We start from the raw sequence: 144,179 nt of genomic DNA, 5'->3' as shown, positions 1-144,179 counted from the left end.
TGTCTCATATTAGGCTGAAATGTAAAGCCTTTTTTTTTTTTTTTTTTTTTTTTTTTTGAGTCAAACATGCCAAAAAATTAAAATGCACTCAAGGTAGAACAAGAGGATTAGAGTGCCTTTCCTGAACCTGCATGGCCGAGAATTTTTTCTTTGCCAATCCTGGGTCCTAGTCTTTACTGCAGCTAGGTTGACTGCAATAGGGATATTTCCCAAGTGGCCTTAACAGCTGACTTCCAGCTAGATTTTACTCATGGGAAGAACAAGTGGAAGAATGGAATGCAATATTGTCCCCTGTATATGTGGGCAGCATCTGTGTCAGTGAATGAATCTCCTCCATAAAACTAGCTGTCACCAGACTCCCAACCTTACAGTTCTGCTGAGTAATGCCAGCCATTGTGCTCCAATTCTAATAGCACTTCCCATTGGCTTTCCTTCCTAGTTTTAGAGGTGGTTATATGTTGTTAATTTCTGAGTTGTCTTACTGTTCCCTGCTTGGATCCTAAGGTCTCTTATAAATTGTATATGCAAAATGCCTCTGATAAAATTTCCTTAAATACGGCCGGGCGCGGTGGCTCAAGCCTGTAATCCCAGCACTTTGGGAGGCCGAGATGGGCGGATCACGAGGTCAGGAGATCGAGACCATGCTGGCTAACACGGTGAAACCCCGTCTCTACTAAAAAATACAAAAAATTAGCCGGGCGAGGTGGCGGGCGCCTGTAGTCCCAGCTCCTCGGGAGGCTGAGGCAGGAGAATGGCGTGAACCCAGGAGGCGGAGCTTGCAGTGAGCTGAGATCCGGCCACTGCACTCCAGCCTGGGCGACAGAGCGAGACTCCGTCTTTAAAAAAAAAAAAAAAAAAATTCCTTAAATATTAAATGCATTTCTCTTTTTTAAGTTAAATATTATCCATATGGTACCCCTTATACCCCATACATCTAGTAAAAACACTTGATGCACAAATTTTAATTATTTATAAAATAATGCATATGTGACCAAGATAAAAATCTACATAAAATCTTACAAAATCTACATAAAAGTAGATATATTAAAATTGCCTTACAATAATGGAGCTAATGTAAGATTTATACTTTTCATTTTTTTTTTTTTTTTGAGAAAAAAATATGCTGTGAATCAGGCAGGCTTTTAAATGCAGATTAAAATAAGCAGTATTCAAGTCTCCACGAATACTGTCTTTTGGAATCTCATGTAGATTTTTCAAATCTTTAACCCTAATACTTGTCATGCAAATGACTTGTGATCTGGAACTGGCCACCTCTTCAATCAATCATTTAATGATGAAATTACAGCCTCTCTACCCTTTTGTCCTTTCTACTACTTCTGTGGTTCTCAACAAAGTATTATGTCGATATGCAGTATAATTTGAATTGGAAAGTGCTTTTTTGGAGAGCTATTGTAATACATTGTGCAGCACACAATTTTGTCTGGGGAATATTGGACTGTGCTGTGTACAGGATGCAGCATTAAAACTGAATACTGGCCATGTGCACTGGCTCACACACGTAATCCCAGCACTTTGGGAGGCTGAAGCAGGTGGATCACCAGGCCAGGAGATCGAGACCATCCCGGCTAGCACGGTGAAACCACGTCTCTACTAAAAATACAAAAAATTAGCCAGGCATGGTGATGGGTGCCTGTAGTCCCAGCTACTCAAGAGGCTGAGGCAGGAGGATTGCTTGAATCTAGGAGGTGGAGGTTGCAGTGAGCTGAGATCATGCCGTTGCACTCCTGGGCGACAGAATGAGATTCCATCTCATACAAAACAAAACAAAACCTGAATACTGAATACTGTGTATTTGTTAATGATTTGAACTAATTAATATGTATTAAATAAGGCTTGTTTCTTCGTTTCAATTTTTCAGTTATTTGGATTGCATGCATTTGTGAATGTGACCTTTTCTGATGTTGTTTTTCAAATTCTGATGTCATGCTCTTGGTTAATGTTTTTAAAAAGTGCATTTGTTTTCTTTAATAATATAAAATTATTCTTGATGCAATTTTTTTATTTCCATGACTCGGACCTCATAATGGAGGGAATGATTAAAATTTATATTAAGAAATGGCTTTGAACTCAAGTTCATGTCATAGACTTTGATAATCGGAAGCCATAAATAGATTTGCAAAATGTCATTGTATTTCTTAACGTAACAAATAACAACCAATTCTACTCACAGCTGAATTGCACAATGATTTTGATGATTCTGTTTATTTCAGCTAGTCTTTAAGATGTATGTCATTACTCAAGCTTCATCCTCAGTGGTATGAAATAAAGTAAAATGAGGTTATTTTGCTTATGTTAGTTAATAATATCCTCACTTCCCAAATCATTAAAACAAGGAATAAACATGAAAAATGCTGTATCTGAAAAATATTTTTGGCATTTATTTCTGAATTATTCTCCCTTTGGAGCCCCATATTCTTTGTTTTACTCACTATAATCTCTAAACCATTTTCTACCAAATATCTGGCCCTATCTAGTCAGGGTACTCCATTGTGTACTAAATTCCTTTCTCTCTGTGTCAATATGGTTGCTGATGATATATCCATATATTTAAATAACTTTATCATTACAGAGAAATAAAAAAATGACTTAGGTGTTATTAAACATCATTTGCTCAAGCAAGGTTCACATATAAAAATGTGTGCAAATAAGTATGTACTCAGTACTACAAAACTCTAAATGTATTCTAGGTAAGCTATTCTGGTATTTGGTATTCAAGTTTAGAATTGTAAGTTAACTGAAAACATTATTGAGGCATTTTATTATAAATTATGACATGTTTCTATAGGATAAATTTCAACCAATTATATTTAATTGTTGGAACTATAGTATCATCAAATCAGAATCTAACATCTTTGTTGCTGAAATTCAGCAGAGGAAGAAAGGCCTGGCTGTGAATTTTGAAACTTCTGCAGTGCTTGTTAACGTAAGAGCTGAATTTGATATTATGCTTCTTTTATATCATGGATTCTGTCATCTGAGTTGTGCTTGCACTCAAATCCTGTCCTTGTTCAAACATCCTGGTATTAGAAAATAGAAAAAGTAAACCAGATGAAATGGGATACATTGTCCATATAAATCTAAAAACTTAGAACAGGATAAATTACTGTTAATTTAAGGCAGAATTTTTTTCTCAAATATAAAAATAATTATGAAATAATTATTCGAATGAATCAGAAATTTATATCTTTAAAGTTAAAATGATTCATAATTTTACTATTCTAAATCAATAAAGTGTAACTTGTGTAAATCACTGTTAATTTATGCCTAAATTATACAAATTAATAGGTTTAAAACTAATTTAATACAAATCAGTATTAAATTAATATTACTCATTAACTACTAAAATAAACAATTAGTCTGACCAAATAAAATGGTGATGCAATTAGGAAGATGTTTTAAAGAGAATACCAATATCAATTTGATTTTGGGTGATCAGAAAGAAAAATTTATTCAAGATATATCTTGTTTTCCTGCTATAAAAAACACTCTTATTCTCTAGATTTACATCAAATTTTCAAAAACAAGAAAATCCACAAATGAGTAGAAATTAACACATTTTATATATGTATTAAACTCAATGTATTAAAAGTCATCTTATTTATAGACATTAAGGCAGGATCACAATAATGAATGCTCAAGCCACTATCTTTCTCTTCATATATATATATATATATATATAAATATATAGATAATATAAATATATCATGTATATAATCTTTTTAAATTAAAGAATGTATTACCTATACATACCCTAATATTTTCCTCCTATTTCAACTGTGTTTAACTTTTTTTGTAATTCTCCTAAATTAGGTATTCTTGTAAATAATACTTAATTGTAATACATGAAAGATTTTGCTTTTTGTGAACACATAGTTCATATATATATACACACACACAGACACTCATGTGGCTTTGGCCTGTCAAATATACACTATTCTATATAGTAGATATAGCAGTGAAAAATTAGTTGAATATCTGCTTTGAAAGCTTGCTTTAATGTATGGGAACCAGGCAATAACAAAATAAAAATATAGACATATTATATGTCCTGTAGTTACATGTGCTATGAATAAAATAAAACAGACTGGGGAGAGTAGAGAACACTAGGGCCCATAAGGGAAGTTGGTATTTTATAGTAGAGGAAATCTCTCTTCAAATGTGAGCAGGAAGCTAAAGTAAATGAAGAACCACACTACGTGGATATCTAGGATAAGAATTCTGCAGTCATAAAGGGTAGCAAATTCATAAGTTCTGAGATTGGAGATTACTTGGAGATTGCAATAAACACTAAAGAGGCCATTATGGGCCTATCACAATAATTGAAGAGAAAGATAGTGGTAGTGGCTTGAACCTCCATTACTGTGATCTTGCCTTAATGTCTGTAAACAAGATACTGTTAACACATTGAGTTTCTGTTGAGCTTTGCTTTTTATGGTCACATAGTTTGGGATGTATATCTTCATTGGGAGCATCTACCATATCAACTTGCTCTCCATTGATCTTGAAAGATGAAGCATTATTTTGGGGTTTCTAGTATCTTCTTGAAGTTGATTAAACAAATTAGCAAAATTTTGATAATTAATTCTAACAGAAAAAAAATATAATTTAAAAGTAAGTTTAAAAGGATGAAAGAGGGCCGGGTGCGGTGGCTCAAGCCTGTAATCCCAGCACTTTGGGAGGCCGAGACGGGCGGATCACAAGGTCGGGAGATCGAGACCATCCTGGCTAACACGGCGAAACCCCGTCTCTACTAAAAACACAAAAAATTAGCTGGGCGAGGTGGCGGGCGCCTGTGGTCCCAGCTCCTCGGGAGGCTGAGGCAGGAGAATGGCGGGAACCCGGGAGGCAGAGCTTGCAGTGAGCTGAGATCTGGCCACTGCACTCCAGCCTGGGCGACAGAGCGAGACTCCGTCTAAAAAAAAAAAAAAAAAAAAAAAAAAGGATGAAAGAGAATAAAGCATATGCATATAAATATGAATACAGACAATTACATATCATTGGTGGTAGCATAAATGTTTATTATATATTTAAAATTGTTTATCATTTAACATCAATTATAAAATAGCAGTTTACAGTCATCAACAAATCTTGCTTATTAACTAGAAAAAGTTATATTTTATAACAAATGAAAAAATAACAAATAAATATAAAATAATTTTAATATTTTTCATTCTATTTTGATGACTCTGTAACATGACTTAACTCTAGATTTATAATGCATGTTTGAAAGGAATAGAATATATCATAGATCAATATTTTGCTTTCTTTGAACTATTCTTTCATACAATCTGGAAGGAGTTAATTAAAACATATTATTGCTTATGTGTACATACACACAAACAGACAAACACTCTTAATCATCCTAGAAGCTGTATGGGATAATGGAAAGAATATAGGCCTGTGGTTAGGCTTATGTTTAAATCCTGTCTCGAGCAGTAAAATGTATACATGCTCCGGGAATGTGCTTAATTTGAACACTGTTTGAAGAATGGGGATATTAAATATTTATGACATTATCCATCATGAAAAGGTTATTTAAATATTAGTGATAACACATATAAAATAAGCACATACACTTTTAATTAACATTAATTATTAGTATTTTCATTGTGTACTTTTTATGCTGTATTAAATAAGTCACATACATAGTCAAATACAAGGTAAACAAATGCAAAGCATGTAATCGAAACCCTTTAGGGAAACCGCATCATCTTTGAATATTATGGAAGTAATTTCTGTTATGTTTTGTTGGTTTTATATACAATGATTTAGAGGATTTCTTGGTTTTCTTATTACTGAATATTAACGGATAAGAAATGTAGCTTATTCTTTGATTCCATGTTTAACAGATTCTTCAGCACTATGGTGTCAAAAATTGTTCAATAGGTGACAAATGGACAAATGAATTCAAATAGCAATAAATAAATCTGGATAAGTTCACCTGAGATATATGTCAAATATCTCTAAAGTAACATTAAATGCTTAACTTATGCCACATACATCATCACCTAAATATTAAAATCATTTATTTTCTCTTTTTTCCATTCTACTTAGTGGGAAGCGACTAGCAATATAACAAATGTCTCAAACCTGGAGCTCTACTTTGATTGTTCTGTTCTAAATTATTTTATAAGTTCAGTTTTAAATACACTGAGGCCAAAAAAGAGCAATAAATAGGCTTGTGTTTTTGAAATAAAAAATACAAAGTTTCTGAGTTACTGCCATGTTGCATACCATAACAATGTATTAGTAATTAATTCAATTTATACGACATGTTTTTCTAATGATCTTTCTTACATACTATTAAATTTTTATTTTATATTTAAATTATTTCAAAGTGATGAAAACTAAACAGGAATTAAAAGACTGCTCTCTCAGTCTCAAGATAAAATTAACAGATATTATTAGTTTGCTTTTTGGAATAAATGGCAGATTTGAAAATTGTTTTTAAGTTTTCTTAGACTCTCCGACACTATCTTTTGCTCTTTCTTTTAATCTCCTTGCACACACACACCACACACACGTTACATATGCACCCACTACATACACATACTATTTTGGTTACTAAGCCCAGAACAACTATGGATATTTTGTGTTCTCTGTGGTAATCAATGGTCTCTGATGATGTGAAAGTTGGCACACACGTATGAACAAGATGCCAGGTAGTAAATACTATACTAAGTATATAGTACATGCTTAGAGTAAAATTCACCATTTAAAGTAATGGTGTCTGCCTTAAAAAGGATCATACAAAACATCAGGAAACATTTATTGCTCACTACTTTTTTCTATAAAATGAATTATGATAAATTCTTTAAAAGTCAGTGATATGTGTTACGTACTTTTGCATGTTTTTGTACTTAGAACTGTATCTTTTTCAAAGTAGCAGCCAAAATACATATCAATTCCTAGGCAGTGGCCAACGACCTAATCACTTAATCAGCATTTAAAAATAAATAGCCGAAAGAGCGTAGGTACAGAGGTATGTCAATGAACAGATGGTAACGAGCATGCAGTGATAAGATTTTTATCACATAAATAAACATCCACCATGAAAAAGTACTAAACAGTCGAACAGACTAAAAAACTTGGTGAGCTGATCATTCACCAAAGAGCTGGTAAAAGGGACACAATAGCATAGAGTAGCCATGGTGATAGATGAAAGATATAGATGGGACCAATAGCATAGTCTCACTTACCAAAGCCAGCTTTGTTACTGCTATCCTTGAATGTTCAATCTGTAAGCAAAAAAGTCTAATGCTGAACCTCCAGTATGGCATCATTCCTTGAGAAGTTAAAAAGCCATTCGATTACAAATCAAGTGCATTGGGACCCTTTCTTCTTTCAGAGTCCACAGTTTGTTTTTTTGTTTTGTTTTGTTTCTATTTTGTTTTTCTTTTTGTTTTGCATTGTTTATTTGTACAGTGATAGATACCTATTATGCACATGAGTTACCTTCCCTGTAGATAGAACCTTAGTCAAAAACTCTATCTGGAGGCTTCCAGCATTCCTTACCAACAGACATAACCCCTCTTCCCCCACCAAACAAAACCAAAAACCAATAACTTCCAATGAGATAAAATTTCACAGCAATGAAGGTGTAAAATTAGACCCAATACCAAAGAATTGTATCCACACATCCTGGAGCACTGAAACTGCCTCCTAGGATCAGCTGAAACACAAGAATAGGGAAATATTCTTTGAAAATAAGGCATTATATTTCAGATAGAGTATACTCATTAAAGCAATAACCTCTTTGTGTTGTTGTACCTCCAAAAGAGGAGTGAATGGATCCAAAAACAAAGAGAGGTAACACGGCAGGCAGAGGTTGCAGTGAGCCAAAATGGCACCACTGCACTCCAGCCTGAGCGACAGAGTGAAACTCCAAGGGAGCCGAGGGGTGAGGGTAGGACTGGCTTTATATACCATCTCACTCACTAGGATCTCTGTGGTTCCTGCCCATGCAAATCTGGTTCCTCGGGTTTAGAAGTCCTGTTCCCCAAAGTAAGAACACTCTTGCCTGAGAACACAGCAAGTGTTCCATAATATTACAAAGTTATGATTGCCACCATCACACTTTACCTTATTCTGTTCAGGGAACAATAGGAGAAAGGAGGAGTCTCAGCCATGATAGGTTTATAATTCATATCAGAAGTTGGATATAGGGCTGCTTTTACGCAAAGCAGATGGGATATTTACAGAACACAGTTGATCCACTTTGGTACCTCTTGGTACTCTCTTGCTTTGTTGTAAATTTGCGTGCCTGTGTGCAGCAACCCAAGCTGAAAAGAGTGCATTCTTGAGGGCTTATACCCTTCAGAATGAAGGTTGAATCTAAAATGTGTCTCTTATTAATAGTGTATAGTTGGATCATGGTGGGTTTCTTCTTTGTGTTAATCTCAGTTTCTTTTTTAATTAGAATGACTAATCCATTTATACTTCATACATTTATTAATAATGTGGGATTCACATCTGTCAAATTCGTAGTTGTTTTCTACATGTCTTAGGTCATTAAGTTTCTCTATTCCTGTCTTCTCTTAAATAGATATTTTCTAATGTTCATTTTAATTCACCAGATGTTTCTTTTTACTATATTTTAGGTTATTTTCTTACTGGTTTCTTTGAGGATTACAATAAACATGTTACCTATAATCATATAATTCAGATTTATAGCAATATACAATATACAATATATAATATGAGCAATATACAATATAAAATATGAATATAGCTCCATTTCTTCTCTCATCCTTTGTACTAGTAATGGTACATTTTATAATTATTGCTGCACATAGGTAGATACATGTTTTAAACTATATTCTTTGTCATGTGTGCCCGTGATAGACTCAACTTATTTAGCTTATTGATCAGGTAATAATTGAACAGAGGATTCTACAAATAACTTGAATGAGTAAGACATATGAATTATTAAGGAGAAGAAGAGTTACAAATAAAAACTACACTGATACTGTTTTTATTATTATTTTTACCTATGTAGTTACCTTTTCCATATACTTTCTCTTTATTCTTAGCATAGATTCAAGTCATTCGGCAGTGTTTCTTCATTTAGCCATATGTTTCTTTACTATTTTTTAAAGAGTAGGGCTACTAGCTATGAATTATCTCAGGCTTTCTTTTTAATTAATTCAAGACTGTCTACATTTTTTCTTTATTTTAGAAGCATAGTTTTGCTGAATAGATAATTATTTATTGACAGTCTTTTTTCCCAACACTTTAATATGTCATTCCACCACTTCATGGCTCTAGTGCTTCTGATGATTAGTCAGCTGTTGAACTTATTGAAGCTCCCTTGTATATTTTGAGTCATTTTTCACTTGCTGCTGTAAAAATTATCTGTTTTGTACTATGCTCACCCCTGGGTGATGGGTTAAATCACACCCCAAACCTCGGTATCACACAATATACTTTTCTAACAAACCTGTGCATGTAGCCCCTGAATCTAACATAAAAGTTGGAAAAAAAAATATGTTTTTGGCTTTCAGCAGTTTGACTATGACGTTTCTAGGCATTTAGGTTTAAGCTCTTTGAGTTACCTCCTTTGGAGTTTTTTGAGCCTTTTTAGTGTATCCATTAATATGTGTGTGTGTGTTTTTGGGTTTTTTTGTTTGTTTGTTTGTTTTTGTTTTAGTTTTTGTTTTTGTTTTAACGCTCTTGGAAAGTGAAAATTAAGGCAATGTTTAGACTTTCCAAAGTCACAAATATTATTTCAGCCACTTTTTGTCTCCCTTTTCTTCTGACACTCTCAATACATATCAATAAGCGTGATGATGCCCTGGAGGTTACTGGCGCTCTGCTTATTGTTCTTTCTTTCTTTTTTTCTTTTTTTTAAAAAAAGATTAAATAAACTTAATTGGTATATCTTTGAATTTTATGATTTGTTCTTTTGCCAGATGAAAATGTACTTCTGTTTCATTTCAATCATTGTACTTTTCAAATTTAGCATTTACATGTGGTTTTCTCTTTTTTTAAAAAAAAAATTATATTTCTTTATATTGTCAGTGTAAACATCATTCTGTATTTTCTTTTAATTCTTCAAATTAAAATAATTTTAATTTTCTCTAGTTCTTTGAACATATTATATATATATATATATAAAATATATTTTGTAGCAGTGAGTCTATAATATATATATATATATTTTGTAGCAGTGAGTCTTTCTGGTAAAGACCAGAAAATCTACTAGACACATTTTAAAAGAGTTGTAAAACTGAACAATATCTTCTAATAGCTAATTTTAAAACTTTTGTCTAGCAAGTTCAACATCTGGGCTTCATCATTGCAGTTTCTATTGACTATTTTGCTTTGCTTTTCTTCTGTGTATGGTTCATATTTTCCTGTTTCTTTTTGTACCACATTTTAAACAATCACACATACTAAATAATATAGCAACCATGGGAATCAATTTTATACCTTGTCTTCAGAGTTTTGTTATTGTTGCTATTATTATTGTTCTTTGTTCATTTGATGACTTTCCTGAACTAATTCCTTAAAATATTGATATACTTTGGATGTGTGTTCCCACCCAAATCACATATTGAAATGTAATCCCAATGTTGGAGGCAGAGCCTGGTGGGAGATGACTAAATTATTCAGGTGGAATTCTCATGAGTGGTGATAATGATTTGACTCTGTATCCCTACCCGAATCTCATCTTGTAGCTCCCATAGTTCCCACCACCATCCTCCAGACACCAGGATGGTAGATCCACCAACAGCTTGAACCCTGTGCCTGGAAAAGCCACCGACACTCAACACCAGCCAGTGAAAGCAGCCAAGAGGGAGGCTACAACCTGCAGAACCACGGGCCAGAGCTGCCCAAGACCAAAGGAACCCACCTCTTGCATCAGCATGACCTGGAAGTGAGATGTCAAGTCAAAAGAGATCATTTTGGAGCTTTAAGATTTGACTACCCTGCTGGATTTCAGACTTGGAAGGGCTGTATCTACCCAATGCTTGTACTCCCACTGTATCTAGAAAGCAACTAACTTGCTTTTGATTTTACAAGCTCATAGGTGAAAGGGACTTGCCTTCTTTCAGATGAGGCTTTGGACTATGGACTTTTGAGTTAATTCTGAAATGAGTTAAGATTTGGGGGGACTGTTGGGAAGGCATGATTGATTTCTAAATGTGAAGACATGACATTTGGGAGTGGCCAGGGTCAGAATGATATGGTTTAGCTGTGTGTCTCCATCCAAATCTCATCTTGTAGCTCTCATAATTCCCATGTATTGTGGGAGGGACCCGGTGGGAGATAATTGAATCATGGGGCAGATATTTCCCATGCTGTTCTCCTGGTAGTGAATAAGTGTCAGGAGATCTGATGGTTTTAAAAAGAGGAGTTTGGGTCTGGTGTGGTGGCTCACGCCTGTAATCCCAGCATTTTGGAAGGCTGAGGCTGGAGTTCAAGACCAGCCTTGCAACGTGGTGAAACCCCTCTCTACTAAAAATACAAAATTAGCCTTGTGTGGTGGCACATGCCTCTAATCCCAGCTACTCGGGAGGCTGGGCCAGGAGAATCACTTGAACCCAGAAGGCAGAGGTTGCAGTGAGCCAAGGTCGTGCTACTGAACTCCAGCCTGGGTGACAGCACAAGACTCCATCTCAAGACAAAAAAACAAAAACAAAAACAAAACAAAACAAACAAAAATGGGAGTTTGTCTGCACAAGCTCTATATATCTTTGCCTGGCGCCATCCACTTAAGATGTGACTTCCTCTCCTTGCCTTCTGCCATGATTGTGAAGCCTCCCCAGCTACGTGGAACTGTAAGTCCATTAAACCCTTTTTCCTGTATAAATTACCTAGTCTCCGATATGTCTTCATCAGTAGCATGAAAACAGACTAACACAAATGGTTTAGCACCACCTACCTTGGTGCTGTCCCCATTATAGTGAGTGAGTTCTCATGAGATCTGGTTGTTTAAAAGTGTATAGCACCTCCCCTACTTGCTCTCTTGCTCCTGCTTCAGCCATGGGAAGTGACTGCTCCTACTTTGCCTTCTGCTATGAGTAAAACTCCTTGAGGCCTCCTCAGAACCAGATGCTGCCATGCTTTCTGTATAGCCTGCAGAAGTGTGAGACAATTAAACTTCTTTTCTTATAAATTACCCAGTCAAAGATATTTCTTTATAGAAACGCAAGAACAGCCTAATACTTTTATATATTCTTTGTCATATGCAGCCATAGTAGACTCAACTTATTTTGCTTATTGATCTGCTAACAATTGTACAGATATTTCACTAAATGCCTTGAATCAGTAAGTCTCCCAGCCTTTGCTCAGGGGTTCTGGGCATGTGTTAAAGCATTCCTTCAGTGTTTTGCAATTTTACAGCTCTGTCTTAACCTTTATTTCCGGCATGTAAAAATCCTTAAAATCAATCAGAAGTAAGGAATTAGGCCTTCTCAACTCTCTTTTGGCTGTGCACACAGTTCTGTGTATATGTGTGGCATAATAGATAAATATGTTGGAGTTTTTAAAGCACCCTGGACATCTTATTTTCCAGTTCTTTCTTTTTGGAGTTTTAGTTCTGCCTCTTTTTTTTTTTTTTTTTTCCAACTGGTATTGCCACTTCAGGAAGATAAGACTTTAAAAATCATTGATTATTTGCAAAACATCACCCAAAGAAACGTATGCGTTCAGGTATCTTTTTTGTGTAATTCCTTATTTTTCTTTGGGTATATACCTAGTTGTAGGATTGCTGGATAGAATGGTAGTTCTATTTTCAGCTCTCTGAGAAATATCATACTATTTTCCATAGTACATTAGTCAGACAGTGATTACACTAAAATCCCAGACTTTACACTATGCAATATACCCAGGTGACAAAACTGTATTTGTACTCCTTAAATGTATAAAAATAAAACACAACAAAACATAAACTGTATTGAGGATAGGTTAGTTCCCATCTAGTGAGCTCTAAATCAGATAAAATAAAGACCATCCCTGAGAATAAGACTTTATTAGGAAGCTATTTTAATTGTGAGGCAATACAGTGACAATACTCTGCACCTAGGGGTGAGTTCCAATCTAATTCTGTCTTCTCCATTGGCTGTTAAGTTGCTGCTTTCAATTGTTACCACTCTTGCATGACTATTGATGTTTGAGGCTATCATGGAGCTGAAAATAGGAGGTAGGAATAGGACAAATTAAAACCCCACAAGCTTGTCATTCTCACTAAGATTCAGACATTTATTTTTTCTTAAATAAATGTTCTCCTGGTTGTTGAAAGCCTTTTATTAATTTAGAGTCTTTATGAAATTGATTTTGCTAATTTTTGCCATTGTCCTCACAGCTTTTACAGAAGATAAGATTTTCAGAGGTTGTTTATTAATCATCCAGTCTAGAAGTGGTTCACCCTGATTTTTAGTATAAGACTAGTGCTACTTTATGGAAACATTAGACATGTAGAAATTAGCTGGTAACTTTTGTACTTTCACTTTATTGCAGAGTTGTTAAAATGAAATTGGTACTACTACTTATTTAAAATTTTGAGGCTGGGTTCATTGGCTCACACCTGTAATCCCTGCACTTTGGGAAGCGAGGCGGATGGATCACGAGGCCAAGAGATTGAGACATTCTTGGCCAACATGGTGAGACTCCGTCTCTACTAAAAATACAAAAATTAGCTGGGCCTGGGGGTGTGTGCCTGTAGTCCCAGCTACTCAGGAGGCTGAGGCAGGAGAATTGCTTGAACACAGGAGGCAGAGGTTGAAGTGAGCTGAGACAGCACCACTGCACTTCCAGCCTGGTGACAGAGGGAGATTCTGTCTCAAAAATGAATACATTAATAAATTAATGAATTAATTAAAAATTTTGAAAGAATTTGTCAAATTATTCATGCAGATACTTAATGAAATGTAAATTTAAAAAATGAAGTCTCAATACCATGTTAATTGTTCTTGTAGATTTCTTTAGTATATTCTTTTTAAAATATTTGTAACATTTTCCCTAAAAACTGTCCCAAATTTTTCCAAATGTATTTGTAACAAATTAAAATTTATTTTAATATTTTTCTCTAAAATTGCAGTTATTTTCACGTTCAAATGTCTAAATTTGTTTATATACATATTATTATTATTATTGCTTCTGTCTCCCATAAGATTTTTTTAGTTATTATCATATTTTTAACAGAAGAAACAACTCTTTGTTTTATTAATTTTCCTTCTCTTATTTCAGTTAATTTCTGTTTATGACTTTCTTTTTTTCCTTATATCTTTAATTTATTTTGTTATTTTTCTTGAGATGAGTGCTTCAATATAACTTCTGTTGAATTATGGGGTGTGTGGGTTTAATTTGCATGCTATTGTTTCCTTTAATTTAAAAAAACCTGCTTTACAACATAAATTTGTGTTTGCTCATTTATCTAATTTACTTTAAAATATAAGGAACATTTTAGTTCTTTTTTAAAATTGTTTTTCAAAATGTTTAAATCTCTGTTTTTTTCAAATTTTACCATACATTCTGCCTTTTTGTTTTCTAATAAATTGTATGCATTATATAAAGTACTATATTCACCAATTTGAAATGCATTTTCCCTACATTTAGATATCTCTATAATAAAAATACATCTTACAACCATTTAGGTTAAACTGTAGTCAAAATTTAGTTATTACTGCCTTGTATAGTTGAACTTGGTCATGCTATACATATAGTCATTAGTTATAATAAGTTACTGGAATTTGTGTAATAGGCATGTTGAGTTTAACTGTAAATATGTCTCCAAAAAGATTATATTATAAATTAGCATTAAAATAAAACTAAGTTATTTTGTTCACAAATTATCACAAAAATAAAATAGGAATGTGTAAAATTTTTATATTAGTGAGGTCAATATCCATTATTGGAAGAATGAATGAATTTTGTATTTACTATCAAAGCACTGAGCAAGGGTTTCACAGGACCTAAGAAAAGAAGATTCTCAAAAATAGATAAAATTTTGTTACATTTTGTTGCTGAGGTTTATGGAAATAGATTGCCTACTATATGCAACAAATTAAAGTACCATATTTAAGATATTTAAGGCTTGAAGGTTGCTATGAATTACTTGGAAAAAATCCTAAGGGCCCTAGTGCACACTGTTTTAAGAAAGGCTGAATCTATAACACTCTCGATGGCATAGAAGATGCTGTTGTATATAAAAACTTAGAGACTAAAAAAAGAGAAAATGACTCAGAGCAGTCGAAATCTGTGTGAATAAGTTTCAATAATACCCTAGCCAATGTATGGTCCATAAGGGGTTCTACCTGAAGGTTGAAGAATGACAATATCAAAATTTAGTCTAAACTAGACTAGTTAAAATTTTTCTTTCGATTAGCATAATATAAACAGTCTGAGAAATGAGAAAGCAGTGTAAAATAGTTTAACTAATAGCATCTATTTTCTTTCTTTTCTTTATGATATAAAATTTTAGGTATATCATTAAAACATTGTTGGAGTGTTTGATTTGGTGAAACGTAGCTTTTTCTTTCTGGTAACTTGAATTATTCCCTATTGTTTATTTATTTATTTATTTATTTATTTATTTATTTATTTAATGAGTTAGTGTTTGTTTTCATCTGTAAAATTTAAAATGAACACATTTATTGTTTCCATATTTATTGATTTTTAATATGATATCATTTTTCATAAAAGCTGGGGTTAGCAACATTTTCTTCTTTTGACATTTATTTACTCTTTTTAGTGATATTATATTATTTTTCCATTTCCAAAATTGATATTCAATAGAAGCTTCCATAGTTAGAACTCTCTTATTTTTAGACTTAGAAAATAATGCAGAACTCACTCTCAACCCTGCAACTACTGCTTCTTCTTTGCCTAATTAACGCTCTTCTAGTTTTTTGAAATCTGTGATAACTGAAAATTATTTTTCCAAGGGTCTGAGAAATTCTGTATCTTATGAGTTTTGGCATACTAAGCATTTAATTTATACTTAAAAATGTTTCTTCATTCAGTTTTCCTGGATGATACATTTTAATCAGAATTTATTTCTTCTTCCAGTGTCTTCTAGCAATCGAACATTGCACTGGAGAAATCTGAGATGAGCTTGCTGTCTTTTCCTTGTCTTTTTGCCTGAACCCATATTGTCTTTTCTGATCCTTTGTAGTTTTTCTTGATACTGGTTTTCTGTAGAGTTTTTTCCATGAGACACAGAGGTCACATTTAAGCAGGAGATTTAATCCTTTCTTTACTTCAGAAAAATTTTCTTCAGTCATATATCTAAATATGTATTTGTCTCCTAGGTTTTTGTGTGTGAATAATACAAATGAAGTATATCACAATGACTTGCTCTTTTTATTTTTCTAATGTCTCTAATCTTTATTTATTACTTAATTATTTAATTTAATTTTTTCCTAGATGTTCTGTCATTTTTCTTATTAAAGATTGTGTTACCAGTATAAAATATTTAATTTTGCTACTTCTATATGACTTTCAGTTTTGAACATCTTTATTTTCCATTTATTTTATGAAACATGAGATATATGAAAAATATTATTAGCTTTAGCTCATCTGTTAGCTAAATTTCATTTGTTTTCTTTTCTCCTGTCTCAGCAGAGACATATTTTTAGTCTTTTTTTTTTTTTTTTTACCCTTTAACTTGGTTTATAATATTGAATATTATTTTCTGACAGATTCTTACTTCTTCTAGAATTGTTATTCTCATGTATAATATCTTTCTCGAAGTTTTATATGTTTGTTTTCTGTTTTGGAGATATTTTGAATGAGTAAATTATCTGATATTACTTACTGTTTGTTTATTTGATAGAAGTAGTTTAATCTTGACCTTCTATGTGCTGAAAAACATGACAGAAGGAAGTGAAGAAATTAGCTAAAGCAGCTGGAAGCTGTAATCAGATTTTTCAAAACATTTTCTCTGGTGTGTCAGCTTTATTTGCTAATTTGGATGTATAGTGCCTCTCAGCTTTTTATCTTTCCACCTCCTACGTTTGAGCAAGAGGTCATCATGACTCATTGGGAGGTTAAGTATAAGGTTAGGGCTTTGTTTTTCTTAATTTAAATTTCTTTACTCAGTTGCCTCAGGTTAATAGCAGAAAATGTCTCTATGTAACAAAGCAGACGAAAAAAAAAAGATTTTTTTATTTCTCAATATTTCTTCTGTCATATTTTGGGTGTGGAATTCAGTGGATCAATTTTTGTACCTTCTCTGTGATCCTGTACAATCACTGACTTTTCATTGTTCTCATATTTTGCTTGGGTTTTCAAAAATGTGCTACTTGTTGGTAGAAAAACCTGTACCCTGCCACCTTGTTCAGTATATTAGTATTAGGCAAGGAGGGTATAAGCATCTCAACAAATCACATTAACATGAGAATCGTGTGCTTGATTGTTTATTTGTTCACTCTGTATGCATGTCTTTGTGAGTGTGTATGTGAGTTCCTAAGTGTATGTATTGGAGGCATTATTATAAACAGTAAAGATATATAAGTACTTATTTCAGTATTTTATTTTAGTCCACTACAACCAGAAAAATAATACAGTTAGTGTTATAACTTAGAAACAATTTAATATTTTTTTAATACATGAACTAGGAAACTTTTTAAAAATAGTAAAACATTATTTTAAATTATTTCTGAAAGTGTAATCTATCTGTAGGCACAGTTTGATCATATTATTAACTTTTATATTTTATTGATTCTACTTCCTCATACTAAAGACAGTCTATCACAGTCTCCTCCTTTAAAAATTTTTGATTTTTTGTATCTTTTACAAACAAGTTCTGATATATAAGTCTGAGCAGCTACCACAAAGCTTGTCTCAGTCACTGCAACGATTATTATCTCATTCTCACAAGAAACACTGAGTTTTACATTATTTTTCAGACTTTCTGCAGTTTTTCACCATTCTCCACTGGGAATGTTCTAGTAACCTGAAAACTTCAAGCTGCCAAACTACCAACGTGTTCTGTGGTTCCCATACTTGTAAAACATAGCTAAAGAGGTTACTCCACATTTACAATAGACTGACGGTTTGCGACTTCCAAAATTCATGTGCTGAAATCCAAACCCCTCAGTGTGATGGTATGAGAAGGAGGGGACTTTGGTAAGTTATTATGTCAATTAGCAGAGCCCTCATGAATGTAATTAGTGTCCTTATTACAGAGACACTGGAGAGCTTGCGTGTCCTTTACGCCATCTGAGATCTCAGGGAAAAGCCAGCCATAGGTGAACCAGAGAGCGGACCTTCACCAGACATGGAATCCGCCAGTTTCTTGACCATGGATTTCCCAGGTTCCAGAGCTGTAAGAAACGTATTTCTGTAGTAGCTGGAGTAGTCTCAAACAACACTGTTGCTGTGTGTGTGTGTGTGTGTGTGTGTTTGGCAATTTTTACTTAAATAACTTAAAAAATGTCATGTTGTATACTTTAGGTATATACATAAAAATATTTATTTATTTAAGATCCAAGCACAAGTCCATAGGCTAGACAGGTGATACATGTTGATGACAGATCTCATGATCTGGAAATGAGGATCATTCCCCTGAACACCAAGGTTTTGTTAATAAAAGTAACTCAATGAGCATGTGTGCAACTTCCTTTAAAATAAGATTTATTACATATACTTATCAATTCTTCATGAAAGTAAAATCTATAATGGCTCAGTTCACAATTTCTCAGTAGTTCTACCCATGTCTGAATCTGAATGACTTCGATAATTTGACTTAAAGCAGGAAACCTCCTATAATGCATTATGTATATAAAATATGTTTTGATTGCATTACTCCATGATTGCCTAGTAGGTAATTTTATGTTTAAAATATGAATATTTTGACTAACTAAATTGCTTTATTTAACTTACATTTTTCAGGTTATCATTAATAATATCCTTTATGAACTTGCTTACATGAAGTATACTAATCTTTTAGATAATTTGATTAGTTTTATCTTTAGTCTTCAACCTTGGAAGTATTTTCTAAGCACTTTCTTGAACCTAGTTTTGAGGTTAAATCATTGTGTCATTAATATTTTAAAGAGACTAAATGGAAAGATATGCTCATAAAGTTCAGACGTCTTTGTCACTGATATAATAGGGCAATGAGACAATTTTCTTCCTAAGAACCGGAAGATAGTTCTGTCTGTTCTGTGTTGGCTCATTTATCTCTGTTACATTGATGAATTCATTTTCATGACAATACTTGGTCTGAATAATGAAAAGCTGGAAGAATGTCTGATGGCCAAAATGGAATATTTAAAATTTTCTTTCCAATTATAGCTAAGCATCATTTTGAGATTCACCATTGAGATGATCAATCACTTTGGGTGAACAAGAAATGTTAGATGATATTTTTCAGCTAAATTACAAGTCATTTGAATAGTGTAATCTCTCTTAAAGCATTATTAAGCCAGTGTGAACTGTAAGTCATTATTATCTTCTTAAAAACAAATGTATAAAACGTAACAATGTGTTTTCAACTTTTCATTTGCTATGAATTTGAATACACAGTATAAAAACTGTTTATTGAAAGAAACATAATCTTTATAAAACAAATTAACTTTTTTGAATGTTCATTAGTTAAATACATTTATTGGTTCTGTTCTTAGTCAATAGTGAAGTAGATGATTGTGTCTACAAGGTTATTTAAAGTACCTTTTCCAACGTTAGTGGACCTGTGAAGCTTCTGAAGATCTTAGTGAAGCTTTACATTTTATAACAATCCCTGCCATGTCCAAAAAGACTAGTCAAAATATGATACTGATTTTTCTCTGTAAGAAATTTATATAGTTGGTCTTGAGCCTGTTGTTTGGCAGTTAAGATGTATACAACTCTGAGAGAAATAATGCTTAAAATTTGTTGAAAATTTATTATTTTTTTTTTATAATTACATGTGGGAAAATTTAGTTTCATTTCTGAGTGACTTTGAACCAAATTTTGGCTTATGAGATTTAACATAAGACAATATTATCTTACCTCATAGTTATTATGAATTGAAAAAGAAATTGTTAATCAAAAAGCAATCAGAACTTGAATGTTTGAAAAATCCGCAGCCTACCATATTGAAAAAAAATGAACAGCTTGTTCTGAAAGGAACATTAAAGATATGGCCAACCAACCACTTGACAAAATGTGGGATTATACAACCAGAAACATTTCTAGTTTGAACCGAAGGGAACAGAGATGGACTCAATGAAGGAAGGCTGTTTGACTTTTGGGATTTGACAGGGCAGGATGGTAGAACTATTAGGCTACGAATATGCATTATTTTTCAAAGAGAGTAAAAAATGACCCCAAAGGCAATTCAGACATCATTAGGGTCACCAGAAAGGTATCAACAGGTTAGAAGGCTTACATGATGCTTTGTGGGTGGGATTACTGCCTTGAGCTGTGGGGGTCTTGCTGCCATATTATCGGGCCTAGAAGTCCAGACATGGAACCAAAGAGGATTATTCTCAAGCCTTAAGATCTAATGAATTTTGCCTCAAGATGAATTGTGCCTTGATTATACTCATATCAAATTTAAATAATATTTAGATAAGACTTTGGATTTTAGAGTTGGTGCTGAAATAAATTAAGACTCTAGGGACTGTTGAGATGGAATGAATGCATTTTGCATGTAAGAAAGACATGAACTTTGAGGGGCCAGAGAGGAAGATACTTTTGAGGAAACCTCTACATAATTGAAATAGTGATGTAAGTTTGATATGGGTAGGATAGGTCAAGAATGTATTGGGAGAAGTGTGGTAACCCTGGAGAGAGACAATGAATCAGATATGGTAGAAGGAGGCAAAACAAACAAACAAAACACAAATAAAACAAAGACAGAGAGTAAAAGAGAGATGGGGGTCCAGAGGGAGAGAGAGAGAAAGAGAGAACATATATTTTAAAGTGTTATGGGCAGGTGTGAGCATATAGTTATATTAGTAATGAGAACAACTTGGATTTCTTTTCCTTTTAAAAATTTGTATACATAAAATAATAAAGAAGTTTATTAATGCTTTACATGCAGATTCATTGAGTGCTTACTCTGTGAAAAGCGTCTTACTGATTAATAGTATGAGAAATTAGAAAAACTCTCTAAATCTTAATGGAGGATGACTAACTGACTGACAGAATGCTAAGCAAGGGAAAACTGCTATTATTTGTGTGATATTACTTAAGATATCTTATTCAGGATTCACTGTTATTATCTGAGAGGAAAAAGAAATATGGCTAGGGAACTGAACAAGGCCTTTGTTTATCCTGTTTTGTGTACGGATATTCCTGCCATTCAAACTTGATTTTACCTGCTGGATGATTCCTGGACTTTTGAACTCATGATCCTACAGTATTAATAGTGTGTGATAGAAGAAATGCTCTTTTTGATCATTTCTCTCTATTTGTATGTCCTCTTTCCTGATGAAGGGTCTCCTCATTTCACAGCATCAATCCCTCAGTATTTTTGTGATACCCACATATTTTTATTTTGTTTCAGTTTAGTTTAGTTTAGTTTAGTTTAGTTTAAGACAGAATCTTGCTCTTGCCCAGGCTGGAGTACAGTGGCATGATCTTGCCTCACTGAGACCTCTGCCTCCCAGGTTCAAGTGATTCTCCTCCCTCGGCCTCCTGAGTAGCTGGGGCTACAGGCACGTAGCACCTTGCTCAGGTAATTTTTTTTTTTTTTTTAATAGCAGAGATGGTATTTCCCCATGTTGGACAGACTGATATTGAACTCCTGGCCTCAAGTGATCCACCTGCCTCGGCCTGCCAAAGTGCCGGGATTGATTACAGCAGATACTCACAAATTTTTCTGTGCCTTTCCCTTGACCCACACCCTTCCTTCAGCATCACATTTGCATCTTTAGCTCCCCTTATTTTTCATTTCCTTCATCCTCAGTTTTCCCCCTGCCAGGTCCTTCTTCCTAAAACATAACCACACTTGATCTCTGTTATTTTTTATTATGATTTCAGTTCTTTCTTTAGGGCCTACTGGTCTGTTGGGAAGCAAATATTTTTCTTTAGTACTACCAACATTTACATGAAGTGTCTTTCCTTAAATCTCTAACATCCAATTCAGATTTCCCATTTTAGGATTTATTTTCCTTTCACCTACTAGATTCAAATAACTCATGCTTTTTTGCTTCTTATATGTCATCAGTGAGGTACTCTCAGGGTGAGCTTCCTGGATGTGCAACTAGTGCATTGTCACTGACTCCTGAGCTCAAAAGAGCCCACACTTAGGGTTTAATCCTTTGTGGTTGTCATCTTGACACTCTCAGTAGCTTTATGTTTGAACTTAACGTTTTCTCAGTGGATTCTGAGACCATGGAGCGTGTCCCTGTTCTTGGATCCTCAGAAGTGCGTCTTGACACTGTCATGGGACCTGTTCTTGGTTGCTCGCTCCCCTATACAACTGCATTCTGGGCTCCTCAAGGTCTCTGTCTCTCTGCCCTGACTCAGAGACCACTGCCACACTCCCCTTCCTGGGTGTATGTGTGTGGAGAGGATCAGGGTCAGATTGACATGCGCCTTACAGTCTTGAGAAAGAGATATGCGGGAGGCTGACCCTTCCCCTGGTTGGCAGTTTCACAGTGTGTTGGGGGAGCAGCCAGACAGAGGCTACTTTCCTGTGGGATAAAAGCTCTCATTGGCCCCCAGGTCAGCTACTGAGTAAGTTCTTGTGCATGTATTTAAACATTCTTGACATCTTTGGGTATTGCCTTTCTGCAAGTATCCCTGTCCCTGACTATACAAGTGCTCTCTAGACCAGCCTCATGACTTGTTTGGACAGATTCTGTCTTCCACCAAAGGAGACAAGTTTCCTTTCCTCTCTTTTCACTATTTAGAGGCAGCCTCCAGAAATAAGCAAAGGAATTATGCTAATGATTTAAAACTTTAATTTGTTTTCATTTACAATAACATTAAATAGAAAAATAAAGCCACCATGACAAATCAAAGGAGATAGCACAGGAAAAAAGAAACAGCTTTATATGTACCATTGGCAGCACTTTTTACTTGACATTTTAACTAAAAGCCCGGCTTTTTCATTTTACTCTGGACCCCACAACTTATGTACCTGGTCTTGCTCGATGTCTACTATTTTCTGACACTCTGGGACACAGACCACCAGTCATAGGCCCACTGTCCCTGGTCTTGCCCCAGCATTTCTTTTTCCTACCCCAATGTGGTATGCCACTTCCTTTTAGGATCTTGTTACTGTAAGTCCATCCACTCATTCACTTAAATTTTTTTTTTTTTTAAGTAAAAGGGTCAGTTGATTTTTAAAATGCATATAATAATAATTGATATACAGAAGTAAAAATATTAAGGTGGAACAGAAATTTTAGTAAATTAATAACTGTGAGTAATGGGCTCCATTAAAGTCCTTTTTACTTGAAACATATAGAATACTTGTGCTTCTCCTGAGTGGATATTGAATAATACAGTTTATGAATTAAGCAATACCCAAAGAAATTCCTATTTCTCCTTTAATATTGTAAAACAAAAAAAGTTACTGGAATTGAATTTCCAGTGACATTCTGAGAAGGTGATACAACTCTGAGGAAGGTATCCTTGAACAGTTAAAAGAGTGCGGGTTGGTAAGGAGAAGGATTAAGTGGAAATCTAGAGCTCTGAGTTTACTTCTAGGAGGCTTTTGCCAAGTGTGATAACATCTCTAGCACTGAGTTCTCATCTACACAATAGGGAGAACAGTAGTTTTTACACAGTTGAATAATACCTTATGAATATTAATACTTTACAAGTAGTAGAAAATATACAAACATTTATTAATAGTAATTGTACCTCCCTAGTATCTGGAACTAAAAGTGTGTGGTACCACACCCAGGTAATTTTCTTTTTTTAGTAGAGACAGGGTTTCGCCATGTTGACCAAGCTAGACTTGAACTCCTGGCCTTAGGTAATCTGCCTGCCTTGGCCTCCTAAAGTGCTGGGATTATAAGTGTGAGCCACAGCTCCAGGTCTGCTTCAGAATTCTTTATAAGGGATTGGATACAAAGATTAGACTTATTTATTTATTTATTTATTTATTTATTTATTTATTTTCTAATTTTAAGGCTTCCCACAGTGAAATTTAGTTTGGCACTATGAGGTAACAACTAAAGAAATTTAAATGACGGAATTTTTCTCTTTTAACAATGTGGTATGTGAAAGATCTATCTGACCATGCTCTTTTTCATTTACTATTGCATCCTTAACATTTTCCATGCAATTGAATATTCTTATCGGATGTTATTATACATGAAACACAATGAGGTCAAAATTGACTTAATCGATTATTCAATTTAGATAATGTGATTGTTTTTAACTTCAAAATTGTAAGCAAATGAGCTTTCTTGGGACCAAATTTTTTGAAATATGATTATTTATTTATATTTTATTATTAAATGAAGTAATTGCTAAGCTAAGGATAGCCAAATGAAAGTTTGATAATTAATTGTTTCATTTTTATTTTTTAGAGGGCAGGAAGTTAACATAGACAACCTTAAAAATAACTTGCTTGTTTTCAAGCAAATTTAAGTAGCACATGATTTTTATTAGTTATTTCACTGAATTCACCCGGCAGTTTTCAAATAATATTAAGGACAATTGGACTATTAAGTAACCAACTTCTTATTCTAAAGACAATAGCAGAATGAACCACTAGAGGAAGTGACCACAATCTTGGCAAATGTAAGAAAACTCAATTAATTAATTATAACATTTCCCTGCTACACACAAAGTAGTATATGGTATGAATAGAAAGTAACATGAAAAAAATTGTTATATAAGACTCAGAGAATTTGCAAATTTCTGGTAATATGTTCTGGTCACTTGTTTGCTTAAATTTAGGTAAGCTAAATAAGGATTATGATCAATAATAAAAAAAACTATTTGTGTTAACAACATGTGCATGATTGCCACGATTGTTGAAAGAAACAAACTATCTGCATCTTAGTGTCTTTTGTTCAGTAAGCAAAATATTTCAAAGTCATTCCATGATATGCCTCATCAAGCCACTGCTTCATTTCTTCCTGCATAATTTTGACAGAACTGTTTGGAAAATCAATGCCTCAGAGCTGTTTTGGATTTACTGCTGAATCCAATTATAGTGTATTATCATAAAAACCATCAAAGTGAAAATTATTGATGGAGCTTGTTTTGTGAGCATGCAACTGTTAACTCTTTTAAATATAAATATTTTAATGGCACAATTTCTCACTCTTATGGAAAAGAAAAAAGAAATAAAATTTCTAATATGGAACAATAAACCATTTAAATTTAAACAAAGTTTTTACTTAAAAAATATGCAATGCTATTTTATACACAATTCACAGATAAGCACTTTAAGCAGCTGTGATTAACAATACTTGGCTAAAATTGTATGAGAATATTATTATGCAAAGCAATAGATTTTTTTTTACATTTTGGTTTAAAAGTTTGTATGTCCCAAATATACTTACGATTTCAAGCAGAGGTTGACATACAGCAACCATTGGGGCAACACTGGCCCCTCCCCCTCATTTACCTACAGTCTATTTGTGTTGCACTCTACGACAGCAGAATGAATAGTTGTGACAGATATCATATGGCAAGCAAAGTTTAAAATATATGCTACTGGTCCTATGCCGTAAAACAAACAAAACAAAACATGAAAAAAAAAAAAAAAAACCTACTAGCCCTCATCAAATGTAGATTTTTAAAAAACAGTTTTAAAATTTCAAAGAGGGTTGGAATCTTTAAAATGATCTTAAATTAGAGGTACATAATTGAGACTTCAATGAATATTTTAGTAATTCTATTAAAGTTAAAATAAAACAAAAACCATAAAATGTATTCATTGTAAGTATACAATTTGATAATTTTTAGTAAATTGATACATTTACACAACTATTATTCCACAAATTATCTTCATACCCATTTGTAATCAATTCCTGTTCCCAGCCTCAGCCCAAGGAACCACTGATAGGCTCAATAGTTTTTCATTTCCTAAAGGAATTTATATAAATAGAGTCATACAATATGTAATCCTTTGTTCTTGATTATGTGGCAGATATCAGTTTTACTATTTTCAAGAAGCATATCTAGTGTTTAATATGTGTTCTCATAGGCAGTATGAACCAGCATTAAATTCATTAATTTTCATTTCTTTCTTGTATTTTTCTTGTCTTTATTTTGCTGTTGCATTCCTAATGTATTGAGGTGAGCTACAAATTTATTTCCTATATTCTCTTATATTATAAGCGCAATTATATTTACAGAGATGTGATAAAAGTGAAAATACGTGAAGATAATTAATGTCTATTATCCCAACAGTAGGGGTTAACATTCCTTTTTCCTTTCATTTGTAATTGACATTTAATAATTGTACATATTTGTGGGATGTAGAGTAATATTTAGATATGCATATGCAACATGAAATGACTAAATTGTGGTAATTAGTATATCCACTGTATCAATTCTTTGCTTTGTGATTATTCCACGTCTTCTCTTAGAGCTTTTCGGAACTGTGTAGTAAGTTTATAGTTAACAATATTCACCATCCAGTGTTGCAGACACCAGAAATCATTCCTACTATCTAGCTGTAATTTTGTATCCTTTAACCAACCTTCCCTTACAACTCTCCCACTTCCCCTTGCCAGCCAATAATACCCACAATTCCACTCTCTACATCAACGAGCTCACAAAATATTTTACTTCCCACATATAAGTGAGAATACATGGTATTCATCTTTCTGTGCCTGACTTATGTTCACATAATGTCCTCCTGTTCCTATATGGTCATAAATGACAGAATTTTAATTTTTTATGGCTGAACAGCATACATTTGTGCATATATATGACATTTTCTTTCTTTATCTTTTAATAAACATTGAGGTTGATTTCATATATTAATTTTGTAAACAGAGCTGCAATAAACACGGGGGTGCAGGAATCTCTTTAATAAACATGTTTCCTTTCCTTTGAATAAATACCCAGTGACAATATTTCTGTATCTTATGATACCTCTATTTTCACTTTTTGGAAATCTCCCATACTGTTTTCCATAGTGGCTTTACTAATTTATGTTTCCATTAATAATATGAGTTCCTTATTTTCTGCATCCTTAAGACCATTTGTTTTTCTGTCTTTTTTATAACAAATAATCGATCTTGGATAAGATGATATCATAGTGTGGTTTTGACTTGCAATTCCCTAATGATTAACGATGAGCATTTTTTTCGTATACTTGCTGGCCTAATGGCCATATTAATATGTGTCTTCTCTTGGGAAATATCTATTAAGATAATTTGGCTACTTTCATTTTTTTTTTTTTTTTTCCTGACAAGTTGTTTGAATTCCTTGTATATCCTGGATACTAGTCCCTTGTAGGATGAAGAGTTTATAAATACTTTCTCTTCACCCTGTTCATAGTTTCCTTTGCTGTGCAGAATCAAAATAGTTTAATATAGTCAATTTTGTCTATTTTTGTTTTTGTTGCCTGTGTTTTTGAAGTCTTAGTCATAAAATCTTTGTCTAAAATGATGTCCTGGAGTGTTTTCACTATGTATTCTTCAGAAGTTTTATAGTTTCAGGACATATGCTTAAGTATGCAATTTATTTTTAGTTTATTTTTATATATCGGAAATAGGAATCCAGTTTCATTCTTCTCCATATGGATATCCAAGCTTCCCAGCATCATTTATTGAACAAATGTCTTTTCCCAATATATGTTCTTGACACTTTTGTCAAAAATCTGTTGTCTGTAAAAAATGTGGATTTATTTCTGGGCTCTCTCTTCTGTTCCTTTGGTCTATTTATCTGTTTTTATGCAAGTACCATGCTGTTTTGGTTGCTAAAGCTTTATAGTATATTTTGAAGTCATGTAAGTGTGATATCTCCAGCTTTGTTCTTTTCGCTTTTGTTTTGGCTATTTGGGGTGTTTTATGATTCTATGTAAGTTGTATAATTGTTTTTTTTTTTTTAATTTCTGTGAAAAATGTCATGGATATTTTGATAGGGATAAGATTGAATCTGCAGTTTGCACCGTGTGGTTTGGTCATTTTAACAATATTAATTCTTTATTTCAAGAGCATGAGGTATCTTTCCAATGTTTATGTCCTCTTCACTTTCTTTCATCAGTGTTTTATAGTTTGTTATAGTAGTCTTTGGCCTAGTTAGTTAAATTCATTACCAGTTATTTTTAAGCTACTATACATGGATTGATTGCTTTTTAAATTGTTGTTGATATAGAGAAATGCTACTGATTTTGTGTACTGCACCTTTACTGAATACATTGGTTAGTTCTAACAGCTTTTGACAGAACATTTCAGTTTTTCTGTATGTAAGATTATATTTCATGCAAAGAAGGATGGTTTTACTTCCTTTTTCCAACTTGGACCTCCTTCCTTTATTTCTTTCTTTTGCTTATTCTGTGGCTAAGACTTCCAGTCCTATGTAGAATAAAAGTAATAAGAGTAGACATTCTTAGTCGAATTTGTATAGGAAAGTCTTTCAGCTTTTCTCCAGTTGTCATGATGTTAGCAGTGGGTTTGTCATAAATGGCCTTTATTATATTGAGATATGTTTTTCTGTGCCTAATTTGTTGAGAGGTTTTATCATGAAGCGATACTGAATTTTTGAAAGATTTTCTGCATCTATTGAGATGGTCATATGGATTTTGTTCTTCATTCTGTTGATGTGATATGCCTTATTTTTTGATTTGAGTATAATGAGATCAAGGGATAGACTGCTTGATCATGGTGCATTATTTTTATAATGTGTTGCTGGATTTGATTTGCTAGTATTTTGCTGATATTTTTTGTATTTATGCTCATTGGGGATATTGACCTGTATTTTTTTGTTGTTGTTGTTGTGTCGTTGTCTGGTTTTGGTGTCAAGGTAGTGCTGGCCTCCTGAAACAAACTGGGAAGAATGTTCTCTTTTTCAAGTTTTTGGTATAGTTTGAGAATAATTTATGTTGGTTCTCTTTACAGGTTTGACAGAAATCAGGAGTGAAGCTATCTGGTCCTGGCATTTCCTATTTCCTTTTTTTGGGAGATTAATCATTACAATTCAATGTCATTACTGCTTTTTTATCAGTTCAAGGTTTCTATTTCTTCCAAGTTCAATCTTGCTAGGTTTAATGTGTTAAGGAATTTATTAATTTCCTCTAAGTTTTCCAAATTGTGACTGTATAGCTCTAGTGCATTGTTAAGTTTATTTTTTATTTGAAGTCTTTGTACTTTTTTTGATTCGGTACTTTTTTGCTATAAACTTCTGTCTTAGCACTGCTTTTGCTATATCCCACAGGTTTTAGTATTTTGTGTTTCCATTTTAATTTATTTCATTATTTTTTCTAAATTTCCTTCTTAATTTTTTCATTGGCCCAATGGTGGCGCAAGCGGTGGGCTGGATGAACTGGTGTAATTGGGAGGGCAATTGTCCAAATGGACAGTGGTACATTTGGGTGGGTACTGGTGGCAATGACAGCAGGCTACACAGACCTCCCTGAAATGTACATGGTTTGCAGTGGCGGCAGCAGCTAGAGGAGCAGGTCCTGACAGTACACATGGATGTTAGCTGTAGCAGCAGTGAGTCAGGGTAGCCCACTTCTTGGGGCTTTCAATAGCTCGTGCATGTACCAGTAACAAGTGGTGCTAATACTCAGGCATCTGAACAGTGTCCATGGTGGGTCAGTCCTCAAACCCAATGAAGTCTGCAGAGGTGTGCAGCAGACCTTCCACTGGAGGGAGTGAGGTTGCTGTCAGTGACAGTAGCCCCAAGCAGTTGTATCCTAGGCTCTGAAGATTATGCACATTGTCTCCTTTTGTCCTGGTGGGAGCTGCAATGTGCACTGGACTGACCATTCTCTAGGTTGTAGGACACATCATGGACTAATATGCTGGTGCCAAGAACGCAGCTGCACCACTAGGTACAGCTGGCTTTGTGACACTGCAGTTCTGTGAGTGGACATAGGGATTTCAGCAGACTCCAGTGATGTGGAGAAGCAGACGCTATTGGGTTCCAGGGCAAGATGTAGTCTTGTGATAGCTGGGATGTCAAAATGGTGCCATGCTGCAGAAGCTTGGGTCTCAGGGTTTAAGTGGGACCTAGCATGAATTCTCTCTCAAGAATGAGGAAGTCACATGGGCTCCAGGTGTCTCCCTATATTAGGCTCAGGGTCCATGAGGTCTGAGGGACTCTCTGTGGCTATGATTGCAAGCATCCATGGTAGGAATGTGGGCCCTGTGATCTTTTGTTTACCTTTTGCCTGTACTGGAAAGTTTCTCCTACCTCCAAGTCAATCCCAGTCAGTCTTGCTGCTTTGTTTTCACTCCATACCTCAGAGGATCCCTTCACTTCCCTGCTGAAATTCAGTGTTCTTTCTTGGGTTTATCCACACAGAGAGTATTAGTTATATTTGGTTGGATTTTGTCTGATTCTTTGAGTTTTAGTGTAAAGTACTTTAAAATACTTTCCCTGTGAGATGCAATGGCATTTATTGGTGAAAAAAATCACTGAATTGCATTTTTAGTCTTATCCCTTGGTGTTAGTTGAAATTCATTTCCTTTGGCTTTTTTGTCTTTATAATTAATCACTTTTCTGGAATTGTGAACACTAACTTAATGGAAAACATAAAGCTAACAGCCTTTTCTAAAAGTGAGATTTAAATTTTCTTTGCTAGTGACACAATAATCTTTTTTTCTCTCCAAAAAAGAAAAGATTAAAGATAAAGATTTGTAAATGTAGCTCTTGCAGTCTTTTAAGTTGATTGTATTACTGTAGGAATTATATATATGAGCAAAGTCAATGGGGTTTTTAAACTTCCTTTGATGTGTTTATGCTATACATCAAGTATTAGTATGTTACTTGATTGTCACATAAAAAATTAAAGCCATCATATAATTCATGAGATTACATCTTCAGAATTTTTATATTTGGAGTTATATTTAATTATAACACAAATTTACTTTTTCTGTTACAATAACTTTATAAAGACTGTATAAAAATCAGTTATCTGATAAACATGTAACAATGTCATTGATACTAATTTTCTATCTAACATTTAAGATCTCTTTGTATTCTCATCATTGTTTTGAGACATCTTTTTGTATGATGAATCCTTCAGGTTATGAAACAGTTTCACAGTAGGATATATGGACCTCCAAGATCCATTTGTTATTAAGTTATTGAAAAATGCTGGCAAGACTTGCAGTCTCCTGAAGTTTCTACATTTGCAAAAAATATAATAAAATCTACCTTGTAAATTTGTTTAAAGGACTGAAGAAAGTAAACATATGGAAACATTTTGTGAATTTTAAACATTTTTCAAGCAGGTATTATTATCATCATAAAATTTATATCATGATAATGAATGGACATATTAAGCCTGTTATTAATACGTTGCTATTGAGCACATATTCCGAAGAGAGTATTCATTAAATTTTTCATATAGTGATCATGTTCAAAGGCCATTTAATTCAATTAACAATGTAGGTCTAGTTTGCTTTCTCAACAAAACGTTATTTGTTGAAATTAGAAAATCAATTAATCAATTAATTCCCTTAACCACACTAGTCTTTACATTGAGCAAACCCAGTAAGAAAGCATGAAACTTATTTGACAATAACAATGGGAACAGTTACAAAATATTAATCCAGCAAACACAAACCATGCAAGAAAAGTAAATCCGGATCTCTACATCCCCATCCAGAACAACAACAACAAAAAAGTTAAGGCTGTTTTGTTGTTGTTATTTTGTGTTTGTATTTTGTTTTGGAGTGATGTCTGTAAAACACCTTAGTGTAAGTATGCTACTTCATTATTTCTTGATTTCCAGAAGGAATCTCTCATAAATAATGGTTATCCATAATATTTTTAGGAAAATTTGCCATGACCATTCCTTTCCTTTTTTAGTAATAATAATGCCAATAATAATACAATCATATACATTATAATATTTATAACTTCAATGTTAGCATTTCACAATTTATGCAATGATAGTAATAATTACTGAGTAATTAATACAGTCCAGACACACATTAATTAGGCTGAACCCCTGAAAAATATAATTAGGAAAGTAAAAATAATTTAGAATTTGTTTTCTTAAGTGTTGTCATGTGTATATTCAGCATTCTCCAAAACAAGAGTCAGAAGAGATTGAACTTTTAAATGGAAGATGAAGGATTTCTCTTCAGTGGTTTTTGACATGTTAATTGGGCTGCTGGACTCATTATATATGCACAAGAAACTTGTGAGATCTGAGAGTGAGTAAGCTAATTCACGTTTCTATTCACAAGGAAGCACTAATGTTAGAATAAGTCAGAAAGTTATGATTTAAAAAAATTTAATAAATGAACAGATGTTATAATAACTGGTCAAAGTCTTTGACCTAAAATATACTATTTAAATATTGACTTTGTGACATATGTATAAAGTATAAGCATGGCAGTGAAGAATCAATCCCTACATAATTTAGCCTTTTTGGAATCAACCCCCTTAAAAGGAAGAAAGGGAAAAACACACACACACAAACAAATGAAAGCAAAAAAAGAGAAGCAGAAAGAGAGAGAAAGAAAGAGGGAGGAAGAGAGGGGAAAAGAAAGGAAAGTAAGGAGGAAGACAGGCAGGAAGGGAGGAAGGAAGGGAGAAAGGAAAGGAAAGAGTAAAAGAAAAAAATAGCATATGGTGGCAGGAAAAATAGAGTCAGAATAGGTAAGATTAATATATAAATATAATACCACACTTTTCTTATTAAAATGCAACTTCATTATAAAAAAGTCAAGAAATACAGAAATCTTCCAAATGAGACTTACAATAAGCAACATTTTAAATTATTTTAATTATCCAGGTATAAGGAACCAAGTAGATTTACATTAATTTTTAATGATCATTGCCTTTGCCAGGGCTGCTATAACAAATTACTATACAATGGGTGGCTTCAAAAGCAGACCTTTATTTCTCACAGTTCTGGAGGCTGGGACATGCACGATCAAATAGATGGGCTAAGCATGGTAGCTCACGCCTGTAATCTTTGCACTTTGGGAGGCCTGGGTGAGTGAATCACATGAGGCCAGGAGTACAAGACCAGTTTAGGCAGCCTGATGAAACTGCATCTCTACTAAAAATACAAAAATTAGCAGGGCATGGTGGTTCATGCCTGTAATCACAGCTACGCAAGAGGCTGAGGCACGAGAATTGCTTGAACTCGGATGAAGGTGGCAGTGAGCTGAGATCGCACCACTGCACTCCAGCCTGGATGACAGAGCGAGACTGTGTCTTAAAAAACAAACAAACAAACAAACAAACAAACAAAAATGCAAGATTAAATTTCTGGCAAGGGCCATCTTTCTGCCTTGCAGATAGTTGTTTCCTTGCTGTGTCTTTACATGTTGGAAGGAAGGGAAAGAGAGAGAGAATGAGGAAGGAGGGGCCAAACCCTCTGGTCTCTTCGGATAAGGGATCTAATCCCAGAATAAGAGTCTCACCCTCACAACTTCATGTAAAGCTAATCACCTCCCAAAGACCACATTTCCAAATACCACTGATTGGTAATCAGGGCATATGAATTTTGGAGGAGCACATCATTCAGTCCATAACAATCACGTATGATTGTTTTTTACACCATGTGGATTACACTGGTGTTTCTCTCAATTGCAGAAGGGAAATACATTTGAGTGAATTAATCAGTGTAATTCATTTGTATGGCACATTGACTAAGTGCTAAGGCTGTTATACAGGTTTTTTTTTTAAACCCTTCCCTGTTTTATTTATTTTTCTGCCTATCTGAATATCGAATTTCTCTTAAAATTTAGTACATTATGACTAGTAACTTTGAAGGTATACATGTGTAATATTTCAGCTGAGATACATATCAGGCCTTTTTGGGAATTATGAACTCACCTATAAATATTTCAGTTAAGATTCACAACACCTTTTAAAAGATACAACTAATAAATAGTAATTCAGACTGTCCTTGAAATGTTTGAAGGCTCACAGAGAATTTTGAGAAACTGCTATATCTGATTACTTCTGAATAGAAAATATGATTGACCTATTCAGATTGTAAATACTTGCCAATCTGAATTTAATAATCTATTAATCTAAATGCTTTTAACAGCTACATGTCATCAATGTCAAAGAAGTGGCTTTTCTTTCCATATTCATTGTATTACCCAAGTTAGAAATTTTATTTATATTAGGAGCAGTCCTCACAAATAAACACAAAGTTATTACATGAGCTATGATGTTGCCAAACAAGTGGCAAAGAGCCAATTGATATGACATGAGAATTCCGGTGACTGCCTAGGTTCAGGATAGCTTATTGAAAGACAAATTCATCCAAAATAAACATTTTGAAATATCTTGTGAAATCCGTAACTGTTCTCTTTAGAAAAGAAGAATCTTAGACTTCACAGCGACCTCAGATGCCCTCTAACACATTGCATTATCTGAGGACTATTTCCCCCATTATAACATTCTCAGCATGTGACTTTTGACTTCTGCTACAAAGCGTGCAGAAGCCAGTATGGTGTTGTTATATTTTCATGTTGCTTTCCTTGAACTGAAGTTACTGCAAACCTATTATTTACATAGGCATTTCTTATAAAACATTGTTAATGTGATTTCATTTTATTTTCATCACCACCTGTAAAATAGACAAGGTAAATGTTACGATCCCAAGTTAATAGATAAAATCATGGTTGATAGAAAGTGTGGCTTTTTCAAGACGTTACATCCAATAAATGAGAGCTGAGGCATAACTCCAGGCTTTCTGATTTCCAATCAGAATTCATTTTTTTCCATCCACTATTGACAAAATTCTCTAATAAGCTTTTCTACCTTTTCTTTTCTTTTTTTTTTTTTTTTAATAAAAGAAGACTGCATTACAACTTCTTTGCAAATAAATCTTCTTTGTTGTTTGACAACACCCCTTTCGTTAGCTCTACAATTCTTGCTTCCAAGGCTAACTCTGCATTAATTATTTAATTATATAAATATCCTGAAGTTACCTGATTTCTTATCATTCTTGATATTTCTATCAGAAAGGTAACCAACATGTCAGAGCTTCTCTAATGGTGTGGTCAAAAAATGCACACTATCTGACATGGTATATGGCATGGTTTTAAGTGGTTGCTTTCTGATGTTAAATACTATTTCAATGAATACATTCATTATTTAAATGTCAGATAATTTTACTGGTTTCTATTAAGAAAAGATTGAAAAGACTTATTGACAAGCACTACGGTGAAGCTGGTTCTTACCAACTCTTGCAGATTTTCTTGTAACCGAAATGCATTCATTTACATTTATCCTTGTTAAACATGATCCTCCTGAATGCTATACATCAGTCTATTCTGTCAAGAACTTTCCTGATCTTAATATTCTCATCCATCATATTATGTATTTCTCTGTTTTCTGTCATCTATAAAATTAATAAATATAGCTTCTTTATCTTGATCTAAATTGCTTGAAATATAATTCCACAGGACAAATCTGTAAATTTTAGACAAGCATCTTTATGCTTTGGCTTTCTCATTTCTAAAATAACAGAGTTGAGCTAGATGATCTCAGTAGTCTTTTCTAGGTCTAAAATTCTATGACCAGGCATGTGTGCTAAATAAATATTCTTTAGACTACATGCATACAAACATACATACATGCAATATACACACAAACACACACACAATGCTTAAAACAGTCTTTAGTCCTTTAATCCTTTACAATTAATATATATAAATTTAAATTTAATGTGTATACTAGACATTTGGTTTTATTATTTCATTCAAATGTCCTTTTTGAGTGGGAAAGGAAGGGGCAAAGTTACATCTAGCGAAAATTTATGCCAAGGCTGCAAAACTTGTAGATACAAACTCCAGTCTACTTAAATAAAATGTGGTAGGAAAATATGGGAGAGCTGCATTTAACTGTAAGCTCTTTGACTAAGGTAAAGACATACAGTTGATTGGCATGACTATTTTCTGTAGTATCTCTGCAATAGGTAGTGATTAATGATGCTTCTGTTTTATTTTCTATTTGAATAACAAATAAATGAAAACATAGATTAACTGAAGAGGTATTCTTTAATTTCGAAAGTAGCTTAGTTACATACAACAAAAACTGTCATTTTTAGGTGTACCATAATCGAGCATCACACATAGTTTTGTTTGGTAATAACTGCTTCATGAAATATAATAATACCATCTTATCTGTGAGGGCTGGATTCAAAACTCCCCTCCAGTGGATAGTTGCAACCACAGAGATTACCAACCCCTATGCATACTATGCTTTTTGTTATACATGCATAGTTACGATAAAGTTTACTTTACAAATGAGTCACAGTTCACTTGCAATTCTGGGTCATCGTTAGTAAAACAAAGATTACTTTAACACAATTCGTACAGTACTGGGACAGTCAATCTGATAATCAAGATGGCTACTAAATGACTAATGGATGGGTAGAATACAGAGCATGGATAGATTGAACAAAGAGATGGTTCATATCACTGGTGAGATAAAGCAGATCGTTGCAAGATTTCCTCTTGCTACTAAAAGAGTGCACAATTTAAAACTTATAAATTGTTTATTTCTAAAATTTTTAATTTAATATTTTCAGGCCATGACTGACCTTGGGTAACTGAAACCACAGAAAGCAGAACTGGAAATAAGGAGAACTTATCAAAATACATGTATTTGTTAATATGTATTCCTGTGTTTAAGTTATATAGCTATATAATTTTTTATTTAAATTTTGTAATTATAAGGCCAAAATAAGCTTCAATCTCCAAATTTCATTAATTTGAAAATTTGGTTGTAAATGTAATATATGTTTGTTGAATACATTAAAGATCCTACAATACTGCCTCACTACTAACATAATATGTTATCCTGAAGAATAAATTATTTTTCTTATTTCCATGAAGAAAAGTAAATGTTACTAGTGAATATATTCTACTTCCTCCAAGTTCTGGACCAGATACACTAAAATGTTATCTCACTGAAAATGGATACATTGCATCCAATGTAATTTTAAATGCATTGCTGAGCTCCCATAAAGGGATGAAAAATCTCCCTACGTGGAGCAAGCTAATATTAGAGTAATAAAAAAATATTAAGTCCTAATATCCTCATAACAAAGTCCCTAACAGGATCTTAGATATTTGAAAATTAGCAGCTTATTGCAGGGGACTGAAGGACTATAGCTGGGCCATTGTAAATTTTGAGGCTTTATTCTCAGACTCCTGCCTAAAACCTGCATCATGAAAATGGTGACGTGAAATAATGGTTGTTTATGTCAACTGATAAAAGGCACCAATAAAATATGTCTGACGCTGGTTGGCTCTAGAGGAAAATATTAACTATTACAATAGTTCTAATACTTTTATTATTATATTTATATAATATGGAAGAAAGACTATTAAACTTTAACACATGTCTAGTAAAGTACCAGATAAAAGAGGGAATATAAAGAGTCTACCTTAAAAGCCACTATTAAAGTGGCAAATGGAATAAAATTTTCTAGAATTGATGAAAAATATAAATAATAAACACAATAAAAATATCCTATGTGTCCACATTGAAAAATATTTCTTTAAAAAATATCCACAACATTAAGTTTTAAAAGTCAAGGAAGAAGACACTCTTAAAACTAAATGTGTGGATGTATAGTAAACCAGAAATTGAATTTATATTGTTTTGAGAACTAAGGAGTAAACAATTTGATTTTCCTAACAAATACAGAAAAAAAAGGTCTTAGATAAAATGCAATTATGATTCATGTTAAAACCTGGGTATTGATTGCAACTTTCTATAGCTAATTAAATGTATCTACAAAAGGAATCCATAGTTTTCTTAATAATTAAGGTAAATGCTAGAATTTTTTAAAATCAGGAATTAGACAAGGTGAATGTCACAGTATCATTTTAATATATGTCAACACAGTAAGAAAAAAAAAAGAATAGGTGTAAAGATTGGGACATCTAATTTTTTAAAAGACAGGAAAAGAAAGAAACTCATCATTCAGAAATAATATATTTGTCTCCATGGAAATCTCAAAAGGATCTATGGTAAAAATATTGCCTAAAAGAGGAGAGTTTAACAAAGTTACAAGATCCACATCAAAAAATCATTTCCAGTCCTAAACATCAGCAACAAACAAAAAAACATACTTTTGTGAAATAATAAAATTTTAAATTAAAACAAAATATTTAAATTATCTTTACTTAAGTCTGCCAATAAAGTAAAAAACATATAAGTAGAGAAGGTTATTGAGGATGTATTTTGAAAGACAAAGATAAAGAGTTAAACCACGATTATTAACTAAAAAGCTATATATAAAGCTACAAGATTTTCCCAAATAACTATAAATCTAAAGTCATGACAATCAACTGGATGTCTTGGACTTTACAAGTAGAAAATTAAATTAGCACACAAATGAAAAGAATCACAGATAGATAAGACACTACTGAAAAATAATGACACAGAGAGAGGTTTGCCTTTTGAGTGATATAGACCTATGTCAAAGCAATAATAACTAAATCAAGTGTAAAATTGGTATAGGAAAAGGAAAACAGACTAAGATATCATAGTAGAGAGGACAGAGAAGAATAATCATACAGTTGATCTACGTAATTCACAGTAGTTATGTTCTATAAAGTCTCATTAAACAGAATTTGAAAAGGTTAAACCATTACTTCTAGGGGAAACAGAGGGACAGGCTCTTGAAAGTCTCTGGTCACAACGTTTTTCTCATCTGATCACCACATAACCTTATTTTATGTGTATCTCTGTATGTGTCTGTCTAAAAAAGTATGTATATATTTATACATAATTGATTAATGAACATTAAACTTACAGACAGCATCACCATAAGGTATTCCTGAAACAAAGCTTCTTTAACAAGGAACATAACACACTTCTTGAATTTAAGAACATTAAATAGCTCTTCAGCACTATGTTTGGAGGCCATATTACACAACAACAACAAAAATCACCATAAAAAAATCACAAAAACGTGAAAAGCATGATACTCAAAACAAACAATAAAACATACAAACAAAAAATCTAATTTACAGTGTAGGAGCTGAAATAAGAAGACCTGGATAGAAAATACACATTCAGGACAAATTTTTGTTGCTGTGCATATATCAACAAATGATGATAAAAGCACTAAGGGGTATTGGTCTGGGGGTTACAAATAAATTTTAGTGGGTAAACAAATTTACAAATACAGAATATGCAAATAATGAGGATATATGGAAACTTCATCTATGACTGAACTGTCCCTGAAATCTGTGAGAAAAACATTACACTAAAAGAACTTATTTGCAATGTCAAACAAACAAACAAACAAACAAACAAACACAAGAAAATATTAAGTTCTAAATTATATTAAAAAAATAAAATCCCACAATTTAATTCCTGGACAAATGCCCTAGACAATTTTTTCCAAATATATTCAGATGTACTGGAGTTGCATATGAGAATGGTCATAGCAACATATTTTCTACTAAAAATATAAAATATATAGTTATTGCATGCCTCAATATAAAATGTTTGCAAAACTGTATTATATTTATGAAGGAGGACTTGTCAAAGATGAAAATGATGAAAAATAGTTCCATATGTCAATATAATAAAATTAACAAACATGAACTCAAGAAAAATGTTGCAGAAGAATATATGCATTGGGATACCATGTATGCACTTTGAATATATTGAAAAATTTATAATACATTGCTCATACAAACATATATACATAATATATAAAACTGAATTGGAAAGAAAGCAAAAATGAGTACAAAACAAAAACTAGTTAATATCCTTGGCATATGGAAACAGAATCATTTGATCAGGGTGGTAGACCCAGTGGTTTCAATAGTATTACTTTTTTATTTCAAATATTGAAGTGTATAAACATATAAATTATGTTTCCTGATACTTGAGCAATTGATTATATTTTTGTGCATAAAAGGTATTATAGCAAAATAAGAATTCAATAACAAGTGAGATAAACTGGTATCTAACAATCACATTTCTGAAAGTAATGATATATGACATGAATATTTAGGAAGAAAAAAATTGAAGACTAATAAAAAGCCAAAAAATTAATATTATTGAAGGCAATTTTTGAAACCAAGAGACAGAAAGAAGTAGCATGTCAATAAGAGCATTTCATCCAGGTGCAGTGGCTCCTGCCTATAATTCCAGCTACTTGAGAGACTGAGGTAGGAGGATCACTTGAGCCGGGAGATGGAGGCTGCAGTGAGCTTTGATTGTGCCACTGTACTCTAGCCTGAGCAACAGAGTGAGACTCCAAATATCTCTTTAAAAAAAAAATAATAAAGCATCTTAGTCCAGAAGTTTATCACCTGCTTTCAAATATCTAAGATCTATTGTTTACTTTAATTTTACTTTATCAATAATATTTCTGAATTATTTAGATTTTTTAAAAATAACTTTTTAAATGGACGACAAAATTTTTTTCAAGCAACTGGAACATTAAAATTTATTTAGCAAATTTACCTTCAGAAATCTCTTCTGGGTTTTGTAACAAGATATGTTAGCAAATAAAAATGAAATAAATGAGTCAACTTAGCAGGACTTTCCCTGCAATGAAGCCTCTCTAACATTTGAACCTTTTAATTTCACTCTTCCATTTTAGTCACCCACGGCCTGTAAGAGAACTTTATTCTCTCTGTGTCTCTCTCTCTGTGCTGTTGTGTCTGTCTTTCTCTCTTTCATTCTCTCTTACTCTTTCTCAATGGATCCTTTTCAAACACCACTTCATTCAAAAATATATATATATATATTTTCAAATGGCCGCCAGTTTAATAGAATGTCAGCGTGAATTTCGGCTTTAGCTGAAACTCCCTTTTGGCTAAGGTTTAACTGTACTCATTTGTGGATTTTGTCGATTTATCTTACTATATATCACAGATCTTGAAACTAGGAATTGCCTATTTCTAATTTTTTTCTATTTTCTGTAATTCAGAGATTACACAAACGGGTTAACAAAAATTCATTATTGAGCTGAACCCTAGTTAGTCTAGATTCTTGAACTCCCAATTTTAATAAAGAAGTATGCTTAATTTTTAAAAAGTTCTTCCAGTTGAGTGCTACATAAACTCCAAATTCTGATAATTTTTTCCCCAATGACTATATCTTCTATATTTTCAATATAAATATATTTTTTTGCTGTTATAAATATTTCTGTGATTATTTTTGCTTATTTGTGAATATACACACTGATATATATATCAAAGAAATGAAATACTTGTATGTGATCTAAGTCATACCTAGGAGCAAACTTTAGTGAACACAGATTTTACCCAAGTTGAGTAGGCTTATTGAACTATCCTGCCAGTGAGAAGGCACACAGTTAGCCTGCTCCTGGGCATAACCTGATCTGAGAGTGTAAGCATGAGTTTTGTGATCTTAAAATTGTTTTCTCTAATGTGAAGGTCACAACAATTCATAAGGAATAAGCTCCAAAACACAAGTTATATTACGGTAATGTTACTCTAGGATCAAAGAATGATGAGACACTCTCTTAAGATATGTTATTTGTTGATTAAGATGTGTGTGTTTTTTTTTTTTTTTTTTTTTTGAGACGGAGTCTCGCTCTGTCACCCAGGCTGGAGTGCAGTGGCCGGATCTCAGCTCACTGCAAGCTCCGCCTCCTGGGTTTACGCCATTCTCCTGTCTCAGCCTCCCGAGTAGCTGGGACTACAGGCGCCGCCACCTCGCCCGGCTAGTTTTTTGTATTCTTTAGTAGAGACGGTGTTTCACCATGTTAGCCAGGATGGTCTCGATCTCCTGACCTTGTGATCCGCCCGTCTCGGCCTCCCGAAGTGCTGAGATTACAGGCTTGAACCACCGCGCCCGGCCAAGATGTGTGTATTTTAACATGCATATGCAATTCAACCAAAATAGGCTTCCTCAATAAATAGGGGGAACTAAAATTTTTAAAAAAGCTTCCTGTAAGTAGGACATTAGAAAAAACATATTGAGTTCACTCTTACACCCCCAGAGATCACGATATTCCCAGAAGCAGCATAGCTGTGTGACTTCCAAAAGAACTCTCATAGTCATTAATTTAGTTTAAGTTTACTATGGTTGATATGGTTAGGCTTAGTGCTCCCACCCAAATCTCCTCTTGCATTGTAGTTTCATCTTAAATTTAGGGAGAGACCTGCTAGGAAATGATTGGATCATGGGGTCATTATCCTCCATGCTGTTCTTGTAATATTGAGTGAGTTCTCATGAGATCTGACAGTTTTATAAGGTAGTTTTCCTTACTCTTGCTCTCTCCCTCTCTCTCTCTGTTTCTCTCTCTCTCTCTCTCACTTGTCTGTTGCCTTGTAAGACATGCCTCGTTCTCTTCCTCCATCATTGTAAGTTTCCTGAGGCCTCCCCAGCCATGTAGAAGTGTGAGTCAATTAAACCTCTTTATAAATTATCCAGTCCCGGGTATGTCTTTATAGCAGTGTGAAAACAGACTAACACAATGGTTTCGAGTTACAGCTTCAGTTCATTAATTGTAGTAAGTACACCAGTATTAGCTATGTCAGTACATCCAAACATAATTAAAACTAATATTCATTGTCAGGATGTTAACATGAGACAGACATTGTTCTAAAAACTTCCCATGATACTTTATATTAATCTTTACAGCGAATCTAGAAGGTAGATATTATTATTATCACCATTTAAGTTTGAGAAAATATAGAATGCATACTGAATTAGTGAGGCATGTATTTGAAATTGAAAATCAAAGTTTATCAGACCAAAATGTGAATGATAAAACATTTTGGTATGTTACTTTCTAAAACTTGGTAATAAAATGAAAACTAACCAAACTCTCAGGAAAATGAAATATAGGGCTGAATACACCTTTAGTAATGTAAAATGGGAGCTATGAAAAACTTACTTGCTCTATGCGAGGTGTGTTGGTAAAATAGTGTTCATCAAAAGTTAGTCTATGCATACTGTCTCGTCAGCTTGGGCTGCAATAACGAATTACGATAGACTGGGTGATTAAAATAATAGTCTTTAATTTCTTACAGATCTGGAATTTGAAAGTCCAAGATCAGAGTGCCAGCATCATAGGGATCTTAATGAGCACCATCTTTCTAGGATGTATAACTGTATGATTATAATTACACTTACCACCATATAACTATGATTATATTGACTGTAAAATTTTAGATAAACTTGAAAAAACTCAAACATTTTAATATTTTTTAAAAACTTTATAACTCTTGGTTGATGAATTATATAAAATACAATAAAATAAAAGTTTTTCATTATGACATATAAAGTAAACAAGAAATCAATAACAATAAGATGACTGCTTTGATAAAATATGAAGATAATGCATTAGTTGTAAGTATCAATTTTGTATCCTCATGAAAGCAAGCCCTTTTAAAATCCACTCTGTATATATTCCAGTTAAAGATCCCAGTGCGTCTTGTGATCACTTCTATTACCAATCACTTGCCAGGGACATGGAATATTATGATGGGGCAAATGTCATTATATGTCCATTCCTAAATTTTGGTTATGAGGTTTGGTTTTATGTGATTGAAAATTCTAGTAGAGTTGCACAGAGTTGGAGAAATTCTGATCTCAAAGGAAACCTATCCTTTGATGATAAACTCATTTCCTCTTAAATGAAATTTCAAAAAGAACTAGTCCTATCACAATGCCACTGCCCATCATTAAAGGAAAATGAAAAGTTGAAAATGTACCCCTCTACAAAAATATATAGCTCATATCATTTATTTTATCAAATCTCTCCTTTTCCGGTGGTGCTCATTCCTCCTACATATCCAGTTAGTATATATCTTAACAAGAATTAACCCATTCAGTGCAAGGCATTTGAATGAAAATAGGATTACCAAAATAATAACACCAACTTTGTAAAGGAAGAAAAGAAGGCATATACGCGTGCCTGGCATTTTTCTTGTTAGGAATAGGAAGAATTTTGCAGGAAGTGGAGTGAAAAATTTTTAATAGTCTATTTGTCCTTAACTGTACCCATTGGGCATGTCTACTGTGTCCATTTATTGTTTTACATGTATATGACTGAGACCTGCAACAGAATTAATCTAATTATGCTGGTTGGCAGATTACGTGATTAATAACTACTCTATGGATTAATATACTAAGCAAGAAATCTTATCTCAATATTATATTTGAATGTGGACCTTGTTCTATAGATTTCTAATTTAAAAGCTGCATAATGCACACATTTCTAACCTTTAATAATATGGATTTCTTCTTTATGAGTACCTCAGGATAATATGAAATGTTTTCCTCTAGACTGCATCCAAATGCGTTGTCCTGAAGATGGAGGTGTTCATGGGGACTCCCAAGAGATCAGGCATCTTCCATTTTTCTGGTCCTAATGGCTATTGGTCCTCCCTTATGCTTGTCTTTTTTGTATATTACCTTCATTTCTAATGAATGCAGTTTTACACAGAGAATTCAGCTTTTTCGTTTCTATAAAGCACATAATTACCTGACTCTCAGCAATTTTTATTGCTGGGACTGGGTGAGGGGAATACTTTTACTACACCAGCATGCTTTTCATTCATATTGGCAAACTTGGATCCAAACCATTATTAAAAAAACTCCTAAAACAGCACATTCCTAAATTTGAACCTTTTATACTTTTTTATTTTCTTCCAAACTTCTAGTATAATCTAAATTTAAAGAATGTAAAAGGTAGGAATGTAACCAGCTTTTTTACTGCTACATTAAAAATGTTTTCAAAATCCAAATCAGACAGGAAAATCTTTATTGCAACTTTTCTGAACTTGAATTTGCCAGTTCTATATAGTTTGCTCTTACAGCATTCTGTGTCTGGTATGAATATTTCTGTATGTTTGTGGACAATGGTTGTTACATATACATGAAATTCAGGTTGAAATTGTTCAAAACTGAATAGACTGTATTCTTCATTGGTTCATATAACTGCAACTCCAGGAGAGGAAGTAGCCTTATATACAGAAGAATGCAGAGGCTTAAATAATGAAATCTAGCACCTCTCCCTTCCTCTTCTCTTTTTCCGATCTCCCTCTTTTTACCTCACCTCCTCCTTTTTCCCATCTATCAGCTTTGCTTTCTTTTCTCTGTTGGCTTCATTTTCACAAAGTACGTTTAGTGTTCTCCATTTGACCTTGAAATATAGCCATCAAAAGGAACAAATTTTACATCCTTTTGACCTAGTAATCTCTGGGAAGTCCTGATATTATCTTACTTACATTTAATTACAGGGATTGGTTTTGATTAACTCTGCTTCATCTCAGAGTTCTTTCTTTCACCATGTACAGCGGTGTACTATGTTTGCAGGCCTGGAGCACCTATCAACCTTGAAATTTCCATAAATGACATGCTAAAGAGGAGGGGTTACTTTCCAAAGAAGGTACCTTGGGCACAATCACATATCAGTAAACATACAAATCATTCATGGTTAGTGAAAAAATATATAATATACAATAAAAAGAAAGATCTAAATTAATAATGATGTAGATATTATACACACATGAACAGAAAATTATGTTTTAAGATATTTGACAAATTATATGCTAAAATATTTGGAAATATCAATGATAGGAATAATTTGAATGTTATATACTAAACATTGCATGACATCTATATATCATAGTCTATAACAAACACAAGTAGATAAATTTATAAGTAAAACTATGAATATAGATGAATACAATTCAAATAAAATATGTAAAATCACATATAAAAATAACAAAATAATGATGCACCTGCAAAAACATCAAATGTAAGACATCAAGAAAAATACAACAGAGATGACACATTTTACCTCCTTCAAAATAAAAAGTATAGAATCTCATAACAAAATACCTTACATTTATTAAATTAAAAAATGGTTATTTATAATAAACAACAAAATATATTTAATAAAAGTTTTGGATTTACTCTTGATTTGAAGAATAATCATTTTATTTTTGAAAACTAGAAATCAACATATGTCTTTGACATGATAAAAATAATTTAATAAGCAAAGACTAGAGTTATAGTTAATGTTGATCACCTAGGGTTTGCTTTTTAAATTATTTTTATCGTGTCAAAGACATAAGATTTATGAGAAAATACCTAATAACATGCTTTTCCACAAAACAACTCAAATTTAATAAAATATTAATTGTTGTATTATGTCTAAATTATTCTAAAAATTAATATGATGAAAATAACTATGAATATATTTAACCTATTATATAGTTCCTCTACAACTAAACAAGCTTTGGTATTTATGTTTCTTAAAAAGAAGCAAAATAATATAGACATACCCCACCAACAACTGAAAGTATTCTAAGATCCTACTGGAAAGTAACAATTTTGTCTTTAGGAGGATGTTATGAATTTTTTTTTTATTACATTTTATGTTCTATGGTCCCTGTGTACAACGTGCAGGTTTGTTATATATATATACATGTGCCATGTTGGTGTGCTGCACCCATTAACTCGTCATTTATGTTAGGAATATCTCCTAATGCTATCCCTCCCCTCTCCCCCCACCCCACAACAGGCCCTGGTGTGTGATGTTCCCCTTCTTGTGTCCAAGTGTTTTCATTGTTCAGTTCCCACCTATGAGTGAGAACACGCGGTGTTTGGTTTTCTGTTCTTGCGATCCTTTGCTGAGAATGATGGTTTCCAGCTGCATCCATGTCCCTACAAAGGACACGAACTCATCCTTTTTTAAGGCTGCATAGTATTCCATGGTGTATATGTGCCATATTTTCTTAATCCAGTCTGTCATTGATGGACATTTGGGTTGGTTCCAAGTCTTTGCTATTGTGAATAGTGCTGCAACAAACATACATAAGCATGTGTCTTTATAGCAGCATGATTTATAATCATTTGGGTATATAGCCAGTAATGGAATGGCTGGGTCAAATAGTATTTCTAGTGCTAAATCCTTGAGGAATCACCACGCTGTCTTCCACAATGGTTGAACTAATTTACACTCCCACCAACAGTGTAGAAGTGTTCTTATTTCTCCACATCCTCTCCAGCACCTGTTGTTTCCTGACTTTTTAATGATTGCCATTCTAACTGGTGTGAGATGGTATCTCACTGTGTTTTTGATTTGCATTTCTCTGATGGTTAGTGATGATGAGCCATTTTTTCATGTGTCTGTTAGCTGCATAAATGTCTTCTTTTGAGAAGTGTCTATTCATATCCTTTGCCCACTTTTTGATGGGGTTGTTTTTTTCTTGTAAATTTGTTTTAGTTCTTTGTAGGTTCCGGATATTAACCCTTTGTCAGATGAGTAGATTGCAAAAATTTTCTCCCATTCTGTAGGTTGCTTGTTCACTCTGATGGTCATTTCTTTTGCTGTGCGGAAGCTCTTTAATTTAATTAGATCCCCTTTGTCAATTTTGGCTTTTGTTGCCATTGCTTTTGGTGTTTTAGACATGAATTCCTTGCCCATGCTTATGTCCTGAATGGTATTGCCTAGGTTTTCTTCTAGGGTTTTTATGGTTTTAGGTCTAACATTTAAGTCTCTAATCCATCTTGAATTAATTTTTGTATAAGGTGTAAGGAAGGGATCCAGTTATTCACTTTACATATGTGATACTGTATTTTTCTATAATCACTGTGTTCTTTGATAATTAAAATATGTATTATAAATACAAATAATACCATTTATAAATCACAGAAAACATGTGAATAGTTAAGTTATATGATAGAAATACCACTGACAATAAACAGAAAATATTTCAACTCGTTGAAACAAAAAAAATCATTTTGATATAGTTTTCACTACTCAAATTAGGAAATAAAATATACAAGCCTAGCTAATTCTGGAGATGAAGCATAGGAAGAGTATGTTATAATTATTGTTTGAGATATTCTACCCTTGGTTATCTCTAATAATATTCTAAATGAACAAATACATTTGATTAATTCTGATCTAATTGAAAAACAATCTATGTTTTCATCATGTAAAAATCAAAAGAATTGAACATCATTGTAAAAAGTGGTGTGACTTCAACTTTATTAAAAATCGTGCAAAAACACATAAACAGGAAGAACACATAACCAAAATGTTAATAGTGTTTACCTTTGAGTGGCCTACTGCTTTCCAAATTTTTATTTTCCTTTTTTTTAGTTTAAATTTTACAACGTTTTTATGCCATGCTTGTATATTTTTTACAATTTAAAAAGTAAAACTTGTCTTTACAATATGCTACTTGTTACATTTTACCTAGATATGATTACAATAGATTAAAAGAACCAAAACAAACAAACAAAAAAATCAAAAAAAGAAAAGAAAAGAAAATGGCTAGTTGAAATATCAATAGGCCATTATTTTGTTTAGAACTATTAAAAAATGTTTTCAAAATTTGACAAATTTGGCTGTGGATTTTAAAGCTATATACAAAATTATTAAGAACAGAAAATATCCTGGTAAAATAAAACATATTTTATTTACCAAATAATCACATTTGAGAAATACTGGATTAGTACATACAAACCTCCAACTATGGCAGGTCTCTACTATGGTTGAAGTAATTCAAACTCATTTCCTTTATAGGAGTAGGTACTCTCTCCCTTGGTTAAATAAACAAAAACTGGAAGAGATGAGTATACTTTTAAGTTAATAAAAATGGCTGAAAATGATTCCTACATTTCTGGTATTTTACTACATTAAAAAAAAAAACTATACATTTAACTACATATAAGTAAATATAAAATCAATGATTAAGATGTATCTATGAAATATTGTGCCAACTGATTAAGTAAAGTTTAAAACAATAATGAAAATATCATATGTATTTCTTTAAAGAATGGGTTTATATCTTATACTTTAAAATATATTCTATGTCATGAACAAAAATAAATATTAATCACATTTAATCTGTATGCATTAACAAGATCTTGATTTTAAAATATGAATTACTCAATAATTATCTATCTGTTTGATAAACATTAATTTACCATATCTTTAGGCTCTATTACAGTCTTTAATAATAAATGGTTTATGCATTGGCAAAGATAATATTATTTGATACAGAACTATTAGAATATAGTTAATTATTTGTATTTTGGACCACTTATTTAGTGAGTACCCAATATTTTATAGTAGAGGCTTTGCAAGGCTAGAGATCTGTAAAGTCTCTGTTATTAGAAAATTAAGAAAATTATAGTTTAATAAGCAATAATTTCAATAAAGTACTGGTTAATGAAAATATCTATTTGATTGTACATTGATAAATGTTAAACTGTAGTACATTTTATTTAATATGAACCATATATGTTAATCAAAATTTATATAAATCTAAATATTTTTATCTACTTATCTTTATACCTATCAAATATTTAACTCTTACATTATTGTTTCTTAAAGAATAAAGTTTCAATTATAGTTTTAATCCAACCTAATAATATAGGATGACTGGCTAAACTGATTATTTCTTATATTCAAACTATTATTTTTTATGTCAATACAAATTAAGAATAAAATATCTTTAGTAAGTTCCCCCTATAAAACAGATAATATGTAGCTAGCCACATCTTATGTACTATTAATAAAATTCACAGCACATGCATTAAAGCATGGCAACTATTTCCAAGCCTGTTAGAAATATGCTTCAGCAGTATATTTGCATATTATGGATCCATTATTTATAAATACATCATAAAAATACATCTGACAAAATATCAGCATATATGAAGCCTCTTTATAAACCTCAGTATCTCAATCTGGCTAAATGTTTATTTCATTTTACTGAAGAGTAAATGGCATTCAAAATGCTTGACATCGAAATCTTTTTCCATCTAAATCATGTGTAGGAGTAGGAGGTTGTTAATATTGTACTTTTAATTTTTTTGAGGAGAGATAAAACTGTCTTGAGAGTACATAAAATATATGTAATTCTTCTGTTAGGTCTGAATTTTGTTTGGGAACAGATTTTTGCAGCCAACTTTAAAAACCTGTAAATGAAATGGAAATTAAAAAACCCGCAACTGTTGGAGCCAAACTATAGAAGATAATGAATTCAAACCATAACTTTTATGAAAAGTGTAAGTTAAAATTATTTTGATGATGTCTGAATATTAAAATCTGGCCAATGTTTTGCTACTGCTTCTTTTTTTTTTATAACCATCCAATTCTAAGGCTCTTGCCCTAAACTTAATTTTCTTAGCCAGTTTTCATGTTCCTCCTCTATATTTCTTTATTTAGCATCTTCTTTTTCTCCTATCATTTGCTATTTAAAATAAATTACCTGTTTTCATTCTCTGTTGATTTCAGTCTTCTTCCAACTCCTTCTATTGGACTTTTACATTAAATAAAAGCCTTTAAATAAATACTTTTCTGTCTTCAAATTAATAGTTCAGCGGCATTTCCAGAAGAGAACAGTTTTACATACTTCATTTTCTTTCTAATTATGGTGATCCATGAGTGATACTTTGTTTTCTTCTTTTTGATTATTGTAGACAATCTAAACCCTGGATCTATCAGTCTATTGAGAGACCGAGGGTCCTAATCCCAATTCTGCAGAACAGTTTCTCTACCCTCTCTCTGCTAGCTAAGGAATCAAAGTTATTTTCTGAAGTGTCATTCTGTTCTGGAGCAGTCTGAACCTGGGAAATTGAACATGGAATTTCATTTCATCTACTGTAGAACCTGTAAAACAGTGTTACACAAACTTCCTCCTAGGGCAATACCCTAGTATTCTATACTATTTTTCATTCTGAGGTTGATCTAAATATTAATGTAAGCATTTTTAGGATACGTAGGTGAAACAATGCCTATGTCTATACAAACATGTTGGTATAAAGTAGTCTGTATTTAATTATAATAGGATAATAAGAAAAGAGTAAGACAAGATAATTTGTAAACAATATGTTTCAATCAAGTGAAGCCCCATGTAGCTTTAGCAAGGATTTGGAAAAAGCTGTTGAAGGATGAGTCAACACATAGGGATGCATGGCACACAGTCAGGACAAACAAAAAATCCTGTGAGTTAGCAACGGAAGCCAAATTTATCTTGTCACAAATTGTTTCATTCAACAACATAACATGATACATCACATTAGAGTGTTGCCATTAGTTTACTTGTTTTTTTATGTGTCCATTTTCTGTTGCTTATAACAGAATGCATATAACTAAGTAACTTATAAAAAATAAATTTATTTCTTACAGTTATGAATTCTGAGAAGTTGAAGGACAAGGGGACACATTTTGTGAGAACTTTCCTGCTATTGGGGACTGGTGGTGCACTGTATCACAAGGAGAGGGGGATGAGTGTGCTAACGTGCTAACTTAGGTCTTTCTTCCTCTTCTTTTAGCTCTACTAGTTTCCCCTCTGTGATAACTCATAAATCTATTAACCAGACGTGGGCAGTATTTCATGACTGTAATCCCAGCACCTTGGGAAGTGAGGCAGGAGAATAGTTTGAGGCCAGGAGCTCAAGACAAGCCTGGGCAACATAGGAGACACCATCTCTACAAAAAAAAAGTTTAAAAAATAGACTAGTGTGCTGCTGTATGCCTCTATAGCTACTTAGGAGATTGAGGCAGGAAGATTGCTTGAGCCCACGTGGTCAACGCTGCAGTAAGCCATGATTGTGCAACTACATTCCAGCCTGGGTGACAGAGTGAGATCCTGTCTCTAAAAAAAGAAAAAAAAAAAAAAAATCCACTAACCCATTAATCCATTTATCCATGAATGGATATTCATCCATGAATAGATTGATCCATTTATGAAGGCAGACCTCTTATAATCTAATCACTTCCTAATGGCCTGACCTCTCAATACTTCCAGATGGGGTATTAAGTTTCAACATGAGTTTTAGAGGGATCATTGAAACCATAGCAAAATGGTTTTATAGATTTTTAGAAATTTAAATGTATTTCACATTTTAATTGATCCTAGTTTCATATTTATTCATATTTCAATACACTATCATAAAATAACTTAGAATGACATAATAGATGTAATTTTCTTTTTCTAGAAGAATGCATACATTTCTTGCCTAAAACACGCAAATAAATAAAATGCTTTTGTTTGCAGAGGATTCTTCAAATGACCTGACCTGAATTTTCTGATATAAGAGAGAAGCAACAAGCATAATGGGTACATTCTTTGTCATAGTTTTTGGTCTTTGGAGTTTCAGTAACCTTTAGTATTTGTCATGGATCAAATAATTCCAATATTAGGATTCTGTTTAAGTCCTATACTTAATCTCTGAATGCTTCATGCTCAGCAAAATCTTATACTTCACCAATACAGCTAAAGCAAACAAACAGACCCTTTCCCTTTCACCTTTTTCTCGAAACAACTAAGTAGATCTCCCCTGCTTTATTTTTTCCCCGGTAGTCATATTCTTGTAAGCCCATTAGGGAATTTGGTGCACAAGATGCAAAATAGCCACGGTAGCAATAACCCCTGAGTCCTGACAGTATAATTCTCACTCAGTTAAATATTTTCTCCTCTTTTATTTTATTTAATATGTATTGGCATAAAATAAAATTTGCACTTCTGAGACTTCATTGAAAGTTTACTTTTCCCTAACATTTTAAAATAAAGAATATTATAACTACTTGTTTTAGTTTTCTATTGCTGCTATAACAAATTATCACAAATTTAGCAGCTTAAAACAACATTCATTTAGCATCTCACAGTTTCTATGAGTCACAAGTCTGGCATAGCTTGGCTCAGCTGCCTCCTTATCTCTGGATTTGAGACCTAAATCAAGATGTTGGCAGGGCTCTTTTCCTTTCTGGAGATTATGGAGATGAATCTCCTCCCAAGCTCATTCAGGTTGTTGGCAACATTTAGTTTCTTGTAGTTTCAGGACTGAGGTCTTTGTTTCCTTTCAGTCATGGTGTGTTTGCTCTGAGAGGGTGCACACTTTACTTCTCAGGCTTTCCCTGTGGCCTGCTTTTCTCAGACATCTCTCTGATGGATTCTTCTGCTTTCCTCTGTTTTTTTTTTTTTTTTTTTTTTTTTTTTTTTTTGAGACAGGATCTCACTCTCTCGCTCAGGCTGGAGTGCAGTGGCACCATTATGGCTCACTGAAGTCTCCTCTTCAGGCTCAGGTAATCCTCCCACCTCAGTCTCCTCCATAGTCTGGACTACAGGCACGTGCCACCCTACCCGGCAAATTTCAGTATTTCAGTATTTTTTGTAGAGACAGGGTTTCACCATGTTGCCCAGGCTGGTCTCAAGCCATCCACCTGCCTTCGCCTTGGCCTTCCAAAGTCCTGGGATTACAGACGTGAGCCACCATGCCCAGCTTTTCATTTACTTTTAAGGGCCCATGTGATTACATCTGGCTCCGTTGGATAGTCCAGGAAAGTATTCCTATTCTCAGCTCAACTGATTAGTTGCAATAATTGGAAAGTCTTTTCACAGCATTATCAAGATTTGTGTCCCCTGGTATGATTGAATTACCAGGAGACATGAATCTTGGGTGGGGTTTTTTTTTTATAATTCTGCCTTCCCCATTCTGCTTGTCATCCACATGGTCAAAATATTAGGTAGAATAGCTACAATGATAATAACTAAGGTAAATGTCTATAAATGTCTCATAGACTCAGATTAACCTGTTTATTAATTTCTTTGTTTAGAGAATAATTATTGAGCACCTATTTTGTGATAAGCACTATGATTGACATTGATGATGTGGTGATTATAATATAGATAGATTATAATATAGATATATATTTTTTTCATCATTTACAGTCTATCATTTAATAAGAAGATACATATTTCACAAATAAGGGCACTTTATGAAGGAAAAGGAGGGAAGAACCTAACAGGGATCCATAGTTGTTTTCACTAAATTGAATTTCTAGTAAATTCCTTTACTTAAGTCAGTCATTGAATGCATTTCTCTCTGTAAAAATCCTCAAAGTTATCCACATCTCTTCCACATATGTGCAACCTAACTCTCCCTTTGTATTTTTTTTTTTTTGATCAGCCCATAGTCACATAATACTTTCAAGATGCCGAACTCCTTGTAACTCTCTGAATATATGCAATCTACTTCAAACCTGTGCCCACCTAGAGGCAACCTGAACCATTGTTCTAATCATTACCTTAATAACCATGCCCTGAACCCCTTTGACTCTGTCATTCTTCCATTTTCTGCTCTCCATAGCTTCTTGCAGATAACAATGCCATGGCAGGCAGAATCTTACAAATAATCTTCTCTAAGTCTTTCTCTACCCCAATATTGAGGGACTCAAAGGTAGGGACTACGTCTTATGTAATTTGAAATCACTAGTCCAGACTATAGAGAAAAGTCTAATCAAGGTTATCAACAAATTCTGAATTAAAAAGTAAAAGAGAAAAAGGAGAAGTAATGGGGAGAGAGGAAGAAAAAAAACAGACAGGAGGATGGAAAGAGGAAAGAAAACAGGAACAAAGAGATTAAAAGGAACAAGGTGTACATTGAATTCTATAAATCATATACTTACATTCTTAGTTCCTACATAGAGCTTTTCAGAGATTTAGTTGTAAAATATGCCTGTATTTTAAAATATCACATTTATATAATTTTACAGGTGGATATCACAGATAAAAATTGTTAATGTTGAAAAATGTTTAAGAATGTTCTGCTACTATAAATGTCTATTTAAGAGATTACTATGTACTGCTGAATTACTATAGTTTGCTAATATTTTATTGAGGATATTTGCATCAGTGTTCATCAAGGATATTGGCTAGGACTTTCCTTTTTTTGTTTCGTCTCTGACAGGTTTTTGGTAGCAGGATGACATTGGCTTTATATTATGAATTGAGGAGGAGTTCTTCCTACTCAATTTTTTAGAAGAGTTTCAATGGGAATGGTACCAGCTCTTCATTGGACATCTGGTAGAATTGGGGTGTGAATCTGTCAGGTACTAGGCTTTTTGTGGTTGGTAGGCTATTTATTACTGATTCAGTTTTGGAGGTCATTATTTGTCGCTTCAGGAATTCAATTTCTATTGGTTCAGTCTTGGGAGACCATATGTGTCCAGATATGTATCCATTTCTTTTAGATTTTCTATTTTGTGTGCATAGAGGTGTTCATAATACTCTCTGATGGGTATTTGTATTTTGGGGAGTTACTGGTAGTATCGTCTTTGTCATTTCTGAATCTATTTACTTGGATCTTCTTTATTTTATTAGTCTAGCTAGTGGCCTATTAATCCTATTTTTTTTTTTCAAAAGCCCAACTTCTGGTTTCATTGATGTTTTGAATGTTTTTCATGTCTCTATCTCCTTCTATTCAGCTATGATTTTGGATATTTCTTATGTTCTACTAGCTTTGGGATTAGTTTGCTATTGCTTCTCTAGTTATTTTAGTTGTAATATTAGGTTACTAATTTGATATTTTTCTAATTTTTTGATGATATTTAGTGCTATAAATTTCCCTCTTAACACTGCCTTACCTGTGTCCTAGAGATTTTGGTATGTTGTATTATTGTTCTGATTAATTTCAAAGAACTTCTTCATTTCTGCCTTAATTTCATGTTTTACCCCCAAAGTCATTCAAGAGCATGTTGTTTAATTTCTATGTAATTTTGTGGTTTTAGGTGATTATCTTAGTCTTAAATTTTACTTTTATTGTGCTGTGGTCTGTGACAATGGTGAGTGTGATTTTCATGCTTTTCTATTTGCTGAGGATTGTTTTATTCTCAATGTGTGCTAGATTTTAGAGTATGTGTCATATGTAGATGAGAAGAACGTATGTAGTTGGACATTTCTGTAGTTGCTGGACAGTTCTGTAGTTGTCTATCAGATCCATTTAGTCCAGTGTTGAGTTCAGGTCCTAGGTAACTTTGTGAATTTTCTGCCTCAGTGATTTGTCTAACACTGTTAGTGGAGTGTTGAAGACTCCCACTACTGTTGTGTGAGAGTCTAAGTCTGTTTGAAGGTCTCTAAGAACTTGTTTTATGAATCTGGGTGCTGCTGCGTTGGGTGCATAGTTATTTAGGACAGTTTGATCATCTCGTTGAATTGAACCCTCTACTATTATGTAATGCCCTTCTTTTCTTTTTTGATATGTGTTAGTTGAAAGTCTGTGTTGTCTAAAATTAGGATTGCAACCTCTCCTTTTTTCTGTTTTCCATTTGTGTGGTAAGTTTTTCTCCACTATCAATGTCATTGCATGTTCCCATGCTTATGGATAGGAAGAAACAATATAGTTAAAATGTCCATACTGCCCAAAGCAATTTACAGATTCAATGCTACTCCTATCAAACTAACAATGACATTCTTCACAAAACTAGAAAAAACCTATTTTAAAATTCAAAAGGAAACAAAAAAGAGCCCAAACAGCCAACAGAATTCTAAGCAAAAAGAACAAAGCTAGAGGCATCATGCCACCCAACTTCGAACTACACTACGGGGCTACAGTAAAGAAAACAACATGGTACAGGTACAAAAACAGACACATAGACAAATGGAACAGAATAGGGAACCCAGAAATAAGGCTGCATGCTTACAGCTACCTGATCTTCAACAAAGCTGATGGAAATTAACAATGGGTAAATGATCCCTATTCAATAAATGATACTAGGATAACTGGCCAGCCACATGCAGAAGACTGAAACTGAACTCCTTCCTTACACTATATTAAAAAATCAACTCAAGATTGATTAAAGACTTAAATTTAAAACCAAAAAGTATAAAAACTCTGGAAAACAATCTAGGCAATATCATCTGGACATAGGAACGGACAAGTATTTCATGACAAAGATACCAAAGTAATGGCAACAAAAGCAAAAACTAACAAGTGGCATCAAATTAAACTAAGTAGCTTTTGCACAGCAAAAGAAACTATCAATACAGTAAACAGACAATCTACAGAATGGGAGAAAATGTGTATAAACTATGCATCTGACAAAGGTCTGACATCCAGCATCTGTAAGGAACTTAAACACATTTACAAGAAAAAAACAAGCAACCGTATTTAAAAGTGGTCAAATAACTCAAACAGACACTTTTCAAAAGAAGACATACATGAGGCCAACAAGCATATGGACAAAACATTCAATATCACGGATCATTAAAGAAATACAAATCAAAACTACAATGAGATGCCACCTTATACAAGTAAGATATGACTATTATTGAAAAGTCAAAGAATAACAGATGCTGGGAAGGTTGACGGGAAAAGCAAATCCTTATACATTGTTGGTGGAAGAGAAAATTAATTCAATCATGGTGGAAAGCATTCTTTAAAGAGCTAAAACCAGAACAACTATTCAACACAGAAATCCCATTAGTGGATATATATCCAAAGGAATATAAATTGTTCTATCATAAAACACATGTGCACATATGTTCATTGTGGTAATATTCACAATAGTAAAGACATGAAATCAACCCAGATGCCCATCAATGAAAGATTGTATTAAAAATGTGGCACATATACCCCATGCAATGATATGCATCCATAAAAATGAATGAGATCATGTCCTTTGCAGGAACACGGATGGACCTGGAAGCCATTATGTTTAGCAAACTAATGCAGGAACATAAAACCAAATATTTCATGTTCTCACTTACAAGTGGGAGTAAATGATGAGAACACATGGACATTAAGAAGGGAATAACAGACACTGGAGCCTACCTGAGGGTGGAGGGTAGGAGGAGAGAAAGAATCAGAACAAAATAACAATTGCATACTAGGTTTAGCTTCTGGGTGACAAAATAATCTGTACATCAAATTCCCTTGACAAAAGTTTATCTGTATAACAAATCTGCACATGTACCCTGGAACCTAAAATAAAAGTTTAAATAAAAAGAAGGGCTAGGCACAGTGACTCATGCCTGTAATTCCAGCACTTTGAGAGACTGAGGCAGGCAGATCACCTGAGGTCAGGAGTTCGAGACCAGCCCGGCCAACAAGGTGATACCTTGTCTCTACTAAAAATACAAAAATTAGCTGGGTGGTGGTGGTGGGGCGGGGGGGTGGACACTTGTAATCCCAGCTACTCAAGAGGCTGAGACAGGAGAATTGCTTGAATCTGGAAGGTGGAGGCTGCAGTGAATGTAGATCACACCATTGCACTCCAGCCTGGGTGACAGAGCAAGAACTCCATCTCAAAAAAAGATAAACAAAATCTCTATGGACAATATTTAATAACTAATATTAGGTATGTGACTACTTTCTGTACTTATAAGAAAACTTCTGATAAAATGTTAACCCATCCTATTTTTTCCTTTAAGATAAATCAATGGTACCTTTATAATGCTTGTGAAATATTTAATTTTCTCCCTATGTAATTAATTATCAGTTTTGGTCTTTATAATTGCATTGACTAATAATTGTTTTTAATGTCCCTCTGTTAACTCTGGTCATTTTTCCTGAGCAGAAGTATCAAATTTCAAAAGAAAAAATATTTTTGCAATATCATCAACATTTAAAATATATTAATTTTACTGATTTAAATAGCTCTATATTATAATCTTTATGAAATTTTATTTTTTTTAACTTTGGTCATGTACTGATTGGCTGAAAAATTTCAAGCTGAGAGAAGCAAATAATTTGGAAGCAGAGGACAGGTCTTTGAATTCTAGGGATTTATCTCCCCATGATTCTGCCTTTAGTTGTGACATTTTTTTGGACACAATGCCTTATAACTTCTGAATCATGGTCACCTTAGAACATCTTATGTTGGCAAATAGTGCTCTTTTGCACTTCCCCTCCCTTATTCTGTCTCTAAATTATTTTAATGTTAAAAAAATTCAAAGTAACAATTTGACAAAGAGATTGTCCACATCCGTGATCTCCCCTTTTATGAAGCAAAAGATGCTGTTTTCTACCCCATAGACATGTTCGTTTGTGGTATTTCACATATATCATGGAGACACTATTGAATATATATTTGATAGGTCCTAGAGTCTTCTCTTCTTCTCAATTTGAGCTAGAGTTAATAAAGTTTCTGTGTAGAAAATGAGCTGCTTTGGGTAAATGAAAAGCCATACAAGTCTAGAAGTTGTAAAAGACAATCATTCCATTAAAAAATAAAATATATAACTAAAGGCTAAGCGATTCATCTTGGCTTACTTTGCATTGAACCATCGGATAGTACTCTAACTCTCTATTTTATTTTTCCAAAACATTGAGTACTTTTACATTCAAATTCTTTCTCTTAATTCAGTATCATTTGATTATATACACATTCCTTAGCTCCTACTTTTATCTTTAGAAAAACCTTGCACTATTGAAAAAGAAAAGCACTTAAAATAGTCTATTAAAAATTCCCCACTTTTGATTCTGTGATTATCTCAAACCAAGGAATATAACAAGAAATGAGTAAAAATCTGACATCAACTGTTGATGCAATATATTCTCAACATCAGCTCTTTATTTCTTCACATTTACTTTTGGTGGAGAAAGTAACCTTGGCTTGAGTATTCCTAGAGCTGACATTTTTATTTCCTCTTTCTCAACTCTTTCCATAGCAAACTCTTCACCCCACTTCACATCAAATTTAACTTCCATCTATATTTCAGAGAAAAGTAGAAAGGCTCTCATGGGATACTAAATTAAGCAGAAAATTAGGATTAAATTTCATCTAAAATAAAAGTATGTTCTTTTGACTTAGGATTGTCTTGGAGATGCGGGCTCTTTTTTGGTTCCATATGAACTTTAAAGCAGTTTTTTCCAATTCTGTGAAGAAACTCATTGGTAGCTTGATGGGGATGGCATTGAATCTATAAATTACCTTGGGCAGTATGGCCATTTTCACGATATTGATTCTTCCTATCCATGAGCATGGTATGTTCTTCCATTTGTTTGTGTCCTCTTTTATTTCACTGAGCAGTGGTTTGTAGTTCTCCTTGAAGAGGTCCTTTACATCCCTTGTAAGTTGGATTCCTAGGTATTTGATTCTCTTTGAAGCAATTGTGAATGGAAGTTCATTCCTGATTTGGCTCTCTGTTTGTCTGTTACTGGTGTATAAGAATGCTTGTGATTTTTGCACATTAATTTTGTATCCTGAGACTTTGCTGAAGTTGCTTATCAGCTTAAGGAGATTTTGGGCTGAGACAATGGGGTTTTCTAAATATACAATCATGTCATCTGCAAACAGGGACAATTTGACTAGTTCAACCATTATGGAAAACAGTATGGCGATTCCTCAAGGATCTAGAACTAGATGTGCCATATGACCCAGCCATCCCATTACTGGGTATATACCCAAAGGATTATAAATTATGCTGCTATAAAGACACATGCACACGTATGTTTATTGCAGCACTATTCACAATAGCAAAGACTTGGAATCAACCCAAATGTCCATCAGTGACAGATTGGATTAAGAAAATGTGGCACATATACACCATGGAATACTATGCAGCCATAAAAAAGGATGAGTTTATGTCCTTTGTAGGGACATGGATGCAGCTGGAAACCATCATTCTTAGCAAACTATCACAAGAACAGAAAACCAAACACCGCATGTTCTCACTCATAGGTGGGAACTGAACAATGAGATCACTTGGACTCAGGAAGGGGAACATCACACACCGGGGCCTATCATGGGGAGGGGGGAGGGGGGAGGGATTGCATTGGGAGTTATACCTGATGTAAATGACGAGTTGATGGGTGCAGCACACTAACATGGCACAAGTATACATATGTAACAAACCTGCACGTTATGCACATGTACCCTACAACTTAAAGTATAATAATAATAATTAAATTAAAAAAATAAATAAAAAAAAATAAAAGTATGGATATTGAGACCTCTCACTGGGAACTCACCAAACTTAAATAGTGACAACTCTGTGCCCTTCCTTATATCTAAGTGTAGAATGGTTCTGTGGAGAAGAAACAGAGATTAATTATATTGGAGGAAGTAGAACACCAAGATTGGAATGACAGTTCTGAACATTCAAAGCAATTTCATGCTTATAACATATGCAAGGCACGAGTTGACTTCCAAAGGTCCATATTATTTCAGGATGACACTTGCTAAATTTAAAGATAATTGAGGTGTAATCAGGATGATATGATTAAAAAGAGTGCCTTCCTGATTATAGACCTGGCCCATGATAACAGCAGACCCTAAATAAACTGTAATGTCACTCCTTCTTGATACCTCTCTGTGGTCAGTGATGTGAATGTTCACAAGAATAACAAACCTGCATGTTCTGCACATGTATCCCAGAAATTAAACTAACTTTTTTTTTTTTTTTGAAAGAAAGAAAATATGGTACTTATATAAAATGGAGTACCATTCATCCCTAAAAAGGAATGGGATTCTTTCATTTGCAACAACATGGTTGGAACTGGAGGTCATTATATTAAGTGAAATAAACCAGGCACAGAAAGAAAAATTGCATGTTCTCACTTATGTGTGGGATTTAAAAATCAAAACAATTGAACATATGGAGAAAGAGAGTAGAAGAATGGTTACTAGATTCTGGGAAGGGTAGTGGGGGGTTGAGGGGAGGTGGGAATGTTTAATGGGTTAAAAAAATAGTTAGAATGAATGATACCTAGAAATTGAGAGCATAACCACGATTCTAGTAAAAATAACTTAATTGCCCATTTTAAAATAATGAAAATATTCTAACTGAATGTTTTATAATGCTGAGGATAAATGCATGAGGAAATTGATACCCCATTTTCTATGTTGCGATTATTATGCATTGGGTGCTGTTATGAAAATATGTCATGCGTCTCAAAAATATATATACCTAGTATGTACCCACAAAAATAAAAAAATAAAAATTTAAAAACAAACAGAAAAGAATAACATGGAGCAGGAGACAATGATTCTGTCAGCAGAGGACAAAATATAGCTTATGAAAATCAAGTGTCAAAGCCTTGAGAAGGTGATGCTAATGGATAATCCACATAAGAATAAGATGAGCTGCAGTCTTATATGGGAGTGGTGCTCAGAGGAGTCTGACACAAACAAATGACTCCTCTGGGTGCTGTAACTAATAATGAGAAAGAAACACCTTGAAAATTGGGAAGATATGGGAATTGTGATGATTTATGCAACAGTGTTTAACTGAGTGAGGATCATCAACTTTGCTCGTTCCCTTGTCCATTTATAAGGATGTATTTTTAGTCGTGTGTCTGACATGTTTCATAATTTAGTGATATGCAACAGAGGGATTACTTTTTGAAGGGAGGATGGTGGGATGAGACCTTGATCTGAATATATATATATATATTAATATTATATGTTACATATTATATATTTATATATGTATCATGCAGTAATACATATATATGTATATATAAATATATTTTATGTATATATGTGTGTGTGTCTGTGTGTGTATATATATATCATGCAGTAATACATTGAAGTGTCTTCATTTTAATTTTCTGTTTTTACTGATTACTCAGAAAGCCAACTTTTTCAATACCCTACCTCAGGTAATATTTTTGGAGTGGCAAGATGACACAAGAGGAGGTTTCTTATTCTTTTTGTGTTTTGTAAAATCATAAACCATATAAAGAGAAGATTCTTAACTTGGGACCTTCAGATGAGAATTTAGGGGTTCTGTGAACATCAATCTGTAAGTCTTACTTTTTTTCCCCACTTATCCCTAACTACTATTTAGCATTTATATCCATTGTGAATGTAGAAACAAATCTAAACAGTCCTAGCAGTATTTGGGACTTTATTACCAACAGAAAATACATTTACCTCAAAATAATCGTGATGATTGTTACTACTTCAAAATCATCAGATTTACTAGCTCTCCTTCTATATTCATCATATTCATTAATGTGTTGTGGAAGTACTCAGATTATATCATCACAAATATGTTTATAATATTTTGATAATGTACTTCAATATAATTGGCCTTTTTGTTTCTGAAAATGTATTTATAGTATCCTGAGATGGTATCCATTCATATATATACACATACAATATTATATATAATGATATATATCATATCATTAGAATTATATATATATGTATAATTAGAATGCCAAGGGAGTCTATAGCAGGCACACAAAAGGCCAAGAAACTGACTTAAAGGATATTCTGAAGTGTCAGTGTTCTTTAGAGAACACTTGGACAATGAATACAGAAGATAGTGAGTTCTGTAAGCACTAGCAGCCTAGGCAGTGTCTTGGGAGATTCCAAGTTCTCAAAGGGTAATGGCTTAATTTCACACCCAGGTAAAATGTATTCTAGGTACTAAATGTCCCAGATTCACTACAGACTATGATGTCCCAAGAATGACCCCAAATTAACACAGGACCACTGCATCTCAAAGAACGTATGAGGCAAAAGAACGGCAATGTGAGGTAAGACTAGAGTGGGACGATGAGACATGACCAATGCATTTCCCCATCAGCTTCACAACTTCATTAAGGACAAAACCTTGCCATAGCCCTGGTATCACAATATCTAAAAAAATCTGAGTTTAAAATTTCAATTATTTTGGTGCATTGGGAGCACAAATAAGACATATGTTTATTTAAACAAAAATCATACAAAAATTTGTTAGCATGCTAAATTTGGAAACTGAGAAACAGAATTATTACATTTAGTATCTCTAAAAGGGAATCTGGACATTTTGTGCCATAAGCATATCACTATCTCACTCTCTGTCTTTATAAATTTTATCACTCATTAAAAGTTTATTAATTCAACAAAATATGAGACTTTGTTTATAAAATGGAAGCTTTAAGTCTTGCTCAATTTGTGTGTGTGTGTGTACGTGAACTTGCTCTTACATTATGTGAATTATTCATTCCTAATATTAGAAGATCCATGTTGGTCAAAATTTAAGTGCTAGCTATTGGCCTTCTGGACGATTAAGAAATTATCTGGCTTTTTCATTCTTTACCCTGCAGGAAATACATGTTTTCTTTTCCCATCTGTGGTCATTCTCTACTGCACAATAAATGACAATCAAGAGGCTTGTTGGTTCACCTCCCTTAGGTTCTCTGAATTGCTTTCCTAAAGCTATTATTACACTAAAGCACATAAATACTAGTATATCTACTAAGAATTTGCTCTGAGCTCTTCCAGTGAACAGATACTGAGTAAGGCCTTAATATTTCAACCATCTGTTTTCCTTCCACAGTAAAAGTTAATAAGAAATACAATCTGATTTTTAGCTTATTTTCTTTTCTGGCTTACACTTTTTTTATTTTTCAAAAATTGTGGGTACTGAAAATTTTTCCAATGTCAGTGAAGACTGCTAAGTATCAACACAATTAGCAAGAAAGAGTCTGGGAAGTTTTGCTAACTGTGAACTCTGCCAAGCACAATATTCATTGTTTCTCATTGTTAGATACATTGCCAGTGCATATTTTTAATCAAGTATGACCAATCTCTTTTTTGTTAGAACATATATGTATATTTTAAACATTGATTTTATTCTTGGGGCAAATTTTCCTCATTAGTGGAAGGTTACCTACCAGAGCACATTGCGTGAGACGATTGTCCTCACTATCTACCCTTCCTATGATCAGTTTGCTTTACCTTTTTTCTTGAGAGTGAAATATTTGACTGATTGCATAATTAGACAACAGAACCTGTAATAACATTTGATTAACATTTTTGAATAAGCTGCCAAGTTTTGCATGTGATTACCAGATTCATCTGCCAAATATAAAGATCTACCTGAGACCTAATCGTTAAGGAAATTTAGTGTATTTCACATCTTCTTAACTTAGAGACTCTAGGTAACAGTAGTTGTGATAGAACGGGATAAGTATAGGCCGGGTGCGGTGGCTCACGCCTGTAATCCCAGCACTTTGGGAGGCCGAGGCGGGCGGATCACAAGGTCAGGAGATCGAGACCAAGGTGAAACCCCGTCTCTACTAAAAATACAAAAAATAAGCCGGGCGCGGTGGTGGGCGCCTGTAGTCCCAGCTACGCAGGAGGCTGAGGCAGGAGAATGGCGTGAACCCGGGAGGCGGAGCTTGCAGTGAGCCAAGATCGCGTCACTGCACTCCAGCCTGGGCGACAGAGCGAGATTCCGTCTCAAAAAAAAAAAAAAAAAAAAAAGAAAAAAAAGAAAGGGGTAAGTATCTTTTGTTATCTCATCTCATGAATCTGCTATTCCAAGAAAACAGATTTTGTTGTTATTTAAATTTATGTATTACTAAAGAGAGAGAGAAAAAAGGGTTTTTGGCTGGTAAATTTGGATGTGGTTCTAATAGAAGTAAAATGCAGCATATAAATTTATTTAAGATATATAGGTAGACAAGCCCTGCTTCTTTTGGGAAACATATAACTGAAAAATCAAAGGACATTAAATAGAAGAATATTAAAATCTCACATCGGGTGTATACAGTAAAACTTATAAAATTTGCTTCTATTGGAAAGTCTAGAGTTAAATCAATAAGTGCTCTTTTAATGTGTAAAGAGTCTTTCTCATTGACCTCAGTAATCTGTTTCATATCACCTTTTTCTTTATAAGAATATCAGCCGGGCACAGTGGCTCACGCCTGTAATCCCAGAACTTTGGGAGGCCGAAGAGGATGGATCATGAGGTCAGGAGTTCAAGGCCAGCCTGGCCAAGATGGTGAAGCTAAAAATACAAAAATTAGCCAGATGTGGTGGTGGGCACCTATGATCCCAGCTACTTGGGAGGCTGAGGCAGAGAATTACTTGAACCCAGGAGGCGAAGGTTGCAGTGAGCCGAGATCGCACCATTGCACTCCAGACTGGGCGACAGAGTGAGACTTGTGAAATAATATCTACAAATTTGACACATGAATTATGTGTTTGTTTTTTCTTCTAAAATGTTCTTTGGCATAATATGTTTCTGCTTTGTTTCTTTCTTTTTTTTTTTCCAAAGGCAGAGCTCATGGGGTTTTATACTTATAGACAATAGACTTAGCATATGATTTGGAAAAAGATGTATTAATTACATAGACTTATTAATTGTAAAGGTGTCATAAATATAATGAAATTAATCTTGATTTCATCTGGACCATGAGGACATTATTTACTATACACTGTGCTAAATGAACTAAAAAATGTGGTCTATTCTTCTTTCACTCTAATCCATGATAAATATGACTTACTATGCACTTGAGTTAAATGAACCAAAAATGAATCTCTAGTCAAAATTGAACAGCTTTCTGTCTATTCACTTCTTCTCTTTAATTGAGATTAAAAGCGAAACACAAAGGTTAGGCCAAAGAAAGGGCATCAAAGAAGCAGTGGATAGAATAAAAAACTAGTGAAGTTAAAATGGTCCCAGCCATGTTCTTCTTAATGAAAACTCAATTTTTTTTTTTCATAATGTCACAGAGCGTTGTCCACTTCATGAATATTTTACCTCTAGAAAATCACAATCACCCCCCAAAAAAGGCAAACACCAAATCAGAAAAAAAAAAAAAAAAAAAAAAAAAAGGCTCTACAGGTACTGTGTAGTCTGTCCTGCATGGATGTACTTGATATCAGGAACAAGGTCTTAACCCTCCTGCTGCCCAAGTGGAGGGAGTGATCAAAGCAGATTTAGTAATAGAGGGACAGAGGTTCCACAATGGTGGTACACAGAGAGTATCAAGTAATAGGGTAGAATGCCAGATGGAGAGAGAGAGACAGGGAGACCCGGGGGATTCCTGAGTTTTCCAGAGAGAATGCAATTTTATGATATGCTTTGGCACATATATAAGAGATATTGAAAACTGGCCTATGATGACACTTAAATATCTTTTCCGATATATAAATATTATTTAGTAATTGGTAATGAATATTAATGAAATTTAAGAAAGTTATGTCTTAAAACCGAGAGAGTCAGGACCAAATTGTGGTTAACAAGTTAATTATTTTAGTAGTAGGTTATATAACCATATTGTACTGATGACTGTATTTTTACTTATTTAAAACTACTTTTTCAGCTGAAATTTGTTGATAAAGTACAGTTACTCTTCAATTCTAAAGGAAAGAACAATAGACAACCACTCATTTCATTCACAAGAGCCAGACACAACCCACTGAGGACACATTCTAAGGATGATTTGGTTTAGAGATTTCTTAGATAATTTAAAGAAACTCTGCCTACTCTAGATAATTAATATATCCACAATGTAGACATAAATTGCAGGTATCTATCAAATATTTAGGGCCATATGTGATTAAACTCACGTGCTTTGAGTGTACTGCAGTCCAAGTTTACATTTCTTATGGGAAGAGTTAAGGGTGGTGGGAGAAAAGGAATGCTATACTTCAATGTTTGGTAGACAGACAAACATACATCAAAAATACTATAACACCCATTAGCAAAATATCTTGATTTAGATGTACAACTAGAACCCAAATATTAACATGCATCTTTCTAACTATAGCAAAGCATTTCTATTTAGATTCCCATTTTACATAGGTGTGGATAAAGAAAGTTTAGTTGATTCAGAAAAGCTTCTCTGATATCAGAAAAGAAAGGATTGGTAATACAATTATCTGAGCATGGTGAAATACCTTTAGTACTTAATGAGATATGTCATTAAAATTACATTTTGAAGTTACTATAATTAATGATGCTTTGGGAAATTCTTAAATATTTTTCATATTAGATATTTTATATCTAGATTATCTACGTACTCTCCTTCTGGAAACCAATTACTAATATGTTTGAGAGACTTAGATTCAAGATAGCTGACTAGAGGTGCCCAGCTCTGATGTTCTGGGCAAAGAATTTCCAAAACTTCTTTGGAATGTATCCAAGTAAGAAGATAATCACACAAGAAATAAGGTGTCTAAGAAACACTGCAATTCAGCAGAGAAGTGACAGAGCCCTTCTGAGGTATGGAAGGAGAGGGAAGTAAAGCAGTGGCCTAATGGAAACTGGCTCAGATCCAGGAAAAACTCGCCAGTGCAAGGGGAAGGTAAGCAAGAGATCCTCTTGCTTTTCCACTAATCCTCAGTGGTACACATTTCCACTAGAGACTCTTGTAATCCCAGCCACGGAAGAGCACCTCACCTCTCATGAATCCTGAAACTAGGATAAAAATCTGTCTGGAATTCATGCAACAACATTGTTTCAGAGGTAGATCAAGCTGGGTCCCACACCTCTACCGAGACCCAGGCAACTGAAGCACCGTGCCATTTTGAGGGCCCATTCCCTACCAGACTATATTCTGCCCTGGACCCCAGTAGCCCCAGCCTCTTCATACCCCTGGAGTCCTGCTGACATCTCCTGACATCCTTCCAGAGGGCCACAGCATTGCACCACTTGCTGGATTCAGTAATGCAACTGGATCTCCATAGCTTTAGCCTATGGAACAATAGTTGGTACAGAGTACCAGGGATGCTGCCCCTGGGATTAAATGAGCCAAAATACGCCCTTTCTAGAGCCTCCCAGCTGCCTGATTTGGACTGTTGCCACCGGTAACAACCACCATTTTCTCCCTCCCACCCAGCAGCAGAGTCCCCATACACCAACACGTGCCTTTGGGGTCCTCGATACCAACCCATTGAGGTACCTTTCTGTGGCCTGAAACAGGCCCTACCTGCCTGCCATTGCTGGTGGTCATGTATGCCATATGGGGAGCCAGAAGATTGACCCACTCCACCTCCTGCCATCACTGCTGCCACCAGGAGTGCACCTTGTGGAGGCTTGGGGAATGATCCACTCTGCTGACTATGGCAGGTGCTCATTTGCATCACCAGGGGGCTTGAGGACAGGTTTTCCCACCTTCTGCCACCACCATCCAGGAGACAAGGGATTAACCTGCCATGCCCCCTGCGAATGGCATTAGCATGCTCCTGCAGTGGGGCCTGGAAATAGGTTCAACAATCCCTGTTGCTACTGAATTCCATGTGTACTATCTGGGACTCTGAGGACAGGTTCATGCTACCCATCGCCAGTACTGCCAATGCCCTAGTGTGCCATCCAGGGGCCTGGTGATCCATCTGCGCTATGCACTGCAGCTAGAGCCCATGGACACCATGAGAGATTGGGGGCAGAAAGCGGGCCTTCTCACTCTGTAGCCTTTGCCAGTGGTGCTTGTATCCATTGTCTAAGGGCTTAGGGATCAACTGGCCCTGTCCATCACAGGAGATGCCTATGAATGCCATCTGGGAGCCTGAGGACAAAACCATGCTGCCACTTCTCACTCCTGCCAGTACCAGGTGCCCCACCTGAGGGCCAGGATATTGATCTGTCTGCACATGCCATCAGGCAAATGGAGAAGAGTTCTGACCTGCCAATGCTGGCCCTGCCACTGCCGGCCCTGCCACTGCCCTAGCACACCATCCAGGGGAATGAGTATCAACCCATCCCATTTGCTGCCCCTACCACCTGTGCACACCACTGGGGGACATGAGGGCAGGCCCTGCTCACTGCTGCTGGCACCTGTGAACATTGTCTGTGGTACTAGGGACTGATCTGTTCCATCTACCACTGCAGCACCTGCACAAGCCTTTTGGGGAATAACTTCCATTCACAACCACTGCCTAAGCCACTGAGAAATTCACAGATTATAATATAGTATAGTATAATATAATATAATATAATAATATAATATAATATAAGAAATCATTCAAAGACTATACTACTGCACCAACCCAGAATCAAAACCAGAACACTACCCAATCAACACTATAAATACATCTATAGGAAAAAGCTAACGATGAGCCAATCTGTAAAAATGGAAGAAGTGACTGTGACACCAGATGCATAGACATCAACATAAGGATACATGAAACATAAAAAAAACAAGAAAATGACATCTTTAGAGAAACCCAATAATTCTCCAGTAACAGATTTTAAATAAAATGAATTCTTTAAAATAATTAAAAAAGAATTCAAAATAATATTAAGTTGGTTTAGTAAGATATGAGAAAAAACATTCAAACAATACAAAGGAGTCAGGGAAACAATTTATGATCTCAGATTGATATCATTAATGGAATAGAAAATCTGGAACTGAAACATTGAATGAAATAAAAATATAATGGAGAGCTTCAAAAATATATCAAAACAGAAAAAAAGGAATTTCTGAACTTTAAAACAGATGTTTTTAAATAACATAGACAGAAAAAAAAGGAAGGAATAGAAAAAAGATGGTGTTCCTGATATATGGGGAATGATAAAGTGAACAGATATTTAAATTATGGAAATTCCAGAAGAATAAAAATATAGCAAGGACATAGAAACCCTCTCTTACAAAATAATAGCTAAAAAAAAAAAAAAATAGCTAAGTCTTGAAAGAGATATAGACATCCAGATACAGAAAGCTCAAAGATTCCCAAATGTATTCAACCCCAAAACTTATTTTTCAAGGAAGTTATAGTCAAACTGTAAAAAGTCAAAAACAAAGAAATAATTCTAAAAACAGTAAGTGAAAAGCATCAAGTCACATATAAAGGAATCTCCATCTGGCTAAAAGCAGATTTCTCAGCAGAAACTTTACAAGTCATGAGAGAATGGAAAGATATATTCAAAGTGCTGAGAGACAAAAATTATCTGGCAAGAATACTACACCCAGAAAGCTATTCTTCAAAAATTACGGAAAAATGAAATCTTTCCTGAAAGCTGAGGGAATTCATCACCAGTTGACTGGCCTGACAAAGCTGGAAGTAAGAGAATGACATTTACCATTGTGAAAATACAAGAAAGTAAAGCTCACTGGAAATACAAACACAAAATGGACAAGAAGAAGAGTCAAATGATATCACTACAGAGAATGATCAATCCACAGTGAGAAACAATACGAAAGAAAGGAAGAAACACAAGATACATAAAACAATCCACAGTGATAAACAATAGGAGAGGAAGAAACAAAAGATATATAAAACAAATGACAGGTGAAGACAGACTAAGTTCTTATCTATCAATAATAGCTTTGAATGTAAATGGATGAAATTCACCATTTAAAAGAAGCAGGCTAGCTGAATGGTTAAAAAATTACATGCTACCTAAAAGAAACTCACTTTACCTGTAAAGAAACATATAGATTGAAAATGAAGGGATAGAAAAATTATTACTCAAAAATGAAAAACAAAAGTGAACATGAGGAACTATACATATCAGGTAAAACAAACTTTAAGTCAAAAACTGTAAAAAGAGACAAATTAAGCCATTGTATAATAGTAAAAGGATCAATCCAGCAAGCATATAACAATTCTATATATACAGGAACCCAACACTGGAGGACTCAGATATATAAAGCAGATATTATTATATCTAAAAAGAGAGGGAGAGGTAGACGGATACAATAATAGTTGGGGAATTCAACAACTGACTCTCAGCATTGGTTACATTGTTTACAGAGAAAATCAACAAATACTAGTATTAAACTACACTACAGATCAATAGACCAAACAGATATTTAAAGAATACTTTTCTATAGCTGCAGAATGTACATACATCAGCATGTGGAACATTCATCAGAATAAACTATACACTAATTCACAAAACAAGTCTTAGCACAGGTTTTCAAATCAAAACAAAATAAAGTATCTTCTCAGGCCACAATGGAATAAAATTAGAGCTCAGTAACAAGAGGAATTTTGTAAATGGTACAAATACACAGAAATTAGACTACAGATCCTGAACAACAATTGGGACAATAAAGAAATTTAAAAATATTTCTTGAAGCAAATGAAAATGGAAACACAATTTATCTAAACGTATGGGATATAGTAAAAGCAGTGCTAACAGAAAGTTTATGGCAATAAATGCCTACATCAAAAAAGGAGAAAAATTTCAAACAACCTAATGATACACTTGAAAATACTGGAAAAGCAAGAACAAATCAAACTGAAAATCAGCAGAAGAAAAAAAAAAAAAGATTAAAGCAGAACTGAACAAATAGATACTAAAAAAATACAAAGGATTAGCAGAACAAAAAAGGAGGTATTTTTAAAATTGATAAACTGCTAGCTAGACAACCAAGAACAAAAAAAGAAGACCCAAATACACAAAATCAGAAACAAAAAAGAATACATTTAAAAATGATACCACAGCATTACAAAGGATCATTAGAGACGATTATGAACCATTATATGCTAACAAATTGGAAAAGCTAGAGCAAATAAATTCCTGAACACATATTATCTACTAAGATTGAACTTTGAAGACACAGAAAACCTGAACAGACACATAATAAATAAATGAGTTTGACTCAGTAATAAAAAGTTTTCCAACAAAGAAAAGGCCAGGAACAATGACTGAATTGCTAAATTCTACCAAGCTCTTAACATAGAACTAACTTTAATACTTCTCAAACTATTACAAAAAATTGAAGAGGAGGAATTTTTCCCCTAATTAACTCAATGAGGCCACTGTTACCCTAATACTAAAGCCAGAGAAGGACACATCAAAAAACAAAAATGGTTTTATTATTAGGGCCAATATTCCTAATGATACAGATGCAAAAATCCCCACAAAATACTAGCATAATGAACCCATCCAACAATACCATTCAAAAGAGAATACATTTATATCAAATGTGATTTATCCCAGGGAGGAAAGGATGTATCAACATAAGCAAATTGATAAATGTGATATATCACATCAACAGGATAATAGACAAAAATCATATGACCGTCTCAATAGATATAGAAGGAGCATTTGATAAAATTCAGGGTCTTCTCATGATAGAATCTTAAATAAATTAGACATAGAAAAAGCTTACTTCAAAATAATAAAGTTCGTCTATGACAAACCCATAGCTAACATCATACTGAACAGGGAAGAGCTGAAAGCCTTTCCTGTAAGAACTGGAACACCTAAAGTAAGCCCATTTTTACCATTCTTATTCAGCAGAATACTGGTAGTCCTAGCCAGAGGAATCAGGCAAGAAAAAGAAACAAAAGGCATCCAGATTTGAAACAAGGAAGTCAAATTGTCAATTTTTGCAGACGATAACATTTTTTAAATAGAAAAACGTGAAGATTTCATCAAATAACTTAGATTGATAATGAAATTCAGTAAGGTTGCAGGATACAACATCAACATATAAAAATATGTAGCCTTTCTATACACCAATAATAAACTAGCTAAAAAGAAATCCAAAAGCAAATTCCACTTATAATAGCTATGAAAAAAATAACTAGAAAGAAATAACCCAGGTAGTCAAAGGCTTTTACAAGGAAAACTACAAAACCCTGATGAAAAAAATTGAGAAGAAAGCACCCAAATGTATACAATCAATGCTCATGGATCACAAGAATGAATATTGTTAAAATGACCATACTATCTACCGCAATCTACAGAATCAATGCAATCCCTATAAAAATATCAATGACATTCTTCACAGAAATAGAAAAGAAATTCTAAAATTTCATGAAACTGCAAAAGATCTCAAATGGCTTTTATGCTTGGTGGAAAGAACACTCTCTTCAATACATGATGCTGAAAAAACTGGATATCCATATGCTGAAGAATGACATCAAATCCTAATCCCTCGCCATACACAACACTCAATTCGAAATGGATTAGACTCTAACAGAGGACCCCAAACTTTACACTATCAGAACGAAACAGGAAAAATATTTCAGGACATTGGTATAGGCATAGACTGCGTGGTTCAGACTTTAGAAGCACATGAGATAAAAATAAAAGTAGAAAAATAAGACTATTTTAAACTAAATACCTTTTGGCTAGCAAAAGAAACAACAGAATGAAGAGTCAGCCTGTAGAATGGGAAAAAAAATACTTGCAAAATATTCATCTGACAAAGGACTAATACCCAGGTTATTCAATGGGCTCAAACAACTCAACAACAACAATCCAAATAATCCCATTAAAAAGTAAGCAAATGATCGAAATAGCTTTTTTTTTTTTTTTTTTTTTTTTTCTGATGGAGTTTTGCTCCATCGCCAGGCTGGAGTGCAGTGGTGCGATCTCGGCTCACTGCAACCTCCGCCTCCCAGGCCCAAGTGATTTTCCTGCCTCAGCCTCCTGAGTAGCTGGGACTACCGGCGTGCGCCACCACACCCGGCTAACTTTTTTTTTGTATTTTAGGACGAACGGGATTTCACCACGTTGGCCAGGATGTTCTCAATCTCCTGATCTCGTGATCCGCCTGCCTTGGCCTCCCAAAGTACTGGATTTGAATAGACATTTCTAAAAGGAAGAAATAAAAATCACCAAAAGGTATATGAAAAAATGTTCAACATCACTGATCACCAAAATAATGTAAATCAAAAACACAGTGAGTTATCATCTCATCCCAGTTAAAATGGCTATTATTAAAACGTCAGAAAACAACAAATGCTCGTGAGGATGTAGAGAAAAGGAAACTTACACATTACCGAAATGTTAATTAGTACTGCCGCTATGGTGAACAGCATGGAAATTTCTCACACAACTAAAAGTAGTACTACTATGTGATTCAGCAAGCCCACTGCTGGGTACTCATCCAAAGGAAAGGAAATGGGTATATGAAATGAATATTTTTACCTACATGTTCATTGCAGCACTATTTACAATAGCCGAAATGTGAAATCAGTCTAAGTGTCTGTCAAAAAATAAATGAATAAAGAATTGTCATATATATATATGCAATGGGATACTATTTAGTCACACATAAAGGATACACTCCTGTCATTTGCAGCAATATACATGGAATTAGAGGTCATTTTATTAAGTGACATAAGCCAGACATACATAGCTGAATATTTCATGTTCTCACTCATATGTAGAAGCTAAAAAACAATTGATCTCATGGAGGTAGAGAGTAGAATAATAGTTACCAGAGGCTAGGTTGGGTGCAAAGGGTGAAGTGAACTTGGTTAATAAGTAAAAACACAGTTACATGGAAGGAATAATTTCTGTTGCTTGATAGTAGAGTAGGGTGATTATAGTTAACAACAACTTATTTTATATGTCAGAATGTTCAAAAGAGAAGGTTGCAAATGTTCCCAACAAAAAGAAATAATAAATATTCAAGATGATGTATCCTAAATACTCTGATTTGATAACACATTGTATGGATGTATCAATATACCACATGTACCCCATTGATGTACAGCAAGTATTGCATGTGGATAGAAACGTTTAGAAAATAGGCTGCAGATACTCAATCTATGATGTATTTGATTAACTTTCAAATGTTTTATCTCATTTCTCTTTGCCAAGCTTGGGAAACTTTCCCAAGTCTTTCCCTCCAGTTAGATATTCTTTCTTAATCTCTACCCAGTCTATTGTCTTATGCAAACTATTCATTTTACCAAAAAAGTCTGTATTTTTGTTCTTGAATTTTTTCTTTACATTTCATATATTTATTTCATGATCTCTTAAATATATTTTTCCCTTTGTCCTTTGGGAGATTTTAAGTCTGTTGCTGTATATCCTATAGTTCCTCTAATGGGGTTTTCTTTTTTGAGTCTTTTAGCTCAATGGTCCCCAATCTTTTTGACACTGGGACCAGTTTTGTGGAAGACATTTTTTCTATGGACCAAGGGGAAGGGGAGGAAATGGTCTTGTGATGATTGAAGCACATTACATTTATTCTGCACTTTATTTCCTTTATTATTACATTGTAATAATGTTACATTGAAATAATTATATGACACTCCATAATGTAGAATCACGGGGAGCTTTGAGATTGTTTTCTTCCAACTAGACAGCCCCATCTGGGGGTGATGGGAGACAGTGACTCCCAAAGTGTCTTGCTTATGACCAGTCTACTCCATAATCTTGTTTTGCTTGCTGCCGCTGGAAAACTCTGCTTCGCAAAGATATGATGTTGGAAATGGAAGAAGAAAATGTTGGAAATGAAAGCACTTTTCAATGCTTTTGAGGCAATCTCAGAATATTTCATTTTGACTGTAATTCCTAACAATGGAGATTTGAAGTTTTATCAAATGTACTTTTAAGGCCACCATCATTCACAGTCTCAAGCAGTTGATCCTCTTCTAGCACAAAAAAGTCGATTTACCTGGCTTATTCACAAATGGGTCACGATCTATTTCCTCCCAGTTCAGGAGTCTTTTGTGGTTAAGAAGTAATGCTCAAACTCTTTTAAATCTGAGAGAGATTATCATGCACCAGTTGGAAAAAAAGAAGGTCCAGGCTCAGTCTCTTTAAAAATCTCTGCTGATGTTTGAAACTTATCAAAAATCCCAATGTTCATTTGTCTCCCCCATAATTTTAGTTTGACTTTGCCACTTTATCTGCTGACTTGAACACAGTTGTCATTCTCCTCTGAAGCGACAGATTGAGTTTGTTGAGCAGGTGGAATATGTAACACAGGTAAGCAAGTTTTGCGACCCATTTTGTGTCAATGTGTCATTGAAATGTGTTGCCAGTGGTGACTGCTTTTGTGAAATAAAAGAAATCTGGAGTGGCTCTCTGAACTAAAAAACTCTGACCAGTAACCTACCTTTAGAAAGTCATCTCATCTCTGAGTATGAGAAAACATGTGTACTCTGTGTCCATCTCCTCGCAGAGCTACACAAATACACATAAGTTAAGAGCATGTACTTTAATATGACTGATAATTTTAATCACATTCTGCAAACGGTTGTTAAGTTCGTGTGACATATTTTGGCTAGCCAGCATGTCTCTAGGTATAACACAGTGTGTGGAATCACATCCAGAAGTGCCCTTTTTGACTAGAGAAACCAGAAAGCTGTCAAGTCATGGCAGCCGTTCCTTCCATAAATATACCAACACAGAATTACCAGTTCAGTTTTCCTGATATGTAATAATTCGAAGACTTGAGTAGTTCTACAGCTGTCGGGTTTGTTGACCACAAAAGTGCGCATAACATATCCTCATGTACATCCTCCTGAGAAATATATTGCACAGAAACAAGCGTTGTTGCCTTGTGAACGTCTATAGATATGTCAACCTGATTTGCATACCACAGTTACTCATTAATCCTTTCCAACAATTGTACCTCAGTATCCTCCACCATTTCATCAATTCACCAGGTTATCGTGCTAGCCAAAAGAGGAAACCATACCACCTTTTGAACTGCACACTCTCCTAAAATTTCAGGACAAATGTCCTTAGCAGCAGGCAGGATCAACTCTGCACCAATAGTAAAGAACTTCTTAGCGTTAGCAATGCAGTTAGCCACTAGAGAATGATGCTGTCAGTGAAGACACGTTTGATGAAGTGGTGGTCTTCAATAACTGTTTCTGTTCTTTGTATTCACATATTTTTTTTTTTGTTTCTTCTGAAAAACTTCAAAGGCTTGTCTTTTAATGCAAGGTGCTCGGTCTCCATGTGGTGAAGCGGTTTTGAACATTTCATGACTTCCTTGGATAGCCAGTCGCCACGTATTATACAAAACAGGCTAGGAGAATGTGAATCAACAGTTATGGTGAACCCGTAATTTAAGTAAGACTCTTGGTATTTTCTTTTAAATGCGTCTTTCTTTTTCTTGGCAGCCTTAGACTTTTCTGCTGTCTCATCATTGGTCTTTCCCCCTTTTCAAATAAGCTCTTCAGTAATGACTGTTTTTCACTTATTTTGGCTAGGATTAGCTTGTGGGCTTACCAAAACTGTGACTGAGACAAGTGTGTAGTGTGTGAAAGCAGTGCCCATGGAAGCGGTGAAGAAAATAATGAGCAGGTCATGTGTGGACTAAAAAACTGTCAACTTCTGACTTAAAGTCTGCCAACTGGATACAGCTGCATCATTGAAGTATATCAGCTCACTTGCCGCTCTAAATCCTGCCACTAGATGCAGTTTGTCACCTGTCACTCGCTGATAGGGTTTTGATATGAGTCTGCCAGCAGTTGATTTATTATGGTCTCGGTGCATCCAGGCCTGTCTGCAAATGTTTATCTGTATTTGCAGCTGCTCCCCAGAGCTAGATTTACTGTCTCAGCTCCATCTGAGATCATCAGGCATTAGATTCTCATAATAAATGCACAACCTAGATAGCTCAGAGGTGCAGTTCACAATAGGATTCGTGCTTCCGCGAGAGTCTAATGCCATTACCGTTGACCTGACAGGAGGTGGAGCTCAGGCAGCAAAGCCAGTAATGGTAAGCGACTATAAATACAGATGAAGCTTTCCTACTCACCTGCCACTCACCTCCTGCTGTGCATCCAGGTTCCTAAAATGCCAAGGACCAGTACAGGTCCACGGCCCTGGGGTTTAGGACCCCTATTTTAGCTGATTCTCAGAGTTCTGGAATATATTATGAGCTTCCCAATATTTATTAGGAGCACCATCCATGGATGTTTTTCCCAGAATATCTTTGGAATTGATTTAATGTATTTGCCATGATTCCTTAGAGGGTACAACTAAAAAATACATCTTATTTTGGTAGCTTAATGAAGAACATTACAGACTGTTTTAAAAAAACATATTTAAACTCCATTCCAGGAGAAACCTTTGTGCTGACTACAACCAAGGGCTGGCTGGATGTTACTGGTTCACAGACCAAAGCCAACAGTGTATTAACCTGACCATACTAGATGTGTTAAAGGTGCACAGATGTGGTCTCTACGCAGGCAATCTTGTCCACGGGAAAGGAAGGGAAAATGGATTTTGAGTAAACAGTTAGAAACTATCAATATTTGTAAATAAACATTTAAGATTCACAACCTTGAATTTGTTTATATTGTGTGGGTTTGTTTTGAAAATGATTTTTAGCACCTTTACATACACTGCTCCTCAGATATTAAACTTTCTTCTGCAATTTTGGCAAGTCATTAATTAATCAGCAGTTGAAATGACTAATAATGTTGCTTAATATTATGATTTGGAGAAGCAACATTGTAAGAAGAGTAGATTTTTAGATGATGAATTTTTTTTTATATTTATATAATTACAACCATAGAAGCAACAGAGACCTACCAAACCTACAGCATATGTGACACTACATTAGAAACACTGACAACTTTGAAGGTTAGATGATATATAATTTTTAAAACTCTATAGGTAGTTCTTTAAAAATATGGTTTTTTCCTCCAATAGACAGCTAAGATCTTAAAATGTCTTATTTCAAAATTTCATGTGTAATAACTACTCATATTCACTGGCTTTTTAATGATTTTGAACTTCTATTTTAAAATATTTTAAATGTAATATGTGCATCTGGTAACTGTCATTAATAATACTGCATTGTACATTTGAAATCTGCTAAGAGCAGATAAGTGCTCTTACTATACACACACAAAAAAATGGTTACTCCTTGGGGTAATGGAGATGTTAATTAATTTGATTCTGGCAATTATTTCACAATGCACATATACATAAAAACATCACATTGTACACCTTAAATAAATGTAATTTTATGTGTTTATACCTTGACTTCACTAGAAGAAAAGAAAAAAAAAAAACATCCATAATGCAGTGTATTGAATCTGATATAATTTGTAAGTTGTTGGTTAAGAAGCAAATACCTAACGTAGCCATTTAGAACAGTAATGTAGAACTAACTTCATAAATAAACTCTGAAATGGAATCATGCCATTTACTATCTGTGTGATTTTTGAACAAGTTACTTAACGTCTATGTGCCTCAGTCTTCGCTCCTGAAAAATAAACAAGCACATGGTACTTAAGTCATATGATTTTTCGCTAATCATTTTTATTGTTCTAGAATTAGAATACAGTGAGTAGTCTTGTTAATAGTTCTATGCTCTCTTAAACACTAGATTATAGAATTAAAGCTTTATTTACCTTTTTTAACCTAAAATGGAATGAAATTATGCTTTCCATTAAACTTACCAATTATATTACTAATTTAATTCCAAATACATGTGCCACTTTGTGATTTTGATATATTTTTCTTCAATGTATGTATTTATTCTCTGAAGGCAATGGTTCTAAGTAAGATATATGAAAACCATATAATTATTGACATATTTTGTATGGGTAAATTAATGGTGACATATTTTGCAAACTGGCCTAGAGCATATATTTTTCATTAAATGATGTATCTTGGGAATCTTTCTATGTTAGTGAATAAAGAGATGCCTTACTCTTTTTTTCTTCATCTTTTTATTTTGAGAAATTCAGAAAACACAGAGAAGTTGAAAAATAGAACAAAGATAAAAAGTATAATTTCACCTATTTTCAACAATTGTTAATACAATACAAAATTTTCAACAATTGTTAATACAATATAATAATATAACAACACAATAATATACAATAATATAACAATATAATACTATAACAATTGTTAATACTTGTTGTATTCATTTCCTCACTTTATATGAGTATATATGTATATGTGTGTTTGCTAAACAATTTGAAAACAGTTGTAGACATCATAACACTGTACTATAGAGCAACTACTTAAACAGGTTTATTTTTAGTTATCAAGAACAACCTCCTTTTATCTAATCTTATATCATTTTCATTGCAATGGCACAGAAATATTTTATTGTATAAATATCACATTCAAATTTATTTTTTATCATAGTTAAATATGCTTCATTATTTTAAATTTAGTTTTATTAATTTTTATGGGTACATAGTAAGTGTAGACATTTATGGGGTACATGAGATGTTTTATTATTTGTTATCTTTTGCAATCCATAATTTTCTAAAGGATTCTCCATTGCACTTGGTGTCATGGCTCTTATATTGTTATAATATTGAATAAACTCACTGTCTTTTTTTCTTTTCTTGAGGAACTTGTAATTTTGGTTTTTAATAAAATTGTCATCTTCATTTTCAGACTAAATATTCATATATTTCATCTATATTCATGGTAGAAAATTAAAAACCATAAAATTACAATTTTCATGAATACATTAACAGCCAGAATTTGGCTTTTAAACACTGTTTTCTATTACATGGCCCAGTCTGGTACAGGGAAAGTACAAAATGAACATGAAGCACCTTATTCTTTCAGAAAACAAAGAAATGCTCATAGACAAATTGTAACAATTCAAAGAGACACAAGAACTGACTCTTCTTAATTTTGGCACAATTTTGAAATCAAAAGGAATAATGACTGCAATGAATTTTCACAAACTGGATTTTAAAAATAACTCATGGTTGTATACCGACACAGTTATGGGATGGGGTAGGGCAAGTTCTTCTTCATACCTGAATGCCAAGATACAAGTGTAGAATAAATAATAAAAATATAAATAGTCAATTTGCATTTGCTAATGTAATATTTGGCTTAATAAATAATCATCAACCTGCAATTCTGTGTTTTCTAATGTACCCCAAGGAAGTGAAATCTGAAAAGCACACTTCCCAGTCCTTGTTGTCAGCAGGACTTCTTTTGATATACTCCAATGAAAGTCACTCATGTGATATCTGGAAGATATAGGGATAAGGAGTAGCCATTATTCTCTGGTAGTGATTTCAAGCCATTTTTGCACACCACTTAATTATTACTTTAGTACTCTGGGTACCTGAGAACCTTAGAGGTGGCCTCTATTAGTAGTCATTTTCTCTGAAAGCAGTTCCTATATTATTTGCTTCCCAACCTTCAGACTTTTGTGTAGCCCCGTATTTCCCTGAGTTAAACCTATTCTTCCTTTAAATAGCTTAAATACTGCTATTCTTTGGAGGCTTGTGATCCTTCAAAATTCACATTAAAACTTAGTCTCCAATGCATTAGTATTATGAAGTAGGGCCTTCTCAGATGTTATTAAGTCATGAGAGTTCTGCTTTTAAGATTCATGCCCTGATAAAAGAGGCTTCAGAGAGCTGTCACTCTGTCCATCTTTTCTACAGTGCGAGGACACTTCATTTATTTGGGTTTTTTGTTGTTGTTGTCGTTGTTGTTGTTTTTTCCCCTTTTCCACCATGTCAGATGCAGCAAGAAGTCTCCGTCTTGGAGATAGAGCGTGCTTATCAGATATCAAACCTGCTGGTGCCTTAATTTTGTACTTTCCAGTCTCCATAACTGTAAGAATTAAATTTTTGATTTTTAAAAAATTTTTCAGTCTAAGCTATTTTGTTACAGTAGCATGAATGGACTAAGAAAAGTACTGTTTTTTTTTTTTTTTTTTTTTTCTAACTTACTGGTACAGAATTAGGTACTGGAATTAATTCTAAGATGGTTAGATTCGAAGAGTATAATTATGCTAAAATAAAATAATGCTAAAATAATTTGGCACACTGGACATCCATTGTATGCAACGGAACAATAGTTATTTAAAACATCTCTTGTAATTACCTGGAATAAATTGCCTATAAAGGCAATACTGAGGGATTAGTTACCAAAACCTTTTGATGGGAATGATGGTTATAAATGGGACGTTGGGGTGGGGACAAGAAAAGCAAAATTAGGAGATGTGTGACAAGGAATTCTGGAGAAGATAATGAACATAACATGTAAGGACAACTACTTTATTCATATAAATGCTCATTAAAGTGCATTTACTGCATATGCAGCTTATAAGAATTGGATAAAGAGGCTAACCCATTCTCAGAATGTCAGTCAGTCTTCTCTCTGCCACACTAATGCTTGGCCAATGGGTTTGTGGACTAACTAGCAATACAATTACGAGATTAATGTTTTGTATGAGCTCAAAAAACACTGATTTATTTTTACTGAGTTTGACCAGGCTACATTCAGTGCTGTATTCCCAACCTATGGGTGTAAGAGGCCAATATTGTGCCTCTGCTCTTGCACCTTGCATGAAAAACTGGGCATTCACCTGTTAGTAGTTTGATTACATTAGAATCGTCTTATCACACAGTGAGCACTTACTTAGAATATGAATATGTATTCCCTTTCTACAATGTTCCAACTTAACAGTAAGGTTGAGATTGATTTGTGGAATTCAGGGAATTCCCTGAATTGTCCATCAGTACTTCTATCTCCTCAGGTAAATGTTAGTGAAGGATCACAGCAACACAATGTAGAAAGGATCATTTATGGCTTAGATTATTCAGAAATAAAATTTTATTATCACATAAGCTCAAGAACCATATCCAACTGAGCTGTTCACTGAAAGCAAAGATAGAGAATAGGTAGTGAAAGAACATTTTATTTAACAACTGTAGGTTGTTGTCTAGTTGAAAAAAAATAAAGAGCTATAGTGGTTTTGAATATATATATTTTTTAATTTTTGTTATGTATATATTTGTATGTATTAACCATTCTTTCTTACCATTTTTCTACAATCTTGCATCAACGGTGGTCATACCTCGAATTTAGTCTGTAAACGACATAGTATCAAAGGAAAATTGTGAATTAATCATAAAAAATGAATATTACTCAGACATCAGTAAAGGCAGGACTTTAGGTCTTCTATTTTGGGGAACCTGAGAAAGTCTTTATTTAAAAGAAGAATAGATGCATGTTAGGCGGAAACAAGATGATGTTATTTTTGTCACTGCTTAAAAGATAAATATGAACGGAAAGGAACATATGAACAGTGAGTATTCAAAGGTATGGCCTGTGATGGATATTTTCTTACTTCTAAATTTTGTCCTGTTCCTCAGAAGCTAAAGCCTCAAAGTTAGATGTCATAGAATCCACTTGAAATCAAACTTGTGGCTGGATCCCATCAATTGGAAGCATATGTGTGCAGGTCTGGAGTTTTACTTTTAGATTTTACATATTCTACTGAATGGCACTGCCTAGATTCTCTTCTAGGGCGTTTATGGTTTTAGGTCTTACATTCAATCTTTAATCCATCTTTAGTTAGTTTTGATACAAGGTGTAAGGAAGGGGTCCAGTTTCAGTTTTCTGCATATGGCTAGCCAGTTTTCCCAACACCATTTATTAAATAGGGAATCTTTTCCCCATTACTTGTTTTGGTCAGGTTTGTCAAAGATCAGATGGTTGTAGATGTGTGGCATTATTTCTGAGGCCTCTGTTCTGTTCCATTGGTTTATAGAATCACCCTTCTTGGTATTGTAAGTGCTAAGATTACTGAGACAATTTCTGTGATCCCTGTGCTTCTAATCTTTCCACACTTATGAAAGTCCCCAAATTCTTTGTAAGATGTATTCTATCAAAATACCTGGAGAAGTATCCCTTTCACTGAAAAAAATATGCACTAAGTAGAAGATGCTGTCTATTTCATTTGAGTATGAAATGTAAATGATCTGGGATAACACTTGGGTTTTGTTGGCTTCCTTTCCTATAAAATGTATATTCATTTAGCATTGTATATGTTTAATTGAAGAAAAGCTTGATTGAGGCTATCAGGAATTTTGATCATAGCAATTACAAAAATATGTCACAAAAGTAAGATTTTCATTATTTAAATTAGAAAATTAAAGCCCACTGAAATTGAGGAGCTTGTCCAAGGTGGAATGTTGATTGGCATTACTGGACATTTTTCCTGTTTTCTAATCCAGGTCCCCTTCCAAGTTACTACTTACTTAACAGTGAAATAAACAAAAATGTGTTAATCTTTTTTTTTTTTTTTTTTTTTTTTTTTTTTTTTTGAGGCAGAGTCTCACTCTGTCGCCCAGGCTGGAGTGCAGTGGCGCAATCTCGTCTAGTGCAAGCTCCGCCTCCCGGGCTCACGCCATTCTCCTGCCTCAACCTCTTCAGTAGCTAGGACCACAGGTGCCCACCACCATACCTGGCTAATTTTTTGTATTTTTAGTAAAGACGGGGTTTCACCATGTTAGCCGGATGGTCTCGATCTCCTGACCTCATGATCCACCCGCCTCGGCCTCCCAAAGTGCTGGGATTACAAGCATGAGCCACCGCGCCCGGCCGTGTTAATCTTTAATAAGAAAATACTGTGCCAGTAATTTTTGCCACTTGAACGTTGAGTAGAAAGAAACAATGGGAAGTGTGACTTTTAAATGAGGTGGAGAAAAAGGACATTTATCAACATATTATATAGGAAACACAGAGAATGCAAGAGATAATGTTCTGGTAATCATTTTTTTTTATACTTTAAGTTCTAGAGTACATGTGCACAATGTGCGGGTTTGTTACATATGTATACATGTGCCATGTTGGTGTGCTGCACCCATTAACTGGTCATTTACATTAGGTATATCTCCTAATGCTATCCCTCCCCCCTCCTCCCACTCCAGGACAGACCCAGGTGTAGATGTTCCCCTTCCTGTGTCCAAGTGTTCTCACTGTTCAATTCCCAGCTATGAGTGAGAACATGCTGTGTAATACTATGCAGCCATAAAAAAGGATGAGTTCATGTCCTTTGTAGGGACACGGATGAAGCTGGAAACCATCATTCTCAGCAAACTATCACAAGGACAGATTAAAGATTGTCATTCTTTAATTCCTATCCCTAACTTTGGTTACAGAACCTCAAATGAATTACACATTTAGAAATTGTAACTGGCATGGAAAGTAAGGTCTTGAACAAGAAAGTGAGAATAGAAGTATAATGCTTAAAGCATTGTGCTGTTGCTGGATGTTTCTTAAACAATAAAACTCAGAAGGAAGTAACAGAGCTCAATGAGCCTTTCTGCAATAGATGTTCAATCCTTCTCCCTATGGCTCAAGAATGACCATAATTTGTGGTGCCCAAGTCTAAATAAAATGTGAGCTCATTGTCCAAATATTATTAAAGATTTTAAGTGGTACAGCAGAGGGTTAAAACCAAGTATGTGGTCCTTCTAGGCACAGAGACCTATAGCAAAGGAGCAGTAGTAAAGTCACTTCATTACATAATTGCATTCATTTAATTTACACACTAATTTTATCTATATACTTGCTTTTGCTAACATAAATGCATTGGTAAAATGTTTATTTCATATTGACATAGACTTGGACCCAAGAGAATCTATATTAAACACAAACTTTAATTTTACTTTCTTACACATTGACCCAAGTGGATAATTTCTTTTTTTTCATAAAGATATATTTCACTTTATTCCTTTTGCATACAATAAGTGAACATTTTGTAGTTAATATAGACTTTGCCCTGTTAAATATTACACATAAGGCTAAATTATTTTTGAATTACTTAATATTCAATTTTTTTTTCAAAAATACTGTGAATTCTGTGGGAAATATTTTAAAATATATGAAATAAAATTAATGCATATATTTTATGAATTGTCAATTGGAATTCAAATGACTAATAGTATCAGGAATAGTGTATCTAAATGAAACATTTGGGAAGGCAGCAGTTGTTTGCAGAACATGAATGGTTTCATGAAGTCATAGACAAATAGTTGGCTTATTACCATAACTATTAGTGATGTTATTCCTATGTCATTATTTTATTACTTTCATTAATACCTAAATATTTTATTTAAAGAACAGAACCATTATTTGGACATTTTCACTGTCCCTGAATATCTTTGTTTGGGTATCTTAAAAATAGCTTGTGGCTGGGCGTGGTGGCTCATGCCTGTTATCCCAGCATTTTGGAAGCTCTAGGTGGGCCGATCACCTGAGGTCAGGAGTTCGAGAACAGCCCTGGCCAACATGGTGAAACCCCGTCTGTACTAAGAATTACAAAAATTAACCAAACTTGGTGGTGAGTGCCTGTAGTCCCAGCTACTGGGTAGGCTGAGGCAGGAGGATCCCTTGAACCTGGGAGGCAGAGGTGGCAGTGAGTCGACATCACAACACTGTACTCCAAACTGGGCGACAGAGTTAGACTCCGTTAAAAAAAAAAAAAAAAAAAAAAAAAAAAGCTTGAGGACAATCTTTATTGTTATTGCTTTATTTCTGTATTGTAGAGAAAGAAGGAAAATAACATAAGTAAGTGTATTACCAAGCCTTTAATTTTGTCAGAAAACAGAGATAGCTGTCACAGAAGAAGCTTCTGCCGAGGTCATATGAAAACACTATGTCTCAAATTATTCTCTTACCAGAGAGGCAAAAGAAGAATTTATCCACCTTTGCTTCTCACATAGCTCATTGGTCAGAGTACACCTCTATGACAGTGGGGAAACCCTGAAGGAGGAAAATGAGAGACTGCAGTGTGAATCATAAAGTGAGGTGCAGTCAAATTGTGTTACCAGGGAAAAGAAAGATGGGATAATTTCCTGTTGTGGGCCCAGCTGATTATACAGCACAGCTACTACACACAATCTCTGAAGGAAGTAACAGAGCTCAATGAGCCTTTCTATCAATAGAGATTAAATTCTCCTCCCTAGGGCCCAAGAATGATCATAATTTGTGGTGTCCAGGGCAAAATGAAATGTGGAGTCATCATCCAAAAACTATTAAGACTTTTAAGTGGTATAGCAGAGTGATAAACCAAGCATGTGGTCCTTCTAGGCACAGAGACCTGTGCAACTGCATAGGTTATGCACCCACAAAGCCACCTCTGTCATAGCCTACATGAATCTTATTGGTATTAAGAGACTTTCATGGAGGGGAACCTGTAGGATGGAACAGAAAACTATTGTTCAGTGAATCTAGGGAGGATCTGTGATGGCATCTGTTGCCCTAAAAGACTGTATTTTGAAAGACATACTTTTAAAGTAGGTCGAAATTGCTGATTTTGCATACTTCTCTCATCACTTTATTAACTATTATTTTGAATAGTATTCAGAAAGTCCTAGAGCAATGAGACAACATAAATAAATAAAGAGCTATTGAATTGGAAATGAAGAAGTAAATTATTCTTGTTTGTAGATGATATGATCTTATACTGGGACAAACCAAACACTATTGGAACTGATAAACAAATTCAGTAAAATTGCAATATACAAAACAAACACACAAAAATCAATAGCATTTCCGTATGCCAATGAGAAACAATTTGAACAAGAAATCAAAAAAGAAATCCCAGCTACAGTAGCTTCTAATAAAATAAAACACGTAGGGATAAACTTAACCAAAGAAGGGAAAGATCTCTATTATGAAAAACTATAAATCACTGATACAAGAAATTAAAAGGAACACAAAAATTGAAAAGATATTCCATGTTCATAGATTGGAAGCATTAATATTGTTAAAATGTCCATACTACTCTAAGCAATCTACAGATTTAATGCAATCCTTATCAAAATACCAATGATGTTCTTCAAATAATTAGAAAAAAAATGTTAAAATTTATATTGAATGCCAAAATACCCAGGATAACCAAAGCCACCCCAAGCAAAAGAAACAAAACTGAAGGAATCACATTATTTGACTACAAATTATACTAGAGTGCTATAGTAACCAAAAGAGCATAGTACTGGCATAAAACAGACACGTGGATCAATGGAAAAGAATAGAGAACACAGAAATAAATTTATACATTTACAGTGAACTCATTTTCAACAAAGGTATCAAGAATACACATTGAGGAAAGCACAATCAGTTCAATAAATGGTGCTGGGAAACTGTATATTCACATGCCGAAGAATGAAACTAGTCCCCTATTCTTTACCATATAGTAAAATCAAACCAATATGGACTAAAAACTTAAATCTAAGATCTCAAACTATGAAACTGCTTTAAATTTTTTTTTTTAAGGCTTCGGTTTGAGCAAAGATTTCTTAATATTCCACAAGCACAGGCAACTAAAGCCAAAATAGACAAACGGGATCACATAAAGTTAAAAAGTTTGGCACAGCAAAAGAAACAATTAACAAAGTGAGGAGACATCCCACAGAATGGGAGAAAATATTTGCAAACTATCCATCTGACAATGGATTAATAACCAGAATATATAAGGAGCTCAAACAACTCAACAGAAAAAAATCTGATAATTCAATTAAAAATGGGCAAATAATTTTCTCTTGCCTGATTTCCTTGGCCAGAACTTCCAATTCCACGTTGAATAGGAGTGGTGAGAGAAGGCATCCCTGGCTTGTGCCATTTTCAAGAGGAATGCTTCCAGCTTTTGATCACTTGGTATGATGTTGGCTGTGGGTTTGTCATATTATTTTGAGGTATGCTCCTTCAATACCTAGTTTATTGAAAGTATTTAACATGAAGAAATGTTGAATTTTGTTGAAAGCCTTTTCTGCATCTATTGAGATAACCATGTGGCTTCTGTCTTTAGTTCTGTTTATGTGATGAATCACATTTAGTGATTTACATATGTTGAACCAACCTTGCATCCTGGGGATGAAGGCTACTTGATCACAGTGGATAAGTTTTTTTTTTTTTTTTTTTTTTTTTTGGTGGATAAGTTTTTGATGTTCTAAAACTTGGATTCAGTTTGCCAGTATTTTGTTGAGGATTTGGGTGATCATGTCATTTGCAGGAACATGGATGGATCTGGAGACCATTATTCTTAGCAAACTAACCCAGGAACAGAAAACCAAATATGACAGGCGCTCACTAATAAATGGGAGCTAAATGATGAGAACACATGGATATAGAGCTGAGTAACACAGGAGCCTATCAGAAGGTGGAGGATGTGAGGAGGAAGAGGATCAGGAAAAAATTACTAATTGATACTAGACTTATTACCTGGGTAATGACATAATCTGTATAAGAAACTCCCATAACACATGTTTACCTATGTAACAAATCTGCACATCCTGCACATGTACCCCTGACCTTAAAATATAAATTTTAAAAATGGGCAAATATCTAAACAGATATTTCTCAAAAGAAGACATACAAATGAGAAACAGATATATGCAGTGGCAGCTCATGGTTCACTGCAGTCTCGACCTCCTGGTCTTAGGTGATCCTCCCATTTCAGCCTCCTTAATAACTGGGACTAGAGGAGCACACCACCACACATGGATAATTCTTGTATTTTTTTGTGAAAACAGGGTTTTGCTACATTACCTGGGCTGGTCTCTTGAATTCAAGTAATCCACCTGCCTCAGCCTCCCAAAGTGTTGGGATTATAGGCGTGAGCCAGCACACCTGGCCTAGGCTTGCATGCTTTATACAAAAGTAAAATATTTTACTTGAAAAAGTACGTGACAACCAACGTGTAATTTATTTTAATAAAAGAAAAAATACTTCAATATTTTATTACTTTTATTATTGTCTTCTTCCCACTTTGAACAGTGAAGTATAATTAAACTTTTAATGTTTCTTTACTATTATAAACATCTTCGATAATGACATCTCCTTGAATTAATTGACATCATGTTTTTCTTTTTGAATCACCACCTCGATTATAAAAATTGCAGTTTATTATGGTTTATTAAATATTTCTTTAACTCTTAAATACTGTGTCTCCCAGATATTTTGTATGAAAATATTAAAATTAAATTAGGTAAGTTTTGGCTGATTTAAGGCTGTTTTTCATCAGAGAATTAAATAACATATCAAAAAACTGCTTGATTATTTGAATACATCATTCACACACATATAAAGTGTTTACAGATTTATGATCTGAAAGCATAGACATATTCTGAATTGCTATCTTAACTTCCAATATGTTTTTCTCACCCAATTTCTTCTTAGTATTTTTGCCTTAGTGATAGTATATTTTATTAACCAGACTCGTTGACAGATCTTTAATTTCTTTGGAGTCCTTTCTGGCTTGAAAGAGTAGCTTCTAATTTTTTTCTTTTTTGTTTTAAATCAAAGACTACTACTGAGTTTGTTAAAATGTTATTTAAAAGATTTACCATTTTTTTTTCAATTGTGAAAATAATGCTCAGCAAAATTACACCCTATTTGATTTTATAAGACATGGAAGGAAAAAATGAAATTAGAATAAGCATTCTTTTGTTTTGTTTTGTTTAAGTAAGGAAAACAAAAATAGAAAGACAATGTGAACATCAATGGGGAAATATAAGTATGAACACACGAGGAACCATCTGAGAAAATGATCACAGGATATAATACAACACATCAAAAAATACACAAATAGGTGACCTACTTTTCACTACTGACATATCCATCAACATAAAAACATGGTATTAATAATAATAATAATAACTGAGAACTTCTGCTTTTAACTGTCTCAAATAATCATGTCTATATTCTTAATTCATTATAATAGACACACATTTATTTTCATAGGATTCAGGACTATGTTATAAAGTATAAACTTTAAAATTCAAATTTGAGCTGTATATTATTGGCAAATCAGTCTACATTATTTTTTATAACTGAATTTTGAGTACACATAGTTATTATTTCTAAAATATAATGATTCTGATGTTGAGAAAACTCAAATTTCTGCTTCTTTTGTTGCCTGTAGGTTAAGTTATCTGTCTCACTTTCCATGGAAAGTAGATGCAGGGAAAAGACATACACTCTCATTGTGAATAGAGTTATGTGTTAACATTTTACTCAAAAGCTTTATGTCATACATTTAATATTTACAATAAAAAGATTTATTGAACACGTAGTATATTCCACAGTGTGATGAGTGTTGAAACAAAGGTGAATACAATATGATTTCTATCCTAAAGGAGTTAAAAAATGAGAAACAGCCTGCCTTATATTTATTTAAAATGCATAAAAGTATTTTAACAGCTATAGAGGCTGGACCAGAAGACATAACCTAAATTAAAAAGAATTATTTAGCAAGAATTATTTATTTTAGGATAAGTAATAATTTGTTAAAAAAAAAAAAGATTCAACTTTGGTTTCCCCTGTCCTATATTACTTGTGAGTAAATAATATATCGTATTAATAGTAATATTCAAAATTATAATAGATCCTCACTATAGCTCCACATATATTTTCTTCAGACTCACTCAAAATTTTACCTAGTTAAGTAAGAACGTTCTCAAAGGTTGCCTCATGTGCACACATAAAAAGCATTTACTCTTACAGACATGAATAACATGGTCTTTATCTTTTGCTCTAATTTTTCATTTCAGGATGCTGTCTGGTATGTCCTCAACCCTTTTGCTGCAGCTTTTGTTGATTTTATAAACACTGATGGCTATACAAATGTGGTGCCTCTTCATCCACATAATGCTGATGAAAACCTATGGAAGTACCAGATTGTCCCTGCACTGTTTGGCACACCCTATATGTCAAAGCTCTGCTGGGCTTCCTCGAAAGTAGACCAAGCATTCTATTCCAACATATGGCAACAAACCAGAACAATCAAAAGAGTGCAATAATTGCCACTTCCCATTCTGCCTATGACTCTGTCTCCATGAGGCTCAGTTGTGATTCTTATGTCCGGGCTTAAGATGTGACGAATGCAAATAACCTCCTCCCTTTCTCTTTACTTCTTCCAACATACAGACATTTAAACTCTTATAATTAGTTTACTGAAATAGATGCCTCATATTCATCCTGTTCCCTAAGTTCATCAGATATACATTTTGATGTCTGCCTTTAATCAGTTAACCTTGATTCATACTGCAAAATTAGGTTAATTAAAAAATGATTAGGAAGTTTATATTGTGCGTTAAGTTGGTACTGATTTTCTCAATATTGTTATCCAATATTGAGATAATATTAATAGAAAGCTACCATTAGTGAATGGTATTAATAGAAAACTATCATTAGCGAATGTTTTATTTTGCTTAAATTTAAAATTCAAGCTTAGAGTTCAAGCCCTTCAAAGTTCAATGTAGCTGAACAATCTTCAGATAATTATAACAAAAAAAGTGGCTCTGAATAATTATTAATATTCTGACTTACATTAGTAAGTCCAAGAATTATACTTTGTTTAAAAGATACCAGTTAAATAATGCAAATCTGTAAGGAAGAATAATATGTAGCAAAGTGGTAAGTCTGATAACTATACCATTACAGCTGGCTCTTAAATGTCTATGTTTTACTAGATAAAAGAAATGTGAATAACAAAATCAAATCAATATTCTGTTAATTGAAGTGTTATGGGCTTTTTTCTTTCCCCAAATGGGATATTGTTGCATTTTGTAATGTCAAACCCATCTGTATTTCTTCAACTTATCTAACACAATATACCATGACACTTTTATGAAAGAGGTTGAGGGATTTAAGGTGAATGAGCATAATTAAGAGAATTGATAATTGAATAAACTGGGTAATCAGGTTGCCAAAAAAGGTTGTCAATGTGAAAAAATGATCTCTAATGGAAAATCCAAGTCCTTGCCTAAGGCTTGGCTTAAACAATTTTTGTACAAACCTTTATGAGGATAATCATGATGTACAAAAGGATTTATGGATGATATGAAGTTTTAAAATGTAAGAGGTATAGAAGTGGAGAATCAATATAAAAGAAAATCTTGACTGGCAGAGGCAACAGTCCAAACTGACTACACAAAATGTGACAGAGATCAACATACAATATGTATGATTTCCAATACAGCATTGACATGTTTCTAAAACAGTTGGTATAACCAAAACTTTAGGGATTAAGTGTAATCTAAATCGATGGCATAAATTATTGATCAAATAATCTAATGATGGTTTAGGTACATCTAATTTGAATTACTATGGTGGTCTCTTCTTTACAGATGTGTTAGATAAACCACATCTAGAGCATTGTGTTCAATTCTGGATCTCACACAATGAGAGGACATATATTGCAACAGATCATGTGTTTATGTATGATTTTAAGGAGAGCAAAGACAAGAAAGGAAATAAAAAAGCTAACTTTTGTTAATTAATCATTATAACATTTTCTTATAAAAATTTACATTTTACAAATGCCCTACAGGATAGGTAATATTATATCTCAATTATAGCTAAAAATCTGAGAAAAAGGAAGTTTAGGTAACTTATGGTAACAGATTTGATAAGAGCTAAAGCCAGGTTTGAACCTATATATGCCTAATTATCAAAAATTATGTTGAACATTATTATGTTGCCCTTTTACTATGTGAAATTAAAAGATGTTAAATGATCATCACATTCATTTAAATTTAACCAAAATAATGGAAAGCCTTTCAGGTGCTAATCACTGAGAATATTCTGTAATTTGAAGAGCTTGTGATCTTACCCTGGGTCCTGACCTCGAAATATGTAAATTCTAAAACTAGGGAATGATAACTTAATTCTACTCAATTACCCTTTGAGTATGTTGTTTCATTTGCTTATTTTTTGTTTTCCTTTGTTTTTGGCTCTCCAGAAACCATAGTGCCAGAATTCAAAGCATTGCTTACCTGTGAAGCAAAATAGGTATGGATTTCTGAAACTCTTTGCTCTGAACCTAGAATTGGGATTAGCTCAAGAGAGGAGGCATGTATGTGGGGAAGATGTGTTAAGTTTCCCAGCTTATGCTTTACACTCTGTCAATTTAAGAAGGCTCAAGAAACCAAGAGAGTAATGTTTTGTGTTCTCACAGTTTTTAATACCTTAAACCTGCACCAGCAGATACATGTGGAGCAATGTTTGTCAGATTTGAGCTAGTCCATCCATCAGGTCACTTGTTCTTATGGTAAGGGGAGGGAAAACTAAGAGATGGACTAAAGTATCACATACATAGTGTATTTAGGCACAGTTAAAAATCTCTATTTTTATGAATCTCTTTTGATTAGTAACATAAATGTGAGTGTTTTTCACAACTAAATGCACTGAACTAATATAAAGTTTGAAAGCTAAAACTTAGATGGAAGCTATGTTTCTGCTCCTTTTTTCTGCTGAAAAGCTAGATTGCAGAGATGTGGACATTTCTGTTGTAACATTCCTAAATCCAAGTTTCTATGTCTTAGTTTTGAGGGAATAACTGATAATATCTTGCCTCCAGCTTACTGACCCCTGAACCATGGCTAGAGCAACGTGTTCTGAAACTAATGATTTCAGTATAAGATTTCTAATCTACCACTCTCCTTCTTTCTGAGAGCACAGGAAGAGAGCCCCTGGCAGGTTACTTCTGTGGTATTCTGAAAATCATTCCCAGAGACTTAATTAATCAAACTTCTTCATCATTTCTGACATATTTTAAACAGCAAATTCTATTTAACCATTTTCTGTCTAAGATACTAGGGTTATTTCTGTTTTCTTTAATGAATGCTAAATTATACACAGTATTGATAGGTGCATCTTTCTTAATGTCACAAATGAAAATAAATGTATATGTATTTTCAGCAGTCAAGATGGTTGTGAGAAGGAAAAGACATTCTTCCTCCAATGACTACATTATAAATGGCATTAAAACTATACAATGATACAGAGATGAAAAGTCTATTAATCCTTCCTGCAGAATCAGAGAAAGTTTTACAATAAACTTGATATTTGAATGTCATATTAAAAAAGAAAGAAAGGATTTTATCAGTATGACATTGTGGGGGTGACATTTTTGCTAAAAGGAATAGCAAGAATAAATGCATGACAGGTTGAAATTTCATGATGTATTTAGGGAATCATGAATCTGCTTGTGTGATTGAATAAATGGGCAAAAGCTTGGACACTGTGGGATATAAGACTTGAAAGGACAACTGGGGCCAGAATGTCAAGTATTTTAGTATATTCTAACACCAGAGGAATGGTTAAAAGTGCAAGATAATTTTCCTTGGAAAATATACTGCAACTTGTGTATCAATAGCTGCCTTCAAATAGTCAAACTTCTATAATATTAAAAAATAGTTATTTTCTGTGTGTCTGTGAAGAGAAATTTAGAAACTAGTAGATAAAAATTGTAGCTACTAGGTGTGGTAGGTTGGAGCACTGATCTCAATTTTTTTTTTTTTTACTTTCTCTTTGCATTGTAGTTATGCATTCATACTCCTAGCCATGTGTACATGCATCTTTTCCACTTGAAATACGTAGTACATTTTCATGCCACATTGATGCTAGGCTGGTGTATAATATGTGTTTTGAAGGAATAAGGTGGCAGATCTGAGGAAAGACTCTAACATAAATGGTTTTGCTAGCTTTCTGGAACTTCTCTCAACTGCGTTGAGAACTCCTTGAGTAGTTGCTGCTCCGAAGAGGCTGAGAAAACATACCAAGCAAACCTGATCTCAGCCCAAAGTATGAAGACAAACTCATCGGAATTCAGCAAAGTCACAGCTCACCTACTTATCAGTAAGCAAAAATAATAATAAGTATTTTTTGTTGTTACTGAGATTTTGAGAGTGCATATTTTGTAACAAAACACTGACTTATTCTCCAAGAAAGCCTTTAATCAATTCATCCTCTCTTAAAAAAAAGAAACACTTTGGAGGCATTCTTTCCAAGAATAATCAAATAGAGTCTGAACATATATTACTCTCCACTTCCATAGCCCTAACCATTATTATCCTCTGCTTGGAAGACTCTAAAAGCAATTTAAAACATTCTGTCATCAAAACTATGCATTACATGGTTGTGAGAATAACCTTTTATAAAGTTGTTGGATCATTTTGCCCCATGTTTAAAATACTGTAATGCTTTCATATGCACTAAAAAGAAATACATACTCCCTATAAGACCTTTAATGGTCCCTTCCCATTTCATCTTTACTCTGTGCTCCACTATCCTTCCCTTCTATACTTGAATATTGAACTTTTTCTCTACTGTGAACATGCCAATCTCAACCTCATGCCGGGTCATTGAAATTACCCTGTGCCAGATATTCTTTCTGTCTGATTCTTCTTGTTACTAGTTGTTTTCATCCTTTAGACATTAGTTTAAATATTTCCTCCACTGCCATTCCTGTTCATGCTGCCATTCCCTATTTCTTAAAAGTATTTATCAAAACCAGCAATTCGTTTATTTTCTCAATTATTTTTTCCCATATAAATGTACATTTGTTGACAGCAAGAACCATATTTGTGTTCTTTGGATTTCTTACTGCTACATTCTTAGTTATTAGACCAGGAAACTATATATTTACTGAGGGAAAGAAAAAAAAATAAATCAGTCAATGCATATATTTGTTAGAGATACAATAGTTCAGGTATAATTATTGGTTAGATATTGAATAAAATGAACTTTATAATCATTTACTTTCAAAAATCTATTGTGTAACTATACTGGTGTATTTTATTAAAACATAAGTGGAAAAAATGGAGACCATATCTCAGGTGCTTCTTTCATCTCATTAGCATGATCAGATCTGAGCTAACCTGGGTTAGAACAGAGAATAGCCACTAAAAGGCAATGGTGTTCCTTTACCATTCCCAGAGTCCTCAAATGTAATGAAAAACTATAAATGTATACTTTATAAATTATGGACTTACATTATACAAACAAGAGGAAGGCAGCATCATATTTCAGGTGAACTTTTCTTCTCCAGCATGGGTTAGGCTTTGTCGACCTTGATAATTTACTGACCTCTACAGATGTGCTTGTAATTGAATAAGCAAGCTTACCTGAAACAATGTTGGGACAATTAAAAATAAAATAAGGTTTAAAGATGCCACACGAGTTTTAAATCATAGGGATTGGAGCGCCAGAAAGTACTCTCACCAGCCAAGCACCACATAGTAGCACCTCCTCCTATAATCTATTTTACAAGAATTCAGTGTGTTTGTATGTATGCATGTGTGTGAAATCTAATGTTGGAAATCAGAAGTGTAAGAAAAACATGCCTAGGCAAAGATGCATTAAAAAACTTAAATTAGCTGGGTGTAGTGGCGGATGCTTGTAGTCCCAGCTACTCTCCTACCCAGCTAGGCTCAGGCAGGAGAATAGCCTGGACCTAACAGGTGGAGGCTGTAGTGAACTGAGATGGTGCCACTACAACCCAACCTGTGTGGCAGAGTGACACTTCATCTCAAAAAAAAAAAACCAAAAAAAAATGCTTATGAAAATATGTGTGTCTCAAAATGCAAGGAACCCAAATGTCTATCGGTGGATGAAGGGTAAATATCCAACGTAGTATTTTCATACAATTGAATATTATTATATGATAAAATAAAGTACTGACATATGGTAATACATGGATAAAACTTGGAAACAATATGCTAAGTAAAAAATCCATTTACATATGTATGATTCCACTTATATTTAGTGTTCAGAATAGCAAACATATATATATAGAAAGTAGATCGGTGTTTGCCACAGGCTGGAGAAGGAAAGATGGGTAGTGACTCCTAATTAGCATGAGGTTTCTTTTGGGGGTGACAAAGTATTCTACAAGTAGATAGTGGTCATGGTTGAAAAAAAAACTCAGCTGTACGCTTTAAAAAGGTGAATTATATAGCATGTGAATTGTGTATCAACTAAGGTCTTAAAAAAAAGTAGTGCTTGTGGGACAGGACTCTAATATTGTATGGTTGTCCTCAAATTAGCAAAAGATTCACACAAATGTGTCTATTATATATAGATGGCATATCTAAATTATCTCCTCTGTATTATGGAAAAAGATCACCATGACTATATAATTATATACATATTCAGCAGAATTTGAATAAATTTGTCACTGGATTTCTCAGTATAGAAATATCTTATGCTTCATTAATTCTGAATATTTGTTTGCCTCAAGATTTCTTTATTTTTATAAAACAGGCCTTTGGAGGTAGATAATACACTGATATCAATAAGACTACTAAACACAATGTATTCTAACAAATAGTCAAATAATTATTCCATAACCAAGAATAAGGAACAGGATATAAATCTTTACAGAAAAAAGATAATCATTTGATGTACATCTTTGCAACCATTAAAATCATACTTCAATTACTATTTGATTTAGCCTGTGAGTGTTTTAAGGGTAAAGATTAAATCTTATTTAGTGTTACATCATTAGCCTGTAGCCAAGATTCAAACACATTGCAGAGACGCAAAAAATGTTTGTCAGATATATATTTCAATACAAGGAAACACATAAGTTTGAATTCTCTTCATCAAAAAGTAATATAATGAACTTGTTAATAGCTTCAAAAATTATAATTTTTGTCCCTTAGATAACTTTATTATACTTAGAATCAGCAGATTTCTCACTTTTAAAGTGAATATATATGCATATATAAAATTAATATATGTATAATTACATATTTACACAGCATAATCAAGTGTCTCTTTGTAAACTAACATAAAACGTATTTCTTGTACATTTTGCTCAATTATTTTGTGTCTAGACAACCTACTTCACTTTAATTCAGAAAGCTGAAACTAACACCAACATTTGATCAATTGCGATATAAGCTTAGAGATATGATCCCCATTACTGTATTTTTAGGGGAATGCTTTCTAGAACATGTTCCATGTAGTACAGATCCTGTGACATTGCTAACTAAGGGAAAACAATAATAAAGCATTATACAGGCAAGCAAGATTGGGCACATTGCCTATTATTGCCCCTTTCCCAGAACAAGAGTGCGATTCTCCCAGAAAATCATTGTAGTGTTAAAGTCTCTGAGGAAGCTTTTAAAATAACTATTTTGTCAATTTTTGTCAATTTTATGGTTGTGATACTTTGCTAGTCTTATGTAGGATGTTACCATTGAAGGAGACTGAATGAAAGATATATGGGATATTTCTGTACTATTTTTTTACGACTGACTGTGAATTTACAATCATTTCAATATAGAAGTTTAAAAAATAAAAACAACGTGGAAGAAACCCCCCTAAATTCTTTTGACTCAATTAAAGTGTATTGTATTTGCAACTAAATAAGTTAATAAATGAAGAAATAAACTTGTTTAACTCTATCAAAACCCAGTATTTTCAAATCACATTTGATTTAAAAATATATTTTTCAACATTTTTGTACACTTTGCTAAATACTGTCCTAGAAATTTTTCAGTTGAAAGCAGCTGCTTGAATAGCAGGATTTTGAACAGGTAATATAAGGCAGATTTTCACGTTTGCTATGCTGTTATCTGATTCTCATATATTTGGGGGCATGAACAGTACCTAGCTTTTTTTTTTTTTTTTTTTTTTTTTTTTTTTTTTTTAGTAAGGGCTGGTGATTCCTCTGGTAATCTATTCAGGGATAAAGAACGACGGCATTTCTTTGGTTTCCCCAATGCCTAATACAAAGCTTCTCACTTGAGCACAATTTTGGAATAAACTAAGGTTGTCCTTACTTGTGGTCTCTGATTTTCTTCCCATTGCAGGGCAGCAGAAGGGTGTGGTGTCAATGACTACAGTAGACGTTATAGACATTATCAAATCCATTAATATCGATACTAATTTTCAAGTTAGGTAAACGTGTCCATGTATCTTTTGCTCAGGACCTGAAACTTAAGGGGGATGTATACTTTGGGCTCTAGCACAGATGAGATGGACTGTAAGTTATCCGTAATATCCTGTGTACCAACTTGAACTCCATCCTTTCATCTTGCTTGAACAAGGACTGACAGCAAGTGATAATGATGCTATCATAGGGAGCACTGTGAATTGCTCAGCTTTATTTTTAAAAAGTAAATTATTTACAAATCTTAAGATAGACTAACAAATTTCAGAGAAATACTGCAGTAATTAATTCAGTGTCTGAAGAAAAATTAAAGAGAGTTGCATTTATAGAATTCTATTTAAAGTATATACTGAAATATATGAATAGCAATTTGCAAAATCGGAAGACCAAATAAAGTAAAAATTTGCTTTGAAAATCTTGGTCTCCACAACTTACTAAGAATTAGATATATATTTAAGTCCAAAATATTAGGTGTGAAGGAATTTTTTTTTCTTTTCTTTTTTTTTTTTTTTTTTTTGTCCTTCAGATAAATTGAACTTGTTTCTGAGATCTCATTCATCTTGTCTTGGAAAAAATAAATCTAAATTGTTTTGAGAGGACATTCTCCTTTTCCAAGATTTCTTTTAACGCAGCATGAAGATGGCATGAATTACATATTTCCTCTGATCTCACATTCCTCAATATACATGTTTTTATAATGCTGGCATTTGAAATGTTGATATGGCACATATTTACATATTGTTTCTATTAACATTGTTGAGACAATGATTTTTCCTAATTTCCTTCTAATCAATGATTCTTGGTCAGATCCCACTTTATAACAGGCACTGAATTAATAATCCCCAAATGAAGAAAAAAGAATAAATAATTTGATAATGCACACATACATCATGCTTAAAATACTCAGAAATTGAGTAGTTACATATGCAAATATTTTCTAAAAATTAAATTAAAAAATAAAAATGATATCCAGTGAAACTCAATATTTTACATAAATAATATTCATATTTGAAATTGAATGTAACAAATGATCTTATAGAGTGGTAAAAAACAAGTTACCTAATTGAATTTACCTAACTGAATCTTGGGTTGTAAGGGTTGACAAAAGTAGAAGAAAAGAGAATGTTTGTAACAAAACAGGTATTTTTTGTTTTGCCTCTAAAACACTGTGTTTGGAAAAATTCATCAGCTACTACTAGACTGAATTTTCACCTGTGCTATAAAATCTTCACTTCCTGGAAAAGTTATATTAGACTTGTCCTGAAGTTATAATAAGTCAATAAAATGTTATCTAAAGTCTGCTGGTGGTCTTTTTTCACACATGCATATAATATTTACACTAAAATTTCAGAATGCTTTAGATTCTTTCTTTAGATTTCTTATCATTTTTCTAATTAATGGGGCTACATATTGATGCTAGTAATTATTTAATAATGTACATGTAGGTTTCACAAAGCTCATTACATTTTTTATTCAGAAAATGTATTTGTGAGCCTACAATGTGCCAGTCTGTGTCCCGCAGATTTAAAAATACGTTTTCAAATCTATACTCAAACATATTTGTAATGATTTAATTATCAGTTAGTATTTTGATGGAATCAGATATGCTAAAAGTATTCTATCAAATATCACTCATTAGTGTTTAAAATATGTATTAAAATATGCTTACAATAATGAGTTATAGTTTTAAGTGATAAACAGTAAAATTAAAAAAAAATTATAAGCACCTAAAGCTTATCTTGCTATTATATACTATTACCCTATTGTCTGTCAAAATTTATTTTTTTATTTTTATTTGCTTACATTTTCTGACAGTATAGAAATAAGGTCTGGCTATGGTGCCCAGGCTGGTCTTGGTCAAGCAATCTTTTCACCCTGGCCTTCTAAACTGCTGGGATTACAGGCATGAGACACCATGCCCAGACCAAAATGTGTGATTAAAGATGAAGGTCTGATCTACAAAGACAGATGTCAAATGTAATAAAAAAAAGTTAACTCTAAGATCAGATGGTTGTGTATGGGTGGTATTATTTCTGAGGTCTCTGCCCTGTTCCATTGGCCTATATGTCTATTTTGGTATTGGTACAATGCTGTGTGGGTTACTGTAGCCTTGAAGTATACTGTGAAGTCAGGTAGTGTGATGTCTCCAACTTTGTTCTTTTTGCTTAGGATTTTCTTGGCTATATGGGCTCTTTTTGGTTCCATATGAAATTTAAAGTATTTTTTCTAGTTCCCTGAAGAAAGCCACTGGTAGTTTGTTGGGAATAACATTGAATCTATAAGTTACCTTGGACAGTATGGCCATTTTCATGATATTGATTCTTTCTATCCATGAGCATGGAGTGTTTTTCCATTTGTATGTGTCCTCTCATTTCCTTGAGCAGTGGTTTGTAGTTCTCCTTGAAGAGGTCCTTCACATCCCTTGTAAGCTGTAGTTTTAGGTATTTTATTCTCTTTGTAGCAATTGTGAATGGAATTTCATTCATGATTTGACTCTCTGTCTATTGTTGGTGTATAGAAATACTTGTGATTTTTGCAAATTGATTTTGTATCCTGAGACTTTCCTGAAGTTGCCTATCAGCTTACGGAGATTTTGGGCTGAGACGATGGGGTTTTCTAAATATACAATCATGTTATCTGCAAACAGAGACAATATGACTTCCTCTCTTCCTATTTGAATATAGTTTATTTCTTTTTCTTACCTGGTTGCCCTGCCAGAATTTCCAGAACTCTGTTGAATAGAAATGGTGAGAGAGGCCATCCTTGTCTTGTGCTATTTTTTAAAAGAAATACTTTCAGCTTTTGCCCATTCCGTATGATATTGGCTATGGGTTTGCAATAAATAGCTCTTATTATTTTAAGATATGTTCCATCAATACCTAGTTTATTGAGACTTTTTATCATGAAGGAATGCTGAATTTTATCAAAGGCCTTTTCTGCATCTATTGAGATAATTTTGTGTTTTTTGTCATTGGTCCTGTTTAGTGATGGATTATGTTTATTGATTTGCATATGTACAATCAGCCTTGCATTCCAGGAATGAAGCCGACTTGATCGTGGTGGATAAGCTTTTTGATGTGCTGCTGGATTCTGTTTGCCAGTACTTTATAGAGTATTTTCGCGTCGATTTTCATCAGAGATATTAGCCTGAAGTTTTCTTTTTGGTTGTGTCTCTGCCAGGTTTTGGCATCTGGATGATGCTGGCCTAATAAAATGAGATAGGGAGGAGTGCCCCCTTTTCAACTAATTGGAATAGTTTCAGAAAGAATGCTACCAGCTCCTTTGTACCTCTGATAGAATTCGGCTGTGAATTCGTCTAGCCCTGGGCCTTTTTTTTTGGGGGGGGGGGTTGGTGGGCTACTAATTACTGCCTCAATTTCAGAACTTTGTATTGGTCTGTTTAGGGATTCAACTTCTTCCTGGTTTAGTCTTGGAAGAGTGTATGTGTCCAGGAATTCATTCATTTCTTTTCTGGCAAACCTGACAAACACAAGCAATGGGGAAAGGACCTCCTGTTCAGTAAATGTTGCTGGGAAAACTGGCTAGCCATATGCAGAAAACTGAAACTGGACCCTTTCCTTACATCTTATACAAAAATTAACTCAAGATAGATTAAAAACTTAAATGTAAAATCCCAAACCATGAAAACTCTAGAAGAAAACTTAGAAAGCATCATTCAGGACACAGGCATGGACAAAGACTTCATGAAGAAAACACCAAAAATAACTGCAACAAAAGCCAAAATTGACAAAGGGGGTCTAATTAAACTAAAGAGCTTCTGCACAGCAAAATAAACTATCATCAGAGTGAACAGGCAGCCTATAGAATGTGAGAAAATTTTTGCAAGCTTCCCATCTGACAAATGTCTAATGTCCAGAATTTACAAAGAACTTAAACAAATTTACAAGAAAAAAAGAGCATCATCAAAATTAGGGAATGATATGAATAGATATTTATCAAAAGAAGACATTTATGCGACCAAGAAATATTATTAAAAAAAGCTCAACATCACTGATCATTAGATAAATGCAAATCAAAACCACAGTGAGATACTATCTTATGCCAGTCAGAATGGTGATTATCAAAAAGTCAGGAAACAATAGATACTGTCAAGGCTCTGGAGAAATAGGAACCCTTTTACACTGTTTTGGGGGATATAAATTAGTTCAACCATTTTGGAAGACAATGTGGAAATTCCTCAAGGATCTAGAACCAGAAATACCATTTGACCCAGCAATCCCATTACTGAGTATATACTCAAAGGAATATAAATCATTATACTATAAAGACACGTGCACACTTATGTTTATTGCAGCACTATTTGCCATAGCAAAGATGTGGATCCAACCCACATGCCCATCAATGATAGACTGGATAAAGAATATGTGGTACATATACATCATGGGCTACTATGCAGCCATAAAAAAGAATGAGATTCTGTTCTTTGCAGGGACCTGGATGAAGCTGGAAGCCATCATCCTCAGCAAACTAACACAGGAACAGAAAAACAAACACCGCCTACTCTCACTCATAAGTTGTAGTTGAACAATGAGAACACATGAACACATGGAAGGGGAACAACACACTGGGACCTCTTGGGGGCTGGGGGTCAAGGGGAAGGAGAGCTTTAGGACAAATATCTAATGCATGTGGGGCCTAAAACCTAGATGACAGGTTGAATGGTGCTGCAAACCACCATGGCACATGTATACCTATGTAAGAAACCCTCAGATTCTGCACAAGTATCCAGGAACTTAGAGTAAAATAATAAATAAAAAATCATTAAATATAAATGCCATTAGTTCAACTCTTTTTAGAAAAATTAGTGCTGAGTTCGATTATAATAATGTAAAAAATGTGTTTGCTATTGAATTTCTTTAAGGATATGACTAATATACTGCATGTGTCTTGTATAAGATCTTATGTGATATATACGATATATTTTAGGATGTAGAATGAGGAGAAAAAAACAACAAATGTTAACTCTATTAAGTTCACAATGGGCTTCTGCTGAAAGTGAAAAAAAATGCACTTCATTGGTGCTTACTATTGATATTATTTTCACTCTCCTTTCAACAAAAATCATTTGTAAGTTCAAATTTCCGTTGTGAAGCAAAGAAAGGGCACACCTAAAATGTCATACTCATGTTTTATATGAAAACAGTGATGTCACTTTCAGAGGGTGTTTTTTTTCCCCCAAGTTGATATTAATATTCTGAAGTTATATGCAATAAAACTCTTTTACCTTAGCAGAAATAGGAAAAAATCAAACATAAGCTATATTTTAATATGTTGAATAAGAAGTACTTATCTAAAATATTTCATTCACTTTGATGTAAATATTAAAATTTTTAGTTAAAGTACACATAATTAAAAAGAAAAAAAAAAACCACCACCTTTAGGTAATGTTTCAGTACCAATTGTTACTATTTTAGCTCTGGTTAAATATATTCTGCATTTCTGAAATAAACAAAAAGTCGAATCCATGCAAGTTTTCAGATTGTGCAGTGAATGTTGAATAATACCACATCATTTGATCATGCTTTCTTCATTTTTGTTGACGTTTTTATTTCCAATATTTTTTATGCTTGCAGCTGAAGCTGCAGCTGAAGATCCTGCTGTGTCTCTGAGGAAATACAAAAGGAAGAGAAAGTATAAACAAGATACAAAAACATAAAGGTATTAGGTCATCAATTGGTTCCGTATCTGGGCCCAGAACTTTATTTGCTTTGTTTCAACTATATGTTATTTTTAAGTAAACACTGAAATTTTCAAATTATTCCTTAGTATGCACATAGAGTGGATAAAGTAATTATAATATATGTAAAGTTTAAATGTGTGATCAATACATAATTGCTGCTTATAGGAAACCATACATTTCAGATTAAGTTAAAACTTAAAAAAAAATTCACTCAGTAAATTACATCTAAAATTATTTTGCAATGTGTTTTTAAGAAGTGCAATAACAACAATAGCAGCCTACAAGAAGATGACCAAAATTTCTCTAACAGTTGCTGTCTCAAATTTGGTCAATGGAATTTATAAAGGTAAATATTGAGATAGTGTTATAAGAAGATATCCTTTTTGTATATCTATTTGTAATATTTATTGTATTTCTATTAAAACCATTCGTAGTTTTTAAACATATCTCTGATATTGTAATGTTTAAGGAAAGACAAAATATATAAAGAAAACAAAACTGCTTAAAAGAAAAGCAATTGTGGGTAGAAAGACAACCTAAATGTGTTACATAAAGTAGTAAACCAAAGAATGACAATGGCAGAGTGAATTACATGCAGTCACTGATAATTGCAATTTAGAAGGTAATCTAATGCATATCTCTCCTTTCTCTTCAGTATGTCTCCCCTGTAGCCTTCGTAACTTTTGTACTGTGTGGAAAAATATGACTACTTGGAAGCAAAATCCAAGTCTGGGAATCCACAGATTGAACTGAATAGAAAGAAAAGGGCTCTATTCTAGACAGTTCGTAAATTCTTTTTATGGTACTCAAAGAGTATTTTGCTAAATTCTATAGAATAAGAATGTTTAAAGTCATTAAAATAAAATCATTCAAATCTAGAGCTATATACCGTTAAATATCATTTGTAATGTCTTTTACTTGCAAATTGTAGTTCTCAAATATTAATAATAATTCTGATACTATTTATTCCATATATAAAGGTTGGTTTTTATTGCAGTAATGTTACTATTAATACAAAGGAACAAGAGAAGCAATAATTTAATAATGAGTAATAAGTAATAATTTGTTATATATCAATTATTAATTTAATTTACTAAGAATACCAACCACTCCTGTAGAACTTATAAAAGTTCTAAACACCTTACATGTTTACTTAATTCCATTTAACTAATTCCCACTTAAAGAATAGAAAACTGATGATGGTGAAGCAAGCTGTGTAATTTAGCCAAAGAAACACATCTACTAAAGTAGAATAGATTAACTTAGATTCTGTCCTAGACCACCTAGTCTATTCTGGCATATAAAAGTAATGGGAAGGGAAAGTGGAAGTGGGGAGAACTGGCATGGGATAAAAGAAAAATTGGGAGATGATTAGATAGATAAATAAATTAGATAGATAGATAGATAGATAGATAGATAGATAGATAGGTAGATAGAGATGACAAGGAGAATCATAAAATATTAGGCTCTCAGATTTTTATTTTAAAGAACAGTGATGACTTTGTACCTTCTCCTCTTCAGCCACCTTCCTGCTGCACTGTTTATTCGTAACCTTACACTTGGGAGACAGCTCAAATACAGCATCAAGGATGCAGTGCTCAGCCACTTCAGACACACACATCACAGGTGGTAAATCAAGTGCACTGATTGTTGATACAAGTAATTTTAACATCTTTATTTTTTCCTCTGATGGGTGAGCAGAGAGCACTGGCCTCTTCCTGAACGATTACAACTGCATGAAAGAGCCATTAGCTTTAGGTTGTTTTACTATAGAAAACATCTTTTGCCATGGGTCACAGCTTGTTTTATTTCAAGGAGATTAGTCCTTCTGAATGAGAAAGATACATTTATGGCATATTATTTCTGAGTGGTTCTCACAGATGTGCAGAATTAACCAATAATGATGCTTACTAATGCTAGGGAGGACAAGGGGTATTCACTCCCAGTGTTGCATTTGTCATTCAGGGGACGGCAAAGGCCTCTTCAAGGATCCCATACGCACTTCCTTCCCAATTTATGTGCATTGAACTACTGATTGAGGAACAGGGATTTACATATCCTTTAACCAAGGAAGAGGAGCAGAACACTGCCAATACATTTATTGTTTAATCTTCCACATACTTATGGATCTCTACACACTAATTTTTCTCACTTGCTTCAAACAGAAGATGGGGTTACACCATTGGAAGAGCTGCTGTCCTAGTCAAATTCCATATGCCAAGTCTATTAATTATAGTGTTAATTATTTTTATATTTTATAGAGTTGAAACTTCTGTATTTATGTTTTTACTTTTCATCCAAATTACTCCAATAACTAGACAACCTTATATAGTTTCTTCCCCCATCAGTCCATTCAATCTATTTTATACAATACACCTACATACATCTTCTTGGAGCCTAACTTTTAGTATGTGTGACACATGGATACATAATATTCAGTATGCATCCTATGGAGCCGAAGATGAGGGGTATGTTATGTCAGAACAGGTGTTGTTTGTTTGAGCTCCTCCTTTTTTCAAAAGATAAGTTTCCTACCAGAGGCTTGCAAAAATCTCTATTGGTCCATTCCTGCAATTCAAGAGATATGCTTAATCATAACTTACTTTCTCCAAGAACCTGGCTGGGAGTCTGTTACTTATACAGTATATCATTTCTGTAGTTTAAAAACAAATGACAGAAGAAGAGCAGACTGCAAATAGACTCAGGTAACAGTTTCATATTCTACCTCTCCACTCTTCCTAGAAACAGTTTTTTCAATAGTCAAACAACGACTTGAGAAATACAATTTCACTTCTTCCAAAAACCATTAAGTAGAATTTTTTTTCTCTGTTAAACATATACATTGATTTTTTTCTCCTCAGTATAGGATGAATTCATACCCCAGGCACAACCCTGCTGCTTCTGCTTATCCGTAGTGATTTGAAGTAGTCATATTATATCTTTTTTAAACCTCTATGGTTTCATCAGATAAAAACACTGAATGATGATAATATATTTTTCTATTTTACGGAAAAATAAAATTAATTTTTGCCAATCTTTTGGTGTGAAGGAGTTTTTCCAGCTACCACTGGTCTTTCTTACTTCTCTTTCTATACCAGTGTATCCTCATTTTCCAGATCTCTGACATTAAAGTCCCTCGTGGACCAACCTAACCCTTTTTGCTATTTATGTCAACTTATTTGGTGTCATTTTCCAGTCTCAGGGCCTTACTTCTCATCTCTAGCTAATGGTTGACAGATTAAAATCTTCAATTTAGACCTCTCCCCTGAACTTGTACATCTAGCTTCTCCATTGAACTGCTTCTTCCACATCTCACAGAATCTAAAAAATAAAATGTCTGAAAACAAGATCCCAAGCTTCCTCTCCGAATCATCTCAGTCTCAGCTAGTGAACCCTTTACATGTCCTGGTGCTCAGTATTATTGTCTCTTGAGTTAGAATCAATCCTCTTCCTCTAGAATATAAACGTCAAGAGGGCAGATATTTTTTTCTGTTTTATTTACTTGTGTGTCCTTAAGACGTAGAATGGTGTACTGCAGTTTCTTAAAAAATGTTGAATTAAAATGAATACTTATCTTGAAGTATACATCTAATTAGTCAGAAAATAAGGTCAGTTTTATTGATTGATTTATTTCAGATTCCAGAATCTGAGCACTTCTTATCTCCATGCATAACACCCTAGTCCAAGACACCACCATCTTGTGACAAGATTATTGTCATTGTCTCTTGTCTCTGTCCTTTTTCTCTGGAGTTTATTTTTAATTCAGTAGCTAGAATGATCCTTTTAAAACACACATAGCTAACTGCTCTACACAAATCCCTCTAGCTGCATAACCTACTACTAAAAGTAAAACTTAGTTACTCAAAACAAGATCTCTTTACCATCCTTCTGGCTGCATCTATTAATTTTTCTTTAATCATTCTTCTCCAGGCTCATTCATTTCTCACTGTTCCTCAAACTTAAGCTTTCATTTCTGCCTCAGGGGCTTTGTACTCCCTATTTCCTCTCTCTGGAATGCTCACCTCTCATATGTCTGCAGGATGTACTCCCTTATCACCTGTGTGTTTACTCAAATACTATGAATGAGGATTTTCTTGACCGTGCTTTTCTAATGATAACCTCTGCCTCCAATCCCTGATGCACTATTTTGCTTTGTCACTAAGTCATGTGAAAACACATTCTAATTTGTTTACTTTCTTAATTGTCTACCTTTCCCACTAGAATAGTAAGCTCCATGAGAACAGGAAATTGTGCTTTACTTAGGGATAAATTATCACTAAATAATAAATTATCAGGGCCAATAATCATATCTGATAAATAATGAATTCGTTTAATTATCCCAAACCTCACTTTCTTTTTAAAGTTGTCCTTTTAATTATATCTAAATTATTTCATTAGCCTTCTATTTAGTTTTCCTGTATCTACTTTTATAGTTCTACCATCAATGGCTTACAAATAAAGCCGAGATGTATTTTTTATTCATGACTTCCTCCAGTGTCTCTCCATTTCTCTCTATATATTATTTTCTAGTTATCTCCTTTGCTGCAGGAATCAATATCCAAATTTATGTTGTTTATTATGTTTTCTTTTTTATTAAAAGCAAAATTCCACAGGAATGGGAATTTTGCTCACTTTAATGTTTGCCATATAGCAATATCTTAGCAAAGTAACTGATGCATAACAGTCCTTTTAAAAAGATTTGTTGAAAAAATAAATGATGATAAATCTTCAGTGACAAATCTAACTTAAATGCTGGAATTATGGCATGTCTGAAATAAAATGTATCGCTATTCCAATAACACATTTTTAAATCGAGATAGACTTAATAATAATGCAAGTTATATTTTAGTCTAAAATAAGTCAATTCAGAGGTATAGCATAAATTTGGAACACAGTGCTTAACTATGATAATTCTCTTTTCTTGAACATTGAAATTAAATTCAGAAGTGGAATATTACTATCCAAAACTTTCACGTCTTTGGTACCTAGATTTGGAAGTTATTTATATAGGAACTGTAATTTGTATTTTAGACAAAATTCATCATTGTAGTTTGTTAAAAGATGAGAGGATGAAAGTTAGATATCTGTAAAATAAAATGAAATGGACAAAAGTATGCAAAGTGTTAATAGCTTGTAACATATTTTCATTTGTTTCCACTTGCTTGGCTTTTCATTCATAAAATAAATTAGATTTTGATCTCATATAAACTTGAAATTATGTGAATTTAGTTACAAAGTTTTTAAAGTCAACGTAGTTTTATATATTTCTCATAGAGAACTACTTGGATTAAGATGAATTCTTAGCAATAATATTGTTCTAATGTTAGGTTAGTAGAAATGTAATAATATTTTACTTCATCTCATGTGTAGTTAAGTGGACTTTAAATTTATTATTTGGACTGCTCTCTTTAAAAACCAATAAAAGTAATATCAACAACAGAAAAGAAGAGAAAATGTCAGACTCTGTGTCATTGTGACATTAATAAGAAACAAAGATGAATACATATTTGACATCCCTAAATATTCGGATAACTTGGAACCCAAGATGTTACTCTAATAAAACTACAATATCAAGTATTTCAAATTTTTAATTCCCTACTCAGCTGCCTTTTCTGGACTTGGAGTCTCCTTATCTAATTCTTTAAATATTTTACCAAACATCTAAGTATTTTTTAAGAGTCTAATAAGAACAATTTATATTTTTAACACTTCTAAATGTGAGAAGATCTGAAATAATGAAAGAAAATTAAACAATGGCCTCTTCTCATTATTATTATTCTTTCGTTTCTTTATTAAATAACTCTCTTTTTCTCACTTTTCATAGGAAGGGATAAAGTAATAGTAAAGTAATTTGTTTATATTTGAAACTATGTAAATATAGTTATAAAGTTCTTAAAGTCAATATAGTTCAATATGTTTCTCATAGTGAATTACTTGGATTAAGATAACTTCTTTGAAATGGTATTATTTTCAATTGATAATTTTAAACAATTAAAATACTGTGCAAAACCAAACTAGTATTATATCCTCTGAATTTATCAACAAATTTATCAATTTATCAATATCACACTGATTTTCTGATCTTATAGCCTATTGGTCCATTACATACAATGGCATTCAATGGCATCTTCCAGGCTCATTCATCTTTGTTCTATAATCTTGCTTTTAGGACCAGGTGCAGGCTCTCCAGTTACCCTTTCCACCTAAGTTTTTTGAGTGGCCTCAGTAGTTCAACTAAAATTAATTCAACCTGTTTTGTTGTTTCTAGTGACAACTTGAACCTGGAGAATCACAGCAGGATAATAATTCTGCTTTCTTGCTTTAAATGAATTGATAGCTTCTGCTTCCTCTGTAGCAGGAGAAAGTACAGAATATGTCTTTGAGCTTCCCATGTGTGCAATTAACATAAATGGTATCTATCCTCTGTTGGATATAAAATTGTTTGAAAACAACATGGTCATCTTGTGTCTGATTCATCAAAAATTATTTTAATTATATTGCTAATATCATGTGGTTTTTTTGTTTTTGTTTTTGTTTTTTCCTGTAGGGCACTCACCCAGATGATCTGGTACTTCCCAACCTAATATTAACTAGATAATTTATATTTATCACCTTGAATTTCTGTTAGATAAAAGGATGAGCATAGACTCAATATATAATTATACAAAAAGACCTCATTTAACTTGGGGTTCTACTTCTTTCACATGCTTGTATATTAAAAAATAATTTGGGTTAAGGGAAAGGATGACTGGTTAGCTCATAGATCTCCAAAGACATGTATTCTTCTTCTACATCATGTAATTTCTTAAGAGTGAATTTCTCTTAAGAGTCTTTTATTGTTCAGTTCCCACCTATGAGTGAGAATATGCGGTGTTTCATTTTCTGTTCTTGTGATAGTTTGCTGAGAATGATGGTTGATGGGTGCTGACGAGTTGATGGGTACAGCACATCAACATGGCACAAGTATACATATGTAACAAACCTGCACGTTATGCACATGTACCCTAGAACTTAAACTATAATAATAATAATAATAATAATAATAATAATAATAATTAATAATAATAAAAAGTTGGACCGGGCGCGGTGGCTCACGCCTGAAATCCCGGCACTTTGGGAGGCTGAGGTGGGCGGATCACGAGGTCGGGAGATCGACACCATCCTGGATAACACGGTGAAACCCCGTCTCTACTAAAAATACAAAAAAAAAAAAAAAAAAAAGAATCTTTTAAAAATCTTTTAGAAGACCCCAGATATTCTGTCTCTTCCTCTCCCTGGAAAGATGTATTTATATTAGAAATGGTAAGAAACCAAGTTTCTTCTTCCTCTTGTAGGAGGGGGGATATTCTCAATTCTATATAAGTGGAGGAATTTACATTTCTAGGTACACCTCCCAGAGTCAATCCTCTTGTACTTCTAGGTTGTGACATCTGACTGTCTCTGTATTACCTGTGGGGTGTTGTCATAAGAGGTTAACTCTGCAAGGTTATTCTAGCTAGTGTCTTAACTAGCTAGTTGTCTTGTGTTTCTGCTTACAAAAACACGCACGTGTGTGTGTGGGCGCGCATATGTGCTTGGTAAATTTTAAATTTGTATAATTTTCCTAAGTATTTCCTCCTAAAGCTGTCCTGATAATTACATCTAAATTATTTTATTAGCCTTCTAACTGATTCTCCTGTCTCTTCTTTATAGCTGTGTAGTCAATTGCCTTCAAATAAATCAGAGTCATATTTTTAAATCATGGCTTCCCCAGGGGCTCTCCATCCTTCTCTGTCTCTCTCTCTTTCTCTAGTTGTTTCCTTCATTTCACTAATCAACATCCAAATTTATGCTGTTCATTATGTTTTTTTATTATTAAAAACAGTATATAAAGCAGTACACACACAGAGATAAACTGCTATACTTTAAGAATTCAATAAATATTACTTCTCAACCCCAACCCATCATAATGAAGCCTCACTGTTCACATATTGATAAATTATTTTGCCAGTTCATGGGTATTTCCCAGTGGTTTTCTTTCTGAAAGATCTTGAAACTTAATACACACACACACACACACACACACGTTTTGAAATAATATATACAATCAAAAATTACAAATACGTGTAATCACAAATCTTAATATATAATTTAAGTATATATTTATACATGCTGAAAAGTCTGAAAGTTTATTACATATAAATCTAAAATATATAGGTAGATAGAAAGTTAAATATGTAGTTTTATATAGGATACATAGATACATACATACATACATACATGCATAGATACATAGAAAGATGATAGATAGAAAGAAAATAAACTTTCAGACACCCTCAGAATTTCTGATTTAACAGGGTGTAGATCCCTGGGTATAGAGAGTGTGATGTCTCTCTCTGGATAACAAATTTGACTGGTCACTTGACATCTGTATTGAGAAAAATCGGTCCCGAAAACTGAAATTGTCAAAGTATATTAAATGAAACTGAATTTGGGCTCTAGAAGTCTGCATATGAATTCTAAGTAACAAACTGCAAACTAATTCATTATGTAAACAAACTGAAAATCAAACTTAGGTGTCCCAGCCGATTACAGCAGCTGAGCAGTCCACAGACTGTTTCTATATGTCACTTCCATTTTCTGTACATCATTTGCCTTTCTTTGTCCATAAATGTTGCTTAAACATGTAGCAGACCCGGAGCCATTCTGAATGGTTCTGGGGCTGCTCAATTCACAAACTGTTCATTGCTAAATTAAACTTTATTTAATTGAATTTATCTATTTTTTTTTCTTTTAGGAGGAGTAAAAACTGAGAGAACCTTATTCTCCAAGGCAATATCTGTTAAGAGTTGTTCCTCTTGTAACTTGAAGTCTAAGAAAGAGACCTAAATATGTATACCGTATTTTACCATGCCCTCCATCCATGGTTTCACTTTTTGCATTTTCTATTACTTGTGGTCCAAAAATATTAAATGAAAAATTACAAAAATAAACAATTTGTAAGTTTTAAATTGCATGCCTATCTGAGGATTGTGATGAAATCTTGCACCATCCAATCTCCATCCTGCCCAGGACGTGAATCATTTCTTTGTCCAGCATAGCCACACTGCCTACACCGCCCACCCGTCAGTCACATGGTAATCTTCTCATTTATTAAGTGGAAAAGCAGTGTATATAGAGTTTGATACTATTCACAGTTTCAGGAGGCCACTGAGAGTCTCGGAATGTATGTCCCACAAATAAGGGGGGACTAATCTATTTCCATTTTTATTTCATGATACCATTTATTGTGCCGCCTTTCTTAGGTTTAGTTTCCTCATTTCTAGAAATAAGTATGTATCAGTAGTGCGTAATAATTTTCCTATCTAATGCATAAGTCCATTATTAAAATTGTGACAATCTGATAGGAATATATTAAGCTTTTGGATGTGCTATATCAATGAGATTTTTTAGCTATTTCTGCTTTTCCTTGTACATGTTTAGTGTTCTACTTCAAAACGCTTTGAAGAGTAAATACATAATTTTAAAAATGTTGCATATTTTACACACACTTGAAGAATTACAATATTGTATAGTGTAGAAAGTTTTACAGAGTTTAATACTATCTTTTTTTTCTATTCAGGGTTCCACCAATCATTTATTTGACCGGAGAAGGTTGCTTTTACTTAAAGCTTTACACAAAATTTGTCATATATTGTAAGGAACAACAGCAAACAGGCCAGAGCTCTCAGTACGCGTTCTATTGACACTTATAAAAATAATGAATGTTGCTACTTTCTAGTTCTTCTATTAACTAAAAAAAAAAAAAAAAAAAAAAAAAAAAAAAAAAAAAAAAATTCCTTTTTGTGGAACTATGTCCACCTTTATGGTTTCTTTTTTTTAATTAGTTTTTTCTTTTTTTTTGGCAGCGGGGGTGGAACTGTTTTATTTAATTGCCATGGTCTTTCTTCACTAACAACTTGGTTAAAGGAGGAGAAATTAATGCTGTGATATCAATATTTGAAAGATCTGAGAAAGTCCTAGTGGTGATGAAGAAACTTTAGTAGTACCAGTAGATTTTCCATTCTTTATTATGTACTTCCTATGTTTTTGAAAGTTAAGATTTAACTTAAAGGAAACCAAAGAACATTGTCTTTGGCCATTCCTAATTCTGTTGTAATTTCTGGAGTTTCATAATAAAAGGCAAAGAAAAATGTAATTTCAGTGCCACTTTTATTTCTGTTCTCTGTGCCTCATTATTTGGCATCAGAAGATGTGCACTGATGCCAAGCTGTTAAATTTTAGTTATTGCCAGTTCTGTTGGACTGGTGCTCTATGTCCTTAGACTGAGGCTATTACAGCTCTTGACTACATTTTCCTATCTCTTCTTTTCTGTGCTTAGCTCCCTAGGGGATGTTCAATCAAGACTCAATAAAAATTGTTGAACTGTTCAGATTTTTATTGAGAGCCTTGATGCTATAGCCCCACAGGAGCCCACTGAAGAAGAGATTATCCTCGTTATCATAAAGAGGCAAAGAGAATGCCAAGGACAAGAAAAGGCATGAAACCAAAGGCTGCAATGCTATGTAATTGACCGACTCAGCCACTTTTACAAAGAAGGAAGCTGAACAAGATGCTAACATCAGAAGAAAGCTGAGAATCTTGTATAAAGAATTAAAGAGTGTATTAAAAAGAGTTTTCATTTATAACTCAGTTTACTCATTTTTACTTACATAGATTAAATAATATCTAGTAAGCAGAATGGTTTTCTTCAACTAAAGAGTGCAGTGTATCTTGATATACAGGAATTCATTTAAGCAGTATTCTAAGTATATGAACCCCCCTATTAAGACAGGTCATGCTTTGATATTTTTTCATTATACATACATTCAACTCCAACTTGTTAGCAATAGTCTTAAAAACTTTTGTTTGCTATCTCTCTATATGAAAAGATTAGGTAAGCTCTTCTTGCCTAATATACAAAACATCAGCAATGTCTGGAACAATGTTTTAGATAAAGAGTTAAATTTTATTTTCACAGATTGTATAGAAAAAAATGTAAAATACAGTGCATATCAGCTGAAATGACTTCATGTGTGGGAAAAAGAGTCATATAATTTGGAGAACCAAATTAGCAGAACCCAAAATATCTAAAAATGAACCAAAAAATCATGTTAGCTTCTCATTCACCTATTCACTCGACTTGATTAGGCACTCTGCTTTGGACTAGGGATATAGACATGCATACAACTCAAACTCTGACCTTGAGGATTGTATTTAAATCAATTGAATGTACTACATAATGATGTATAGACAGATTCAGGAAAATGAATAATAATATTTGTGCTAATAAGGACTGAAATGTGATGAAACAATGTGATCATTTGGTTTTTAGTAAGACTGAGTTATTGAGGCATTATAAGAGTAAATGATAAAATGTTAGTTCTCAGATTGTTCTATATCCTTTTGGTCTGTGCTAGGTTCTGTTGAAAATGAAGATTAACAAGGCATTTCACTGAATGAATGTGTTAATGTTTTATACATTTTACATAGAATTTGATAGGTAAACTTCTCTTGCCTAAAATACAAAATGTCAACAACATCTGGAACAACATTTTAGATTACATCATTATTACATTTAATTTTTATATTATTATCAATCTGCTTATACACAAATGATGCTTTTGATTCCGCAAGAATAGAAGATTCATTGCCAATTTTTATACATTCCTTGCTCAATTACTCTCAAAATAACATCCTAGAACAGAAGGGAGTAAACTGAATGATTATCATTACCAACATCCCTAGCCTGAAGTTTTTCAACTCTGTTTGTGTCCATATTTCTCTCCTCCCTGCTTGAAAAAGTGACAATGCTCATGCATCAACCACGCCAATTATATTATACTCTTGGGTGCTGTGGGGGCATGTGAATATTTATAAACCTGACCAGGTAAGTCTAACATGGAATCTAGTTTGAGAGGCACACTTTTAACGCTAATTTTAAAAGAAAATCTAGAGCCAAGAGCATCTTTAATTATTTAGTTTTCTTGGGCTCTATTTCATTAATTAGCCATCACAAATAACTTTAGACACAGTGGAAATTATATTTTAGAATATTATAGGTGGCATGTCACAAAAATGAGTGAGACTTTACATATTAATAAAAATAATAAATAAAACATTTAATAAAATTTAAAAGTTCAAAATGAATAAAATGGAAACATCCACTAAAAATATGAATTAAATTTTTGTGTGAATAATCTTTGAAAACTTTTACTTTTGTGATGTTAGCATGTTTTTATGTAAACTTCATATGATATTCCATAAAACAGAAGGGAGGTAGATTATGTTACTATAGGAAGATGTAGGAGAAAGAAAAACATAGAGATATACATGAATGGACAAAATAATTTATTTTTATTAAGATGTGAACACTGAAATTTTATTATAATTAATTGGGGTTGAGGAGTAATATTTATTAAATTTCTAACATATTATATGTTACATTGCTAAAAATATAACAAATTATCTTATTTAACCATCAAGGTAACACTGCGAGATAGAATATAGTTTATAGATAAATCAAATAAAGCTAACGTAAATTGTTTTGAGATAAAATAGTTCTCAGACAATAGTCAGAATTTGTATTCAATTTTATATGAAAACAAGTCTTTTTATCCTTTTTTTGAATTTTAAGATTTATTTTAAAATAATTTCAATTTTACAGTAAAACAGCAAGTAAGAGACTTTTTGTTTTTCCTAGGACATTTGAGAGTAAATTGCTAACTGAATGTCCCTGTCATCCTAAAATCTCTAGTAAATATTTCCTACAGAAAAAAGATATTAGTTTTTGTAATCAAAGTATCAACACAAAAATCAAGAAATTAACATTGATATGTTATCTTCTAATTCCTAATCACTATTTGTGATTCACTAATTATTATAAAAATATTCTTCACAGGAAAATGATTCAATCTAGAATAATGTGTTACATTTAGTTATTAGTCTCTCTACTTTCCCTCATTCTGGAATAATTCCACAGTCTTGCATTGACATTCATGACCTTGAAACTTTTGAAGTTATCAGCAGTTATTTTAAAGAATGGGCCTCAATTTGGGTTTGTTTGATATTTCCTCATGATTCAATTCACGTAATGTAGTTTTGGCAGAATATCATAGGAGTTATGATGCATTGTTCTCATTGAATCCACTAGATGGTGCACAATTTAATTCCCCCCATTACTGGTGATGTTAACATTGATTACTTGACTAAGGAGGTATCAGATGACTCTGCACTAGTACTACAGAGTGTAATGACTCTGTAGTTACTATTTTTCCTTTTGTAAACTAAGTATTTCGTGGAAAAACTATATAAATATTTCATTTAATCAAATGTTATTCACCAACTTTAGCATCGTTTCCTCTTTTCTTCTTGGTTGAATTACTTATGAATGTAATAGTTTTGCTCTATGTGATACTGTTTAGTAAGATATATTGAATGAGTGAATTGGCATATGTAAAAAATAAAATTATTTTTCTGAGTTTAATATCCTCATCAAGAAAGTATTTTGCTGTCCTCTTTCAGGGTTGGACTTAACCTGTTATTGTCCTGCCTGAATACCTTTTAATGTATTTAATCTTTTCTTCTACTTTGTTGATTCTAAGTCACTGAGTTCTGAATCAGAAAGTCATATAATTGAAGATTAAAGACAATTCGGTAATCCCTGTGGACAATCATGAAAACTAACTAATATTCCAAATATATTTAGGCTGAGTGAACTAATTGAAATGGAGTTTTCTATCTCATAGTTGAAGTTCAAAAAAAAGTAAGAGAGCATTCAAGGTATTTCTGAGTGTTTCCTGCATCAAAGGACACACAAATCTAAGGAATGTGAGCTTCCTCTCCTTTCCTCAGGTCAGTTTTTTGTTTGTTTGTTTGTTTTGTTTTTTAGCTAGGGATTCTCGCTCTGTGCCCCAGTCTGGAGTGCAACGGCAGGCTCTCAGCTCACTGCAACCTCTGCCTCCCAAGTTCTGCCTCAGCCTCCAGAATAGCTGGGATTACAAGCGCCCCTCTCCACACCTAACTATTTTTTTTTTAAATTTATTTTTGTTGTTATTTTTTAAGTAGAAACAGAATTTCACCATGCTGGTCAGGCTGGTCTGGAACTCCTGACCTCAGGTAATCCAGCCGCCCCGGCCTCCCAAAGTGCTGGGATTACAAGTGTGAGCCACTGCGCCCAGCCTCCTCAGGCCAGGTTTTAAAAAGTAGGTTAAGGAAGACAGTCATATTTTTGTTGTCTTTACATTGCTTCCCATTGTGATCACTGTCCCTCAATATGCACATCCTCTCGTAGGCACTGGGTGTTGATTTTTAAAATCTTCTTTATAGAGATTAGGACAGAAACTAGTCATCTTTTAAAATAATAGAAGTAAACATAAGGTTATTGTATTAATTAATACAAGCACAGAGGTACTCTTTGAAGTTGAATGTCTAAGGGAAGAACAGCAAAGATAAAGGGATGTGACAACTGTAGATCACATGGTGTGATGTGTGTGTGTTATTCTTATTAGATTGGGGAAACAGAAAGGGTTGACACATTTAAACTCTGATCCAAAGCATTTATTAGCACTTGAATTAAAGAGATATTCAGATGGAAAGAACAGCTTATGCTTACTAAGTATGCAATATTAGCAAAGTTTATGGCATAGTTGGTAATTTAAAAAATATATATTTAATAAATTTGGAGTGTGCAGTGGGAAGAGTGAGGTGTTCCTGGAGAGAAAAACAGAAACTGAACAATGAAGAGTTTTTCTAGTCATCTCAAGGAAGCTGGGTTTAAAGCCAGGGGTTTTTAAGTGGAGATAAACATGATCAGATCCAAGCTTTCACAAGAGTACATTGCAATGAGCGTTAGGACTGGGAACATGATGTATCAATGAAAAAATCTTTAGGCGAGTTGCAAAGCCGTGGATTATTCAGAACAGGATTTTTTGTCTTAATGTGAATATCTGTGGTGGATTTGGATGAATAGAGTGAAGGGATTCTAAAGATATTTTGAAATCAATGTTTATAGAACATAGTAACTGGATAAGGCTGAGGTGGAGGTGAGGGCCACAAATAAGAGTAAGGCATGCAGTAATGCCTTGTTCCCTACCTCAGCTATTGAGTGAATGATAGTGCTTTTAATTAATAGAAGAAACAAAAGAGAGAGGGTAGGTATGTAGGGAATGGGAGAGATTTTAGCTTTGAACAGGCTCAGTTGTAGGTATCTGTGGGACATTTCAATGGAAAACTCCAACAGGCATTTAAACTTAAAGAGCTGCAGCTTACCGGAGAGATTTAGGCTGGGGATACACATATGAATGCCATAAACAAGACAAGCACAATGAAATCTCCTAGGGAGAGCAAGTGCAGAGAGAGGAAAATAACTGGGATAAATCTCAACATTTAAGATGAGTCAGAGGGACTGATGTCACAAAGGCACCTGAAAGGGAACAGCAAGTGAGACGGAAGAGCAGGAGGAGGGAGTAGTGTCACGTGATTGAGTGCCAGGCACTTAGCTGAACATTTCAAAGTTACCTCTGATGTTTGAAACCCCAAAGCAAAACAATGTGTTTGTGCCACAGGGAAGCAATTCTGTCTAGATGCAATTTTTAATGTAAACAGCTGTGCAAAGCTAAAAATACAAAAACAAGAGTATACTTAGCTTTTTCACTCAAGATAAATAGCACCGAGGATGTGGTAAACAGAGCAAAGTGTTTTCAAGATATTTTAAAAGAGTAAACCAAATCCTAAACTCTAATATTAAAAAAAAAAATCCAGAAATTATGTTATTTTATATTTTATTTTGTAGAGCATAATTTACTAATATGTTTTCATTTTAATAGTATACTTTGAGTAGAAAAAAAAATGGGAACATATTGAGAATGTTTCTGTATAATGTCTATACTAGGATTTGTTACTCAGATCTCAGCTACCTCATTGGAAGGTAATGCAAAATGGAATAGACTATTTCAAATTTCTGTCCCAAATCCTGGCAGAATAATTCTCGCATTCTTCAGAAAAACAAGTAAATTGAGTCATCTTCATCTTCAGTTCTTTCAACTTTTCATTTCCAGCACTGGCATTACAGTCTTAGTGTCTGTGGATTGTATTGTATGGTACAATGACAGCTGCGATGTATTTCTGATACAGCATAACTGTCAATATTCAATCTCCTTTTTCTCAGACACAACCAAAGAAAGGGCCCCAACTTTTAAAGATGGTGTACTTCTGCAACAAGAGTTTGTATTTTGCTGTGTAAGCAATGATATTTCTATGAGATGATATAATTACTGACTTAATAATGTATGCATTTTTATTATAGATATGCCAAAAGTATAAGTTTATAAAGTGACTTAATAAATACTGATGTATAACAGCAGATACTAGTAACCAATTCCCATTTTCCCCTTCCCAAACACAATTTTTTATAGGCAACAGTCTATTTAGCTAAAAAATTTCATACTGAGTCTCCTGTATCAGTAGACAAGAATGTGTGAGTGGGCACCAGTCAATGAGAAGTGACATGAAGTTCTTGGGTGGAATTTCTGGATAAGCTTTGTTAAAGAGAATGAGACATCAGATTTATATATCTTTGTTCCTCCACTCTTTATTTTTCCCTAATGCATAAAGTATAGTTACAATAGCTAGAGCTCCAGAATCCATCTTATAGGCATTTGAAGAAGGGTCATACCCAGTAATGGTGTAGAAAAGAGCTTAAATGATTCTGTTTCCCTGACAACACTGCAGTGCTGTCACTCTAGCTTCTATCTCCTACACCAAAGTTTTACTTATAGGCAGGAAAAGTACCCTTCTATTTTGGCTTGAGCCACTGTTTCGGGTTTTGTGGAAGGCTGGAAATGACTTCTGAAGACAGTCAAGACCTAATTCCTGGCACCTGTGAATATTTCTTGTATAGAAAAAGTGACTTTTGGTGTGTGACTAGATTAAGGATCTTAGGATGTATTATTCTGTATTATCCGTGTGGACCCAATTTCTTTAGAAAAAATTCTTAAAAGATAGAGGCAAAGGAAGATTCGATTACATAGATAGATGCTATGCTAGAGCTGCTGTTTCTGAACATGGGAGAATAAGCCATGAACCAAGGAATATAGCTCTAAAAGCAAGAAGAAAAAGCAGGAAAGTCGATCATCTCTTTGATCCTCCAGAAGCAGTGCAGGTCTACTAGCACTTTGACTTTAACCTCGGGGAAACTGATTTTGGCCTTTTGGTCACCAGAACTTCAAGAAAGTAAATTTGTGTTGTTTAAAGCTATGCATTTGTGATAAGTTGCTATGGTAGCAGTAAGAAACTTAGATAGGGTCCTTAGTATCTGTAGGTGGACATAATTCTTATGTAATGCAAGATATAGATCAATAGTTAATTAAGTTTGAATAAGTTGCTTTAATTTGATTTTTAAATCCCTTGAAGAAGAACATTTTATTAATATATGTGCCAGGTACTAATAAACAGTAGCTAGTTCATAGTATACATTCAATAATCATTTGAAAAACTAAAATAAATTTCAACTCCTCTCTCATTGTCTGAACTAAGGAAGAAAGTGTTTGAATAGACAATAACTAGTTACTTCCTTCTTAATTTGAACTTGACATCAGATCATATTGTTCTGTTGATTTGTAGCTCTACAGGTGTGAGGAGCTAATCATTTGGATATAATTAATGTTATTCAAGAAAATTAAATTGCTTTGGGGAATGTGTATGATCAAGTCAAAATGTTTAAATTTTTAACTTAATTGCTTGTTTATTGAGTCTTAAATATCATATCATTCAATGAGTTCCAAAAAAAGCATATATGTGTCATTGAACTAGGTTTGCCTTAGTTTAAAACATATTTCTATAAATGTGCTAAGGTGATATAAACTTAATTCTTTTTCTAAGATAAATTGCTTGCTTTCTGACACTGTGTCTGCATAGAAGTGCGTACAACACACCCAAATACTATGTTTCTCACTAAAAACAAAGCAGACAACTAAGCATTTCATATTTAACAGCTCTTTCACTCAAATACATTTCTATGTATGTTAAAATTATATTTCTATGTAGTTGATTTTGAGTTATTTCCTATTTTTTAAACTCAATTGCAGAGGGTTGTAAATCACAAGAAATCCATTCCATTATGAAAATGGAAATGTGGGGCTTTCTTTCTGTGGATTTTGACCAGTAGATATGGGTACAATAGAGAAATCTTTATATGAACAATTTCTCCACATTATTCCTACACAGACGGTCATTCAGCATCCATGCATTTAAAAACAGTTTTGCAATAACCTTTTGCGTGACAATTAAGGGACAGCTTGAGTTACTCATCTTACTCCAGTACATTTTGTTTTAGTGCAAATATTTTTGTAAACCTTATAATAAATAGTGTTATAATTGGAAGATTTTCATTCTCTAAACAACTGAATCTATATTCATAGTTTCCTATGTAGACAACTTTATTCGAGGGAGAATTCCCAGGGTGAAACATTAAGGAACATCTGTCATCTTTGCAGAACCTCATAAAACAAGGGACACTGAAAGTTTTAGTAAATGGATTATGCTACATAAAACACTCTGAAAGTACCTTCATGCATTGAAGCACCATGGAGTGAATTTTACAGTCTTCTAGTACTAAAAGGTGGCTAATATTATACTGTAATCTGCATGATAAATTTTCAGAGACTTGCTAGGAAAAACAAAGTGTCTAGGGGACTACAATAAAAAATAGTACAATTCAACATTTTATTTCATGTATAATATTTAATTGTTATACAAACCCCTTAGAGTACTCGAGATTGATTTAAATACAGTTGGTTCAAAAAAAAGTCAACAACCTATGTAAGAATTAAAATGTGGGTTCCTATACAGATGGTTCATTATTTTTAAAGTTAAAATAATGCATTTAGTTGGTAATGAATAGAAACCTGGTAAACCGTAGGAGCCAATATATTGTGTCCTTACTATAGCACTGTGCTATACAGCCCAATGTATTTAAGCCACATAACAGCCCTGTGAGGTAGTGTATTAGTCAGTTTTCATCAGATAAACAGAATCAGGGTCTATATCTATATCATCTATAGAGAGAGATTGATTTTAAGGAACTGGCTCATGTATTGTAGATCTGTCAAGTCTAGTATCTTCAGGATAGGTTTCAGGCTGAAAATTTTTATGAGTTGATGTTGCATTTTTGAGTCTAAAAGAAATTTAAAGGCAACATTTATTCTTCTTCAGGGACCTCAGTCTTTGTCTTGAAACTCACAACTGATGGAATGAGGCTCGCCCACATTATGAAGTATATTCTAATTTCCTAAACATCTACTGATTTAGGTGTTAGATACATTTGAAAAGTATCCTGATAGCAACATATAGACCGCTGCTTGACCAAATCTCTGGACACTAAAGTCTGGCCAAGTTGAAACATAAAAGTAACCATCACAGGTAGATACTATTATTTCATTTTATAAAGGAGTAAACTGAAGCATATAGACAATTAAAGGTTTTCCAATATTATAAAATGAGTAAAAATGAGATCCAGTACTCAAAGCCAGGCTGTGGAATACCAGAAGATGCACCACCTTGATACCCTTCAAGGAAAGATTTTCAACCCAGGTGTGTATTGGGTGTGTTCAACCCAGCTGTGAGGTAGGTGTAGGGGCTGGTGTGGAATAGCTGGTGTCATTTGGCAAGTTGCAGTTTCTTTTAGTCTGCCTCTGCTACGGAAAACTCTCTCATCTTTCCATGGACAACTTGCATCTGAAGAGTAAGGCATGGCTATGAAAGCCAGGCACACATGGTCCTTAGGCACTATGTGGGACATTCTGAAAGGCAGTCATCGCTCTAGAATTTCCTACCTGCTTGCCAAGTCTTTTTCAGAAATGCATTAAAATTTGACCTCTTTCTCTGTGCAAACCTGTTTTCTCCCTCTTTCCTTCACAGGTGCTGATTCTTTTGTATTACAATTTTTATCTCAGCATCTTTTCCCAGAATATACACATGCCTTCTTATCCTGAGCACAAGTTCATAAACCTCTATTGAGTTGCCTTATGAAGCACATAGTTATAGTCAATTTTCTATGACTATAAAATCCATAGATACATATATCTGAATTAAATCTTAAATCTTACACTCTGAAAAAATGGATTATATCTGTATAAAACAGAAAATACATTTGTCAAGATACATTATAGTTCTACCCCTTTGACCATTCTACTTTCGTGCCATCTACAATTTTAACCAACATGGCACCTGTATCAGTGAGAATAAAGGGAAATTCAGAGAAACAAGAGTCCACGGCAGGTAGTTCAGTAAAGTAAAGTTAACATGGACAAACAGTTACAAAGGTAAGAAAGAGATAAAAACCAAAAAAGGGGCAGTAGGAAGACTCAGAGACTAGCAACGTTAGAAAACACCATCAAGCACAAGGTGCTGAACTTGAGTGCTGATGGGAGGCTGTATGAGGGAGCCGGAAACATCCCGGGGGCTTCCCAGCAAGAGTTTGGAACACAGAAAATGGCACTTTTAAGAAGAAACTGAAACAGAGAGAAAAAGCCATCTAACACACAGAGTGACAGGAACACATTTCCTAGCTTTTTCCTTTTTCCTTTCCTCCATTCCTCACTCTTGCACTCTTCTACCAATACCCTCTAATTGTGAGGGAGTCCGTAGTTGGACCGGCCAGTCCTCTGAGAGACTGAACAGAACAGGAGGTAGAGGAAGGGGAATAGCCTTAGGACAAACAAACTAATGACAGGCACACCATCAAGATGTTTGGTAAAATCAGTGACAAAGATTTTAACTAAAAAGAGACAAAGACCAAGCGCTATGTATGCTGCTATTCCCATCACTGTGTTTGCAGGACTAACCAATTCATTCCAACCCTTTTTTTATAACATATAATAATGTTTATGTGGCTCACAGGATCTCACGTCATAAATTGTCACGTTCCAACAGAAATCAAGACATATTATCTATTGCCATTCATTGATCAAGTAGACCAGTAACCACTGTCAAAGAAATCAAGCTTCACTTGTCTTTCTGTTCAAATCTGCAAGAGTCACGTCTATTTTGCGGTACACTAAATAAGTAGACAAAATGTTCCTAAAATTTTATCAGAATAGCAAAATAATCAAGACAACTTAGATAATCATAGTACAGGTAAATACATAGCTCTTCAAATTTTTTCACCCCTTAGGCAGAAAAAAAAATATCTTTCCCCAAAACAAACATTCTCCAGGTTATTTGAACATTGTGATGTTTTACATGCTTTGAAGTTAAAAGTTGTTTACAGGGAGATTGGAAAAAGAACAATGAACTGAGTAGCTCAGGGAACATTTTGTTACCACTTACGAACGTTTTAGGGAACTTTTTGCTCTTTCTTGCTAATCATAACAAGAGAAAGTGTGAATAAATTAATTTAAATTTCAATAAGGTCTTTCCCCCACCCTTCTGCTTTGTTCTGTAAGAGCCTGAGGTCATAGATACTCTGATCTCCAGACATCTTTTTCTTACATAAGTAAAAAAACTAATTACCAACTTTGTACAATAAAAACGAAAAGTAACTGACATATGTTTTTTTTCCTCCTACACGAGGGTTTAGTGATTTAGTGATATTATGTCTTATAGCATTTGTGCTTTTGAAATAAAATGTATTAAGCTTTATTTACAAAATATTAAATGTACTCATTATAGGTATACATTTTGGTGAGTTTTGATAAATTAATATGCCCATGCAAGTCCTTTACAATTGATATACATATAACATTTGTATCCTCCCAGTAAAAGGCTCCTTACTTCCTTTCCCAGACTTAACCCTAGCCCCAGGCAACTACCGAACTACTTTCTTTCACTATACATGTGACTTATCTTTTCAAACTTTTATATAAATGGAATAATATAGTAAGTACTATTTCCTGTCTGGCATCTTTTAATGAACATAAGGTGAGCGTCACCTATGTTTTTGCATATATCAGCTTTCATTTATTTTTATTTGTGAGCATTATTCCGTTGTTTAGATATACCACAATGTGTTTATTATTTCACCTGCTGATGGGTTCTTGCCAGTGTCTGTTATAAAAGTAAAAGTAAAAAATGGTGAAAGTGTTATGAAAAACAATTTGGTAGTTTCTTATAAAGGTAAAAAATCAACTTACTGTTGATGGGGTTGACCCTGATGTTCTCAACAACTTGACTAGACATCAGACAAGTTTCTTCCTCATATAGGCACCTAACCTTACTTTTCTTAGAACATTGACTCTGGAAGACTTTCAATTATAAAGTCTTTTTCTGCTCCTTTGAAATATAAATACTTTCAGCATCCTGCCAGTTTTAGGACCTAGGGAATGTCATTCTCAATGACCTGAAAGGCATTCCTTTGAAATGTAGTCATCAAGAAAGTGAGTGCCCCATCCTATCTTCTGTGGTCTCTGTGGGAAAGTAGAAGCTTAAGCACCAATTAGCCAACACACACGTTGTGAACACTTTGACTAGCCTTCCCTCTGACATCCTTTAGTACTTTTCTACTAGCTTACAATTTGATTCAGTGGAGTTGAGTTCAATCTCTCTTTCCTATTGCAAGAATATTGAATAAAATCTTTATTTTCACTTACTCTGCCCAGTGCAATTTTTATTTGACACCCCAAGACCCAGAGATTCCATTCACAGCTACTTATCATAGAAAAATTAAAACACATCCATGTAAATACATGTATCTTGACTATTTTGGACCTGGAAAACAGAGATGTTCAAAAATTCATGTGTTCCAGGAAAAGGCTTACTATAAAATGATTATTTCCCATATTACTCATGGATTCTTTCTTTAATTATTACTGTGACAAGGCCAGACAGAACCCTTTCAAATTTTGAGTCTGCTACTCATAAATAATTAGCTGAGCTATCTGTCCCCAGTGAGCTATTGTAAAAGTGCCTATAAATCTGACTTGATCAAACTGTGGTTAAGCTTCTCTTTGTCCCCCAAGCCTCTGAACTTTGACCCACCTTCAGCTTGAGCCAGCATGTAAATGCTCCTTAAGGCTCCTTGCAGAGAAAATAGGCCTACCTCAAGGTGAAACATTCACTGCTCAACTGTCCTATCACATAAACTGCGTTTACTCTTTCTATTTTCTTACACCTCTTTTTTTTTTTTCTAGCTTTGTTTACTCTTCCTTATACGGGGAAGTCCTCTTGTGCCTGACTTTGAGATCCTTGCAAATCTCATAATCAGGAGCATGCTCTTAATTTCAGTAGTTCTCCCCTTCCTATTGGTGTATACTTATACAAAACATTATTTCAAATGTAACAATCTATTTAAAGAAGCTCTTTTTTCCTAAGTTGAATTACATTTTTCAAATGTGTCTTTACAAATATATATTGTATCTACTTAAAGAGCAAGACATGATGTTTTGATAACGTATACACATTAAAAAAATTAACACAGGTAAGCAAATTAACATATCCATTACCTTTCATATTTACCTCTTGTGTTTGGTAAGAGCACCTAATTTCTACTATCTTAGCAAAATTTTAATATATAATAGAATATTAATTATAAACCTCCTGCTATGCATTAGATCTCTAGAATGATTCATCATATATAGCTGCAAATTTATACCTTGTGACCTACATCTCCCTCACTTTCTCCCTTTCTCTGCCCATGGTAAACACCAGTCTATTTTCTATTTCTACATATTCAACTTTTTAATGTTCCATGCATAAGTAAGATGATATAGCATTTTTGTTTCCAAATCTGGCTTATTTCATTTAGCATAATGTCCTCTAGTCTCATCCATATTGTCATACATGGATATACGTGGATATATATGTGTGTGTATATATATGTGTGTGTGTATATATATATGTATTATATATAGGCAATTTCACCTTTGTACAAAAATTATAGAGTGCACTTACAGAAACCTAGATGATATAGCCTACTAAACTCCTGTTGCTCCTGACTACAAACCTGAATAGCATATTGCTATATTGAATACTGTAGGCAATTTTAGTACCTGTGTTATATATAATTTGTTTATCCACTTATCCACTGATGGACACTATGATTGCTTCCGTATGTTGGCTATTGTAAATGATGCTTCAACAAACAAATGAATGTAGATATCTCTTTGAGATACTAATTTCATTTATTTTGGGTATATATCCAGCAAAAAGTTATATGGGTCATATAGAAATTATTATTTTTTTTTTAGGAAACTACATATTGTTTTTCATAATGACTATATCAATTTACATTCTCAAAGCTTCCCTTTTCTTCACACCTCACCAACATGGTTTTTCTTTTTCTTTTTGATAATTACTATTCTAACAGGTGTAAAACTGATGCCTCATTGTGGTTTTGCTTTGCATTTCCCTAATGATTAGTGATATTGAGCACCTTTTTCATATTTCTGTTAGCCATTTGTATGTCTTACATGAAAAAATGTTGACTTGGGTCCGTTGACCATTTTTTTACTTGAGTTTCAGTCTTGCATTGCTTAATGACATGAATATATACTGAGAAATGCAACATTAGGCAATTTCACCTTTGTGCAAAAATCATAAAGCGTACTTACTGAAACCTAGATTTATAGCCTAGTAAACTCCTATTACTCTTGGCTGCAAACCTGTATAATATATTACTGTATTGAACTATAGGCAATTTTAATACAAAGGTATGTACGTGTGTATCTAAATATACCTAAACATAGAAGAGGTACAGTAAAAGTATGGTGTTATAATTTTATGGGACCACCACCATACATGCTATTCATCATTTTACTGAAATGTCATTATGTAGTGCATGACTATATTTGTTTTTTCACAATGAATTTTAATGAGTTACTCATATATTTTTAAAATTAGACCCTTTTTAGATATGTGGTTTGCATTATTTTTTCTCAGTTTATAAACTGCCTTTTCGTTTGGTGGATTGAATATTTTAGCTTGATGTCCCACTTGATACTTTGCTTATGCTGGCTGTGTTTTTTGGTTTCATATCCACAGAACCATTGCCAAGATCCACATCAGGGAATTCTTCCCTGTTTTCTTTCAGGAGTGTTATGATGTAAGGTTTTATATTTTGGTATTTAATCACTTTGAGTTGATTTGTGTGTATGGTGAAAGATAAAGGTCCAATTTTAGACTTCTGTATGTGGCTATCCAGTTTTTGTATCAAAATTTATTGAAGAAAACACAAAATCCTTTAACCATTATGTCATTTTCATGGCCTTATAAAATTATTGGCTGTGTACACTGAGTTTATTTTGGAGCTCTTTCTTCTGTTCCATTAGCCTATGTGTCTGCTTTTTACGCGAGTATCATACTATTTTGACTACTATATTTTTGTGTCATAATTTGAAATAAGAAAGTGTAATGCCTCCAGCTTTTTTGTTTTGTTTTCCTTTTCTATTAAGAGTGTTTTGGCTCTTCACAGTATTTTGTGGTTCTGAATGAATTTTAGGATTGTTTTTCCATTTCTGTGAAAAATACCATTGAGATTTTGAAAGGAATTGCATGGAATCTGAAGATTACTTTAGGTAGTCTCCTAATTCACAAATCCAGGATATCTCTCAATTTATTGTGTCTGCTTCAGTTTCATTCACTGAAGTTTTAAATTTTCAGTATATAGGTTTTTCACTTGCTTGGATAAGAAGCTATGATAAATGGGATTTTTTAAATTCTTTCTTTGGATGTAGATTATTATTAACATAAAAATACAAGTTACATTTGCATGTTGATTTTGTATCCTGCTATTTTACTTAATTCAGTGATCAGTTCTGACAGTTTCTTGTGGAGTCTTTAGGGACATGTGATATGTAGGATTATAGCACAACAAGGATAATTATTTCTTTCCTTATAATTTAGATTCCTTCTATTTCCTTTTCTTGTCTGAATGCTTTTGCTGGTACTTCTAGTACTATGTTTAATGGTACTTCTAGTACTATGAAGAAATGGGTATTCTGGCCTCATACCAGATCTTAGGTAAAAGGATCTGAGTTCTGCTCCATTGTTGATGATATTAGTTGTAGGCTTTTTATAAATGGTTTTTATTATGTTGAGAAAATTTCTTTCTATACACATTTAATTAAATGGGTTTATAATTAACAAATGTCAAATTTTGTCAATTATTTTTTGCAGCTATTGAATGACTGTGTGATTTTTATCTTTTATTCTGTTAATGGGGTGTATCATGTCAATTAAATTTGCCTATTTTTAACAACTTGGCACTTCAAGATCAGTCCCTCTTTGTAATTATGTATAATCTTTTGTATGTGACATTAAGTTTGGTTAGCTAGTATATTTTTAGGGCTTCTGCATCTATGCTCATATGAGATATTGGTCTGATGCTTTCTCTTCTTATATTTATGTTTGTCTGACTTGGTATCAATGTAATGCTGGAGGTATTATCTTTACTTCTATTTTTTAAAGAGTTCATAAAAGATTGGTAATAATTCTTTGAATATTTCATAGAATTCAGCTACGTAGCTATGCGGTCCTGAGTTTTTTTCATTGGGTGACTTTTATTTATTACTTCAAGTCTTTGTTGTTTTTGGTCTATCGAGCTTTTCTATCTGTTGATTCAGTCTTGATAAGTTGTATGTTTCTAAGAATTTCTTCCACTTCTTCTAATTTATCTGCTTTATTGACATGTAATTGTTTATAATCACTTACAATCTTTTTTAGTTTCTGAGTCATTATTTGTAACATCTCTTTTATTTCTGATTTTATTTGAATCTTTTCTCTTATTTCTTTGACAAACTAGCTAAGGGCTTGTTGATTTTGTTTATTTTTTCAAAAAAAAAAACTTTGATATTGTTTATTTTTTTCTGTAGTACTTCTATTCTCTATTTCATTTATTTTTACTCTGATCTGTTATTCCCTTCTTTCTACTAACTTTGCTTTGGTTTGTTTTTTGTCTAGTTTTGTGAAGTGTAAAGTTAAATTGCCTATTTGAGATATTTATGTTTTTTAATGTAGGAATTTATTGCTATAAACTTCCCTCATGACTGCTTTTACTACATCTGTTATGAGTAGATGTCAGCTTGCTGTCAACTTAATGGGTGTCAACTTGATTGAATTAAGGCATGCCTAAATGGCTGGTAAAGTATTGTTTCTGGGTATGTTTGTGAGGAGGAGATTGACATTTGAGTATTATTTCTGTGTGTGTTTGCCATAGGAAACTGACATTTGAGTCAGTGGACTGGAAGAGGAAGACCCAACCTCAATTTGATCGGGCACCATCCCATAGGCTGCCAATATATCTAGAACAGACAGACAAAGAGGGTGGGACAACTTCCCTTGCTGAGTTTCTGGCTCCCTTTGTTCTTTCCATGCCAGATCCTTGCTTCTGTTCCTCTTGCCCTTGGACATCAGACTCCAGGTTCTTAGACCTTTGGATGCTAGAACTTGCTCCAATGGTTTCTTGGGGACTCTCAGGCATTCAGCCTCAGGCTGGCGGCTATGCTGTCAGCTTTCCTGGTTTTGAGGCTTTTGGACTTGGAATAAGCCCCTCCTGGCTTCTCACTTTCCCCAGCTTGACGGCGGCGTATCACCTTATAATCCTGAGCCAATTCTCCCTAATAAACTCCCTTTCATATAGGCATATATCCTATTTGTTTTGTTCTTCTGAAGAACCCTAACTAGTATAACATCCCATAAGTTTGCTCAGTTCTAGTTTAGCTTGTCTCAAGATAGTTTTTAAATTCCCATTTGACCTATGCTGTACCCAGTGATTGCTCAAGAGTATGTTGCTTCATTTCCATGCTTTTGTGAGGTTTCTCATTTTCTTACTGTTACCAATTTTTGATTTTATTCCATTGTGGTCAAAGGAGATTCTTGGTACAATTTTGATCTTAAGTATGTTAAGTCTTGTTTTGTAATCTTATATGTGACCTATACTGGAGAATATTTTGTATGTACTTGAGAAGAATGTAGCTATTTTTGCTATTGTGTGAAAAGTTGTATATATGCCTGTTCTGATATTGAGTGTATATAGACATGTATGTTATATCTTCCTATTGAGTTGATCCTTTTTTCATAATGTAATCACTTTCTTTGTTTCTAAAGACCATTTTTGACTTGAAGTCTACTTTGTCTGACATAAGCATAGCCACTTCTTCCTTTTATTTTTCTAATTTTCCCACTTGATTGCACACTGACACTTCTCCTTTCTTTTGGTTACCACTTGAATAAAGTATCTTTTTTCATCTCTTACTCTCAACCAGTATGTAACCTCAAATCTAAACTGAGTTTGTTGTAGGCAACATATAAGTGGATCTTGTTTACTATTCATTAAGACACTTTATATCTTTTGATTGGGGAGTTTGCTTCATTTACACTTAAAGTGATTCTTGATAAGAAATAATTTACCTTTGGCATTTTTGTTAACTATTTTTTGTTTGTCTTGTGGTTCTTTAGTCTCTCTTTTTCTATCTTGCTGTCTTTCTTTGTTTTATATGTATATATATATAGGTATATATATGTATATATGGAGAGAGAGAGAGAGAGAGCGTGCATTGGTTTCATATCTTTTTTTATTCTATTTCATTTCTATTTTTTTTCTTTTGTATAACATCTACAGGTATTTTTGTGTTTGCCAAGGAACCTACATAGAAAATCTTACATTTGTAACAGTATATTTTAAGTTGATAACAACTTAACTTTCCTTGTATACAATAAATCTCTAATTTTAACTTTCATCTCTCCACTTTATTTCCTATTGTTGTCACTATTTACATTTTGCTTCTATTAACATAATGTAGTTATACTCGTTTTTAATACTTTTATTTTTTAGCTTGTTAGTGGGATTATAATTAACTAACTTACTACTATTATAGTAATAAAATATTCTTTTTGGCCTATATTTTTACCTTTGCCAGTGAGTGTCAAAATGTCTTATGCTTCTGTGGTAGTGTTTAGAAGCCTTTTATGTCAACTTAAAGAACTTATTTTAGCATGTTTTCTAAGGCAGGCATAAATATGATGAACTCCCCAAGCTTTCATTTGTCTGAAAAGTTTATTTTTTGAAGGACAAGTTTGCTAATTATAGGATTATTCATTTGAAATCTTTTATTTCAACATTTTTAATATATAATTCTACTCCTTTCTGTTCTTTAAAGTTTATCCTAAAAAATGTACTAACAATTTCAGGAAGATTCCCTTCTTTTTGCTCCTCAGGTTGAGTGACTTCTAATAATCTGTTTTTTAGTTTGTTGGTCTTTTTTTTCCAGTTTATCTTATCTGCATCTGATTCACTCTATTGAATTTGTTAGTGCAAGTGTTGTATTCTTTAGCTGTATGATTTCTGTTTGGGACATTTTTATATTACTTTTTGTTGTTGTTAAAATTATCAGTTTGTTCATGCACTGCCTTCCTGGTCTGAGTGAACATCTTTATGACTATTGTTTTGAATTTTCTATTTGGTAAATCTCATATCTTTATTTAATAGAGGTTGTGTTTTGGAGATTTATCTTGTTATTTTAATTGGAACACTATGTCTTCATTTTTTTTTAACTGTTTGTTATGGTTTCTGCTCATTGGATAAGCCAATCCCCCTTTCCCAGTCTTGTCAATCTGCCTTCCTGTAGAAGGAGAACTTCACCAATTTGTCCAGCTACAAATTCTAGATGCCTCTGAAACTTTGTGCATGTCCAAACCATTGCCTCTGTCTTTAAGGGTCCCTAAGAGATTAGGGTGTGACAATCTCTGTCAGTACCCCCAAAACAGGTGAGATAAAAGTCACCTTCTCCAGATGTGGCTGTAAAAGTTAGCATATTGGGTGTGTGTTTTAATTCTTTGGATCTTTAAGGAAAAGCTGAGTTGGAGTTTCTCTACAATAGGCTCTCCAGTAAGCATGGAAGAAAATCTGCAACATATTCTTGCTCTCTCACTCAGAGCCCACACTCTGATGCTGGAGGATGGCAGCTGTAAGTGAACCCAGTTTTAAACCACCTCTTTATCTTTGTGATTTAGAGAGACTTGGGAATCCAGAACCACTTCAACTCCCAGGGCTAGGTCATTTAGAAACCAGTCTCTGGTGGCAGTTTTAAAAGTTGGGGTACTCAATGAATGCACACCCTCCTTTCTGGGAGAATATGAAGACCTGAATTTATCACTGAAGTTAGCTTGGAAATAAATAAAAGAAAGTGTCCACTTTTCCATTCAGACTCCCAGAGGCCCACTGTTTATTTGCCCCATTGTCTCTCTGCTTCTGGCTCCTTAGAAGGCCTACACTCAGGCAGCATCTGGAAAAATATGCAGAAGATTCCCTTCCAGGAAAAAACTGGTAGCTGGAAATTTTTAGCCTGTTCTCTCTGCAGTGATCCTGAGGGTTATAGCCGCTGGAAGTGCTTGTGTACTTTTTAAAAATCAGATTTTTGTTCACATTACATTAGGGAGACTTGGAAATACAGAGTCTGTTTCCCCCCAAAAGCAACCTAATTTAATATTCAAACCGTCTGGGCAGGAAAGTGAGGATACAGAAGTTGAGGTGCTATATGCATGATCCAATCCCTTCATTCCTCAAGGAGAAGCTTGGAGATGGTAATTCCTTTCTGATCATAAGGTGCTGTGCCAGCGTGGAGTTTGTGAGTCAATGTGTCCCATCTTTTCCTATCCATTTCTATGTGTCCATTTTTGCAGTTGCCTGATGTGTAGGCATTTCTCAACTAGTTCTAGCTTCTCAGAGGGAATCGATTCATGTGTGAAATGTTTATTCTGTAACTTTGTGGGAGGTGAGAAAGTCAGGAGCCTCTTATTCCACTGTCTTCCTGATGTCATCCGTCTAGAGTTATTTTTATTCAACAAAGCTACTTTTAATTTTTATCATCTTTTATTTGCGCACACAAATATGTACACAATAAAACATGTTTTGTTTGCGATGTTTTGCCCATGTCAAGGGCAGAATCCCACAGTTATAAGTTTAAAAAATATTCTAGTTAAAATAGACATCAAATAGTGTCTGACATAATCTTTCCCATTTTAGATGAGAAAACTCCTAAATCAGGAGAGTGAGAGAGCTTGACCAGAATTACAGAACAAGAAACTTGAAAGACTGGGTTTAGAATTTTGTAAGCCTGGCTCTTTGTCAACTACATATTTGCTTACAAACTATTTGGCTTATATTTGATATCTAAATTTTGCCAGCAACAACTTTTACTGCACTTTGCCTATAGGTTCCAAAATACATAATTTTCCATTTATAAAAGTGTAGTATCATTTACATGTTTCCAAATTCTGGCCCTTAACCTGTTGTTTGTAATAGTTCATAGATGATAGCCAACAATGATTGCACGATCACACTTTAAATTATTTATCACATCACATTTTTAATCCTCAGTATCTAGAGATTTCAATTGATTTAATGTTTTTCTTCACTTGTCACAGAGAAGAGGTTTCGCAGCTATACATCTCAAACACTTTCCAGTTTGAAAATTGTTCTCATTGATAGAGAAAAATCAAATACATTAGGTTTAGTAGTTCTTTTTGTTTCTTTAGGATTTGCCTAAAATATTGAGTATATCCATATTCATAAATGTTCTTGCTCTTTTTTATGTATTTTACAAGTGCTAATTTATTTTTGTAGTATACGCACTTGAACTATGATATTTTCATTCTATACACATATTTGTCCATAGTTAAGTATCCCTTCTTTACATATTATTAGCTACATTAATCCATATTGGAAAATTATCTGAGCTGCTACATGGCTTGTTTCTATAGTGCTCCTTTTTCTTCTACTTATCATTTATTAAATTTACAGAATTTTATTATTAAAATGTCTCAATAAGATCCTTTGCTTGGTGCTTGTCTAAGCATTTTATATATTTTAATTCATTCAAGCTTCTTAACAAAGCCTTAGATATGCATAATTATTATCCTTCTGTTACAGATAATGCAAAAGTTTATATCATTCGTAAGTGGCATGTCCAGAATTGGGTGGTTTTTGTCAGTGTCCTATGTTGTCTTCAATCTCTTAAAATTTTCTGAGTTGTTATATTATATTACCACAGAATTATTTCATTATCTTCTTAAAACATTTAAAAATCTGCTTTTCTGCAGAGAAGAATGTGCTTCTAACTATACTCATGAAGTTGACACATTTTTCCCTACATTTCTCATCACTATTTCTCAGTAGGCAGGATTGTCTTTTTGTCAAAATTAAGTAAAAATTGAAATTCCTTAGTTATGTCCCCAATCTTCAGGAAGATGACCCTGTCAGCAAGGCAAGAAAAGAATTTATTACATGGTTTTTATTAGATGCACAGTTGAAGAAAATGATCTTTTTCTAAAACTTCATCTAAATACACTCCATCATGATTTCACTATCATTTCACTGATTTAAAACCAAATCAAGACCATTATTGAAAAATTAATCTTTAGAAATAAAAGTCATATATTTGAAGGTAAAATCTTCCAGTTATTGCTGGAGTTGTAGCAGCTTAGATGGGCACTCAAACTTACACCAAAAAAGTGACTATCCTGATAAAGATTGGACTGGGTTGTTTGTGACTGGTTGGAGTTAGAAAGTGGGCAAGACAGACCTCCCAACCCAGAGAAACAGAAAGTGTCTAATATGAATCATTTGTAAAAAAATTTAATTGAAAAGCATTAGAATTGCTTCCTTTAGTTTTATCAAAGTTTACTGACTAAGTCATCCAACTCATAGTAAAGGACTTACAAGGGTATATTGGGCTGGGCGCAGTGGCTCATGCCTGTATTCCTAGCACTTTGGGAGGCTGAGGCAGGTGGATCACTTGAGGTCAGGAGTGTGAGACCAGCCTGGCCAACATGGTGAAACCCCCATTTCTACTAAAAATACAGAAATTAGCTGGGGGTGGTGCATGCCTATAATTGCAGCTACTTGGGAGGCTGAGGCAGGAGAATCTTTTGAACTCAGGAGGCAGAGGTTGCAGTGAGCCGAGATTGTGCTGCTGCACTCCAGCCTGGGCAACAGAGTGAGATTCCATCCAAAAAAAAAAAAAAAAAAAGAATTTACAGGGATATCTCAAACCTAACTGTGGAGATATCTGAATATTTGTCCAGCATCAGGATTTTTCTACACGTGAGATAATATGTTTAGTTTGACAAAATATGTATAAACTAAGTACACCTGATAGATGCTATTGTCATTTTCCATCCTAAACCTAAATTATGATCTTTAGTAAATTCCATGTAATATTTTAAACGAAAAACTGACAATCTGGAATGTAACTCCAGGAAGGTAATGAATGTAACTGTGACTTTTGATATCTTGTAAATGAGGAACAAATGGTAATTTCACCATGAAAAAAATGTAGCTTACGGGAAAATGATAGATTCCATAAAGTATTTAGAGAACTTCCATAAAGAGTGGATAGATTTGTGCTGTACTCTGTTAAAGTACTCATTTAGAACTGTGAATTGGGTGAACATAAGAAAGAGTGCGGAGGAATGCCTGGCAGCAATCATGCATGGCCTGCCAAAAATTTGAAAATAAGGGAAATCAGGATTTTTTTTTTTTAGATTAAATATAAAGCTAACACATATGGGACCATTGCAGATATGTAAGTTTATCTTAATGAAACAAAATATTTCTCAAGATAGAACCAATTTTGACTGAAAACTAGTTATCTGTATTATTATATTAAAGAAAGTATCAGAAAGAGAAAGATAGTTAGCAATAGAAATCTGAAGAGAATATTAATCTTAAAAGACCTCTTGGACTATTATAATTTCAGTTGAAATAATTCTAATTTATGTTTAAGAAAAAAAATCAACAAAAACATTTTTTTTTCAGCTTTTACCTGGGAAGACTAGATGTGGGCTTGGATTGGGAGATATTGAAACCCTGGGCCACAAGAATGCTAGTCAGGTTCTTTATCCATTTATAAGTTCTATTTGTCTATGGTGGCCTTGATACTAATGCAAACTTGATCCGTACTGTGAACATGATGAATGTCAGCAGCTATATTCTCCAAGCTTAAAAACATCAGAAGAAAGACAAAGTTTTATTTATTTTTTTCTCAGATATCAATACTGTAATGAAATCTGAATGAAAGTTACTGGATCTCAACCACCCCTTGGACCAAGCTCAGAGAAACAAGATAATGCCACTAGGACTGTACACAACATGAGTTCCAAGGTAAAAAATGTAATACTGTAAGGCACTTAAAACAACACAATAATTTGAAATTTGATCAGATTTTGATGTTTTTATACTTGGCATGCATACAGGAACAGCAAATTGTCATTCAAAAAAAAAAAATAGAAAACAGCAGACCGAAATAATTGAATTAACATAAAGTAGCTTTTGTATTTAAAAAAATCAAAAACAAAAAGAAATATTTTGTACTATGAAGAAATTCATAATTAGGCCAGTGAATTAGAAGATAGGCAGTAAAAATGGATTAGAGCTGATTAAATCATCTTGCCAGTTCTAAAAAGAAGAAGGAGGAGGAGGAGAAATTGAGAAAAAAAGGAGGAGGAGGAGAAGGAAGAGAAAAGGTGTTTAACACATTTTTTTAAATTAATATGGAAAAAGAATCAAATAGTGAATTCTTTTCCAGTTGTAAAGAACCCTCACATTCAGTAATTTAAACATTTCCAATATGTGTTTGACATCATAGCAACAATAGAAGTTTGCACAGGTATGCCATTGGAAAGGGGGTGAATTCTTCATAAATCAAATCCCACTGAATGCAACCTCTTTGATATTGTCAAAGTTAAAGCTTCCATTTTTAAGTGCATTTTCAAAATTGTCTATAGGATCACATCAGGGCCTGCTAAATAAAACCAATACATTAAGGGGAAAATAAAGAGTGTTAAAGCAGTCAAATATTTTTTGTATTTATTGCTTTAACCTTAATTGATATACAAAATTGTACATGTTTAGTGTCTAAATTTCGATGAATTTGAATATATGTATAAAATTATGACACTAATACTACAATAAAGATTCTAAATATATCCATCATCTCCAAAAATTTCATTGAGTTATTTTGTCCTTTGGTGGGGTTTCTGTTTGTTTGTTTTTGTTTTTGGTAAAATCACTTAGCATCAGATCTATCCTCTTAACATATTTTAAAGTGAAAAATACCATTTTGTTAACTGGAAATAGCTATGTTGTACATCAGATCCCTAGAGCTTATTCATTTTATACCACTGAAACTTTATACCAGTTGAGCAACAATCTCCTATTTCCTCCCCTCTCAAGCCCCTGGCAAGCTCCATTGTACTCTCTTCTTCAATGAGTTTGACTATTCCAGATGCCTCATATTTGTGGAATCATGAAGTCCTTTTATAACTGGCTTATTTCACTTAGCATAATGTTTTCCAGGTCCATTCATGTTGTCACAAACAGTAAGATTTTCTTCCCTTTTTAAGGCTTAATAATATTTGAAACATATTAACTCAATCTATTTGTCTATTGATAGGCATGTAGATTCTTTCCTTATCTTGGTGATTATGAATAATGCTGCCATGAACATTGGGGTGCAGATATCTCTTCCAAAATCTTATTTAAATTATTTTGGACATGTATCCTGAAATGGGATTGCTGGATCATTTAGTAATTCTATTTTTAATGCAATCACTGTTAAAGGATCCTACATACTGTTTTCCATGGTGCCTACATCATTCTACATTTCCATCAACTCTGCTTAAGTGTTTTCTTCCCCCCAATAGTTGTCAACACTTGTCGTTTCTTATTTTTATCATAGCCATCCTAACAGGTGTGAGATGATATCTCATTGCTGTTTTGATCTGCATTTCCTAATTAGTTGTACTACTGAGCAACTTTCATATACCTGGCAACTATTTGTATGTCTTCTTTGAAGAAATGCTCATTTAGTCCTTTGCTCATTTTTTAATTAGGTTGTTTCTTCTGCTTTGAGATGTAGGAGATTCTTACATATTTTGGATATTAACCCCTTGTTAAATAGATGGTTTGCAAATATTTTTCCCTTGAGTATGTTGCCTTTTCACTGAGTCTTATCATCCAGGCTGGAGTGCAGCAGTGTTATCATGGCTCACTTCAGCCTCGAACTCCTGAGCTCAAGCAATCCTCCTGCCTCAGCTTCTGATCAGCTGAGACTACAGGCATGTGCTCCATGCCCTACTAATGTTGATTTTTTTTTTCTTTGCCTTAAAGATTTTCTGCAAATTTTGATGTTGTCTCATTTGTCTATTTTTAGATTTGTTGCATGTGCATTTTATGTCAAATGCAGCAAATCATTGCCTTCACCAATTTCAAGAAGTTTTTCTTCTGCTTTCCTAGAGTTTTATACTTTCAGATCTTAAATTTAAGTATTTAGTCCACTTTGAGTGGATTTTTGTGTCTGACATAATGCTCCAATTTTATTCTATTGAATGTTTATATCCAGTTTTCCCAGCACAATTTATTACAGAAACTATCTTCTCCCCATTGTATTTTCTTAACATCTCTGTTGAAGATAAGTTGACCATATGAACAGATGAATAATGAGAAAGGATATTGAATTAAAAACCAAAAACCTTCCAACAAGGAAAATCCAGGACCAGATGCCTTTACTGGTTAATTATATCAAATATTTAAAAATAAATTCATGGCAACACTTCTGAAACTCTTCTAAAAATTTGAAAGGGAGGGAATATTTGCGAATTCATTTTATGAGGTTAGCACTACCCTGATACAAAAGTCAGACAAAGTCACCATAAGAAATGGAAACCACAGGCCAATATTCCTGTTGAACATAGATGCAGAAATCTCCAACAAAATACAAGCAATCCAAATTTAACTACACATTAGAAAGCTTTTCTTCTAAGATTATGAACAAGAAAAGGATGCCTTCTGTTGCCACTTCTATTCAACACAGTACTGAAAGTGCTAGTCAGAGCAATTAGGCTAGGAAAATAAATAAAAGAACTCCAAATTAAAAAGAAAGAAATAAAATTGTCTCTGTTTTCAGTTGACAGAATCTTATACATAAAAATCCCTAAAGACACCACAAAATACTTTTTAGAACTGATAAACAAGTTCAGCACATTGACAGTAAACAAAATCAACATACAGAGTTTAGTGACTTTTGTATACATGAATAATGAACTATCCAAAAATGGAAATAAGGAAACAATTCCATTTACCATAGCATAAAAAATAATAATATGCTTGGTAATAAGCATAACCCAGAAAATGAAAGATCTGTACACTGAAAACTATAAAACATTGAAAACATAATTTTTGTTGTTGTTGTTGTTGTTTTTGAGACAGAGTCTCGCTCTAGATGACAGAAATTTTAAAAGACACAAATAAATGGGAAGCTATCCTGGGATCATGGGTTGGAAGATTTCATATTTTTATTATGTCTATATGACTTAAAGCAGCATACAAATTCAATGTAATACTTATCAAAATCCCAAGGGCATTTTTAGCAAAAATAGAAGAGAAAATTTAAAATGTATTTGGAACCACAAAAGACCCTGAATCAACGCAGTAATCTTGAGAAAGAAGAAAAAAACTGAAAGTGTTACACTGCCTGATTTTGAAATATATAGCAAAGCTATGGTACTTAAAACACTATGGTACTGGCATGACAAACATGCAGATGAATGAAACAGAATGGGAATGTCATTAACATTTTGACTCTTATAGAGGGAACATATTGTGGGAGAGAAGTGAAAGAACATTAAATTCGGGAAAGAGAATATTAAAAATTTCCATTCAATGGGAACAAGAAAGAGAATGTGCATAGGGGCTTACTATTGTATTCCTTATATTATGTGAATAAAACAATTGATTTTTATGAATAGAACATGTTATATTTGTAGAAAGATTGTCTAAATTTAGATACATGACTCAGAATAATAATATAATTCTTTGAAGACATAGAATGAGTTGTCGACGCTAACCTTTGGTGTGGAACAATAGACTTGCTGTTAAATGTTTTATATATACATATATACAATGTACACACACATATATATACACATGTATACATACATATATGTGTGTGTATATATATGTGTGTAATCTTGGAATATCAAGTTTAGCATTAACTACATTGAAATTTTTGGAAATTTTATGTTATTTTATTTTTGATAAAATGAGAAACAAACTGTCAAAAAAAACCCTGTAAGACTAACTGCATCAAAAGAATATTTAAGATGTTACTGTTTAAAAAGGTAGAATCATATAGTACTACCAGTGAGTTGAATACTCTTTTTAATAAAATTATCTATATTTTATCACTTTCAGAGTTTCAGAACTCTAGAGTACCAGAGAAAGCTAATACTTGGAGAGATAAATTTGACCTTTACCTCTCAGTCATTAAATATTTGCAAAATGACATGCCTTGTGAATACAAAGACAACAGCAGCTCACACTTTTTGAGGTTTCCTTGGTTCATTGTCAAAGGTTGAATCATTTAAAAAACAAATAAAAGAACACAGAATTGCTCCTTATATATAGTCACACATATTAAATTAAGAAAGCATTAGCTATTATTATATAAAATATTTTTAAAATAAAAATGTGATTAGTTAATAGTAAAATGTATATGTATTACTATTATACCATAGCCTAGCAATGTGAGCCAAAACTTGAGAAAAATGATATTAAATACCTTAAGACCTAAATTCTGTGTATGTATGTCTGTGTGTGCATATGTGTGTGTCTCCTTTATCATTTATATTAATGACACTTGTTTATTGGAATTGACTGCTTAGTTTTCTAAATTAATCATAATAAAAGTAATATTTAACATTTGCCTTCCATGAACATTTTGTTAGGCTTAGATCCTGATTTGTTCATATCATTCTCCCCATCCCTATTTGCTGTCTTAATTTAGTTCAAGATTATAGAAGAAAGAAAACATAAATTATTAATACTATTAATATGAAATAATTATTTAATACTACTAATATTAAAAAACATTTATGGTTCTAGGGAAAAAAATGTAATTGACTAACTGACCTTTTGAGTTGTAAGTTT

The 144,179-nt window shown here is 33.6% G+C and overlaps 1 long non-coding RNA gene and 1 other non-coding gene across 2 annotated transcripts; one reads left to right on the top strand and one right to left on the bottom strand.

Moving 5' to 3' along the window:
* Positions 1–10,190: 10,190 nt before the first annotated feature.
* On the bottom strand, positions 10,191–10,252 carry LOC112426297 (U7 small nuclear RNA). Its single transcript, XR_003017571.2, has one exon. It is a non-coding gene; the product is annotated as a U7 small nuclear RNA (small nuclear RNA).
* A 52,786-nt stretch (positions 10,253–63,038) lies between these two features.
* On the top strand, positions 63,039–114,192 carry LOC139363170 (uncharacterized). The gene is made up of 4 exons (XR_011623112.1): positions 63,039–63,228; positions 93,604–93,653; positions 95,348–95,501; positions 114,021–114,192. It is a non-coding gene; the product is annotated as an uncharacterized lncRNA (long non-coding RNA).
* Positions 114,193–144,179: the final 29,987 nt, after the last annotated feature.

This window comes from Macaca nemestrina, chromosome 5, assembly GCF_043159975.1.
Source record: "Macaca nemestrina isolate mMacNem1 chromosome 5, mMacNem.hap1, whole genome shotgun sequence".
NCBI lineage: Eukaryota > Metazoa > Chordata > Mammalia > Primates > Cercopithecidae > Macaca > Macaca nemestrina.
The sequence above is the reverse complement of the archived record's forward strand: the minus strand, read 5'-3'. Positions and strand labels throughout refer to the sequence as shown.